Raw genomic sequence first — 144,179 nt, forward strand, 5'->3', positions numbered from 1 at the left:
TCGGCCATCTCCCTGTGGGAGGCTTTTAAGGTAGTTCTCAGAGGGGAGGCCCTCTCCTTTATTTCCCATGCCCGGAGGCGCGAGCGGGAGGAAGTGACCCGGGTGGAGGCCGAGATTGCGGAACTGGAGGGTGACCTGGGGAGCGGGGTAACGGATGCCAAGCTGCATGTTCTACACCTCAAGCAGGCGGCCTATAGGGCCCTCGTCACGGAGGCGGCCAGGGGCCTCAGTAGAGAGCAGCAGGGGCGATTGTATGATGTGGGTGATAAGGCTGGCAAATTGATTGCGTGGTTGGATAAGAGGGAGAGAGCGAGTCGTGTGGTTCCTTTGATTGAGAGGATGGATGGTGCGTGTGTCACCGAGCCGGAAGCCATTGTCTCCTGCTTCACGGATTACTTCCGCGAGGTGTACTCCCCGGTTTCCCCCTGCTCGGAGGAATATTCCCATGCCCTGCTTCGGGACATCGCGCTGCCCTCCCTTACGGTGGAGGACAGGGATTTGCTGGACGCTCCTCCCACCTCGGACGAAATAGCCCTGGCTATTCGCTCGGTTGCATCCGGCAAGGCCATGGGCCCCAATGGTATCCCCATCGAGCTTTACAAGCTGCGCCCGGATGTACTAGCGCCCCACCTGCGCGCGATGTTCCTGGCGGCCCACTCGCAGGGTTCCCTCCCGCCGGACCAGCGTCTGGCTACAATCGTGGTGATCCACAAGGAGGGGAGACCCCGTGAGCGGGTCACATCCTATAGGCCGATCTCGCTCTTGAACGCGGAGCCCAAAATCCTTGCCAAGGTGTTGGCCAACCGGTTGGTCGGCGTGGTGGGCGATCTGGTCCACCAAGACCAATCTGGCTTTATACCCCACCGCAACACGGCTCTTAATCTGCGACGCTTGCACGGGGTGCTTGCGCGTGTCCCGTTTGTGCGGGAGCCGGCCATCTTGGCGTCCTTAGACGCCACCATGGCGTTTGACACGCTGGAGTGGCCATACATCTGGGCGATGCTGGCGAAATTCGGATTTGGACCGGGATTCATTAGCTGGGTCAAATTGTTGTATTCGGGCCCATTGGCGCAGGTGGTGGTGAATGGGCGAGTCTCGGCCCCGTTCGCGCTGGGGCGGGGCACGCGTCAGGGTTGCCCCTTGTCGCCGCTCCTGTTTGCACTGGCCTTGGAGCCCTTGGCGGAGTGGCTACGGTGGCACCCTTCTATCCGTGGTCTCCGCTGGACCCCCGAGCATGAGGACCGCGTGTCCCTCTACGCCGATGATATCCTTTTGTATCTCGCCTCCCCGCGTAAATCGCTGATTGTCCTGGTTGATGTTTTGCGCTCCTTCGGTCGTAACTCAGGCCTCGTCATCAACTGGGCGAAATCCTGCGTATATGTGCTTTCCGGGGAGGCTCCGGCCCTACCACGGGACTGCCCGATCCAGATTGCCTCCCAGGGGTTCCGGTACCTGGGTATATATATTACTCTAGACCCGGAGGCCCGCTATGAGCGGAACTTGCTACCCCCCCTCCAGCGCTTGAAGGAGGACGTTGCGCGTTGGCGGCGTCTTCCGCTTTCGCCGCTTGGCCGAGCGGCCTTGTTTAAGATGATGTCCTTGCCGCGCTTTCTGTACGCCCTCCAGAACACTATGGACTTGGTTCCGGCGCGCTACTTCCGTGAGGTGGAGAGCCTCCAGCGGCGCCTGTTCTGGGACGGGAGGCCGCGCATTGCTCTGGCTAAATTGACGCTCCCGTGGTACGATGGGGGGGTCGCCCTCCCGGACGTTAAACGGTATTACTGGGCCTCCCAACTAGCTGCACTTAATCATGGCCTTTACGGGCCCGCCTTGAACCCGGCATTTGAAATGGACAGGATGCTCCTGCCCGGTGGCGATTACAATCGAGCGCTCTACTCTGGCGCGCCCGACTCCCGTCTGACGGGACCGACGCGTGTCATGGTGCGTGTCTGGCACGCGGCTAATGCAGCTATGGGGTGGAAGGACCGTTTGACCCGGGCGTCACCGCTATATGCGTCTGAGAGGTTGGGCTCCCTGTGGACATCGAAGGGCTTCGAGAAGTGGGACACGATCGGAATCAGCACGGTGGGAGATCTCTGGACGAGGGGGGGATTCAAAACTTTTGAGACGCTGCAGACGGAGTTTCAGCTGCAAGGCAGTGAGTACTTTCGGTACCTACAAGTCCGCCACGCGCTGGGCTCCGTCTTTCCGGATGTCGCGTCCATTCCGGAGTCTTCCCCCCTGGAGGACAGAGTGCTGGATGGCCATGTCCCAGACAGCACAATCTCCCTGATATATAAAAAACTGATCAACGACAGATCGTGCCTGCTGACTAGCCTCCGCGAGGCCTGGGTGGCCGACGGGCTGGAACTGGACGACGAGGATTGGATTTCCGCGGTGGCCTCTCCGAAGGAGGTGGCCATCCCGGCTCGCCTTCGCTTCGTCCAGCTTAAGATCCTTCACCGGGTTTACGTGACGGGGCCAAGGCTTCTACGTATGGGCTTTGCTGGTGACGGATTGTGTAAGCGTGGCTGTGGTGCTTTGGCAACCTTCATGCACATACTGTGGGAGTGCCCAAAGGTGGAGCGATTCTGGCGTGGTGTGCATGAGGTTCTGCGTGTGGTTACGCGTGTCGCGCTGTTGCCTGAAGCGAGGAGATGCTTGCTGAATGTGTGGGAACCAAATGATTATTCGGTCCCGCAGACGCGGTGGGTGACTCTGGGATACATGATAGCTAAGCGGGATATTGCTCAATTGTGGGGATCCCAGAGGCCCCCGGCGGTGTTGGCCTGGAAAGAACATATGGATTGGTGCATGTTTCGTGAAAAGGTGGTGTATGTGGCGAGGGGTAAGCCTGGGGCGTGGGTGAAAATCTGGGGCCCCTGGAACGCCTACCGTGGGGATATTTGTGAGCCGCCACTGCTACCGGCTGCCTCGCCAGCTCCGTCCCCCTAGCCGCCCCCCTCTCTCAGCCGTGGGCACGTGGTTCCCCAGTCCCTGATCTACTCCCATTCCCCTCTTCAGAGTTTTGCTGCTGGTTGGGATCCCCCACTTACGGAGCACGTGCCGTCACTTTGGATTGCGGGTTGCCTTGCGGGTGTGGTTTTTTGTGTTGTTCTGTTTTGATAAAAGGAAACCGTATTGTGGGCTTGGGGTTATGCGGCCTGCGCTATTGATGTCTCCTGCTTTACCAATCTGCACCGCCAAGAGACTCTTACTGTATGTATGTCATATGCTTTTGTCACTCTAGCGGCCGGCCGGGTGGTTGTAGGCCCATAACTGTAACCTTTTCAAAATGCAATAAACGGTTTCAAAAAAAAAAAAAAAAAAAAATGTCCAACTAACTATAACGTCCCTGAAACCTATGGTTTTTTCAGTGAATTTGTAAGGTTTTTTAAATACTAATTCCTAACTATAACGTCTGTAAAATCTGTGTTTTTTCCAGTGAATTTCGAAGGTTTTTTAAATGTTAATTTCATATTTTAATATTTTTAAAACATATATTAGTTGGCTTCCCACTCCCTGTATGCCATAAACACCTACTAACGCTACTTCCACAGGTATGCTCAAAGACCAGAGCACATCACTTTACAGCAATGAGCTCACGGTTTAGGCACTCGGTTTCATACCCGAGTGTAGCAGCATCTCATCTCAGCACCAAGGCCCTCTTAACAACACCGCACTTTCAGACCGGTAGGAGTAACTACTTCGCTTCGCACTCACCCACAGAGGTTACAGTGCTCCTATCCTCCTGTTTCCTACTCTTTTTGCCCTTTTTTCCCCTTACTCATTTCAACGGAATCACAAAATCGCTGCCAACACTTCCTAGTTGCAACAGCTCGCAGCCAATAAGCAGCAAGCTCGTGCTCGTAACGCCTCAGCCAAGCAGATGGCAGAATTCCCAAATATCGATATTTACAGATTTCTATATTTCTCCACAACTACTGAATGGATTTACACCAAATAAACAAAAGCGTGCTTTCTAGACCAAGACCCTTCTCCCAGCCAAATTTGGGGTAATACCGTTCACCCGTTCGACCTGTAGCCTTGTCTAAAGATTCCTATGGAAATTGCATGGAGAAAACACGTTTTGGGACCCCCCTTTTTTCTCGGCCCCCCCTTGACGAATCACCCTCAACATAGGAGCTGATATGAACAAAGAATTAGTTTGGAAAATTACATGAACATTCATCAAACGACGCCAAAGTAATAAGCAAAACAAAAAATTCTCTTCCTATGGAAACTTGATCCTAACTATAACTACCTACTGCCGACTGCCAGTAGGTAATATATATATATATATCTATATATATGTATGTATGTATGATAGGTAGATTAGTATTGTTTGATCCTGATGTCCTGATGCACCTAACCATATGCACGTAATTCCTTTTTCTGATTCACAACTTTTCTTTCAGTATTGAACAACAGAATAAATATGAACAGCATAAATAATTTGCTACATATACAGCGTATGCCACATTTGATTAAAAAACTATATTTAATGTATTAAGAATGATACATTATTAAGGGAGTTTTGACTCTTCATATCACTCAATGGTATTAAGTGCATTTGACGTGTGAAGTATAAGTGTCCTTTGGAAATATTCTGCTCTACTACAACTTAGAGAGACATAGAGGTCTCTGAGGGTTACCACAAGCCTAATCAAACTTTGGGTGTCGTTGGTATATAAAATGCCAAAGAATTGAATGATATGGCGAGAGGATCCACATAAATGGTAAACTTGTGTGGAACTCAGAAAGGAGCAGTTAATGCCTGGCCCCTGATGCCACAGTCAGAGAGTTGTAATGATAGAATCAAGTGGGACACAGCATCAAAGGCTACAGCAGTAAGAGTCAATTTGCTGCTGTTTAGATGATGAAGGCTGAATGTGGGGGGGCAATAAGAGAGTTAGCTTTATGAAATTTGGAAAGCTGAGAGTTAATGTGCTTTTACAGAATTTTAGAATGGAATGTTGGGCGTTACTGGGTACAGTATGATCTGCAGAAGGTTTTCAGTAACCAAAGTGATTTTCGAAGAGAAGTGGACTGAGACAGATCTTATGACTGAGTCGCAAAGCTCCGCAAGATTGGAAGGTAGGGACTGAGCTGGAGAATGGATGATGGAGAGGAGGACAAGGTCTAAGGGAGTTTCAGATTTGATGTTAGGTTGTAGGCTGCCAATGGAGTCCAGTGTAAAGAGTGAATAGGAGATAATATGGAGGAGTTGGGAAGGGATGGGGACAGAGTGTGCTGTGAATGAAAGAATGAATGACCAGCTTAATAAAGCACTAAGCTACTTAGTGAGTGTCCCGGCTCTAGGAAACTGGAGGAACTGCTACAAAGGAATTTAAGTGAGGTGAACAGAAAGGTTTTCAGGGCTTTCCGGAAACATTTGTCATTTTGAGTATCCCAAATCCTTAAAGAAATGCTGTTCAAAGCCTGAGCTGTTAAAACAGAAAAAGATGGGCCACCTCTCTTGGTGTGGCTAAATTACAGCCAGGAGAGCATCAGAGGTATAAATGGCTCTCTGTGGTCGATAAGGCCTAATTGTCTCAGAGAGATTCTTCGGGCTGGATCCATAAAAAACATGATGCACTAACACCAGGTATTAGAACAGGATTCTCTTCCTGAGTGTGATTGGGAGACAATGAAGCTCAGCCAGGAGATTAGACATACAAGAGGTAAGTTTCAGTAGGAGCCATGCTGCTGTATTTTGGACCACTTGCAAACTCTTAATAAGAAACTCTGGGAGCCCTGGATAGAGAGCGTTAGCATAACCCAGCCTAGATGTAATTACAGCATGGATCACTGTTCGGTGGGCCTCAAATGGCAACAAATAAAGGAATTGTAATGAAATTCAGAATGGAAAAACATGACCCTACCACCGCCGAAATTTAAGGCTGAAAACAGAGTTGGTGAACACATTTTATTCTCAGGTTTCGAGCCACCAAAATGGAGGTGGTGAGAGTGGAGGTAGCGCAGATGGCCAGCAGTTGTTCCACCAATCCTTAGAGTCCAGAACAATAGATTTATTTTCAGTTTTCTCCAAGTTGTTCTGTAAGTTGTGGGCCCACATCCAAATTAATGCTGCTTCCACACAAGCCTTGAGAGACTCTTGAGTCATACTACTGAGATGTTCACACTTCTAAGGAAATTTGAGGATGTGACGAGGAGCTGCCTGCGGAGTCCTCCTCCGCTGCATTGACTGATCAATTACCCCCTTACTTGTCACCTTTTCCTCTTCTTTATTTCCAGCCTTCCACCCGGACGAGCGGGATGCCCTGGCCCTTTAATTTTTCTTCGTCCTCGGTTTCTGGAGAAGATCACGTGACCCCATGAGCTGATTTCCTCCCCTTCAAGGAGCAGGATATGGACGGCTTGGTGTGTTGGCCGCGGACCTATTCTCCCGGAATATCGGCGTTGCGGAAGGCCGAGAGAGGAGTGGAAACCTTCTTTATTCCTCCGGGACTCGGAGAACCCAGAGTCTTTGCCGCGACCAAGCCGGGAGCCCAGCGGATCGAAGAGGTGCCAACCCCAACGGAGGAAAAGAGGGAGCCGGACCCAAACGCAAGAGCCAACCATGGCCCAGGAGGGTTTTGGCTTACAAAGGTACGGGGCCACTTGGGGGCCGTGTGGGATAAGGGGAAGGCGGGAGAGAAGGGTGGACAGACTAACTGAATACAAACCCAGTCGCGCGTAAAACACTGCAGAGAAGCAGCGCGTCTCACGGTGACGGTCGGGTGCCCAGTCCCTCACTCCCTTTTCCCTTGTGTGTCATCATTGTGAAAACGTCCCCATCCCTTACCAGGCCTTTTCTTTTTTTTGTTTCCTTACATTATCAATGTGGAGCGGGGGACCACGGTTAGCTGTGCCCAGAATGTGGAATCTCGGCGGCTGGCTCCCTACTCTCAGAAGAAAGAGAGTGAAGAGCTCCCTAATGGACGTTTTTGATTGTTATTCCTTTGAAACCATTTAGCTAATAAATCCCTTTATTGAATAACAGTCCTACGGTCTCCCTGTCTCCTTCTCCACCGTGTTACAGAGTATCATCAGCCGAAGAGATTATTTTAATGCCATAAGAATCAATTTAGACCACTAATGCGGACTTATAGATGTTAAATAATGTTGTACTCAGGGATGAAACCTGTGGCCCTACTAGGCTTAAACTTTTAGTGGTAGAAGAGTAAGTGACCATCCAGAGAGCATGTCCTCTATTGTAGAGAAAAGAGTAAATCCAGCTCCATATTTTGCCGCTCACGCCAATATCATTAAGATGTTTTAAGAGAATGGCATGCAAGAGCTATCAAACGCTACTGAAAGGTCTAATAAAATCAACACAGCAATATGACCTTTGTCCAATGCCAGGTTTATAGAGTAGGCAATATCTAGGAGTGCTATTTCCATACTAGGCCGAGGATGAAAGCCTGACTGAGAGGGATGCAGAAGCCCATATTTCTCTAAATATGCAGAGAGTTTTCATCATTTTAGACACACGAGGCAGAAGAGAGATTGGTCTAAAATTGGACAGCTGAGATCTATCCGCCAAAGGTTTCCTTTAAGTGTGGGATCCCTTTCACATGCTGTCACACACAGGGAACTTGTGCTATATGTATAGAAATTTTAAAAAGCTGGTTGCAGACAGGATTGATAATCCCTGATGCCAGAATAGTAGGAGGGCAAGGGCCTAGTGGAGAGCCCAACGTGCAGCTCAAAATTTAATTATTAGACTCCTCCAAAGTAACTGGCCTGAACTGACCCATAGAGCTGCATGGGAGCAAAGGTCAGCCTTCAAACGCTACCTCAGTAGTAGTCAAACGTGTAACTGCCTGTAAATTATGATAAATTATATTTGTTTTTAGAAAATCTGATAATTTAGTGCACAGATCCGGACATGTCTTAATGGCAGATTGACTGCTCATGCTTGTACAAAAATATTTACAATTTTCTAAATCTCTCGAGGCTTGTCAGAAGCCTCAAAGATTTCATCCCTTGGGAAAGTGCTTTGACCTGTCTTAATTGCTGCATGATATTTCTATAAAGTCTCCTTGTAGTTGGCCATATCAGCGGTAAGGTACTGTTTCCGCCAAATCCATTCTTACATTGTTTTATCTCAACAGCAAATTGAGCTGTGAACCACAGAGCAGAAGGAGCCCACTTCTCATGATAGACTACTTTCAATGAGGCAAACTTATCTACAGTTGACTGCATGCATCAGTACTCACATACCCTACTAAACTAGGTGTGGGCATAGAAAGAAGGTTAGTTTGCTCAAGATCGTTAATTGTATACCAAGCCTGCAAAAGAAACACCGCCTCACAGTTCTCTAGCCTGGATTCAAACTTAGTAGACCAAGAAAGGGAAAAGAATTGAAATGGTAGCCAATTTTTGGGTGAAAGACTTTGAAAAGTAACTCATAGACCTACCTCAGATGAGGGGGTCATCATCAGGTTCTTATAAGAAGGAAGGAGTTCAGAGAGGACTTTGAAGACTATGTGAGGTGCTTTTCTGGCTCCTTTGTTTTTGGCACACTAGAAGAAGAAATTTGTAGCATTATATTCTTGTATTATTTAAGAGACTCTTTCTAGTGTTGTTTGGCCTTAACGTAGTACCTGCAGCACTAGGACCTCTCAAAGCTTTGTATTGATGTTTGACAAATCTAAGGTTGGGGTAAACTAGAGTGCAGATGCTTAATTGTTATTCACATGGAATAATATTGCTTAATTTTGCAAAGAACAATGTCTACTAATACATTTTATATGTCTGGCCATTGGTTATATCCTGAAATACTTTAAATTATATTATGTCTTTCATCCCTCTATTATGTCATGGAGGTTTCAAGCTTTGACAATAAATCAAGTATGCCTGAGATATACTTTCTTGCTATATTTTTAGTAATAAGCTTTATACAAGTGAGAATATCTCTCCCCATGATGTGTAAAAAGGACAATTATTTTTGTTAAAAATAAACATGCAATTGAAAAACAGCATTAACAGGGAGTTCTAAAGAGTTGTACATTAAATATTCCAATACTTTAGGATCTGACACCGTAGTCAGTAGCAATATTTGTCCGGAGCAACAAAGCTTGTATGTGCCTATATAAAAACTATGTGATGCTGCTTTGGGCCTATCATTGAATTGGGCTGGGGGGCCATGAGCATACCTATCTTCAAAAACAGCTAACTTCACCCAGTCCATCTAGGACTTTTGCTGTGTCCCAAATGTGTCAGCTACTTAGCAAACATATTCATATGCTGGGCAGTAGACATCCGTAAGAAAACAGAAGCAGTTTGCTACGGCATTCCTGTCTTATCCACCATTTTACATTTAGCTTCACAACATAGAATGTAAAAAATCATGTGTTCTGGCAGTGTCTTGAAAAAAGCCATTTTGAAGGTTGCAATGGGTAGACTTCACCATGCTATGCTGTGAGACTACATAAAATGAAAAATCACTAAACTACTTAAATACCGAAATGCGTGCCTTGTTTCCTAAAAAAATGCATATATATATATCTATATATCTAAATAAACACCAGAGCAGCAGCGCAAGTAAAGTGCCGAACTCCAGACCACAGTTGAATGTGAGATTTATTCAGCTAACGTGTTTCGACCTAGTCGTTCTTTCTCGAAGCCATGCAGATATATATATATATATCTTAACACACTCCAATGCGGACTGCTGGTCTGCTAACGAGCACAGGTTGCACAAGGTAGGACGCCACTGCTCTGCGCCTTTCTATCACCACTTCTCCTTCAAATACAAAAGAGTCCTTGCACTCTAATGAGAGTGAGCCACTTTACTTTTATTTACAGCTGCTTCCTACTCACAGAAACGCATTTCGTCACTTCGCTGCCTTTATTAATCTGTGCTCTTGTGTCGATTGCTTTATTAGTGCAAATTAACTTTCCATAGTCATGAAAGAAATACTTCTGTTGGACTCTTTTGTATTTGAAGGAGAAGTGGTGATAAAAAGGCGCAGAGCTGTGGCATCCTACCTTGCAGCAGCTGTGCTCAGGTGCAGTCTGCCTTGGAGTGTGCAAAGATATATGGTCGGCCAGCCCCTGAACCTGGAATTGACCTGCGCTGGAGGGGGGCTAGGCAGGAGCTGCCAGACGTCGCTGCAAGAAAACTGTACTTGCAGCTGAGAGGAAAGTGTTCCTGAAAGAGGCCCTCTCCTGCTAAGCAAAATGAAAGGAATTTGGAGCAGGGAACTGCGAGAGGATAAGTGCAACAGTGGAGCGAAAGGAGAGCCTCATATTTTCTATGGAGTTCCATCTGGAAGTGAACTGAGAAACTGACATGCCACATTTGGAAAGAACACAACCGTTTTGATTGTTGTGTTTGAACATTACTAATATTTTAATACTCACTGCGCAAACTGGAACATTTTGTATATATTACCTTTATCACGATGGGCCAGTATGCTGAAAAACCAACGAAAAGTATTTCTTTCCATGACTATGGAAAGTTAATTTGCACTAATGAAGCAATCGACACGAGAGCTGGGTGGGCAAATCCAGCATATTTTTGTTTTTTAAACGATCCGCGTTCTCCTGCGCTTAGTTTCTTTTAAGCCCCTGGGTGGCCAGGTCCCAGGAGCAATGCCAGATTATGATGCGGGGGATCGCCACCTCCCTGGGGCTATGTTAATGAAATATGGGGTGGCACCACCACCACCTCCCGGGGCATTATGTTTTAAAAAATGCATTGGGGGCTCCTGTCCCCCAAGCTGCGCCGGGGACTGCCACCTCCCCGGGGCTATGCTCTTTATATGTGGGGGGCCACGTAGGCCCCCAGCAGTCCTGGGGACCGCTACCTCCCTGGAGCTATATGCATTAAATGCAGGGGGCCTCGCAGCCACCCCACACAGCCCAGGGGTCCTCCACCTCCCTGGGACACAAATTAATCAAATATGGGGGTCCATTGCGAACCCCGGATCCGGGGACCACCTTCACGGGACTATACAGAAGATGGAAGGCGGGCCATGTGGCTCCCCTCCAGGAGCCCTCCATGGCCCTGGGGACCGCCACCCCGCAGGGCCGCTCCAGCAAAGTCCTGGGGTGCCCACCCCTAGGACATTGCAGTTTGCAATGGCATGGCAGTAGTACTGATCCCGCCATGTCTCAGCAAACACTGAATTGAAAAATGCTCTTGCTTCCTTGAAGCAAAGCAGAATTGCTTTTGGGCAGGACCAAAAATAGCCTGGGAAGGGAGGCGGGGTCAAGTGGCCTCCCTCCCTTTTTTAATTTTATTTTAAAAAATGGCCTGGCCCCAGGGGATGGGGTCCCTGGGGCTGAAATCGGTCTGGGTAGTGGGGCCGCCCTACTTTAAAATATAAGAAAAGAAATAGCTAAGCCCCGGTGGATGGGGTTCCTGGGGCTGAAATCGGCCGGGGCCCCCCTCTCCTTTAAAAAAAACTAAAACAACAAAGGCCAGCCCCAGGGGATGGGGTCTTCAGGCATATATTGGCCTCGGGAGGGGCCTCCTTCCTTTCTAATTAATTAAAAATTAAAAAATATGTCAGACCCCCGTGGATGGGGTCCCCGGAGCCCAAAAGCGCCAAGGGAAGGGAGCTACACAGCCCCCTTTCCTAACTTAAAAAAAAATAGACAAACCAGTAACTTGCCGGAAGCCCCTCCCCCTTTTACCACAACTCTGCAAATGCGCCTCCTGGTGCGCTCCTGCTTGGGGGATGAAGTTGCTACCGAGGGTCCTTAGGGGACAACTAGCCCACCAGGTACCTCCAGTAAGCCCAGGAAGGTGGTCCAAGGCCACACCCCTTTTTACAACACTCTGCAAACGTGCCTCTTGGGACACTGCTGGTGGGGCGATGAGGTCCCTTTGTGTCCTGAGGACTTCAGGACTAAAGTGGACTTCATCCCCCAAGCAGCAGTGTGCCAGGCGGCGTGCTTGCAGAATGGTGTAAAAAGGGGCCGTAGCCTTTGACCACCTCTCAGCAATCCAGCTGTGTGGGGCTTACTGGAGGTAACCGGATGGCTAGTTGGCTCCCAGGGAGCCTCAAGAGGCAATGGGACTTGATCCCCAACCAAAAGTGCGCCAGGAGGTGCGTTTGTAGAGTGGGAGAGAAAGGGGGCCTTGAATGCGACCACCTCTCAGCAATCCCACTGTGTGGCGCTTACTGATGGTAACAGGTTGGCTAGTTGGCCCCTAAGGACCCCCAGGAGCAAAGGGGACTTTATCCCCCAACCGAGAGCGCGCAAGAGGCGCATTCGCAGAGTGGTGGACAAAGGGGTTGTGGCCTGGCACCAGAACTCAGCAATCCTGCTGTGTGGGACTTACTGGAGGCAATAGGAGGGGTAGTTGGCCCCAAGGACGTCCTTGGGTGCCAACTACCCCTCCTGTTACCTCCACTAAGTCTCACACAGTGGAATTGCTAAGAGGTTTTTGGAGGCCCGCCCCTTTCTCCACCACTCTGCAAACGCGTCTCCTGGGGCACTACTGGTTGGAGGATGACGTTCACTGTGTACTCCTGAGGGCCCTTGTGGCCAAGAAGCTCTCCCGGTACCTCCTGTAAGTCCTAATCAGCGGAATTCCTGAGCGATGGTTTGAGGCCTGGCCCCTTCTCTCCACCACTCTGCAAACATGACTGCTAGTTAAAAAACCCTTGAAATTCACTGAAAAAAACATAGGTTTAAGGGACGTTATAGCTAGAATTTAGCATTAAAAAAACCTTGGAAATTAACTGAAACAAAGGTTACAGGGACATTATAGTTAGGCTGACATTTCACTGGTACAAAACCAGAGAAATTCAGCCGTTATAGTTAGCTGAGCTAACTATAACTCGTGCCCTGCTTAGGACCTCGGATATTACGTCACTCATGACATTGTCAGTGACATCACTGATGACATTTCCAATGACATCACTGATTACATCAATGATGACATCAACAGCATCTCTGTTTTTTTGGAAGTTTTAGATTGCACGAACTTGACCCAAAGGTATCAGAATGCTTTATATGAACACCAGTTGCGTACAGACGGACACATTCATTTTGTGAGCCACGAGAAGATCAAGTGATTTGCCAAGAATTACAGGATATTGAGCATCCCTAACAAGACTTGAATCCGGTTTCCCAGCTTCGAGGTCAACTGCTCTAGCTGTTAGGCCACATTACCCCCTCTGTACACTGTCTTTTCATGTCACTAGCCACACTAGATTTGTGGGTATGTGAATAGCTGTAAAGGTCTGTGAGTGGCTCTATGAGTGAGTGAGTGTTTGTGTCAATAGTTGTATGGGTTTTTAAATGGGTTTGTGAGTGGGTGTGTGAGTGGTTGTTTGAGAGATTTTATGGGGGTGTGAATGGGTGTGTGAGTGGGTGGGTGGATGATGTCTTCAGTGATGTCAATAGAGATGTCATCAATTATGTCATCAGTGATGTCACTGACCATGTCATGAGTGTTGTAATCTGTGAGGTCATAAGCAGTACATTGCAAGGACGTAAGTTATAATTAGATCAGGCAACTGTAACTGCTGAATTTTAATGGTTCCATTTAACCTTAGAATTTTTTGGTTTATTTCTAAGGTTTTTTAAATTCTATTTCCTAACTATAATGCCCCTGTAACCTTTATTTTTTTCAGTGAATTTCTAAGTTTTTTCAATGTTAATTTCCTAACTGTAACATTCCTGTAACCTTTGAGTTTTTTCAGTGGATTTCAGCGTTTTTAAAATTTTATTTCCTAACTGTAACCTTTAAAAATGGGTGTGTGTGTGGGTGGCTGTATTGTATAGGTAGGTGAGTGAGTTAGTGAGTGAGTGTGTGAGTGTCTGAGTGGGTCTTTGAGTGGTTGTGTGAGTATCAGATTGGGTCTGTGAGTGGGTTCTTAAGTGTCTGAGTGGGTCTGTGACTTGTGTGAGTCTCTGAGTGGATCTGTGAGTTGGTGCATGAGTCTCTGAGTGGGTCTGTGAATGAGAACATGGCTGTCTTGATTTTCAAGAGTCTGCCCCGGGGAGGTGGTGGTCCTCTGGGGCTGAGAACAGCCCGAGAGGAGGGTTGCGCAGCCCTTCTTCTATTTTCTTTAAAGTGGAGGTGATGGTAGCCTGGGTCCGGGGCAGGGTCTGCGGGGCCTCCCTATTAGGTGTTTTTAACCCAGGGGAGATGGTGGCACCCGGGTTTGTGGGGGTCCACCCGGCCCCCAATTAATGTTTCAATAACCCCAGGAGGTTGTGGTCCCCGGGGCTCCATGAGCCTCAGGAGGGAGGCCCATGCACTCCCTCCTTATTTTGAACAATGCCCCTTGGACCTGGCCCATCCAGGGGCTCTCTAATTTCAGAAATTTGTAGCAAAAGAATATACTTTTTGTCCAGCCGGGGTCCCTCTGGGACCACAAGACCAAGGCTTTGGGGTCAGTGTGTAGAAGCCATCTTTCTTGTATGATACCAAATGCTGTAAGCTTTGAGGCCCTGCTAAGTTGACATAAAAAGCAGTGCACAAAATGCTTTAACTTTTCCATTTGCTTCAGAAACACAACTTTTGTAAAAGATGCACTACCACTAGCCCTGCTGGCAATGAGAAGCACACCAGATAGGGTAACAAAGCTCAGCCCCCACAAAATAGTATTTGGCCGCCCCATGAACACTGCAGGCCATATGTCCACAGCTCCACTATCATAACAGACAACCTGCTTTTATGTTATTGCAAGAAATTAACAGAGACCTTACGTTATCTTCACTGCCAGGTTCTGCAGGCTCTTCCAGAAGCAGCAACTCCACCGCCACATGACCTGCAGCCTGGTGATTGGATCTGGGTAAAGGCCCATACCCGACGGCACTGCGTCCAGCCAAGGTGGAAGGGACCACATCAGATCATCCTAACTACAGCAACAGCAGTGAAGTGCCAAGGGCTGACATCCTGGATTCACCACTCCCACACCAAGAAAGCAGAAGGGCCAGACAGCAGAGAATAAGCTCCACCAGCACCACCAGTGGCATATGAGGCACCTCTCAGGTACTACCTTTGATCCACCACACAAGACAAGACCAACGGGAAATAAGAGGCAGATACCTGTTCGGGGCAGGCTAGGCCTCCAACAGAAGACAGAAGACACTGGAGGCAGTCACCTACTGCGCACGATAAGTCCAGGCCTCTAAGTATCACTCCTCCTCCAAAGACGTGTGTCTGCCTTCCAAGGGAGTGCCAACTGTCATGTGCTAGTAACCTCTGACAGTACACCATCAAGGCACCAACGTTTTCTTCTAAATGGTTGACTGGCGTCTGCACCAATAGACCCCTAGGAGGTGCAGAGAACGCTAGTTAGAGTTGCTGGTGAGGCTCCAATTAGGCACATAGCGGTGCATCACCCGCTAGTTAGATATCAAGGACAAGGCTTTGGAACATCAAAGAACTGAATTGAACACTTGGTTAAGGGTATGCAACCACCTAAGTAGACCACAATTACGACAAATGCCAGCAACAAGATCTGGAAGGCTTAGATCTATACAAGTGAATGTAGAAGAGTCACAATTAATAATTCATATAAGGTTGTTGTGTCCTGGAATAAAATAAAATAGTGTGCTGGAACTAAATGTGCCAATTCCTCCGCTATTGAGTGGGTTAAGAGACCTGATCTTGCAAGACATCTCGTTCCCTACTTTTGGACATCAAACAACAGCACAAGATATCGCAGACATGTAACTTAACATTTTGTATTGCATGATTTATGCAATAGAAGAGATCGGATCTGGTCTTATCAGAGACATTAACTGAACATGTGAAAGAAAGGAACAATGCCAAGTACGAGAAGAACGGACTGAAAATAGCCATTAGTGTTAGGAGCAATATTGACGCCAGTCCCAGGGATAATAGTGACTGTGCTGATAATAATATTTGCAAAAGACATTAAAATACCATTCATCAATGGCCGGCCGGGAGGTGAGGGGTTAGAAGATAGTGATTTAGTATCAGATGGGGCAATGTAGAAGCCATCATTCTTGTATGATACCAAATGCTGTAAGCTTTTAGGCCCTGCTAAGTTGACACAAAAAGCAGTGCACAAAATTCTTGTACTTTTCCATTTGCTTAAGAGACACAGCTTTTGTAACACAAGGTTTGCTCAAGAATAATACGTGACAGGAAAGATGCCTCCGTAGACACAGACATTTCAGCATAGCACATTTTGCAAAATGTCTGGTCCTTTCTATTATGTTGCAATAATGAACTGGGAAGGTAACAACGTTGATAGATTACATTACAGTGGGAAGTCCCCATAGCTGCCCACTTGGGGCACGTGGCAGCAACAGTATATTTCGGACCTTAAAAGATATAGCACAATCTAGGCCTTTGCTAATTGGTCAAATGGATAGGGCTTAATTTTTGCTACGTATGTGATGATGCCGCATCCTTTGTGGTTTTGGCCTATAAAAGCTGTCACCAACGTCACATCTTTGGGCATTTAGTATCTATATTGTCTGCCTCCGTGCTGCACGTACTTTTGCATTATTTGTTGTTCCCCAATAAATCTTGCTAACAGTTGTGCTGACAGAGACTTGTGTTATTTGTATTATTCCTCATTATTTCTATTTCAGCTTCTACAAGTGTATTCCTACCCTCCCCTCTTTTATTTTTTTTCACGTTTTCTTGTGGGATGCAGCCGAAGCCAAGTACCAAGGTGGCTGCCAACACTTCCTGGTTGAAGTGTTGGCAGCCAATCAGAGCTCTCCATTTCCCTGCACTAGCTTGTTATTATTTGTGAATTAGCCGCAAGCGCAAATAAACAAATTTGGATTTTCTTAAATTTCTCAACAACTACTGAATGGATTTGTAATTCTGTCCAGTGGTTCAGGCTGCAGTCGTGCCTAGAGCTCTGATGGAAATTAACATGGGAAACACATTTTTTGACCCTCCTCTTTTTACTCAGGCCCCACTTGACAGATCACCCCAAAACCTTCCATGCACAACAAGAGTCACTAGCACACTTCTTTGGGAAACGTTTGTGAAGATTCGTCAAACGGTGCTAAAAAATATGGGTATGTCAAAAACAAAACCCAATGGAAACATGGTCCTAACTATAACTACCTACTGCCGACCGCCAGTAGGTAACAATGCAAATGAGTCTTCCTGGCATGATTGCCTGTCTGAATATGTGATATCTTTGGCCATCACATATTTAATTGGCAACAAACAGCCAAAGATAATAATAATAACACTGGGAGAAACTTAATACCAATGCAGAGAAACACGATTTGAAGAACGGAAAACAGTTAAGACTTAATAAGCAAGATATTTGCATGAAATTGCACATAAAGTTCTTGTGCATCAAGCAATCACACTGTTAAATTGTTTCTGGTGTCTCCGCTAACCTTCTGTTAGCAGCAGAGAAAAGCAAAAAGTGTCCCATGAGATCAAAAAATAACGTGAATGCTACATTTAAGGTTTCCTTTTATGTAATGATGAAGTGATATATAATGTGTTTGAAGAAAATCACACAGAAAGAATTGCCTCAATAAACGTGCACTTAAAGTCATGTCCTTCTCACTATAATATGCAGGAAATTATATTCTGCAGATAGAAATCTGCAACACATTTACATATTATTCTAAGTTTTAATATGTATCATATTGATGGACATTAATACGCTTTGGGCGGTTAAACTGTGTACCCAGTTATTAAATATGAATTCTGGGATTGCATCCAGGTTAAATCAAAGCCGTCTTTCATATGTCATGCTATACCATTTTGTTAAGTAACTGAGCCAAACACTACAGTGATATACACAATTTGGATTAACTACCTCTGTTTTATTTACTAATGATGGGTTATAGGATTGAATCCATTTTAAATATGTTCTATATAATTAAGGACACATTAATTGAACTCAGTCCTGGTTACAATTTTATATACATCTCAATAGTTTTTCCTATTACCAGATACAATTTTCATTTCTGGTATCATATTCAGAATACATTTGGAAAAAATGTAAAAGCTTTTGTTTAAAACAAGTACTGAACCAATTACTTATTGGTAATCTTCATTGCCATTAGGATAGTCCTCTTTGTTACAGTGCTAACATCTGAGGCCACCTGCCTTTGACAGGGATCACCACACAAGCTTATTTCCCACCATTTCCACTTCCTGTTAATGATTGTAATTGTAATTGTGAAGCAGGAACTGAGAGGGAGGGTGGGAACTTACTATGACAAGGAGGTCTATCCTAAGGGTGATGATGGTTTCTTGGCTAAAGGAACAACAATGGACAAATCTCCTGTTCGAGCTCTCCGGTATCTAATTTGAGCCCACTGGGATGTTATAGTTGGCGGGGGGGGGGGGGACTAAACCTTTAGCAAACCCTTGTTGCATAAATTCCAGGATTTTAAAAAGAATCTCTGATATCAGATTATAGCCAATTTTTTACACCAGGTCAAAAGCTCTCCACATGCTTTGCATGCGGCTTGAGAGTAGAATCCTATTTAGATGCTTGAATGTCACAGGTCACCTGCCTTGAGCAATGTAGCTATTGCAACCCAATCTTTTCAACATCCAGGCCATAGATCTCAGCTGACAAATTTTTTGGGATGTTAGAACTAGAAACTGAAGGGGTTTGAGAAGGAAGAGATGAGAAAGATGAGGACAGAGACAAGAAAGGGAACCATGGTCTCCTTGGCCACTAAGGACTACCAACGCTCTTTCTATCGCAACCCTCTGAAGCACCCTCTGCAGAAGGGGAATAAGAGGGAAGACCAAGAAACTGACATGGCATCTCTCCCCAAGCTTTCTTGCTAACCAACTGTGAGCTGAAGCAAAGAAGAAGAGCATTTGTTGGGGATGCAAAGAGATTTATGGATGGCTAACCCAATTACCCATTAAATATATATAAAAGCCTATTCGCTGAGATGGAAGTCTAGTGAGGAGGGCAAACGTTAGCTGAGGCTGTCTGTTTGCTTACATTTTTGAGGTTTTTATATAAAAATGGAGTTTGGGGAACAAAATCGAATCTAGTATTCCTAGTTCCAAAGCACATGTTGCAGAAGTTAGACAACACTAGCTTCTTTGTTTGCAATGTTATGTAAAGACTAGTTAAAAAAATTAGACATGCATATTTGGATGATATAAATATTTGGTAAAAATAGCTCACAATATTTAACTTTTGCTAAACTTTCAGGAAGTAATCACCATTTTTATTTCAAATTGTCTAAACCCATTATTCTAATAACATTGAGTAACTCAATTCTAGCCTATGAGTGGTGTCCTGTGGGATCTTCCTCTCCATCTTCATGACAATGATGCTCTGTGGTTACAGAACTGGTGGACAAAGTTAATGTCAGTTAGAGTGGGGCAGAAATACAGCTAACTTTACTCACCCATTTCCTTGTGCCTATTGCAGATGAGCTTGGTGAAATGGTGAAGAGGAGAGCACTTCAACACAATGCAAGGTTGATGGAGACAGATTTTCGAAGAAGGAACTTCAACTTATTCCAAACTGTTGAGATGATGGAGTGTGATATCTCAGGGAAGCCAGGGGGGGGTTTTGTGGGGAAGCAACCTCGTGGTGAGCGATGAGTTTAGACAATGAAAGGTTGAAACAGAGGGGGACTTGTTTTGAAAGAAGTCACTGCTTCCTTTATTATCGCATCGCCCTCTCCCCCTTGATTCAGAAGAGACAATACACAAAGGTGTATGAGTAAACGCAAGGGATCTTTCAGTCTGTTTTGCGCAGGTTGTCGTCTATCCTTGAGGGAGCCGGAAAATCATCTGGGAGCCCCAGTAGCGGTGTTTCCTCTTCCGGCTGTTCGTAGCAGGACTCCGGCCCCGGAAAGATAAACAGACAACAGAGAAGCCAGGATTAATTGCCTTGCCCTTGCGTTTTTATGTAGTGCTACCGCCACCAGGTGTATACGTCAATCGTTGTTTGAAAAAAGGAAATTAAAAAAAGAAATCTAACTTAACAGCGGACTGGACAACAAGGGGGGGGGGGTCACGTGTGGGGCAGCAGCTAATAGAGGTGATACGGAGAAAGAGAAAAAAAAAACCACAAGCGTCCTGGTTATAGCCCCATGCAACCCCGCCCAGCCCACCACCCAAACGATCCCCTTTGAGTAACTTGCCTTGGGCCACGACCCAGGGGCTGGGCCGCGGCGTTCGGACCCGGGGCGTACTCTGCTGTTGTTGTGCCTCCGGGCTTTCCCGCTTTCCACTCTGCAGTACTCCTCTGGTCCTCGGTACAGCTGGGCTCTGCAGCGATACTTCGGTCCTCAGTACAGCTGGGCTCCTCTCGGTTCTCCTCCCGTTCTGCTGGCACTCTGCTCCACCTCGATTCTCCTTCCGCTCTGCTCCCGTCGTTCACCTCGTCCTCTCCAGCTGCTTCCTGTCGGGCGCGCCTCTCCGCTCCCATCTCCGCCTCTTTACCCTCTGGGACAGCCCCTGACTCCGCCTCCTTTCCTTCGTTCCACCAGTCCCGCATCGGAGTCTCGTAGGACGTTGGCTGCTTCATGAGGTGGGTCCACGCCACTAGACCGCTCCGTCCTTCCTCCGTAGAGTCGCGGTCCGCCTCGGCAGAGTTCCGGTCCTCCGGCTTCTCGGGTATCTCACACATCCCCTCCCTTAGGAATGGACGTAGGGGCCATTTCAAGGACGGGTGGCGGGAGAGCTAGTCCGGACCGACTTGTTTGACCCCTGGGACATGTATCGTCTGGAAAGAAAAAGGTTGCAATGCATGAAACCAACGAAGGATACGTGGATTAGTGTCCTTGTTGTGAGACAACCAGGTGAGAGGGGCATGCTCTGTCAGGATGGTGAATTGTCGCCCCAAGAGGTAATACTGTAACGCTTCTACAGCCCATTTTATTGCGAGACATTCTTTTTCGATTGTCGAATACCGGGTTTCCCGGGGAAATAGCTTACGGCTTATATATAGCACAGGTCTTAGGTCATCATTGGTGTCTGGTTGGCTCAAAACGGCCCCTAAGCCGAGTCCCGAGGCGTCCGTTTGTAGGACAAAGGGTTGGCTGAAATCGGGACAGCTGAGGACTGGGGCCGTACAGATGGCATGTTTCAGAGCGCGAAAGCTGTTTTCCTGCTCTTGATTCCACTCTTGTATACGTGCTGCATGTGTTTTGGTTAACAGCGTGATAAGGGGACTTGCCAGGGAGGAAAATAAGGGTATGAACCTCCGATAGTACCCTATAAAGCCTAAGAAGGAACGGATGTCTTTTTTTGTGGTTGGTCTCGGGATGCTTTTAACTGCCTCTATTTTGTTTATTTGGGGTTTTATATGTCCTTCCGTGATGGTATAGCCCAAATACTGAATTTCGTTTGTGCCCAGCAGGGATTTTTTTGGATTAATCGTGAGACCGGCTGTCTGTATAGCATAAAATACTTTCTCTAAATGATGTATGTGGTCCCCCCAGGTTTGACTGTAAATGACGATGTCATCCAAGTAGGCCGCGGCATAGGCCCCGTGAGTTAATATGGTGTCTATCAGTCTTTGGAATGTGGCTGGTGCCCCATGCAAACCAAAAGGAAGGACCTTAAACTGATAGAGACCGGAAGGGGTGGCGAAGGCAGTTTTTTCTTTAGACTGAGGGGACAAGGGTATTTGCCAGTACCCTTTCGTAAGGTCTAGGGTGGACATAAACCTGGCTTTCCCTAAGCGCTCGATTAGCTCGTCGATTCTGGGCATAGGGTAGGTATCGAACTTGGTTATGGCGTTCACCTGTCGGAAGTCTATACAAAAACAGAGACTACCGTCAGGTTTTGGTACGATGACAATCGGGGAACACCAATTGCCCTGAGATGGCTCGATTATGTCGGCCTTCAGCATGTCTGATACCTCCTTCTCCACGGCTTCCCTACGGCCTGCTGGAATGCGATAAGGTTTTTGCTTCACCACTGTCTTGTCTACAGATACTATATCGTGGTGGACTATAGAGGTTAGGCTGGGTGTAGTTGAAAAAAGGCCAGGAAATCCGGTCACTAGTGCGTCGACCTGGGCTTTTTGCGGGGGTGATAATATGTCCTCTTTGGGTACCGGATCGGGGACTGTAACCTGATTGGCTGGGAGCGATATGTCCATTTGTCTGTCTGAACAGACGAGATAGGCAGGGTTGGTTGGTTGAGTCTCTACCCATTCTGTCAATAAATGTACATGATATATCTGTTTGCCACTAGCGCGATGTGGGAGTTTAACGCTATAGGTGACTGGACTTATTTGTTTCTCGATTTCATAAGGGCCCTGCCACTTCATCAAGAGTTTATCCTTGGTAGAGGGAAGTAATAGGAGTACCTTGTCCCCTGGTTTAAATCCCCTCAGTATGCTTCTTTGGTCATAGTGTTTCTTTTGTGCTTCCTGGGCCTGTTTCATGTGGTCATGTACTAATCCCCATATGTGAAACAAGGAGGTTTTTAGGTCAGTGGCGTATGGGGCTTTCCTTCCTCATCCTCCTCCTCCCATTGTTCGGCTGCCATATCAAGGAGAGTTCTGGGTTTCTCCCAAATAACACTTCAAAGGGGGAATACCCGGTGGATTTTTGTTCGTGTGTGCGTAGGGCGAAGAGAACGAGAGGCAGCTGGTGATCCCAATCACTTCCAGTATCAGAGATGGCCTTGCGGAGGAGGTGTTTAATCGTTTTGTTATAGCGCTCCACAAGGCCATCCGTTTGCGGGTGATACACGGATGTTCGTAATTTATGGATCCCCAGTATGTTACAGACCTGTGACATCAAACGGGACATAAACAGGGTCCCCTGATCGGTGAGGATTTCGGAGGGGAATCCCACTCGAGAAAACAGTGTGATCATGGCTTGGGCTACCGCAGGGGTGGTCATGGAGGATAGGGGAAAGGCTTCAGGGTAACGGCTTGCATAGTCAACAATGACTAGGATATAGCGATGTCCTCGAGCGGAGGGAACCAGAGGTCCCACCAGGTCCATGCCCACTCGTTTAAAAGGGACATCAATAATGGGTAGGGGTTGTAACGGGGCCTTCGCTGGAGTCTCGGGCAGGTATATTGGCATCGGATACAGGCAGCACAGTAACTTGCCACATCCCTGTACACACCGGGCCAAAAGAATCGCTCCAAGAGATATTTTAACGTTTTCTCTTTGCCACAGTGACCTCCCCCCACCTTGTTATGGGCTAGTAGTAACACGTGTTCTCGGAACATCGTTGGCACAAGTAATTGTGTTTTTAGCAGGGAACCCTCCTTCAGTACCCAATACAATAGTCCCCGTTTTATAGAGAAATGAGGTCCTACCTGCCCGGGGTTGGATTCCTGGGCCTGTTCCCAAGCGTGCTTGAGTGCGTTATCCTCTTGTTGGGCTGTCCTGAAACTGCACGGCTTTGAGGTGTTGGAGTCTGTGAGAGAGAGAGGAAAGGCATAGCGTGACAGAGAAGTTTGTGTATGCTTTCTTTTTTCTGCTCTTTTTTCTCGTTTACTTTTCTTTTCCCTGACTTGTGGTGCCTCTAATTCTATGTCTCTGTAAGGGGCGTCCTGTAACCAGGTCTGGGCTTGAGTTCTCAACCCCTCCATATATTTTTGGAACTTTGGGTGATCCGTCCCTATGATAACTGCTTCTGGCAGGGAGGGTATGATACCTACATTCCGCAAGTGTGGATCGTTGTCTACCTCCAAAAGGACTTTCGCCACTGGATACGTTTTAGTGTCCCCATGGACACATGTCACTCTTACTTGTTCTGTCTCTTGTATCTGGGGATTATATATCAATGAACTATCCACCACTGTAACGTGGCACCCTGTGTCCAGTAATGCTTGTTTCTTTTTCCCATTAACCAACACCTCCTTTTTATATAGGTGTGGGCCTGGATTTGCTAGAAAAACCCTCCCGCGACTATAGCCTACCTCCATTGGTTCGGGTGTAGGGGTACGGTGGGGACACTGCCTAGCAATATGGCCCCACTCTGCACAATTATAACACTGTGGGCCTTGTCCGCTGGGCCCGGCTGTTGTGAGGGGTTGCCTAGGGACAGAGGGGGGGAAAGAAGATTTGTTTTCCGAGCGACCTGTAGTCCTCGGGATGGTGTGTGTCTGAGGACGAGCTGAGATGGGATTTCCCTGGTAACGCACTATTCCTGTCTTAAAATCTGGGGCCCTATGGAAGGCACACGCGAGATCGACAGCTGAAGTGGGCGTAAGTTTTGGGTGTTGTTTGATTCAGGACCGGGTACTAGGTGGTAGTGCATCTAGGAACTGTTCGAGGTAGATTTTTTCCACCCCTTCCTCCATGGTAGACACATGAGGGGCTAACCATCGATGTCCCATGTCCCGTATCCGGTAGTACAAGGCTCGGGGGTTTTCTCCTGCAGACCACTTCTCTTTCCGGAATTTAGTTCTATAATGTTCCTGGTCACAACCCATCCATTCGAGTATAGCTTTTTTAACGTCCTCGTATGGGTTGGTACCGGTGGGATTGGCGGATTGATAAGCGGCCTGTAATTCGCCTGATAGAAGGGGAGCTATGTACTGGCCCCACCTTTCTTGGGGCCAGGCCGCTGTGGTGGCTACTCTCTCAAAGTTTTAAAAGAAGTAATCGGGGTCTTCCCCTTCTTGATATTTCTGGAGCACCGTCCCAGGGACGTTAGGACGGACCTGCGTATTCACTATGGCATCGGTGAGTCGGAGGATGGTCGTATCTTGTACCTGTTGATTAGTTGCGATCAGGGTGGCCTGCTCTTTGACAGCTCCCTGTAGACTGTCCCGCTCTACCTGTGCGGTTTGTATTTGTTGTTCCATCACCAGCTGCAGGTGTCGCTGGCCTTCGGCCAACTGAGAGATTACGTACTCCATGGGTACGGGTTGTGTCATGAGGCGACACGACTAGGGAATTGTATCCCACTTCTGACACCACTTGTGATATCTCAGGGAAGCCAGGGGGGGGGTTTTGTGGGGAAGCAACCTCGTGGTGAGCGATGAGTTTAGACAATGAAAGGTCGAAACAGAGGGGGACTTGATTTGAAAGAAGTCACTGCTTCCTTTATTATCGCACGCCCTCTCCCCCTTGATTCAGAAGAGACAATACACAAAGGTGTATGAGTAAACGCAAGGGATCTTTCAGTCTGTTTTGCGCAGGTTGTCGTCTATATTTGAGGGAGCCGGAAAATCATCTGGGAGCCCCAGTAGCGGTGTTTCCTCTTCCGGCTGTTCGTAGCAGGACTCCGGATTAATTCCCTTGCCCTTGTGTTTTTATGTAGTGCTACCGCCACCAGGTGTATACATCAATCGTGGTTTGAAAAAAAGGAAATAAAAAAAAGAAATCTAACTTAACAGCGGACTGGACAACAAGGGGGGGGTCACGTGTGGGGCAGCGGCTAATAGAGGTGATACGGAGAAAGAGAAAAAAAAAACACATATCACATACCGCCAAACATCCTGGTTATAGCCCCATGCAACCCCGCCCAGCCCACCACCAAAACGATCCCCTTTGAGTAACTTGCCTTGGGCCACGACCCAGGGGCTGGGCCGCGGCGTTCGGACCCGGGGCGTCCTCTGCTGTTGTTGTGCCTCCGGGCTTTCCCGCTTTCCACTCTGCAGTACTCCTCTGGTCCTCGGTACAGCTGGGCTCTGCATCGATACTCCGGTCCTCAGTACAGCTGGGCTCCTCTCGGTTCTCCTCCCATTCTGCTTGCACTCCGCTCCACCTCGATTCTCCTTCCGCTCTGCTCCCGTTGTTCACCTCGTCCTCTCCAGCTGCTTCCTGTCAGGCGCGCCTCTCCGCTCCCAACTCCGCCTCTTTACCCTCTGGAACAGCCCCTGACTCCGCCTCCTTTCCTTCGTTCCACCAGTCCCGCATCGGAGTCTCGTAGGACGTTGGCTGCTTTATGAGGTGGGTCCACGCCACTAGACCGCTCCGTCCTTCCTCCGTAGAGTCGCGGTCCGCCTCGGCAGAGTTCCGGTCCTCCGGCTTCTCGGGTATCTCACATGGAGGTATAGAGGATTGACTGCTGACAGATGGTGGGTCTACTCCACGCTTCTTGTGCATAAATTTTTTTTATGCTGTTTGCAATGTCTATGCTCCTCTGAAGTTGAATATATATACATTGAAGACTAGAGGTAGGGGGAGAGTTGGCTATAATGGCAACAAGGTCTAACTCGTAGCAAGACTCACTGAAAAACAGGCCTTAAGCTTCGCACCTGTGTGTGAGGTGGCTGCAGATAAAAATTTCATTGGAACATAGGCATTGTGCATGTGAGGTGATCGTCAAAAGGCAAAGCTTACTGAAAAACAGTTGTTGTATGCACCTGTATGTGTGGTAGTCTTATAAAACAATTAAGGAACAGTTTCATTAACTGTGGCCTCCTTTCTATGGGCAGTTCTGTTCAAAGGAAAATTAGAGTGGTGTTCATGTAACCTCAAGACTCTGTTGCAAGTAAAGTAAACTCTGGGATTTGAATTTGAAACACTTGCGAACATCGCTTTATTTTCTGAGCTTTTGGTGTTTGGAGCTATGAACATTGCACAGGCTGACACGATGACAAGCACACCTAAAGAAGATAACTTAGGGCTTCCTCTCCTTGTCATCAATTATCACACCTCATGTGACAATCAAACATGTTTCTGGAAGCTATGCCAAGTTTTGAGATGTTATTTTGGCTATGGCCCAACTTCTAGTAACATCATTGTAAGGGGCCTGCCAAAGAAGTTTTTACCGCAGGCACTGTCTGTTTTGTGGACCTATGTACTATTACAACTGGGTGTTTTGTGTCCACTGTTTCTTTGAAGGGCTATATAAGAAACTGGTTTATTGGTTGAGAGGATGGAAGCCCCAGTAAAGCAATAAACACAATCCTTGTCAGGTTGAACCACAAAAGTCTCTAAATTAACCTGTGCCTAACCTTCTTGAAGCTTGGCACAAAGTTAGTCAGGTTTAACCTAGAGGTGATGTGTAAGTATTTATACAGAACCCAAACAGTAATAAAGTAAAAACATGACCCAACAAAAATCCCAAACCTACTTAGAAAAATAGAGTGAATTTTAATAAATAAAATTATACCAGAATGACAAAAATCCAATCCGAAATATTGAATTTGAAAGCTTTAAGTGAAAATAGTGCCATGAAGCAGAAGTACTACTCATGGTTATCTGGTAATGCTATACTGGGGAGAGCCACAAGTTCAGGTTAACTGTGATGGAGGCCGGGTCGGGTAAAGAGGTCAGGTTAGTACAGTTGAAGAGTTACCTCCTCAACTCCGGATAAGAAGAGTTCGGATCGTAATGGAGGTAGCCACAAGGAGGATTTTAGCGCAAAGAGCAGGTTAAGTAGAGCAGATGGTTGTAGATGTAGCATGAAGATCCAAAGGCCACTGGAGCCTTGGGTTGGCGGTTGTTGTGGGCTGTTGTTGCGGAAGTGCAAAGTGCAGGTCTCGCGTTGCCAGTCATCGTGGATGGTCGTTGTTGGCTCAAAGAGCAAGTATAACCAGAGCTTACGTTGGCGGTCATCACAGGCAGCAGAGTTTTGGAGCGAATGGGCCCGTTTGCAGTCACTAGGAGCCCAAACTTCAGGATTTATTGCCTTTTCTTTTCTCACTGATGCCATCCAAGGGTCCTGGATCTGAGGGGCACTGTTGGGGATCAGGACTCGCTCCAAAAACCAACAACAGTACTCAACCAGTTCCAGTCAGGTACAGACGCACTAAACAGTGCAGGGGTGCCTCTAGGAGCTAGATGTGTATCTGTAGCTAACACAGCAGGTAAGCCAACTGACCCTTGGAGTCACTTTAGGTAGCCTAGGAATAAGGCAAGGAGGTCCAAACTTCATTCTCAAGACAGCAATGTCCTACGTTTATCTGCCAGCCTTTGTTTGGTGTAATTACCTGACCTACCCCCCACACCTGGTTCTGGTTAGTTCTTCCCCTTCCCCTGGTACAGTCTCTAAACTGTCTAAGGTAACAAAAGGCATGGCATGACTCCTATGTTTGTGCTATAGGAATAGGCTTTGAGGTGTACGTAAGGCTGGGTACAGCCCCACCCCAGCCATCCTACCAGGATGGCCCATCCGGTCCACAGCTAAGGTCTTTGTCTCCCTGCCTGGAAGCGATACACAAACCCCAACAGCAGAGCCATTCAAAGTCATGTGACCCTGGGCCCTGGCAAAAAGGCACAGTTAGTTGGGACAAGGAGATGTAAGCTTTCGAAAAGTGCAATTTTCAGAATTATAACTTAAAATCCGACTTCACCATTAAAGAGGATTTTAAATTACAATTCATTTAAGTGCTAATAGCATACTTCCATTTGCCCCCAATCTTATTAAATGTAATAAGGTACTCCAATGTTAGTCGATGGGAGAGATAGGCCTCACAACAGTGAAAAACAATGGAGTTTTTCACTGCTAGGACATATACAACTTACGTACACATGTCCTACGTATTTAATACAATGCATCCTGGCCTATTATATGTTAGGGCTTACCTTAGGGGTGACTCGTAAGTATTAGAAATGAAGATTTAAGTCTGGCAAAAGGATTATTTTTCCAGGTCAAAATAGTAGTATACAACTGCACACAGACTGCAGTGGCAGGCTGGAGATATGTTTTCCAGTGCTACTTTAGTTGGTGGCACAATGAGTGCTGCTGCCTACTAGTAACATTTAATTTGCAGGTCCTGGGTACAGGTAGTGCCATTTACTAGGGACTTGCAAGTAATTAAAATGTATCAATTTTACCATGTTTAAGGAGAGAACACAAGCACTTTAGCACTGGTTAGCAGGTGTAAAGTACAGAGTCCTACTGCCAACAAAAACGAGTTTAGCAAAGATCAGGGAGAGAAGGCAAAATATTTGGGCAATACCACACCAAAGATGTCAGGTCTAAAAGGCTACAGGTGTGGTCTATAAAATGTAGTAAATGTAGAAAGTCACCCATCTGTGTCTTTCTTACCTCATCCAGGAACACAACTTTTACAATGAGGATAATGGACAATTTCCAGTACTTTCCACAGGTATGAGGTACAAATCTAGGCGTGGAGAAGAAACTTTCCCTACTCTAATGTTGTTTGAGGGTGGAGGAACAGGACATTTTTGGAATATGTGCCCAACCTAGGACAGGAAGAAGGGCAAGGTTTTAAAAAAAGATGATGTTGTGACTATAAAACTATATTTGCACTCGTGCATAAGTACTAAAAACTAAAGAGATACCAATTTAGATGCAGGGTTACTTGCAATTTCAGAGCCCTTACAAATTAGCACATTAGGGATCAGTTTTTGTTGGTTTGCTAGAGAGACAAAATAAGAGAACAGTTATGGTCAAAGGATAAGCCTTCTTGGCCTAACATAATTTCTTTAGCATCTGGCATCTGTATCTGGCATCTGGATGGTGGTAATGCCATACTCCAAGGTCTCCCAAGCTCCTCTCTGGTACCCATTAGGGACATCTTGCATGATGCAGCATGATTCATCCAGGTCCTGAAGAAATGTTATCACTTCACTCCTATCCTGATGGAATTGAATTGGTTTCCCTTGCTGCCCTGCATCCTTTACAATGCTATCATGGCTAGCAGCCCCACTCATCTTGCAGACAGTCTCACCATTTCCTGTGGTAGAAACCAAAATGGTGAAGAAAGATGTGATGATTATCAAGAGTCAATGCTTCCTATGTGATCTCATCAGCCAAGTGGCCAATCATAAAGATTTCCCTGCTCTCAAAGCTGTATGTAATAGATGTGGGCAAATAGGACATTTGAATTTGAATTATATTTATAAGACGCAGCCAATACCCGCCATTGGGTGTCCTATTGAAACCTAAAGAAAAGCTTGAATATAGATTTAATTACACAGCCATGTTTAATTTTCTTCCCAAAAGGCAAATAGATAGATTCAGCTCTTATGTGAAGGGGGAGTTTGTTCCAGAGTTTTGGAAAACCTTTATATAATCTGGGCGTTCTTAATTCTGGAAATAGTAAGTAGCAAACCTGAAAAAGAAGGAAGAGTCCATGAATTATGGCAAGGTGAGATGTGAGCTCTTATAGCCTTTGCGCCCTTACCAGAATGGGACTTGTGTCAACTACATAGTCTTTTGAAGATAACTCTTCTGTGCACTGGAAACCGATGTAAACTCGTAAATGTGATTAGATGGAGCTATGTAATAAAATATAGGAACACAGGGAAAGGAGGAAGGACAGGAGAGCACAAGGAAATGTGTGATGTTTATTACTTCAAATGGGTGGAAAAACTGAGGGAATGTAGTAAATGGTATTATTGGAGACTACTTCAGTGGAGCTGATGTTTGACTTTTGTTCATGGGTGAGCACATTTGCAATGGAGGTGTTTAACCAGCATTTTGAGCACCTGGTTAATTTTCATATAATGGACATCAGACCTGGGGGTTGATGTTGAAAGCGCACAATGCAATGTTCTTTGTTGGTACCCCCCCACCATAGCTGCCATGTTTCTCAGGGCCAAGCTTGATGTGCTACTACAGACCAGATTTTTCTCTCAATTCTGGGACTTGTATTCCTGTTTTATAATGGTACAAGCAAGGCTATAGGTCCCATAATTCATACAAAACACTGGAATGGAGCAGCATATCATGGATGGACCTGGTAAACTTGGCAGGGCTACTCCATTAACTTCCATCTATATGGATTCTCTCACTTCCACCCTCCAATTGTGACCTCGATCTTTCCATTGCCCTCCTTTATTTAGTTTCATTCATATCGCTACTCATGCCAATGTAGGATGTCAGAGTACTTTATACCACACACATTATACAGAGATAATGAATCATGCAATTGTGTAAATAAATGTATAGGAAATATCACACAAGTCAATAAGTTTTACAAGATGTAACATGGTATCCATACTGGTAGGTATAGTGCTTGGTCTAGAGAAACGCAACGTGGAGTTGCCCTTACTAATAAGACATTATTACTATCCAAGGAACTCTTTTAGCAAGCTTAGAATAGAAAAAGATTGAGAAAAAACACTAAGTGGCTGATTTATAATTGAGTTGCAATGCCCTTGCGCCACGAAAGGGAAGTAATGTTAATGCAACTACTAAATCAGATTTATCAAAAACGCAAGGCCACCTTGCGTGGTCCTGCATGACTTGATTAATCTAGAGTAACGCAACTTAGTGCAAATAGCTCCTTTATGTTAGTCTGCCCCAGGGAGACGTTCCATGGGTGGAATGTTGGTATTCCCACGCATGGATATTGGTGCATCCCATATATATCATTACTGGTAGCCCTGGGAATGCATCAACATTCTATGCCTCCGCAAGTGAGGTGTAACAAGGGGAAATATCCCTATTTCACCTTGTTTTTTTCCTCTTTCTATGTGTGGTGTATTCTGCAGCACACATGGAAAGAGAAAAATGCCTCAGAGGATTGTATTTTGCAGGAAGGTGGACAATGCACTCCTTGATAGTGAAAATGTAATTGTGTCCACCAGAGTATCGCCTTCTGATCCTAGGCATATTTGTAACGTGCACTCAGTAGCGCCCTCCCTGGCTAGGAGAAGCGCCCTCTTCGTGCACAATGATAGACCCTGATCTGGGACAATTATTCCATTTGTTTCTTCAAAAATGTTATGTTCTTTAATGCAGATGCTGTTGTATCAAATATAATTCATTTGAAAACATTAAACATTCCAAACTTTATTCGCAGATATATGATGATCAAACATTGCATATAGTCACAGTATTATGTGCAAATGAATTAATTCTTTCAGTGGTTCAATTATCCCAATGCATTTCGGGCTGTGCCCTTCAAGAGGGATCTTTTGTCCTAAACGTAAACAGAAATGTAGTACGTAAACCTAAGACAAATCGGTATATGGATATATGCTTAAAGTACATAAACATCCTGATTCCTCGGTCCAAGATCCATGCAGGTGAGTGATGCCGCAGTCCGTGAATGAGTTATTTCATGTGTTGTACAGTCAAGTTGAAGTCTCGATGTGAACCCGTCTGTGTACACGTTACTGTGTGGCTGTAAAAATTTTTAAAAACGTCAGTACGTCTGCTTGGTTGATCAAAGAAGGCAAACAAATAACCCCATTGACCATGCCGACTTGTGTGATCAACTCAGAACCTTAATCAACATAAAGCGTCCCGTATAAGTTACAAGGTGTGCGCCTGTTCTTACGCATGCAATAAACGAGTATGGCTAAAACCACACCTTGATACTCATAAAGCTCATAGTGATGTTACAAATGCAGAATACCCCTTCATGTATTTACCATGATATAAGTTTATGTCTGCCGGGATACATCCTCGGCGGCGTCTAGAATGGCCGCCATCTTGGTAGTCATTAAGTATATGTGTTTGTGAGGTAAACATGGTAGAAGGACTGTAATCCGATTAGACTACAATACATGAAATGGTCGACATCATTATTAAAAGGCACATGCTATAAAGAGAGTTCATCATATGTATGAAGGTAGTCAAGCTTGTGTATCTTCCGAGTTGGTAAAACAAAAGGTTGTGCCAAAATGCTATAAAACTATAGTCAGAAAAAAATATTCTTTGGGTGGATAAATATGGTCATGTGCAACTGTGTGGTGAGTGGGGTCATTCCCTATATTGAAAAACTCAAAACTTACATGTGTATGTCTGACCTTAAGACAAACTTGTCAGGCGACCCACTGTCTGCGATCGATAATTGAATCTCCTGAAATTATGTGAGCATCCCGGGCAGGGTTTGGCATTGTGTGAAAGTATTCTAATCTCTGAGTTATGAAACCTTGTGGTGTAAAAGAGTGACCTGTGTGTATATCCCATCAAGTGATATGTACACCTCCAATCACGTAGAAAAAAAAGGAAACCATTAAGTGTGTTGCATCGATTACGTATAATTCAAAGTATGAAAGGAAAAATAGCAATTAAAAAAGATCAATAAAATGACATGAAATGAAGATGAAACATCTCTGAGTGATTCATTATCCACATAAGGTGGAAAGAATATGTGTGCTTGTGTGTCTGGAATCGTGAATCTGGTGGACCTTGAGTACATGACAGTTTGCATGTAAATAACAACTAAACTCCATTCTGACATTGAGTCCCTAAGGGATTAAGGTATCAAGTCTATTAATCCAGTACATCTCCCTTTGAAGCAAGTTTTTCTTGTGTTAACACCCTCCTTAATTTGAACGGACTCCAAGGCGGTAAACCTCTAATGGCTGCTATTATGTTCATGTGTGTGAAAATGTACATTCCACTGTAGACTTCTTGTTTTTAGAGCGAATATTACTGTTATGCTCAATCAGTCGAGTTTTGATTTATCATTTGGTTTTGTCTATGTAGGGCAAGCCCAGGGACACTTGTGTAGGTAGATGACATTAATTAAATCACAGGTAGCCGTGGTCTGTAACTTAATTCTGGTTCCTTTTGATGGGTGTGTGATGGTGGCGCCTCTTATAATGGTGTTGCAGTTACCACAGTTCAGAGCTATATGGGGACATGCTGCACGGTAGAGGTCATGCAGGGGAAGTATGGAGGCATGCAGGGCATTATGGGTGACTTCGGAAGCAGGAGGACACCATTTTCATTTGACTCTTGTGGTGCTGTAGGTAATAAACTGTGCTGCATGTTCGGAGAGCAATATGTATAAATTGTGGAAAAGTGATCAATGCTTTTCTATGCCTTTGCTCTGGCAAATGTGGTACGTGTGGAGCAGATTAGGCATAAAGAAGCACTGATGACTTTCTGTTCATATAACTCAGTTTATTACCTGATTCTGCAATGCCCATGCGGAATGCGTGTATAGAGGGCAATGCCACAGCCTGCACGATTTTCCAACTCACTGTAGTGGCAGCACAGGAGTGTGCTTGTTTTTCTCACTTTAACATCTGTGCATAGTCTCTGATATAAGACCCTCTTCCTCCATCATCAACCATGCCCATGATCTCATTCATACCTCACCCCAGACAGTTCTTACCTCTTGTGTGTTGTGGTCAGTGTTGTGCTATACTGATCTCTCCCCTCCCCCTTCCACCTCCTATGATGCTGAATCCTTGATCCTTAACAGACGTGCCAGGACCCTAAATTGCCATATCACATGCCGCTGGTTCCGAACTATTAAAGAAGCTAAGTGCGAGTTAACAGGGTGTGGTGGCCAGGTCCTGGACAAGCAGGTCACCACAGACACATGGTTCACACTAAGCCTCGCAGCATACCTTACTGATACAGCTGAGCTGGTGTCCTGCGCTCACCACATGTATGTGTGCGTGTACATATATATATATATATTCACTTAAAAAACCATAGGTTTCACACATGTTATAGTTAGCTGGACATTTCACTCGTGAAAAACCATTGAAATTCCCCCGTTATAGTTAGTGCAGGCAACTATAACTCAATCGACCGCAATCCTCTGCTGATGATGTCAGATATTACATCACTGTATTTAGACACTTATTTACCCATGTCTTCTTCCATTAATTTTTAGCTATACATATATTACAAATATTTTTTTTTCAGAAAGACACATATGTCATCAGTGATGTAATATCTGACATCATCAGCAGAGGATTGCGGTCGCGTGAGTTATAGTTGCCTGCACTAACTATAACGGGGGAATTTCAATGGTTTTTCACGAGTGAAATGTCCAGCTAACTATAACATGTGTGAAACCTATGGTTTTTTAAGTGAATATATTATATATATATATAATATATATATATATATATATACATACACACACATGTGTGTGTGTATGCAGACGTGTTTGCTTAAAATGATTAAATCTGGCTTTGTGTGTATGCATATATCTTTATCTGTATATAGACATATATATACAGATACATAGAACGTCACATTAAAATATTTTAAGCAAATAATGCTTAGCAATAAATGGTAATTTTTACAAAATTATCTGTGTGGCAGATTGCAGAGTCTGTTCCTTTGTGCAGTCTCTTGGCACATTCACCTGCTGTAGTGATGCGGTGGAAGAGGTGAGTCAGCGCAGGACAATTAGAGTCGATGCACAAGTCCCATCTGGACCACTCTAGAGACCTCAGTGGCTGCAAGACTCAGCGACTACTCTCTGTTCATGCTGCCACAGATTAGAGCATGCTATCATTTGCCTTAGACTCCAAGTTCCATAAAACTTTGCATCTTCTGTGCAAAGTAACAGAGACTTTCTTTCTATCATGTTTTTTATTACTGTTGTTTCTAGTGCACTACACCCTTCAAGGTAACAGTCACAAATAAATAACATAACATGTTGTATAAATCTCTATTAAATCAGAGCTCTAGTATTATTTACAGTGTCTGCAACATTCAGAAATATCTTTGGAATGTTTCATGGTAAGCAGCCATCCTCAGCGTTGAATATTCTTTCGGGGCAGGCGAGGGTGTTTCTAAACATAATGTCTGGTCCATGGGTAGCTGCAAAGTCAGAAATGTTCTTTCATGATGTTTCCTAGTCAATAATGTGTCCCCGTTTTTCATAGTTCCAGTAATAGTTTAATTTTCAGCCATTGCTGTACTGATGTGAAGTGGCCAGATGTGTTTTGACCGTGATAGTCACTTACCATAGTATGCACAAAATAACTTCTGTTTACAGGCACCCCTCTCCCTTCCCCTTCATTAATCGGAAGCATCTATTGTTGCACTGTTATCCTGATCCTGCCTACTAAGAGGAACAGGGTAAAGAGGGCAATCGGACCTTATCATGCACCCCTAGAACATCCCTCTCATGCCATCAGAACCTGAGTCCAAAAGGGTCTGGAAGCAGAAATGATTCACCTGTTTTGGTACTGGAGCTGAGCCTCTACTCCATGATAGTCTACTGGCTGGGGTAAAATGTGTCTTCTCTAGATCCCAATGGAGCTCAGAGAGTATCTACTGGCCACCATCATCTAAAGATGCAAGCCTTTGCAACTGCAAAGAGCTTAGCTGCTTAATTATATGGAGGTTTAGTATGTCTGTTGCTGGCTGTGGCACCCACAGGGGGCCACTAGAGAGGCCAGCACTCTAGTTTCGCCTGGGCACCCCACACCCCCACCCCCACCCCCTTCAGGGGCAGGGACTCTGGGTGGAGTCTCCCCCTCTCTAGCCCGGTTGCGGCGCACGAGGGGTGTCACTTCATGGGTGCACAGGACTTGGGGGAGGGTATATATCCCTCCCCCACCATTTTGGCGACCTCTTTTTCGCCGCACACGCCATCTTGGGACGTGTGCCTCCTGGACTCCGGCCGAGCCTTTGTGCAGGGTGAATCAACCCCCAACCCCACTATTGGGCAGTCCCCCAGGCCGGGTTGTTTAGCCTGGCCATTGTTGAAGCTCTCGCGCGCCTGAGGGCGGGATGGGGGTTGTGGCTGCTCCCGGCATGCCCAGGCCAACATCTATGGCACAGGCCACTCGAACGGGTCATGTGCCCCCCGGAGGCATGGGGCGAGTCAAGGCTAGAGGTCGGGCCAGGCTCCTGGGTCACCGGGGGCTCAAGAGCAGCGCAGGAGGCAAGAGCGGCATAGGAGGCAGAAACGCTTAGGGGGTTTGGAGTGCTGTGGGCGTCATTCAACCCTCCCTTCTCCGGCAGCTTCGCGTGGTTCTGTGGATTGCTTCCACGGGGCCCCCCAGGAGCTGTCGACGGGTGCGGGAGTGTTGACCCAACCCCTCCCTACCCCTGCGGTGCATCACCTACCTGTGGACCGCGTCCTGCCCGCATGGGCCTCCCTGTCTCGGTGGGCCCATACAAGTGCACGTCCTGCGGGCGGCCCCACACAGTTTTCAGCCAGTAAAGTGGCTCAACATGCTCCCCCCCACACTGCTGGGAAGGAGCGCCCACTGGCTGCGGAGTGGGGGGTGAGCAGCAGTACAACCGACGGGCTCCGTCCTCCGTTGCAAACCGTAGGGGGAGGTTAGTGGGGCAGCGCAGTGGTGCTACGTCGCGGCCGCGGGTCTGACTCCCGGACCGGCCATTTTTAGGTCTCGCCTGAGACAGTGCTTTAGCGCTGCTCTCGCGAGAGCTTTTGTAAAAGGGGGATGTGGAAGTGCAAACAGTGCTTTTCAGGCCTCCAAATACAGTGCATGTGCGCCGGGCGCGCGCACCATTTGGCAGCCTGAAAAGCACTGCCTGATCACTTCGCGGCCCCTTTGATGTCCTCAGTGAGCCGCGCGGCCACTGAGGACATCAAAGTGCACACCATTTGCCACCCCCCTCCCACTCACTCCTCGTCAACTTCAGTGCGCGCTACTTCAGTGCGCGCTTGTCTTCATAACTACCGCAATGGGCGTCTCGGTCTTCTGTTTTGAAAGTCTGGGGTCTGAGCTTAGGAACAGCTGATGTAGAAGCTGGAGAGCGTACAGAAAACTTGTGTTCATTTCCTCAGCGTCCCGTGCCAGGGTCGGAACAGGCATTTATTTAAGCGCCAATATGCAGGCATGTGAACCCGATTGTTCCTGTAATGTGTGCATGATTGATTCACTGTTTGGAACCACAGGCTGTGGTTAAGATTACATCAATCAGGAAGCAGAGACCTCTCGGGGGACCTCCTTTAAATGATGCACGTTTTATTGGCGAGAGCGAATGCGTTTCTTGGTGACTGCCCCCTTTGGATGTGTCGTTTTGAACGTGCAGTCAGTCGTTCCAGAAAAAAATGTGTCATTTAAGGGGAAATATTTTAATGTGTTTAATTAATCATATAACCTTCCTCAAGCACGCATTTATTTCCGTTCTGCAGGTGGTGGCAGCGCTATCTTCGAGAATTGAGTGTAGAACAGGAAAGGTATAGACATTAGTTACAAGTGTTGAGGTTGCAAGAAATGAATGTTTGGTGTAACTAATGGGCTTACGAGTGTCTCAATCTCTCCCGTTATGTTCACTCTCTTAGACATGTATGCCCTTTTCGGTCCACATCTCGTCCATCTGCATATCTTCCGCCTCATCATTTCTCTACAGCACCCTCTTTTAACTCCTTCCTGAATGCAGTTACTCACGTCTCCTTCCCCTCACCATTCTTCTATTTCTCATTTTATGCATCCTATGTAAGCTAGGTTATGCTAGTTCTCATTTTATGCATCCTATGTAAAGCTACGTTATAATATTTTTCATTTTATGTAAAGCGCTCTGATACCTTCGGGTCTAGCTAGCACTATATAAAACGTTTAAATAAACACAATGCACCCCATTCACCTGTAAACACTGTTTTTTCTTTTTACTTTCCCCTTGACATCTATTTACCTCCTTCGCACATATTTACACAGAATCACAATTTGAACTGGAATATGTGACCATTGCTCTGTCTGCAGAGAGGCCAAGGATTGGATGATCATGTATTCTGAACACCTTTCTGACCCACTGACAGGCATAGTTAGAAACTCAACACTGCCTTCAGCCTCCACTCCTGGGCTATAAATCGTGGCCCGTTATGGATACCTGAAGGCTGAAAGTATGCCCTACACAAGAGTAATATGTTACACGGAAAAAAATACAGAAACACAACACCATGGACACAGATATTAGACTGTTAGGGAATGCAAGATTAACTAAATCATCTGAAATATAACAGTGTTTTTATCATTACAGCTAACTACGTGAAAATGGGGGGGGGGGGGGAGGGGGGCGTATCAATGTCGATTTTTAATTGCTGCTGGGTCTAAGACCCAGGTGAACCTAGCCCGCTTTAAGCCCTGCCCCTAGCTGCCACGTGAATGTATGCCACGTGTGATACATTCAGTCAGTTCTGTTTATTTAGTCATCAGTACTGTGAATGCTGGTATTTGTAGTTTTCTTTTTACCATTATAAGAATGAGTTTACATCACCTTATACCAATGTCTCTGAACACTCGAAGTGTAAAGAAAATATGCGTCTTTCTCCGAAGAAGCAGCTTCAAATGGAACCTCGCTTTAAGTCAGCCCATGGGCTTTCATGGGGTACATTAATATGTTTAATAAATGCAGTGTATTTTTTCTCTATGGAAACCAGCAACGATAGAGATTTAGTATGGCAGCCAGCCATTGGGTTAGAGGCAGAAGCTAGAAAATCGGAAAAGATATTGTCAGCTGTAGATTGTTCTGTATTACATTGAGTGTTCTGTCCTTATATATAAATGCACGTTGTTTTATTCAAAAGCTTAGATGTATTTTTAAATGTACTTTCTACAGTGCATTTCAGGGTAATTGAGAAGTTTCACTTTCGTATATTCTGTAAAACCTTTCGAATCGGATACAGTGAACTTGAAGGAGCAGTATATATATATATATATATATATATATATATATATATTCACTGAAAAAACCATAGGTTTCAGGGGTGTTATAGTTAGCTGGACTTTTCACTTGTACAAAACCATTGAAATTCCCCCGTTATAGTTAGTTCAGCTAACTATAACTCGCGCGCCCGCAATGCACTGCTGATGACGTCACATATTACATCACTCATGACATGGTCAGTGACATCACTCATGACATCACTGATGACATCTCAAATGACATCACTGATGACATCACTGATGACATCATCCAGTGAATGTGTGTTATTCTGAAAATTAAATATGTTTTATATATGTATATCTCAAGGTCGATGGAAGAATAAATGGGTATATAAGTGTCTAAATGGATGATTTGTTTTTGAAAAATTGATTGTGTAACTGACTGATTAAGTGTATCATAGTGAATACATGGCTTAGTGAGTAATGTTTAAATATGTAAATATCTGTATCAGTCTCTCACTTTGTGTATAAGTGGCTGCATGGGTTGGTGAGTAGCTACATGGGTGTCTATATAGGTTATTAGTTGGTTTTTTGAGTATCAGTCTGAGTGTCTGCATGGTTCGGTGGGGGTATTACGTAGTGCATAGGTGCATGAATGAGTGACTCACTGTTTGTATGTGTTGAACACAGTATGTGTGCAGGACTGTATGGGTGGATGAGTGTGTGTATGGGTGTGTTAGTGAGTGAATGACTGTCTCAATAGTGTCTTTATGAGTAACTACATATGTTTTAAACTAGTATATGTGACTATTGGTGTATATATGTGAGTATATGTGAGAGTGAGAGATTGAAAGAGTTCCTGTATGAATAAGTATGTGTTTCTATAAGTGATTGTTTAAAAGACTAAGTATGTGTAAGTTTCCGTAGAAGTAAGTGTGGTGGTGTGTGTATAACTGTATATGCAAGTAAATGTATGTTTGATTCTTTATTAGCATGAGTGACTATGTGTGTGAGTAACTATGGATGAGTGGCATTGTGTAACAGGATGTATAGGTGTATGAGTACATATGATGAGTGAGTACATGTATGAGTGACTGTATTGGACTGTTGGTGAATGAGTGGATGTGTATGTGGATCTTAGAATTACTGAAGAGGTTGTTGTAACTGGTATTGGTATGTCCATTGTTTTGAAAATTTTAGTCTCTATTTTTGAATGTGTGTATCAAAGGTTATATTAGGGTGAGAGGAGGTCTGCCACTCTATCACAAGGATGATGTCATCAGTGATGTCATCAGTGATGTCATTTGAGATGTCATCAGTGATGTCATGAGTGATGTCACTGACCATGTCATGAGTGATGTAATATGTGACGTCATCAGCAGTGCATTGCGGGCGCGCGAGTTATAGTTAGCTGAACTAACTATAACGGGGGAATTTCAATGGTTTTGTACAAGTGAAAAGTCCAGCTAACTATAACACCCCTGAAACCTATGGTTTTTTCAGTGAATTTCTGAGGTTTTTTAAATGCTAAGTCCTAACTATAACGTGCCTGAAACCTATGGTTTTTTCTGTTAATTTCAAAGGTTTTTTAAATGCTAATTTCTAACTATGCCTACAGAGATAGGACATGTGAAGAAAGAAGAAAAAATGCACAGAAAGAAACAAAAGAAGTGCAGAAAGAAGCAACAGAAGTCCTCAAATACGAAGATAAGTGCAGGAAGAAGGATAACGTGCAGAAAGAACAAAAAGAAGAGCAGAAAGAAGCCTTGTTGCAAAATCATCCTGTACCCTCAACTTTTTTAGACGGATACTGGTGGTAACTGAGTCTGACTAACCAGTCCTAGAGCCAGTGCTATGTTAAAAGACACTTAGAATACAGTGAAAACACCTACATACACTAGGGAACATTATGCGTTGGGGTCCCCCTGTGATTAGCCTTACCTCCTCTATAAGCCCCTAGTATATAATAGGGCATGGGGATTAAAACTACCTCTTAAAACAGGCCACAGGGCGTTTTTGCACACGTTAACTCAGGCCCCGTCCCCTCCTTTCACCATTGTGTAAACACGCCCTGTGTCCGTTTTTAGTTGGGAGATTAAGTTCATTTGAGTCCTGAGGGTCCCTAGGGTCCAACTAGCCCACTAGGTACCTCCAGTAAGTGCCACAGAGCTGCGTTGCAGAGAGGTGTAAAAAGTGGCACGGCCTGGACCACCTCTCTGCAATGCAGCTCAGTGGCGCTTACTGGAAGCACTTGGTGGGCTAGTTAGCCCCCAGGGGCCCTCAGTATTGAAGGGAAATTATATCCCCAATTTAAAACGTGCCATGGTGCGTGTTTGCACACGTCACCTCAGGCCCCGTCCCCTCCCTTCACCACTGTGTAAACGCGCCCTGTGGCTGTTCTAAGTTGAGAGATTAAGTCCCCTTGAATCCTAAGGGTCCCTAGGGTCACACTAGACCACTAGGTACCTCCAGTAAGCGCCACAGAGCTGCGTTGCAGAGAGGTGTAAAAAGGGGCTTGGCCTCAGAACACCTGTCTGCAGCGCAGCTCCCTGGCGCATACTGGAGATGCCTGTTGGGGGCGCGTTTGCAGAGTGCTGCATGGAGGGGGCATGGCCTCCGGCACGATGCCAGTCTTTTATTTATTTTATTTTTTTAAGAAGGGGGGCTGTGTGGTTCCCCTTCTTATTCTAATTTATTGGCCCTGATGACCCCATCCCCCAGGGCCTGTCTCCTAATTATATTTTTTTGACCCCAATCCCCAGGGCCGGCCACTGTTTTTTATTATTTTTAAAAAATATATATTTATAGACACACCTAGGACATGCTGGACAAACCATACGTACCTATCACCATGACGATTTGCGTGATATTCATTAAAAGGCGACTATGCATGCAATTAATCCACGTGGAATGTATTTACACCACTAGTGAAGCTCTGACATGTCTGATGCTCTACCGTGCCTAATCCCGGTAGACACCCTTGTCGTTTATTTATACAAACATGGGTAGCTATTGACGGGCACATTTAATACACATGCACACCAAGCCATTCAAAGGGGATTCGACAAAAATTCGACCAAAACTATGCAAGAAACCCCCCTCACAGTTAATAAAACACACATCCACTGCCGGATGTGTAATACTTTTTATTTTACTCTCTGGAAAGGGGACGAACATCACTTGCGAGTCACAGCGCGCTCCTGACAGAGCCCAATGCTGTGTTACACCCACCATTGCCTGCCGAGTGCCACACACCTCTGTATTGTATTCCACTAGCTAGTGCATATGCTATGACACTCTCTAGCCCATGTGCACTGTAACACCACCCCGTGAAAATGTCATGCCACACTTGTCTTCGCACGGGTTATATTGCCCCATCTAACGTGCCTTCCTCGATGCCTATGTTATAACGCACAGTGCTATGCCATACATATTACAATTTGGGATCCATATCTTTGTCACAGTGCATATGCAACGTTACACTCCCCAGCACATATTTTATATTACAACTTTAGAGACTAGTTAGGTTACACAACACTGCCCTGTGCATATTACACTCCAAGGCGCATATCGCATAGCACACGCTAGTGCCTGTGCTATCTCGCGCTCTCCAATGAATCTGTCATTGCGCACAATGTATTGCATATTATATTTCACGCCTGGTTCATCTTATATCACACTTTTTGGTGCATAGTTTATACCATACACTATATCTAGTTTTCATTTTCAATCTTGCTCTCAGGACTATGTTCTATATAACACTGTGTTCACCTACCCTTTTCACGGGCATTACATTTTGCGATAGGGGGTGGAGGGTCAGGGGGTGTTTTTGCCAAGTGAGCCCGGAGTCACAGTCACTAACGTCTTCTTCTTCCTGAATAAAAGTGAGATTATGCTGCATACTTGTTCATATTTTAAGTAGTTTGCACAGACAAAATGTTTTAAAAACAATAAAGTTTCTAATACCCGCCTTCTGTGAACAGTTAGCTTGCTGCCCCATCCCCCTCCTCCCTATCCTCTGTTGTGTGAATCCATGGACTAGCCTCCTCCCTCCTGCCATGCATGGTCTGATGTGCTGCCACTGCCCTCAATTTAGTATGATGTACCAGTCCACTCCTCCTGCCCTCCATTGCCCAATTCTATGCCCCATCATTGACCTCCTGCTTAAACTCTGTGCTTAGCTTGCTGCCCCTATTCTCCTTCCCCCTGCCCTCCGATGTCTTTGTGCATGCCCCTGCTCCATCCTTTTGCCCACCATGTCCCATGGACCTGCCACTCCTATCTACTCTGAGTGTTCTGTTGAGCTGCCACTCCCCTCCCACCTGCCTAGCATTGTCAGATGACTGTAACCTGTCCCTGCCACCTCCACCCTGCCTGTCCACATGCCATGCCTCTATCCTCTTCCTCCTGTCCTACATGGTCCATTGTACTGCCACACTCTTCTGCCCTCCCTGGTCTGTTGTGCTGCAACTGCTCCTCCTGCCTGCCCCGTGTGGTCTGTTGTGAGGCCCCTTCCCCTGAACTTTCTTGTCTGTGCACAGGTCCTGACCCTCCCTTCTATCCTCCATCGTCCTTTGTGCATGCCCCTGCACCCTCCTTCTTGCCCATCATAGCCATTGTGCTGCCACTAACCCTCCCACTTGCCATGCATGGTCTTCTGTGCTGCCATGGCCCCTCCCACCTGCCCTGTGTGGTCAGTTAGCTGCCCCTGACCCCCTCCCACCTTCCCTCCATGGTCTGTGTGTATGCCATCACAGTCTCACTGTTGCTCTTCATGTTGTGTCTTGCTTCTAGTGCCCATCCTGCCTGACCTCCATGGCCATCTTGCTGCTCCTGCCCTGCCCCCTTGCCCCCAGCCCTCTGTTTACATGTGCAGACCCCTACTCCCTCCCTCCTGGCTTGTCTGTTCCATTGTAATGCCCCTGATCCGTCCCTCCTGCCCTTTATGGTCTGTTATGCTGCAGCCTTCTCTCCTGTCTGTCCATTATGGTCAGCTAGCTACCATTGCCTCTTGCCCCTCTGTTCTCTGTTGTCCATGTGCATGGTCCTGTCCCCTCCCTCTTGCTTTCTATGGATTGTTGTGCTGCACTCCCGTCCTGCATGCCCTGTGTGGTGTATTGTGCTGCTGCAAACCCTGATGCCTGCCCTGCAGGGTCAGTTTGGTGCACCTCTCCATGTCTCTCCTGTCCTCTGTTATCCAAGTCCATGTCCCTATCCCATTTCCTTCCATGATCCAATGTACCATACTTGCGAACATTTTGAACTTGGTAAGAGGGAGATTTTGAAAAAAAACTGGGGTATTGATTTTCCCCTTTGAGTTACATTGAAAAAGAGGATATTGTAGACAGGAGACAGATCAAATAAAGCCCATTTGAGCTTAAAAACATTGGACGTTTCCTGGCTGAATCGGGTCTGTTGGCATGTATGGTTGTACTACCATTGCCTCTTCCTTCTGCCCACAATGGTCTATTACATTGCCACAGCCTTGAAGGAGGGTAGATTTTGTATCACAGGGGGCCCCTGGCCCGTTCTGTCCACACCTGAAGTATGAGACCCTTGTCCTTGCCCTGCCAGCCGCATTTGTAGGCCGTATTAAATTGACCAGCGGGTCCTGTGTTGCTATATAATTATCCTGAGACATCCTTACCACTCAGCCAGCATAAAACCCCTGTGTAGGCCCTTCTGTTCAATATGTAGGCCTCTTTGTTAAATTGACCATAGCTCTGCAATTTTAGTGTATAGCAGTCTGAAGGCAGGTCTGCGAGGCCTTCTGCTCCAAACTAGTAGCCCCCACCCTACCCGAGTGCTCCGTGCTCGGTATCAAAGTTCAACATCCCCCTGAAGCTGTCGACATACAGTAGGCTGCATCCTGGACTGGTACTTGCTTCCTGGGCAGGTTTCCCGCTTTTAAGGAAGTGGCAACCGCAGAGCGTCAAGTTAGGAGAACTGAGGAGATTTTATACATGAATATATTGAATTCCTGTACAATACCCATTATTTTCTGCTTGCTCTATGGAACTTACGATAAGCGATTGGCCTGAGAGACTGACCTTTTCACCCAGTCCATTGTCAGCATTAAAAGGGTAAATGACGAAATGTCTGGTAAAATCTGCAGACGGAGCTTTTGGGTAGCATACGTAGGTAGATGTAGCGTGCAAAGGAGCCCACAAAATGATATAAAAAGGGAGCACCCACAGATATCGACGGACAACCTCGCCGTCTGTATGTAGGTTAACAGGCTGTGCAGGTTTTCCCCAAGAACTGGGAGCTCTTGTCTTCCTTTGCTTAAAATGTCTTGCTCGGCTTTGCTTGAAGTATCTTATTCTATTTTACCTATATGAAATGTCATGTTATGTTTAACCATTGTTCTCTTTACTTTTGCATTTAAAAGATGTTGTATTGTAATTGCAGGAATGCTTGCTCTAAGAGTAAATGTGAGTGTCCCTAGGTAACATTTTCCTTGGTGTAACTTGTTTCTCATGATGCATTTATAGATGTGTTTTCTCTCTCTCTCTGTCAGTCCATTAATTGAGATACAGAGAATATCATGACAGCTGTATGATTATCTGGATTCTGTATTTTGTACTTTAGGTCTCTATTCTGCGGTTTCTTTGAAGTTGCATCTTCTCATTAAACTGCCATTGTATTCTGCCTCCAATTCCATGTCTCATATGTCTGTTTTCTTCATTTTTGGAGCAAGCGTTCCTAGGCACCCCGGCTCAAATTAAGGTGCCCCTTTTGTCCCTGACTCACTCTCCTGCTCAGTTCTGTGGTGGCTCCCGGGGCTCTGGGGACCGCCCCTAGCTTCCTTGACCCGTAATAGATCTTCCCTCCAACAGCCTCTCTTGCAAGTCCTGTATTGTTGGTTTGTTGCCCCTGCCCCCCTTTCCACTGCCCTCCATAGTCTGTTGTGCTTCCACGGCCCTTCCTGCCTGCTCAGTGTGGTTAAATTGTTGCCTTTGCACCCTCCTACCTGCCTTCAATTTTCAGAGTCCGTGCCCCTGGCCTCTGCCTCTCAACAGTATCCTAATGAACAACTAGATTGCTAACATTCTATATTTATTACAAAAGTGTGGAGCGCCTGACATCATCTTGATGTAATCAAAACTGTAACACCTAGAGCATTCCTTTAGAAATTACATATATGAGAGGGTCTTATTGGCATCAAAATTATGGTTAGTGCTCTAAAAGACTAAAATAAGGACATATTTTCTGAGTTTTCAAATAGCGACAAAGCACTTTTAAATTATTTGTTATCTTTATGTTTTTTTATCTAGTTGACAACTTGATTAAATGTTGCACTTAGGGGAGAGGATGTGGTGTTACTTCCAGAACTGCAGACTTTGCAACTGGGGAACCAGGTTGAAGTTTCTGCTTCAGCTCGACATTCTGTGATTCTGGTCAAATCACTTAGTCTCCCCATGTCTACAACCAAAATGAATTTGTTCTTGTGTGATGTAACCAATGCTCATGTAAAGCACTCCAATACCTGACAAGTCTGCACTATATAACACTGCAAAAACACAAAATAATAAGTGTTTTGCACACTTCTGTCATTGGGCTATATTTGGGCTATATCTGGGTGATTTTGGGCTACATTTGGGCTCTTTTGTCTCCGGTGGCCATCTTGGGAGATTTATTTGTTATGAAGTTTCCTAATTTCCTCATGTACTGCAGTCTCCTCAGTCGGAAATGCTTTCAGTTTTTTACTTTGATTCCATCATGAAGGTATTCAGATATGTCACACATTTGCCATGAATTCTGAATGTTAGCACTCTAGTTGCTCATTAGATCACTGTAGTAAAACTACTGCTCACCATGGAAGTCTGCTCCTGGTATTAAAAGTGCATGTTTCAGTCTGCATGTCAGAATTTTTTAATGAAATAGAAGAGGATTTGAGAAGGTACTCAAAATGTGCCCTCATTTTCTTTCTTCAGCATTAATCATAATTTCTATGGCAAAATGAACCCCCTCATTGTGTTCCTTTTTAAATTAAATGTTTTAAGTGTTACCAGTTTATTCCAATCAAGATGGCTTCAGGTGTGCCATACTTTTGTCATAATGAAGACAGTAAGTGCTCTAGTTGTTTTTAAGAACATTCTTGGACATTCTGTCATTGGGCTATACTTGGGCTACATCTGGGTGATATTTGGGCTACATTTGGGCTCTTTTGTCTCTGGTGGCCATCTTGGGAGACTTATTTGTTATGAAGTTTCCTAATTTCCTCATTTACTGCAGTCTCCTCAGTAGGAAATACTTTCAGTTTTTTACTTTGATTCCATCAAGAAGGCATTCAAATGTGTCACACATTTGCCATAAAATCAGAATGTTAGCACTCTTTTTGCTCATTAGATCACTGTAGTAAAGCTACTGCTCACCAGGGAAAACTGCTGCTGGTATTGAAAGTGCATGTTTCAGTCTGCATGCCAGGATTTGAGAAGTCACTCAAAATGTGCCCTAATTTTTCTTTATGCAGCACTAATCATACTTTTTATGGAAAAATGAACCACCTCATTTTGTTCCTTTTTAAATTAAATGTTTTAAGAGTTACCACTTTAATCCAAGCAAGATGGCTTCAGGTGTGCCATACATTTATCATAAGTAGGACGGTTAGCGCTCTAGTAGTTCTTTGGAACACTCTGGAAAGCTGCTGTAGAACACAAAGGAATCAACTGACAGTCTCTGCCCTTGTTGGATGTACATGTTTTACTGAGAATGTCAGACTTCATTCTCACATGACTGAGAAAGATAATGTGAATTTACAGAAAATAAGCTCTCAGTTTAGCTTATAGATCACCTTCCAAACCTCTGTGGTAAAAGCATGAGAAAATATTTTTCTCTCAATCATGATATCCCAGCAGAAGGCTTTTTCACATGGTGAAATCACCTTAGAACATACCACAATTCCTAAAATGAGTATGGTACCATCAACAAATGATTAATAATGTAACTAAAGTCTTAAAATCTTCTATTAACTGCAATGCTTTTTAATGAGGTGCTATCATGTATATTGGTCCCAAGATGGCTGCCAACACTTCTTGGATGAAGTGCTGACAGCCAATCAGATCTCAGGATGAGATGTGTGGTTAGGCTCCGCCCACATATATATATTGATTTAAATGCTATTTTCTCAGGAACTACTGAACAGATTTACACCAGACCTACAAAAGGCACTTCCTTGACCTGAGGACTACCTCTCTGCCAAATTTCAAGTAACTCTGTTCAGCCGTTCGGGCTGTAGCTGTGTCTAAAGGTCCTATGGAAAAATGCATGGGAAAAACGCGTTTTGGGACCCCCCTTTTTTCTCAGCCCCCGCTTGACGAATCCCCCCGAGACTTTCAGGGTAGGAGCGGAGCGTAGCGCCCCACCTATTTTGAAAATTTCGCGAGGATTCATCGACCGGCGCCAAAGTTATTCCAAATAGAATGTTGCGGATTTCCTATGGAAACAGGGTCCTAACTATAACTATCTACTGGCGACCGCCAGTAGATAATATATATATATATATATATATATATATATATATATATATATATCAAAGCTCCAAGGTTCCCACCTGTGGAGACACACTCTGACATCCACTGCAGCAACGCCTGATGCGTTTCGTGCTCATTGCACTCTTCAGAGGCGCGACAGTCATTTTGGCATAGAGGCCACACCTCCCACTTAAAAATATGAGCCCTCCAATGGGCGACTCGAATGAGTCCGCGTTGGTTTGTGGGTCTTGTAGTGTGTGCCTCAGTTGTGGGCCGCTTTCTTTGATGTTTCAAGCCCACCAATGGGCCTCCACTCGCACATCTGGCTTGTCAATCCTCCATGGATGCCTCCACATTGAGACTCCTGGATTCGGAGCTCCGTGGCCCCAAATGTCCGGGTGGTGCATCTCCCGCGGCTGGGAGGCCGCATAAAAATCAAAGCTTCAAGGTTCCCACCTGTGGAGATGCACTCTGACATCCACTGAAGCAACCTTCAAGAGGTAAAAGCCGGATCGGCTGGCAGCTCCAGTTTACAGCATGCCTGTCGATTCACGCCTGATGCGTTTCATGCTCATTGCACTCTTCAGAGGCGCGACAGTCATTTTGGCATAGAGGCCACACCTCCCACTTAAAAATATGAGCCCTCCAATGGGCTACTCGAATGAGTCCTCGTTGGTTTGTGGGTCTTGTAGTGTGTGCCTCAGATGTGTGCCGCTGTCTGAGATGTTTCAAGCCCACCAATGGGCCTCCACACACTCATCCGGCTTGTCAATCCTCCATGGAGGCCTCCACATTGAGACTCCGTGATTCGGAGCTCCATGGCCCCAAATTTCCAGGTGGTGCATCTCTCGCGGCTGGGAGGCCGCGTAAAAATCAAAGCTCCAAGGTTCCCAGCATGCCTGTCGGTGCAACAGTCATTTTGGCATAGAGGACACACCTCCCACTTAAAAATATGAGCCCTCCAATGGGCGACTCGAATGAGTCCGCATTGGTTTGTGGGTCTTGTAGTGTGTGCCTCAGTTGTGTGCCCATGTCTGAGACATTTCAAGCCCACCACTCCACTCGCACATCCGGCTTGTCAATCCTCCATGGATCACGGAGTCTCAATGTGGAGGCATCCATGGAGGATTGACAAGCCGGATGTGCGAGTGAAGGCCCATTGGTGGGCTTGAAATGTCTCAGACAGCAGCACACAACTGAGGCACACACACTACGAGACCCACAAACCAATGCGGACTCATTCGAGTCGCCCATTGAAGGGCTCATATTTTTAAGTAGGAGGTGTGGCCTATATGCCAAAATGACTGTTGCGCCTCTGAAGAGTGCAATGAGCACGAAACGTGTCAGGTGTGAATCGACAGGCATGCTGTGAACTGGATCCGCCCGTGATCTGGCTTTTACCTCATGAAGGTTGCTGCAGTGGATGTCAGAGTGCGTCTCCACAAGTGGGAATCTTGGAGCTTTGATTGATATATATACACACCAGTAGGTAGTTATAGTTAGGACCATGTTTCCATGAGAAAAGATTTCTTGACTTGGCTATATCTTTTGTGCCGCTTGACGATTCATCAGGATTTTGTTTTTTAAGTGTCATAGTAAGTCCTGTTTTGCATTGAACGTTTCGGGGTGATCGATCAAGCAGGGGGCCAAGAAAAAGAGGGGGGTAAATAAAAAGTGTTTTTCTAATGTTAATTTCCATAGGAAATCACACGACTACAGTCAGAACTGCTGGACGGACTTACACCAAACTTGGCAGAAATTTAGCTCTTGGTCTAGAAAGAGTGCTTTTTGTTATTAGGTGTAAATCTGTTCAGCAGTTTTGGAGAAATAAAAAAATATATATATGTTTATCTAGGGATGCGGATCCTCCAAGGATCCAACAGTCCCCTGCTCAAATATGACAGGCTGCCAACTCTTCAACCAGGAGTCCCCCCCCAAAAAAACATTAAAAAAAAATGGGGCAGGGTAGGAATACTCTGACCCCCTAAACCTCCCTCCAAAAAATGAAGAAAAAAAAACTAAGAGTGAGCTCCTGTGCATCTTTACTAATAGGCCACTGAGTGGGCCACGTCCCAGCGGCATGCAGGAATTACAGGAGAGGGTTCACATGGGCCCCTTGCCTGGGGCTTATAAAGCTCCAGGGACCACCACCTCTCCAGGGCTAATGTGTTATTAAAGGGGGCCACTCAGACTCCACCTGGCCCTGGGGACCGCCACCTTTCCGGGGCTTATTGAAAAGAAGTTGGGGGCCTCGTGGTCCTCTATGCCCCGGGGACCACCACCTCCCTGGGGTTATTGTATGTGTAATGGGTGTGTCACGGAACACGAGCCCTGGAGGGCACCACCTCACTGGGGCCAATATAGTATTCTTAAAATGGAAGGGGCGAATGTGGCTCCCCTCCCAGGCCGTTCTCGGCCCCAGGGACTGCTACCTCCCATAGATGGCCCTGGGGACTGCCAACCCCCAGGGCCAGTTCTGCTATGTACCGGGGTGCCCAACCCTGAGACATAGCTGCTTGCTGTGGCTTGATGGGAGCTTTAACCGCTCCGGCCAAGCCACAGCAAACATTCGCTTTCAGCAAGCAAGAGCAGTGAAAATGCTCTCGCTTGCTGGAAGTGGAGCATTCGTCTGTTTCCCTGCCTGCTATCAAGCGACCAGGAAAACAGATTAATTGCTTTCACATACAGGGGGCTGCATGTTTAGCAGCTCCCTGTGTGTGGAAGCAATGCTCGCTGCATCAGGAGGCGGGGAGCTGACAGGGACAGCAGGGGCCTTGATGTTCCCCCTGTGGTCCCATAGCACACTGGGTGCCCTGAGGTTTCAGGGACGTTACAGTTAGAAATTACCATTTAAAAAGCCTTTGAAATTCACTGAAAAACCATAGGTTTCAGGGACGTTATAGTTAGAAATTAGCATTTAAAAAACCTTTGAAATTCACTGAAAAAACCATAGGTTTGAGGGATGTTATAGTAAGAAATTAGCATTTAAAAAAACATAGAAATTCACTGAAAAAACATAGGTTTCAGGGACGTTATAGTTAGTTGAACATTTCACTCATACAAAACCAGAGAAATGTGGCCGTTTTAGTTAGTTGTGGTAACTATAACTCACGCCCCCGCAATGCACTGCTGATGACATCACATATTACATCACTCATGACATGGTCAGTGACATCACTGATGACATCTCGAATGACAGCACTGATGACATCATCCACATGATAATCTGATGCACCTCCTCACACCCTAATATAAGCTTTGATACACTCACTGTAAAATGCAGACTACCATTTTTTCGAAACCAAAGACACACCAATACCAGTTACTACATACCCACTCACTGATTCCTAGGTCTATACACACATGTACTCATTTACCCATACAGTCACTCATCAATACAGAACTATCATATGCACTCATACACCAATACAGACACTCACACACCGCCACTCATCCATAGAATTACTCACACACATAGTCAGTAATGCAAAGAATCAATCGCACTCACATTTACTCACCTACACAATTATACACACACTGCCTCACTTATTCATCCAGATGCTAACACATACTTACTCTGTTATACAATCACTGACACAAGCACACACTCATCCATACAGTGAGTCTCACAATCATTCACTCTCACATGTAGTCATTTATATAGTGCAACACTCACAAATATTGCCTTTCACGTATGTCGTTACTCACACATGTACCACTGCGACATCTAAACACTCACCAACACACCCATGCACATACTCAACCACCCATACAGCCCTTCACAGATGTACTCTTGAACCCATACACCTAGTGAATCACCCACTCACACATCTATGCACAAAGTCACATATCCCCCACCCACCCACACAGACACTCAGGCACTCATACAGATACTCAGACAACCAATCAATAACTCATATAGACACTCATATAGCTACTCAACAACCCAGGCAGCCACTCACACACCAACTGACAGACTGATACAGACATTCACACAGTTTAGTCACTAACTCGGGCACTCAGTAAGACACGTTTAATCACTCACTTATACAGTCAGTCACACACCTACTAAATCATCTATACAGACACTCATACACCCACTCATTCTTCAATACACCTTCGCATATATATATATATATATATATATATATATATATATATATATATATATATATACAAGATTCGTCTCCAACTTCCACGTCTCCTCGGAAAGACGAACACAGACCCAAAATCAGTGCAGAAGTTTTTATTTCGTATCACCCAGCACTGCCGCCATTACGCGTTTCGGCCTGCAAAGAGGCCTTGATCACATGACATGCGAGGACGACATTCACAGTTTTAAAGTGCTAGTGTATAGTCACGTGGTACACAGTGATTGAGTCATCATAGACATAGAAACAATGAAAGAAACGGTAATGAATCGTTATTCACTTATGACATAATGCCAAAATTTAAGACCAAGCATTGAATCAAATCAAGTATTATTAGTCATCATAATAATTGGTGACGTGAAATACTCATTATGGCTTTGTGTGTAGATATGGGGGGTGAATAAAATTCACCTACGTTGAGAATGACCATAGTTCAATTTACACATATCACATGTACAATATTTATAAATAAATAAATAAATATGGATCAATAAATACAAGTATAAATACGCATATTTACACATCTAATCATTTAAATAAGTACATAAATATATATATAAATAACATAGAAACATGTGCAATCCTATTTGTATATTAAATAAGATAAAAGAATAAAACCCTGATGGGTAGATTCTAAAACATTAGTCATCTCTGTTTATACTTTGGTTAAAATCCAGGTATAATAGTCGTTCAATAATATACACAAATCCTTCACAAAATTTTCACGAATGATATAAAGTGCTAGTGCTTTGGCCTAAACAGGTGTAAACATAGTTGAATCAAACTGTTTCAATAAAACTAAACTAAAGTGCATATGTTGCATAAAAGAGTGCTACCCAGTGTCTAAAATGTACGTAAAACTAAATATGTTGCTGTGATTGTTAAAAGAAAGGAGGAAGAGATTTTTGTTAAAAGATATGCTTATTGCAATATCTCATTTGTCATTTTGTCATAGGAAATTTATAGCAGGCTAAGTTACAATAACATTGCCTGATAAGGGTATCATAGGCACGTATATAAATCCTCATTAGCATTTAACCCGTTAGGTGACTTGGTATCTATTTCTAGAATGAATCGGGTTTCAAGTTTGCGTAGTAGTGCTTCACGGTTGCCTCCTCGTCTGAGTGGCAATACATGATCTATTGCGAAATACTTCAAAAGCTCAATGTTATTGTTGTGGCATTCTTTGAAGTGTCGTGCAACTGGATAAGTGGGGTCACTGTTGGTGATAGCTCTAATGTGCTGGAGTATCCTCTTGTGGACCTGCAACTTGGTACTACCAACATATTGCAGGCCACAGGGACACCCCAGCACATAGACAGCGAACTCTGTTTTGCATGTTAAGAATTTACTTATCCTTCTTTCTTCCATGTGAAAAGGGGATTTGTATGTGGTTGTGCTGACACCGTGTTTGCACGCTTTGCAATTTGTACAGCGAAAGAATCCCTTTCTAGAATTGAGCCAATTTCTGTTAGAGATAATTTCAGGGCTACTTTTAACCAAGTCACTTGACATAGAACGGGCTTTTCTGAAAGTGATGTTAGGAGTGGGTGCTGTCTGTTTCCCTATCACTGGGTCATTACAAATGAGATTCCAATTTTTGCGGATTATCTTACGGATGGTACAATGTTGTCTATTGTAAGTCAATATCAGCCTAGTTGGTTCTGTAGATACATTGTCGATAGGAATGGGGGTAGTTTGTTTGTTTTTCAAGGCGTCAGTTCTAGACATAAGGTTGGCTCTCCTGATGGCCTGATCAATTACCTTTGCACAATAGCCCCTGGCTAGAAATCTCTGTCTGCTTTCTTGCTGCGCCTTGAGACATTCCTCATGCTTGCTACAAATTCGTCTGATGCGCAGCATTTCCCCATAGGGAATGCTGCGTATCAGGTGACCCGGGTGGTGGCTGGAGGCGTGGAGTACAGAGTTGCCTGCTGTGGGTTTTCTATACAGTTTGGTTTGGATCTGATTTTCCCAAATATATATCTCCACATCTAGAAAAGTGATAGTTTCCTTACTGATATTGACTGTGAAATTAAGATTTAAAGAATTGACATTTATCTGATCTGTAAAGTTCCTGGCCTGTATTTCAGAGCCCCTCCAAATTATGAATAAGTCATCGATAAATCGATACCAACAGACTACATGCGTGTTCAATAGTTCAGAGTATGTTGCTCTGAGGACTTGCTCCTCCCACAGTCCCATATGTAAACAGGCGTAGCTGGGAGAGAAGCAAGCCCCCATTGCAACACCCCTGACCTGTTGATATACCTGATTTTGGAACATAAAGAAGACACAAGCACACACTCATCCATACTGTGAGTCTCACAATCATTCACTCTCACATGTAGTCATTTATATAGTGCAACACTCACAAATATTGCCTTTCACGTATGTCGTTACTCACACATGTACCACTGCGACATCTAAACGCTCACCAACACACCCATGCACATACTCAACCACCCATACAGCCCTTCACAGATGTACTCTTGAACCCATACACCTAGTGAATCACCCACTCACACATCTATGCACAAAGTCACATATCCCCCACCCACCCACACAGACACTCAGGCACTCATACAGATACTCAGACAACCAATCAATAACTCATATAGACACTCATATAGCTACTCAACAACCCAGGCAGCCACTCACACACCAACTGACAGACTGATACAGGCATTCACACAGTTTAGTCACTAACTCAGGCACTCAGTAAGACACGTTTAATCACTCACTTATACAGTCAGTCACACACCTACTAAATCATCTATACAGACACTCATACACCCACTCATTCTTCAATACACCTTCGCATATATATATATATATATATATATATATATATATATATATATATATATATATATATATATATATATATATATATATATATATATATATATACCTTTCCACTACCTCAGAACAAGCCGGGACACTTCATGCGTCGGTGCAAATATGGGTCCGAGGTAGCCCAATCAATTCATTACGATTCACCAAGTACTAAAAGTACAGCTGCACTCTTCTCAGGAACAAATAACCGCTTCAGAGTCCATCCATTATTGGTAATCCATATTTATTTTGTAAGGCTAGAGCCAGAAAAATTACCCATTTTTCTGGCTGTAGCTTTACAAAATAAATATGGATTACCAATAATGGATGGACTCTGAAGCAGTTATTTGTTCCTGAGAAGAGTGCAGCTGTACTTTTAGTACTTGGTGAATCGTAATATATATATATATATATATATATATATATATATATATATATATATATAAAAAACATATTTAAACTTTACAGAAACACACAGTCACTGGATGGTGTCATCAGTGAAATCATCCGTGATGTCATTTGAGATGTCATCAGTGATGTCATCAGTGATGTCACTGACCATGTCATAAGTGATGTAATATGTGACGCCATCAGCAGTGCATTGCGGGGGCGCGAGTTATAGTTACCTCAACTAACTATAAATCCCAAATTTCTTTGGTTTTGTACAAGTGAAGAATCCAACTAATTATAAGGTCCCTGAAACCTATGGTTTTTTCAGTGAATTTCTATGGTTTTTGAAATGCTAATTTCGAAATATAACTCCATGAAACCTATGGTTTTTTAGTGAATTTCAAAGGTTTTTAAAATGCTAATTTCTAACTATAACGTCCCTGAAACCTATGGTTTTTCAGTGAATTTCAAAGGTTTTTAAATGCTAATTTCAAACTGTAACTTCCCTAAAACCTATGGATTTTTCAGTGAATTTCAAAGGTTTTTTAAATGCTAATTTCTAACTATAATGTCCCAAAAATACTTTTTCTTAGATTTTTAATTGTTATAAAAATAATGTAATAATTTCTTTTTTCTAAAATATAAATCTACATTTTTGTTTATTTTAAAAAAGTTGGTTCGCGTACCGATCGTGTACCTGTCTCGGTGGGTGCGCGAATCCAATCCGCCACATTGGTTAAGTCGTGTAGGATGCGTGTTTGGTATGCGACGGGTGGACGAAACACGGCCCCACGTAACGTCACGTACATAGTTCTGGGGTCGCGCCGGGTGCCCAAATCCATCGCAAATCTTTACGTTTTCAAAATATATGTATATTATAGCAAGAGATTATTTAATCTAATTATAAAAATCATATATTTGTAACTCGAATAAAGATAAACATTGTTAAATATATTTTTCGGGAATCGCACCGGGTGCGCGCTAGTTGGGTGCCAGATGCGTGAATCCCATGTGACTTTCAAAGAAACAATTTCATTGGTTAAGAACCTTTTGATTGTCGAACTTGAAGGACCCCGTCCATTTTTTTCATTCCTTCAAGAGCATCTCAGAAGACACACCTATTGTTTTCTGATCCTCTTCTTTGCCTTTTTTTGGTGTTTGTTTCATTAATTTAAAAATGGCAGCTGGAAATGACCCTCAGCAGATTCCACCTGAAGAGGAAGAAGACATGGAGGAACCTTTGAAGAAAAGATTTGAAAGTATCGTGTGGGCTTTTTTCTCGATACCACCAGGAGAAAAGAAAGTCAATGCCCCAAGAGTTAGCTGCACTATTTGTGGGAATGTTCTCTCATGAGGTTCAGAGAAAAAGTATTGCTGCGGGACATCATCAATGTTAAAACATTTACAGACTATCCATCCTCGGTGTCTCGCAAGAGAACAGCATCGATGGGAAGAAGATAAGCTGAGAACTGAAGACAACACTGCTGGACCAAGCACATCATCTGGTTCTACCATGACTAGCACTCCAAACATCATCCCTGATTTTGCTAGAGTGGAGCAGCGTTGTGTGAAATGTCGCAAAAGTCTATGTTTTGGTGGGCAATCCGTGGATGCCATCCTGGTTGCTATAAGGAACCACTCTTGTCATTTATATTTTCTTTTTTCTAATGCAATGGCTTCCTTATTGCATAATTGTTTGATAATTTTCGCTGTTGGTTCTGTTTAGTTTTTCATTCTTTTTAAACACCAAAAAATTTGAAAAAGAGTTAAATAAACTAAAAATATATATAAAAAAAGAAAAAAATTGTTCTTTTACGAACCGCCTATTTGGGTTTAAAAAAGAAAAAATTACAAGTGTTGAATGAATTGCGGCAATTGGAATATATGGAAAAGTGTAGAGGCAGTGTATACATGATTGAAGGAGTGCATGGGTAATGCCTGGGTGATTGCAAGAGTGCAGGACTAATGTCTGTGTGATTGCAGGTGCCTGAGTGATTGCATGAGCATGGAGGTAATGTGTGGGTGATTGGAGGAGTGCATGAGTAATGTCTCAGTGATTGCATGAGTGCAATGATTGGAGGAGTGCAAGGGTAGTGCGTGGTGATTTTGTAAATGCATGTGTTATGCCTGGGTGATTGCATGACTACAGATGTAATGTGTGGGTGATTGGAGGAGCACATGAATAATGACTGAGTGATTACATGAGTGCAATGTTAGTGCCTGGGTGATTGGAGGAGTGCAAGGGTAGGGCGTGGTGATTTTTTAAATGCATGGGTTATGCCTGTGTGATTGCATGACTACAGCCATAATGTGTGGGTGATTGGAGGAGTGCATGAGTAATGCCTGAGTGATTACATGAGTGCAATGTTAGTGCCTGGGTGATTGGAGTCGTGCAAGGGTAGTGCATGCTGATTTTGTAAGTGCATGGGTTACACCTGGGTAATTGCATGAGTACAGAGGTAATGTGTGGACGATTGGAGGAGTGCATGGGTAATGCCTAAGTGATTGCATGAGTACAAGGGTAGTGCCTGGGTGATTGGAGTAGTGCAAGGGTAGTGAGTGGTGATTTGGTAAGTGCATGGGTAATGCCAGGGAGACTGTATGAGTGCAGAGGTAATGTGTGGGTGATTGGAGGAGTGTGTGGGTAATGCAGGAGTGATTGCATGAGTGAATGGGTAATGCCTTGGTGATTGCATGAATGCATGGGTAGTGCCTGGGTGATTGGAAGAGTGCACGGGTACTGCCTGAGTGATTGAATAAACACATGGGTTATGCCTCAGTGATTGCATGAGTGCATGGGTAGTGCCTGAGTGATTGCATGAGGGCAAGGGTAATGTCTGAAAGACTGGAGGAGTGCATGGGTACTACCTAAAAGTGCACAAGTAATGTCTGGGAGATTGCATGAGTGCATAGGTAGTGCCTGGGTGATTGGAGAACTGTATGGGTAATACCTGGGTGATTCCATAGGTGTAGGAGTAAGGTCTAGATGATTGAAGGAGTGCATGAGTAAAACCTGCATGATTGCAAGAATGTAGGAGTAACGGCAGGGTGTTTTCAGGTGTGCACGGGTACTGCCCGAGTGATTAAAGGTGTGCATTGGTAATGCCTGCGTGATTTAATAACAGCATGAGCAATGCCTGGGTGATTTTGTAAGTGCATGGGTAATGCCTGGGTAATTGCATGAGTGTAGATGTAATGTCTGGGTGATTGAAGGAGTGCATGGGCAATACCCGACGATTGAAGAAATCCATGGGTAATGCTTGAGTGATTGAAGGAGTGCATGGGTAATGCCTGGAGGATTGGAGCAGTGCATGGGCAGTGCCTGAATGATTGGAAGAGTGTGTGGGTACTGCCTGAGTGATTGAAGTAGTGCATGCCTAATACCTTGGTGATTCCATAAGTATAGGAGGAATATCTGGATGATTAAAGGACTGCAAGTGTAGAGCCTGGGTTATTGTATGAGTGTATGGGTAGTGCCTGGGTGATTGGAGGAGTGTATGGGTAGTGCCTGGGTGATTGGAGAAGTGCATTGCTAATGCCTGGGTGATCCCATAAGTGCAGGAGTAATGTCTGGATGAATAAAGCAGTGCATGGGTAATACCTGGGTGATTGCAAGAGTGCAGGACTAAGATCTGGGTGATTGCAGGTGTACATGGCTAATGCCTGAGTGATTGCATGAGTGGAGAGGTAATGTGTGGGTGATTAGAGGAGTGCATGAGTAATGTCTCAGTGATTGCATGAGTGCACGGGTAGTGCCATGGTGATTGGAGGAGTGAAAGGGTAGTGTGTGGTGATTCTGAAAATGCATGGGTTATGTCTGGGTGATTGCATGACTGCAGACGTAATGTGTGGGTGATTGGAGGAATGCATGAGTAATGCCCGAGTGATTACATGAGTGCAACGTTAGTGCCTTGGTGATTGGAGTAGTGCAAGGGTAGTGCATGGTGATTTTGTAAGTGCATTGGTTATGCCTGGGTGATTGCATGAGTGCCAAGGTAATGTGTGGGTGATTGGAGGAGTGCATGGGTAATGCCTGAGTGAGATTCTATAAGTACAAGGGTACTGCCTGGGTGCTTGGAGTAGTGCAAGGGTAGTGCGCGGTGATTTGGTAAGTGCATGGGTTAGATCAGGCTGACTGTATGAGTGCAGAGGTATTGTGTGGGTGATTGGAGGCGTGTATGGGTAATGCATGAGCAATTGCATGAGTGTTTGGGTAATGCCTGGGTGATTGCATGAATGCATGGGTAGTGCCTGGGTGATTGGAAGAGTGCACGGGTACTGCCTGAGTGATTGAATAAACACATGGGTTATGCCTCAGTGATTGCATGAGTGCATGGGTAGTGCCTGAGTGATTGCATGAGGGCAAGGGTAATGTCTGAAAGACTGGAAGAGTGCATGGGTACTACCTAAAAGTGCACAAGTAATGTCTGGGAGATTGCATGAGTGCATAGGCAGTGCCTGGGTGATTGGAGAACTGTATGGGTAATACCTGGGTGATTCCATAGGTGTAGGAGTAATGTCTAGATGATTGAAGGAGTGCATGAGTAAAACCTGCATGATTGCAAGAATGTAGGAGTAATGGCAGGGTGTTTTCAGGTGTGCACGGGTACTGCCCGAGTGATTAAAGGTGTGCATTGGTAATGCCTGGGTGATTTGGTAACAGCATGAGCAATGCCTGGGTGATTTTGTAAGTGCATGGGTAATGCCTGGGTGATTGCATGAGTGTAGATGTAATGTCTGGGTGATTGAAGGAGTGCATGGGCAATACCTGACGATTGAAGAAATCCATGGGTAATGCTTGAGTGATTGAAGGAGTGCATGGGTAATGCCTGGATGATTGGAGTAGTGCATGGGCAGTGCCTGAATGATTGGAAGAGTGTGTGGGTACTGCCAGAGTGATTGAAGTAGTGCATGCCTAATACCTGGGTGATTCCATAAGTATAGGAGGAATATCTGGATGATTAAAGGACTGCAAGTGTAGAGCCTGGGTTATTGTATGAGTGTATGGGTAGTGCCTGGGTGATTGGAGGAGTGTATGGGTAGTGCCTGGGTGATTGGAGAAGTGCATTGCTAATGCCTGGGTGATCCCATAAGTGTAGGAGTAATGTCTGGATGAATAAAGCAGTGCATGGGTAATACCTGGGTGATTGCAAGAGTGCAGGACTAAGATCTGGGTGATTGCAGGTGTACATGGCTAATGCCTGAGTGATTGCATGAGTGGAGAAGTAATGTGTGGGTGATTAGAGGAGTGCATGAGTAATGTCTCAGTGATTGCATGAGTGCACGGGTAGTGCCATGGTGATTGGAGGAGTGCAAGGGTAGTGTGTGGTGATTCTGAAAATGCATGGGTTATGTCTGGGTGATTGCATGACTGCAGACGTAATGTGTGGGTGATTGGAGGAATGCATGAGTAATGCCCGAGTGATTACATGAGTGCAACGTTAGTGCATTGGTGATTGGAGTAGTGCAAGGGTAGTGCATGGTGATTTTGTAAGTGCATGGGTTATGCCTGGGTGATTGCATGAGTGCCAAGGTAATGTGTGGGTGATTGGAGGAGTGCATGGGTAATGCCTGAGTGAGATTCTATAAGTACAAGGGTACTGCCTGGGTGATTGGAGTAGTGCAAGGGTAGTGCGTGGTGATTTGGTAAGTGCATGGGTTAGATCAGGCTGACTGTATGAGTGCAGAGGTATTGTGTGGGTGATTGGAGGCGTGTATGGGCAATGCATGAGCAATTGCATGAGTGTTTGGGTAATGCCTGGGTGATTGCATGAATGCATGGGTAGTGCCTGGGTAATTGGAAGAATGCATGGGTACTGCCTGAGTGATTGAAGAAACACATGAGTTATGCCTGAGTGATTGCATGAGTGCATGGGTTGTGTCTGGGTGATTGCATGAGGGCAATGGTAATATCTGGGTGACTGGAGGAGTGCATGGGTACTGCCTAAGTGATTGAAGGAGCGCATAAGTAATGTCTGGGTAATTGCATGACTGCATAGGTAGTGCCTGGGTGATTGGATAACTGTATGGGTAATACCTGGGTGATTCCATAAGTGAAGGAGTAATGTCTGGATGATTGAAGGAGTGCATGGGTAATACCTGGGTGATCGCAAGAATGTAGGAGTAATGTCTGGGTGTTTGCAGGAGTGCATGGTTACTGTCAGAGTGATTAAAGGTGTGCATTGGTAATGCCTGGGTTATTTTGTAACGGCATGAGTAATGCAGGAGTGCATGGATAGTACCTGGGTGATTGCATGAGGGCAAGGGTAATGTCTGGGTGACTGGAGGAGTGCATGGGTACTGCCTAAGTGATTGAAGGAGTGCATAAGTAATGTCTGGGTGATTGCATGAGTGCATAGGTAGTGCCTGGGTGATTGGAGAACTGTATGGGTAATACCTGGGTAATTCCATAAGTGTAGGAGTAATGTCTGGATGATTGAAGGAGTGCATGGGTAATTCCTGGGTGATTGCAAGAATGTAGGAGCAATGTCTGGGTGTTTGCAGGAGTGCATGGGTACTGCCCGAGTGATTAAAGGTGTGCATTGGTAATGCCTGGGTGATTTTGTAAGTGCATGGGTAATGCCTGGGTGATTGCATGAGTGTAGAGGTAATTTCTGGGTGATTGGAGGAGTGCATGGGTAATGCCTGTGTGATTGGAGCAGTGCATGGGTAGTGCCTGGATGGTTGGAGAAGTGCATTGGTACTGCCTGAGTGATTGAAGTAGTGCATGCCTAATGCCTGGGTGATTCCATAAGTGTACCAGTAATATCTGGATCATTAAAGGACTGCAAGGGTAGAGTCTGGGTTATTGTTTGAGTGTATGGGTAGTGCCTGGGTGATTGAAGAAACGCATGGATAATTCTTGAGTGATTGCATGAGTGAATGGGTAGTGCCAGGATGATCAGAGAGGTGCATTGCTAATGCCTGGATGATTCCATAAGTGTAGCAGTAATGTCTGGATGATTGTAGTGCCTGAGTGATTGTATGAGTGGAGAGGTAATGTGTGGGTGATTGGAGGAGTGCATGAATGATGTCTCAGTGATTGCATGAGTGCAAGGGTAGTGCTTAGGTGATAGGAGGAGTGCAAGGGTAGTGCATGGTGATTTTGTAAATGCATTGCTTATGCCTGGGTGATTGCATGACTGCAGATGTAATGTGTGGGTGATTGGAGGAGTGCTTGTGTAATGCCTTAGTGATTACATGAGTGCAACGGTAGTACCTGGGTGATTGGAGTAGCGCTAGGGTAATGTATGGTGATTTTGTAAGTGCATGGGTTACGCCTGGGTGATTGCATGAGTGCAGAGGTAATGTGTGGGTGATTGGAGGAGTGCATGGGTAATGCCTGAGTGAATGCATGAGTACAAGGGTAGTGCCTGGGTTGATTGGAGTAGTGCAAGGGTAGTGCGTGGTGATTTGGTAAGTGCATGGGTAACACCAGGCTGACTGTATGAAGGCAGAGGTAATGTTTGGGTGATTGGAGGAGTGTATGGGTAATGCATGAGTAATTGCATGAGTGTATGGGTAATGCCTGGGTGGTTGCATGAAAGCATGGGTAGTGCCTAGGTGATTGGAAGAATGCATGTGTACTGCCTGAGTGATTGAAGAAACGCATGAGTTATGCCTGAGTGATTGCATGAGTGCATGGGTAGTGTCTGGGTGATTGCATGAGGGCAAGGGTAATATCTGGGTGACTGGAGGAGTGCATGGGTACTGCCTAAGTGATTGAAGGAGTGCATAAGTAATGTCTGGGTGATTGCATGACTGCATAGGTAGTGCCTGGGTGATTGGATAACTGTATGGGTATTACCTGGGTGATTCCATAAGTGAAGGAGTAATGTCTGGATGATTGAAGGAGTGCATAGGTAATACCTGGGTGATCGCAAGAATGTAGGAGTAATGTCTGGGTGTTTGCAGGAGTTCATGGTTACTGTCAGAGTGATTAAAGGTGTGCATTGGTAATGCCTGGGTTATTTTGTAACGGCATGAGTAATGCCTGGGTGATTGCATGAGTGTAGAGATAATGTATTGTTGATTGGAGGAGTGCATGGGTAATGCCTGAGTGATTGAAGAAATGTTTGGGTAATGCTTGAGTGATTGCATGAGTGTATGAGTAGTGCCTGGGTGATTGGAGAAGTGCATAGGTAATGCCTGGGTGATTCCATAAGTGTAGGAGTAATGTCTGGATGATAGAAGGAGTGCATGGGTAATACTTGGGTGATTGCACGAGTATAGGAGCAATGTCTGGATGATTAAAGGAGTGCATGTGCAATGCCTGGGTGATTGGAGCAGTGAATGGGTAGTGCCTGGATGATTGGAAGCGTGCATGGGTACTCCCTGAGTGATTGAAGTAGTGCATGGCTGATGCATGGGTGATTCCATTAGTGTAGGAGTAATATCTGGATGATTGAAGGACTGCAAGGGTAGAGCCTGGTTTATTGCATGAGTGTATGGGTAGTGCCCGGGTGAATGGAGGAGTGCATGGGTACTGCCTGAGTGATTGAAGAAATACATGGGTAATGCTTGAGTGATTGCATGAGTGCATGGGTAGTGCTTGGGTGATTGTATAAGTGCATTGCTAATGCCTGGGAGATCCCATAAGTGTAGGAGTAATGTCTTAATGGTTAAAGGAGTACATGGGTAATACCTGGGTGATTGCAAGAGTGTAGGAGTAATGTCTGGGTGTTTGCAGGAGTGCATGGGTACTGCCTTACTGATTAAAGGTGTGCATTGGTAATGCCTGGGTGAATTTGTAAGAGCATGGGTCATGCATAGGTGATTGCATAAGTGCAGAGGTGATGTCTCGGTGATTGGAGGAGTGCATTAGTAATGCCTGAGTTATTGCATGAGTGCAGGAGTAATGTCTGGGTGATTGGAGGAGTGTATAGGTACTGCCTAAGTGATTGGAGGAGTGCATGAGAAGTGGCTGGGTTATTTCAAGAGTGCATGGTTAGTACCTGGGTTAGTGCCAGGGGGATTGAAGGTGGACATTGGTAATGCCTGGGTGATTGTATGAGTGCAGAGGTAATGTCTGTATGATTGGAGGAGTACATGGCTAATGTCTGGGTAATTGGACGAGTGCATGGGTACTGCCTGAGTGATTGAAGGAGTGCATGGGTAATGCTTGAGTGATTGCATGAGTGCAAGGGAAATGTTTAGGTGATTCGAGGAGTGTATGGGTAATGCTTGGGCGCATGAAAGACTGCATGGGTAGTGCCTAGGTACATAGAGGACTGCATGGGTAGTTTCTGGGTGATTGGAGCAGTGCATAAGAAGTACCTCCATGATTGCATGAGTGTACGGGTAGTGTCTGGATGATTGGAAGACTGTATGGGTAGTGCTTAAGTGATTGCATAAGTACAGCAGAAGTGCATGAGGTGAGTGCATGTATGAGTGCATGGCTAGTTCCTGAGTGATTGCATGAGTACATGGGTAGTGCCTGTGTGATAAGAGGAGTGCATGGGTAGTGCTTAAAAAAAATGGATGACTGCAATAAAAGTGACTGTAAACATTACTTCATATTATTATGCTTATTACAATATTTCATCTTACCTTCTTTATTGAAGTAGATTCCAAACTCAGTAAAACTATTTTTTTTACAGTTGTTTTATTGTAAACTGAATTTAAAATCTTTTCAAGCTTTAGTATTACTGTGAAAAAAGAAGAAACACTGTTATGGCTTATAATGTTGTAGTTTTAAGAACACAACATAATTTTAGAATTACATAACATATTCAGTTTCCCTTTTTTGCAGTTCTCAGATTCTATTGAATTTCACCATTCACAGTGATTTCAATGTAGATCATCATATAACAGCGGGGGAAAAAATACAATCAATGAGATTGTAAAAAAAAATTAAAATCTGCATTGGAAATATTTACAACAAGTTCAACTATCTGTTCACCTATCTACAGTTTCTAAATTATATTTTTCCACTACAATAAATCATTTATTTCTCTGAAATACATTTCTGAAATATACATTCTCATTTACATCACATATAATATAAAGATCAAATATATAAACTATTTCTTTCAAACACAATTTTGCAAATGTAATAACAATTAGCTCAAACAATAATTCAGACAGTAATTTTTCACATCTTCCCAATAGGCTGAATAATGTTTCCAAATCAATTTCCATTGTAAATATTCAAAATAAACTCACTTATTTGTGTTTACATCTTCCCAATAGGCCGAATGATGTTTTCAAATCTTTGGCATCAAAAATATCAGATATGAATCTGGTAATTAGAAAGGCAACCTACATTTAAATTGCAAATTGGCATCATTGCAATGTGCCCATCCTGTATTGCACTTTAAACACACAGTATAGTGTCCAGATGTTGTAGTAGGTCCACCATGGAAAATAATAGCCACAGCCTTAAAAGTTCTTTCTGAAATTGATAGTTGACTTGCCACAAGATTTTTAATTTTTCTTTCCAATTTACTTCCATTTGCTCTACAACGTTGTAGCATTAAAATCACATATTTTCTAAATCTTTCTATGTATAACGTTGACAACATTTCTGATTTACAATGAGAGCATTTCATATTTTGATTAGCTGTTTTTACTAATTTGTTAAAAGATACTGATTTGCATTCTGGGATCATCAAGTATATGAATCGTTCAGTGTCTATTCCAGTGGTGGAGGAAAATGAACACTCTTCACATTTATGATCCCATCTGTAACTTAGTCCAAATACATTTTCAATTTCTATTCCTTCATCTTCCAATACACCAAGCATAAACATAAGAAATTCTTGTGCATCTTGTTGGTAGGTCGCTCCCCCACCACACAGCGCCGCCTGAGTGTCTGCCGCTGCTGCTGCTGAGTTAGGTTGGCTCACGGTATTGCCTGTACTGCTTGTTCTTGTTGTGCCTGTAACTGCTCTTTCTCTGCCCTCCCCCGTCGCCTGTACTTGCTCTGTGCCTGCTTATTGCCTCTGTTCCCCTCGCTGCCCCGCGTCTCTGTGCCCGTTTATTGCCTCTGTTCCCCTCGCTGCCCGGCGTCTCTGTGCCCGGTTTTGCCTCTGTTCCCCTCACTGCCCCGTATTTCCTTAACTTCCTTGCCTTCTGTATCTTTCATTGCCCCCTTACTTGTGCCTTTTTGCCTTCTGTACCCTTCGTCGTCGCTCCGCTCCCGCCGCTGCCTTCCTTCGGCCCCGCCCCCTTGACTGCCCATTCGCTGCCCCCACCTCCCAGCTGCTCCTCCCTACCACCTCCCCATATATGCCGGCCGCTGCGCGGTGAGGAGAGCGATCCTTGGCCCTACCTGGTAGGTCGCTCCCCGCTGCACAACGCCGCCTGTGTGTCTGCCGCTGCTGCTGCTGAGTTAGGTTGGTTCACGGTATTGCCTGTACTGCTTGTTCTTGTTGTGCCCGTAACTGCTCTTTCTCTGCCCTCCCCGCCACCTGTACTTGCTCTGTGCCCGCTTATTGCCTCTGTTCCCCTCACTGCCCCGCGTCTCTGTGCGCGTTTTTGCCTCTGTACCCCTCACTGCCCCACGTCTCTGTGCCCGGTTTTGCCTCTGTTCCCCTCGCTGCCCCGTATTTCCTTCACTTCCTTGCCTTTTGTATCTTTCGTTGCCCCCTTACGTGTGCCTTTTTGCCTTCTGTACCCTTTGTCGTCGCTCTGCTCCCGCTGCTTCCTCCCCTGCGGGCCCTGCCCCCCTGACTGCCCATTTGCTGCCCCCACCTCCCAGCTGCTCCTCCCTCCCACCTCCCCATATATGCAAGCCCGGCTGCACCCGTCCGTGCCTAGACCGTGCCCAGTGCCAGAACCCCTGGTCGCTGCACCCGCCACAAGGAACGCTGCCACTACGATGCCAGCACCCTGCACGCTCTCAACTCCGGACGGACGCACACCTACTTCAAGGCCGCCCCGAAACGCACACACGGCCCCTTCACCTGCCGGATCTGCAGCTACACCAGCCTCAGAACCAACGAACCACCGGCCAAACAAGACCCCAACCACCTCCAATGCATACTTCTGAAAACCCGCTCCGCACGCAAATACGCCGTCGAACTGTGGGACCTGCTCGACACAACATCCCCGGACGTCGCCTTCCTAACAGAGACCTGGATGAAGGACTCCTCTGCACCCGACATCGCCATAGCCATCCCAGACAGCTACAAGATCACCCGCAGAGACCGCACCAACGGAGTTGGAGGAGGAATCGCCATCGTCCACAAGAACAGCATCAGGGTCTCGACTAGCACCGACGACACTCTCAGCACCGCCGAACACATGCATTTCCAGATCCACACAGACCCCAACTCCATGCTCAGAGGAACCCTTGTCTACCGACCCCCCGGACCCCGCCCCCAGTTCAGCGACTCCATCGCCGACTTCATCAGCACGCACGCCCTGACCTCCACCGACTACATCCTCCTCGGAGACCTGAACTTTCACCTTGAGAACAACAACGACAGCAACACCACAACCTTGATCGATAACCTGGCAAACCTCGGACTGAGGCAACTCGTCACCACGGCCACCCACTCTGCCGGCCACACGCTCGACCCCATCTTCTCCTCAAGCCCGCACGTCTCCTTCAACCACACCACCGAACTCCCCTAGACCGACCGCCGCTGCATCCACTTCACCTTCCAGAAACCCACCACACACCACTGCACCCAACAGATTCCCCGCCGCTGCTGGAGCAAAATCACCGAAGATCAACTTCACACAAACCTCGCTCTCAGCCCACCCACCAAACCCTTCAACGCCGACGATGCTGCCCTCAGCCTCAGCTGGATCGAGGACTGCGCCAACACCCTCGCCCGCTGAAGAAACCCCCCCACAGAGACACCAGCAAGAGGGCCAGCTGGTTCACCCCAGAACTCCTAGCCTCCAAGCAAGCCTGCCGGAAGCTAGAGAAGAAACAGCACAGCGAGCAGACCCCAGACAGCCTCGCAGCACACAAGGACGCCATCCGCAACCACCACCGCCTCATCAAGGCTGCCAAGAGGACCTCCTTCAAAGACCGCCTCGACAACAACGCACACGACAGTAAGGAGCTCTTCAACATCGTGAAGGAACTCTCCAACCCCAGCTCCAACACCAACGACATCCCGCCGTCGCAGCCCTGTGCGACTTCCTCGCCTCTTTCTTCCACCGCAAGATAGCAGACATCTACGACAGCTTCAACACCCAGACAGCCCCAACATACAGCAACACAACAGACTCTCCTCACATCATCGACTACGACCCTCTGCTTGCCTGGGCCAGCGTGAGCATCGATGACACCATCAAGACCATGAGCACAATCCACTCTGGCTCTCCGTCAGACCCATTCCCGCACCACGTCTTCAACAAAGCAAGCAGCTCGATCGAAACCCCATCTGCGCAATGTCATCAACCTCTCCCTCGAGACCGCGACCTTCCCAGAGAGCTGGAAACATGCTGAGATCAACGCTCTTCTCAAAAAACCCAAAGGCGGACCCAGGAGACCTCAAGAACTTCAGGCCCATCTCTCTGCTCCCGTTCCCAGCCAAGGTCATCAAGAAGATCATCAACAGACAGCTAACCCAATACCTTGAAGAAAACAGAATCCTGGACCCTTCTCAGTCAGGGTTCCGCAGCAACCACAGCACCGAGACCGCCCACATCGCCGCCACCGACGACATCAGGACCCTACTGGACAACGGTGAGACCGCAGCTCTCATCCTCCTAGACCTCTCTGCCCCCTCCGACACCGTCTGCCACCGCACACTACGCGCACGACTCCACGCCGCAGGGATCTGAGACAAGGCACTGGAATGGACCACATCCTTCCTCTCAGGCAGAACCCAGAGCGTCCGCCTTCCCCCATTCCGATCCAAAGCCTCCGAGATCATCTGCGGCGGTCCCCAGGGCTCCTCCCTCAGCCCGACATTGTTCAACATCTACATGACCCTGCTTGCACACGTCGCCCGACAGCAAAACCTCAACATAATCTCCTACGCCGACGACACTCAGCTGATCCTCTCCCTCACCAAGGACCCCATTACCGCCAAAACTAACCTCCACGAAGGAATGAAGGCCGTCGCCGACTGGAAGAGGGCCAGCCGCCTGAAGCTGAACTCAGACAAGATGGAGGTCCTCATCCTTGGCTCCAACCCCTCGTCAGTAGCAGACTCGACTACGGAAACGCCCTATACGCGGGAGCCCCGACCAAGCTCATCAAACGACTACAACGCATCGAAAACGCCTCGGCACGACTGATCCTCAACATACCACGCCACAGCCACAGCCACATCACCCCCCACCTGAGAAACCTGCAATGGCTCCCCGTCAACAAGAGGATATCCTTCAAGCTCCTCATCCACTCACACAAGGCACTCCATAAGACTGGCCCTGCCTACCTCAACAGTCGACTCTCCTTCTACATCCCCAACCTTGCACTTGCCACCGTTCTGCGCATCCGAAGAACTACCACCGACGGGAGATCCTTCTCCCACCTCGCCGCCAAAACATGGAACACCCTAACACTGAGCCTACGACAGACCCAAGACCTGCTGACCTTCATGAGAACACTCAAGACCTGGCTTCTCGATCAGTAGCAGCCCCCCCCCCAGTGCCTTGAGACCCTCGCGGGTATGTAGTGCGCTTTACAAATGTTTTTATTGATTGATTGATTGATTGAAGAACCAGTACATATATACAAAAGATGCCGAATGCCAGAAGCAGCATGGATTTTACTTCTATCAGTTACCAATTTTTGAAAAACACTATATAGTAAAGAGCATAATCTTTTTTCTCGATTTTCCATAATTTCAAGATGAAAATCTTTCAGATAAACCACAACATTCACAATTACATTAGCATAGCAGTTGATCCCTGAACTATTTTCTAACTGGTATCCTACAATATCATCAACAGTGTCCATTTTCATTTTCTTTGTAGCTTCTTCATTCGCTTGAATTTTTTTCTTTTTTTAAACCTCACTAGAATGTTTGTCATATTTTCATTTTGGACACACTACACCCTTTTCATATACGGGATATTCTTCTAAGTTAGGAGCATACAGTCTTCTTAACCGATTATACTCTCTTACACAATTTCCATCAGCACTAACCTTTTTCTCATCAAAATTAATCAAATACAAACCACATAATGTTCTTTCTCAAGACAATGCAACATATGCCATACCCTCTTTAGACACTGTGCTTCCAATATTTACCAAAGCACTGTCTACACTTAAACCTTGAGATTTATGAATGGTTACTGCATATGGTAAAGAAAGAGGAAACTGTTTTCTATGAACATACAAGTCTTTTAAAAGCAAATAACGAACAGCACAACGTCCAATCTGTTTTACCTCTTCAATCTGATCAAATTTAATCTTCAAAAATTCAACTCCATCTCTGTTCTGATAATTAACAAAATCAACAACTTTTCCCATTGCTCCATTTACTAAACCTTTTTCTACATCCAAATTACATCGTAAAATTACCCGACAGTTTTTATATACATATAAAATCCTTTCTAAACCAGCAGTCTTAGACACTGACTTTTTCAAAGAATCCAATTTTGTATTTAATTTCTCCGAGAGAAGAATAGAAACTCCTTTGTGTTCCATTTTATTAATGGCTTCCATTTTCACTATTGTTTTTATTTCTAGTTTCAAAAGTTCATGATTGAATGTAGAAAACTCTTGCAGTGTTGGCATTAGGCAAACTATAGACTTTTTTTCTCCAATTTTTTTGTACATTATTTCAGGTGCAATGTTTTCATTTGGAAACAAATTCGTTAGTAGCTGACTTTGTAAAATGTCTTTACCATGTTGTGTCAAAACTCCAATTCTTATATCTTGAAGAATGTTTCCATAGTGATCATCACTTGCTTGTCACATATTCTTAATAAGTTCTTTATATATATTCAAAATGAGACCAAATGTTTACAATTTCCAATACTTCCCAAAGATTCCCTAGTATCTTCATGGACAAGAGTTTTAAAAACTGGTTGTCTTTTCACACAAGAGTCAGTTGTAGTAGGGGATATGGTCAATTTGCAGTCGAGGCAAGATGGCGGTCGCTTGAAACCGTAGGTGCACACCGAGTGCTAAGAGCTAAGGTCATCATGAAACACGGTCTCCGCTAGATCGGGAAAATGAATGCTGCACTGGCCAGGCAAGACCCACATAGTCCTCCCAAAGTGGGCAGTGAGTATTTGCGGATTCTGGGAACTATCATTGGACTCTCCGTTATACGACATCTTTTAAAGCTTACCACACGTAGTATTAAAGAAAGCTCATACCAGATGGAGTCCGTGGGCGATTCCGGATTCATAGAGAGGATTGAGAAGGCCGAGACTGCAGTGATGGGTCCCAAGGCAGCGGCGGGTGCTGCCAAAGTGAAGGCCACCGGATTGCTAGGAGCTTCAGTGGCACCGGGAAGCGCTGCTGCGGAGCCACCGACGCTACCGATGGAGACTCCGGCTCAAACTCAACGCCGAGGCCGTCGAGGGATTGCCGACCCGGATCCGGAAAAGAAGGGAAGAGGCGGAGCGATTCTGCGAGGACGCCCGGCCGGCCCCACAGTCGTAGACCAGCTGAGAGGCCCGGCTGCTGGATTAGTTCCGGGTCGTGATGGGAAGTGCAAGACCAAACTTCGCCTGGACACCGCAGTAAGCGCTGCTGGAAGCACTCGTCAGGATGGAGAGCAGCCCCCCTCGCAGGTGTCTACAGCTGCAATCGAGCTGGGGCAGCAGGACTGTAGCGGGGGCTCAGAGGTGGAGACTGGGCATAGTAATGGAGGTAGGACCCCTTTACTACAAAGTTTGATAGAGGGTCCGCAAGACTCACTGTCTATTACTGTAGCAGGGCCAGTGGTTGAGGGGTCCCCGCTGTCCTTGAAAAATATTTTAATGATATCAAAGGACAGAGGGGGGGCCGACAATCAAGCAGTTTAACAGCATACTTTGGCCCCGCAATTACTAAAGGGCGATTTCAACCCTGTCTGCGCGACTCACCTACAAGATAATCATTCCAGCAGGGCTCTGGATAGTGGCGGCCAAATTGAGCCAGAGAAGGAGCCCAGTGACTTTTTTTTTGCAGTATCAGACGGGGATGACGGAGATTGGTCAGAGGGGTCATCAACAGACAGCACTGACCTGAGCTATAGTGGCTGTGAGGAGACAGGGGGTGCTAAGAGTAAAACGGTACAGAGAAAGAAGAAGAAGAAGCAGGGGGGAAAGGACCTGGCCTGGGATTATACCCCGATAAACCAATTTACTAACTCTTTGTCCATGTCTCAATCAGGCACTGACCCCCCAGAACCCGCTGCATCATCTTCCCCAACCCTGGGGGCTATCTTCCAAGCTATTTCGATGCACGGTGAGGAAACTCGGCAGGATAGTCGCAAGGCGCAGCTCGCCATGCGTAAGATGCAGGGGGTAGTGCGGAAGCTAACTAAAACATGTAGCTCATTTGGGGAGCGCTTAACTGAACTTGAATCCAGAACAGTCACTACAGAGTCTGATCTTGCAGCAAATCAAGTAGTGGTCGAGTCACATGAGGCACAACTGGTTGATGTAAGATGGAAGCTGGAGGAGTTTGAGAACCGCCAACTGAGGAATAACCTGCGAGTTCTTGGGGTCCCAGAGGGGGCCGAGAAGGCCGATACACGTTCATTTATTGTCGAACTTTTGCAAGATTCACTGCCTGAAATTGTTGGATGGAACTGGTCACTGGAGATTCAGCGGGCTCATCGGGTCCCATTTGTTCAAAAGCAACCAGCAAAAGTGTGGGCTTTGCCCAGAGCTATTTTGGTATATTTTGGTAATTTTTTGTTACGTCAGGCAGTTTTTGAAAAAGCAAGGCCTGACGCAAAAAGGTCTATTAATGGGATATGCTATTTTGTTCGCCCTGACTTTTGCCATTCCACTGTTGAAAGGCGGTGGCGGTTGCGGCAACTCATTAAATCATTTCAGGATAAAAAGGCGCAAGCCTTTCTTAATAATCCTGCAACACTAAAAGTGATTTTTGAGGGGCAAACAAAGTTCTTTACCTCAGAAATAAAAGCCAAAGAATACCTGGATGGGCTACCCCGTTAGGAGTAGGCCCGATTCTAACATTCCCTAGCAGTATCTAGCTTGGGTCCATGTGGAGGCCACTAAGGGGAAACTACTGTTTTTTTTCTTTTATTGTACTTCCTCCTTCTTTTCTTTATAGAGCAAATAGTAATAGAGGTGTCAATTTAGGTGGGGAGCACGGCTGTAGGATGCAGCAGGGTTTGGTATACAGTAGCTCTCAGCCTCGTCACGTGATGCACGTCCATTGTGATCAGACTCATGATTAAGTCTGCAAGCCTCATGTGGGGAGGTGGGGGTTTTTGAGGGGTGGGTGGGCAGTTCAGTGGGTGGGATGGGAGCGGGAGGGGGTGGGGAAGGGGGTTGATGAATTGCTGGGGGAAAAACAACATATCTAGAAACGTTAAGAAAGTATTGGAACTGCTAAGGAGGGTAAATAGAGAGCAGCAAGAGAAACAAGAATTCAATGTGGGAAAGAGTCCGAATAGGTTTCAGGGAGGAATTTGGGAATATGAGTTCAAGCTAAGATGAGGAGGCTAACTATATGTTCATGGAATATTGCTGGGTTGAACGATAGGGTAATGAGAGCTAGATATGCTGAATTGGTAAGGCTTAGCCGTGCTGATGTAATATGCTTACAGGAGACACATATCCTCTGGGGCAGGAGAGATTTATTACGAATAGCAGGCTATAGCCTACTCGCCTGTACAACCCAGACATCTAATATTCGGGGTGTGGCCATTCTAGCAAAGACCTCTTTGGGTGTCACTAAGCGTAAGTTAGTGGATGCCCTGGGTAGATGGGTGATTGTAGAACTTCCTATGGGTGGTACTGTCTGCGCAATTTATGAATCTAATCAAGATGATCCCCAGATAATAGAGGCTCTGGAGGTTGAGCTGGCCTCTTGGCCAACCCCTTTGATTCTTTGTGGAGATCTCAACATTTCCCTGGATCGTGTTATTGGTAACTGGGGTCCAGGAGGGTATGTTGGTAGAAAGCCACGAGTCTATAGGGCATTTAACTCTTTAAAAGCTAGCCATGGTCTGGTGGATATCTGGGCCACGAAGAACCCGGCTAATCCTGGCTTCACATTCTTTTCCTGTCCCCATAAAAAATATGTCAGGATCGACTACTTTTTTTGTGCAAGGGATTTAGTAGGGCTTGCTCGGATTAAGAAACTCCCTAAAATAATTTCTGATCACAACCCCCTGATTTTAGAACTGGACCTTGCTAATTTTGAAAGAATACGAAGCAAATGGACATTCGATAGGAAACTTCTCGTCAACCTTGAATACATCGAATATATGAAAAATTGGGCACAGGTTTAGTGCCAGCAGGGGGGTGGTTTGGGACTCTTTTAAAGCCGCTCTTCGAGGGGAGACTATCTCGTTCGTTAACAGAGCCCGGAAGCTTCAGGAACAGGAGAATCACCAATTAATGGAGGATTTGGCCAGGGCAGAAGAGCAGCATATTTTACAGATAGCACAGGGGCAGGTGGGAGATCAAACACAGTTGCGAATAATTGCACTCCGGGCGGAGCTAACAAACTGGCTAACAAAGAAATCTGCTGAGGAGTATCAATCTCACCGGAATAGCGTCTATGAAACTGGAGAACAAGTTGGTAGAAGGCTAGTCCTCCGTACTAGGCAGAAGATCTCGCTTAATGCTATATCTACGATTAAAATAAACGGGCATGTCTATACTGTTCCACAGGAGATAACTAGGGGGTTTCAAAACTACTACCAGGAGCTGTATCGTGATGATATTCATAAAAGCCGGGAAGAGGTTTCTCAGGGCCTGGCAGGGCTGGTCACCGATATCAATGTTGGGGAAGGGTTGGATGGGCCAACTAGACAGGAGTTAGAGGCAGAAATCTAGCTCGAGGAGGTAGAGCTTGCATTGTCAGGAATGGCTTTAGGGAAAGCAGCTGGTCCTGACCGGATCCCCCTTGAATTATATAAAATCTTAGGCATAGCTACCACACCTCTGCTCCTAGACTTATTTAAGGGTGTACAATATAATGGAATCCCTCCCTAAGATCTTGGCCAATCGGCTGGGGAGGGTCATAGAACGTCTGGTTTTCCCCGTGGCAACATGGGATTATCCCTGGCAAAGGAACAACGGATCATATCCGAAGAGTTGTTTCTCTTTTTGATAGAGTGGCCAGGGAGGGGGACCGGATGGCTATGATCCTCCTCGATGCCGAAAAAGCCTTTGACCGGATGTCCTGGGAGTACCTGTGGCAGATACTGGAATTTTATGGCTTTGGCCCTAAGCTTATAAAGGCTATGAAGGAAATGTACTGCCAGCCATATGCAAGACTGCAATTAATGGGGGGAGAGTCTGAAAATATTAGTATTTCAAGGGGGACTAGGCAGGGTTGTCCCTGCTCCCCTATTTTATTTGCATTGTATATTAACCCCCTTGTGGCTATGCTGCTGCAGAGCTCGAAAATTGAACCGATAATTACTAGTGGGTTTGAGACTAAAGTATTGGCCTATGCGGACGATATTGCGGTCTTAACAGTGAACCCTGCCGAGGTGATTGAAGAAATTAATCAGATTGCAGCAGGATTTGGTCTCTTCTCCGGCTATGCATTGAATGCGGGGAAAACCATAGTTTTATGCACTGATAATATTGTCTTTAATGATTCTAAACGAGCAACCTCAGCAGTCTACTTGGGGGTTCGAATTAGCGCAGAAGTGGAACAAATTACCAGAATCAATTTTGAACCTTTGATTAATAATATAGGAAAGGAATTAAGGAGGGTCAATGGGATACATCTATCTATTATTGGGCGAGGGAATTATCTAAAAATGACTATCCTACCAAAAATATTATACTTGTTTCGGGCAATTCCCTTGCTCGTAGAGGATAATCTATTAAGGGCACTGGAATCTACTTGTTCCAGTTTCTTATGGCAATACGGGAAGATCAGAAGAGCTTTGAAATATGTAGCACTACCTCACGACAGGGGTGGACTTGCAGTTCCCAATATTACTTTATAATTTTGGGCAGCCTTTCTACAGCAAATGACCCCCCTATTATCTGAAAACAACATCCGGGAGCTACCCCAGGGACTGAGAATACCGACAATTTATGAGCTTTCTATGGGGAAGGATGCGCGTGGGCTTTTATTACGGCAATTGGAACTCAGCTACTATAAAAAGATCCGGTTTAAAGTTATTTTTAGCTCATGGAAAGTTTGGAAGCAGGTTGCTAAATTCATGGCGATTCCGAGATTCTCTAGATACACTCCCCTCTGGCGCTCGCAATTATTGCCCCGTTTGGTTAATGATGATATGGGGAAAAAATGGGAAAATCATGGGGTAAGAACAATAGGTGATTTTTGTGGGGGAGGACAAGATTTCCAATTCCCTAGTCTACAACTGATGTTTGAAATCTTAGACAATCAATACTTCAAATTTATACAGATTAAGAACATCCTTACTTTATGGCGCCCCAAAATTAGTCTAGTTAAGTTACCACTTTTGGAAATAGCAGCAAGGGACACCTGTAGAATTAGAGATTTTTATACATTACTTCTTGACAAAAGCCCCGACGATTTGGAAAAGACAGAGGCATCTTGGGCAAATAAGCTGGGAAATCCAGATGTGGATATTTATATGTGCCTTTCCTTATCCTCAAATATGTTGGTATCCTCGAGCTTAAAAGCACAATTGTATAAAACACTATTTAATCTTTACTTTACCCCTGCTAAATTGTTTCTATGAGGAAAAAGGGCTGATGATAAGTGTCCAAGATGTGGTCTAGGACATGCTACCCTGCTTCATATGTTTTTCGAATGTGAGAAGCTGGCCCCTTTGAAAGAAGGGTTGCTGCGCTTTTGGGAAGCTCGGTTTGGTTGTAGGCTGGAAATAACACCAACTCTGCTGGTTCTCGGCTATGATAGCTCATTGGCTCTTAGTACCGAACAAGAATACGGTCTGTAAGGGGGAGGAGCCAAGATGGCGACCGGAGCAGACGCTTGAGCGCCCGGCTCCGTCGGTCCGTGGCCTCGGACTACTATCCTGATGCCCATCCTCGCCGATTCTCGAGGTGCACCGTGTGCGAAGACGCGCTGACCGCGCTGCTGCTTTCCCGGAGTCTTAACCCGCCCGGATGCCCGAGTTCTGGGTGCTTTTGTCCTCGGCACTGAAACCCTGCGCCCTTACGGCCTTTGCCTGCCTCCTGGAAGCTCCGCAGTTACCGGACCAGCTAGCGCTAACCTGAGCCCCGCGGTCCCGATCTCGCCTCGCACCATGGATCGTTGCCTGATGAGCCCGGGGAGAGACGGCCGGACACCTTCTGCACCCTGTGCCTGACGGGCTGGAGCTGTGGGGTGGGCCCCGGTGCGGTGAGTCTCCTGCCCCGCTCTGAGGACCGAGCTGTGGGGGGCTGCTGCCCCCTTTGCCTATTGCCTAGCCAGCGGCGAGGGGGACTGGCGAGAGGATAAGCGACTGTCGGCCTTTCCTGTTGCGGCGTAGACCTGAGGGGAATTGACCCCTTGCCACGACCCCCCCCCTGGCCATTGCACCGTATAGCGGCAAAACATGGCGTTGAGTGCCTGCTCGCGGCTGGGGGGTGACACTCCGGTCTCGCCCGCTGCTCACTTCGCCCTCCCTCTTCCGGACACCAGCTCCACAGTGCCGTCCCGGATTGCTGCCGATGTTGGGGCCCGGCTTCCGCTGACATGCGGCTCCGTTCTGGCTGTCCTGCGGGACTTTCAACTACAGATGTGCGCTGGCCTGCAGGCGCTGAGTGAGAGGTTTGACCCCATACTGTCGGCTGCGGGCCGTGGGCGCACTGTTTGTCATCCACAGGGCGTGGGTCCTCCGGTGCTCTTGTCCTCTTGCGGGGAAGCAGCGGCGGTGTATGACTGTGCTACACTGGTGCCTTCATCTAGCGCTCCCGGCGCCCAGGGTCCACCGCTCTCCACCTCAACCGCGGATATTTTGTCCCCCTGGTCATGGCTGCCTGCTTTATTGTTCCCTGCCTCACCGCGTCCGCGAGGCTATCCTGCTGAGCGATACCTAACGGCTTCGAGGGACCGTCCGCGGTGGCCCACTGCTGCCTTTTTGTGGAACTCCTGTACCTTACTTGCCAGGTTTGGATTTTATGTGGTGCAACGAGGGACCTCAATCGATGGTCGGCGGCCATTTCGTGATCCTACTTCACCATCCTCTCACAAGCGGCCATCTTGTCTTTGTCTGCTCGGGACACGGGGCCTTCACGCAGGAGCTGGTTTAATCCCAAGCCCGCGATCGGGCCAGGGCTAGACTGACTTCTATCGCTATGGTTTATGGACGGGCTGGCCTGGGACTGGGACTGTATGTATGTTTTGCGCGCACTCGTAGCGACTTGTATCCCTTGCTTAAACTGTGGTGCCATGGTATCTTTGCATGCCGTTTTTTGGCGTAGAGGGCTCTCAGTGTGTGGGGGCCATAACTGGCTGATGGTTCGGGGCGCTCTGGTGTCCAGTGGGCTCCTCCCCACCTTCTTTTTTGTTTTCTTCCCTTCTTTACTCTGTTCCTACTTTCTCTCTTCTCTATATTTCGGGTTCCTTGGGCGACAGGCACTATGCTGGGGGGGGGGTAGGCCGTAGCCTCCGCATTGGTGTAGGGTGGGGGGGTAATACTCTGTTCTCAATTAGTTCTATGGGCCTTTTTTCTTTTATGTCTCTGTGCTCTACTTTCTTCGATTCGGGGTCCGGGTGTGGGGTGGATCGAGTGGGGGCGGCTCTGGAGGGGTGCGTACTTGCTCATGTGACTATCCTGATATATCTCTGCACCGCCTCACTGATTGAGATTTTACTCCCATTGTTGTTCTTACTGATGTTGCTGCTCGCCCGTGTGGTGAAGCTATCTTGCGGACTCGAATCTACTTTGCTCTTATCCTTCATTGACTTTTTTTTTCTCTGATAAAATTATCAAAAAACTTAAAATTAACCTTCACCTCTCCTTCCCCGGGTTTCAAAGATATCTCCAGTATGTGACTCATAACCGGTTGTTAATCCTGACCGTTGATGCACGGGGGCTGTAATGTGGGTATCAGTGCTTTACTGTATCGTGGCCGGCCTGACGGTTGTAGGCCCGTATTTGTTCTTTTAAGATGCACGAATAAAGGTTTTTTTAAAAAAAAAAAAAAAAAAAAAAGAATACGGTCTGTTTCTCGAGGCTGCGGTATTTAGGATACTACTAGCTGCAAGATGGAAAGATGCCGAGCCACCAAGCTTCCATATATGGCTTGCCAGAATTCTAGGAATATATAAACAAGAGCTATCTCTATATGCATGCCGAGGCAGACAGGCCAGAGCCCGGGGGAGGAAGATCTGGGCGTACATGGCAGAATGGAGTAGAGAAGTAAGGATGGAGTAGAGGAGGGGATAGGGGCAGGGAACAAAGTTAGGGAAAATTACTTTGAAGCTGTTGCAATGAAATCTTCGCTGCTCCTGGATCCTCCTAATTTAATTTGAAGAGGGGAGGGGAGGGAGGGAGAGGGGGGAGGGAAGAAAGGAAGAAAAGAAGGGAATGAGAATGGCCTTTTTTTTTTTTTTTTCTTTTTCCCTCTCTCTTTTCTCTTTTTTCTCTTTCTTTAATTTCTAAGTTGGTTGTTTTGCTGCTCTGTGTTTCTTTTGTTATTTTTTCTGAAATTGTACGAATTTGTTATTGTATATTTCTAGATATGTTTCAATAAAAATAATATATAAAAAAAAAGAGTCAGTTGTAGTATATCGCCAAATACAATTACATGTTTTCCTCCAAATATAACATCATAATCTGTTTTTAAAATCTCTTGCATTCTTAAATGTACAAAGGCAAGCATTAAGTTTGAGACCACGCTCACCTCATCAATGATTAGAAGTTTCATTTTCTTTACTACTCTTGAGACTTCATAACAAGCTTCTCCAGATAGTTTATGATATTTCAAGTTATCTTCATGTTCTACTGGTAGCATAAGTAAACAATATAATGTAATCCCTTTAATGTGTGTGCTGCTAACCCAGTTGGAGCTGTTACAACACAAGATAAGTGTGATTCAGTGGTTTTCTGTAGATAACTGGTCAAAACTTTAAATAAGAAACTTTTCCCTGTTCCAGCTTGACCAATGATATACATTTGAATAGGTTTAAATGATGTGCAGTTGCACTCTTTTTTCATGAAGTAAACCATGCTGTATCTGTTGTGTCACTTGTTGATATAATTCCTTTTGTTCAAATTTATGTTGGTCTTCCAAGTTTCCCGACTCAATGATATCCTGTTGTACTTGTTGCATTGCCGTTTCTACGTCATTCGTGGATATTGCTACTTCATTTTCAAGAATTGGTTGTCCTAATAGATCTTGACTTAGAGGAGCAGAACTCTGACTATCTTGAGAACTGTCTCTAGCTATTTCAGCTACAATAGTAGTTTCTTGTTCAATCTCTTCATTTAACATTTGTAGATAATTTGAAAAAATTGTCCATCTTTACATGCATTAAAAGAATCTTCATAGCAGTCAAAATCTTCAAGTAATTCCATTTCAGTACGCCAAGGCTTGAAGAGTTGCAGAAGTGCTAAATAGAAAAATGTCATTTTATCTGGAGTTTCGCAACTGAGTTTTCTGTGATTAATAAGATTTCCTTTGGCATGTTTTACCAAACATCCATCACATCCAATTGCTGCATATTTTTCTTCATTTATATTTTCTGTAACATTTCTCTTAAAACTATAATGTTGTAGTACTTCATAGAGACATGTTTTCCAGATGTACACTTCTTTTGGGAAAGTACATATCCAACATATTTGTTTTAACAATATCTGTACTTTCTGGTTCATTCAATGCTAAGTATTCAATTTCTTGTACAGATTTCAAAACTTGATTTCGTGTTGCAGCAAGACCTAGACTTACCCAGATAATTCCTCTTGACTTTGAATATAAACTTGCATAGGTCAACCGATCCGAACATTCGTAGGATTCAATCTCTCGATGGGAAAGCATCTTCAAACTAAAGCTGTACAATTTGTTACTAAGAGTCTTCTCTTGTGAAATTTCTTCCCAAATTTCTTTCAACTCCATCTTTTCAGATTTGGTTATATATGATGTAACGTAATGAGCAACAGCAATCGAATTATCTGCAACATATTGGATATCCATGTTTGCATTTCACATTGACAAAATCACTGGATTGTAGTCATTAATATACTTTGAAACTTCACTTCTTTTTATGAAAATGATGGAGGGAGCACCAAAAATGAAGTAGGACTTTGTTAAGTAAAGTCTTTTCAATATCGTTTATTCTTCTTTGGTAAGACAGATGACAGAACAACAGCCAACGTGCTTACGCCAGTAGACTGCCTGGCACATTTGCCCACCGCTACGAGGAAGACCTTCCAGATTACTTGGACTGGAGTCTACTATTACGTCACCCTATTGTGGGACTTTCTATTGTACATGTATATGGACCTGATGAAGTTTCTTTGAAAGGAACGAAACTCATTGGCTGTTGTCCTGTCATCTGTCTTACCAAAGAAGAATAAAAGATATTGAAAAGACTTTACTTAACAGAATACGACTTCATTTCTGGTGCTCCCTAATTTTCAATCTATTTGCCTGGCATTCCAGTGAGACCTAATTGCGGTGGGTCTCGGAGGTGGATTGCACAGGACTCTCACTTACTGTAATTTTTGGGATTGAGGTGCTGAACCCTTGGTCAGCCGCAGTTGCGAGAACGTTTTTTTTCACTTCTTTTTATGTTGTAAGTATTCTTTGAGATTTTTGCGTTATAGTATGTCTTACTGCTGACATGAAACTGTTGACTCTTCCTTTTGAAATTACTGGACCTGGGAATCCAAAACAACATTTTGTATACAAATTTCCCTTTGACGTGTATTTTCGTCTACACTATTTTCCACATCGATGACTTTGAAAATGTGAAAATTGTTGTCTTAAGCTATTTTCTCCTCCTTTTTTTGCAATGGCACAGGTAACATAGTCTTCAATAAAAGACAAAACAGTTTCATCAGAATTGGTTCCAAATTTAGGTGCATTATTGATCCATAATAGCATGTGTATATGAGGAGCACCTCTGACTTGGTACTCCATTCTCCAAAAGAAATCAATAACTTCTCCAAGTGGTGGATTATTTTTATTGCAGATAAAAGACATCATTGCTTGAAACCTATGATTAAAATATCTGCACATATTTACAGGATCCAAAGAACGGAGATCTCCAGCTGTCTTCAATGTTTATGTTTGAATTTGCTTCTTGTAGCAAATTCTTGTAGAAATTCTTGCAGAAATTCAAGGAAATTGTCCCATGCGTATTCAGCACAGCTAAGCGTAAAAAACCACGTAGGGGTTCCTAAGTTACTTAACATACATTTAAGTTCTCCAGGATGACGATACCAATACTCATTAGTACCACATTGACACGCCATCAAATTAATTAACTGAGATTCTAAATGATCGTCTCTTTATTGAACTTTGTCCAAAAATGTCTTTGTAGAAAGATGTGTAAGGTTAACTCCTGTTTTTATAATGTGGTTCACTGCATATGAAAGTCCGGACAAGTCACATTCAAACAGAAGATGAAATAAATATGGAATACACTGTCAAAATCTTGGATCTTCTGAGTACAATCTTGTTGTATGATATTCTGAAGCTGGAATCTGTACTGATCGTTAATCATATCGTCCACCTTTTCCAGTGTGGAAGAGCTGTGGAAAACAACGAGCTTCTAAACTTTTTTCCCATACATTCATGGGAGTTTCCTTCGCATTCTTCATTTGGAATAATTCAATAGGGTTTCCTATCACTTCTTTTGAATGTGGAGGATGTATACTATAATGTTAATAAATTTCTTCTCTCCTCGAGTTGTCCACTTTTTCTATTTGGCCCGTTGCAATTTCTCTTTCATCTTCTATAGATAATTCTTGTTCTTCCACATATACATTTTTATAATAAATATTATTTTGTACAAGATCTAAAGTAGCCTTTTGAAGTTTGGTGACATCTACTAACTCTTGCGATATTTTCAGACTCTTTGTTGGTACACCATTAAATAGAATAACTATAGGTTCAGTTTTCTCTCTCTCTATACAAATAGTTTCAATATTTTTCTTAAAATATAAAGGTAAATACACAACTCTCCATTTAAACCTCTTTGTAAATCTGTTGGAGGCAGCTTACCTGTTTTCGGCTTCATACGAACTATAGCCTGAAACGGATGCACAGACTGAACAAGAATGGACTCATAAGTATTTAAGTCTACCAGTTCTGGAGGAATTGCTACCAACTCTAGGTTGTTATGTACAGCTCTTCTAATTTGTTGTAACAATATTTACACAAATATGTTGATCACTACCCAACTCAAAATGACCTTCTACCAAAAAATAAGCACAAAATTGCTCCCACTTATCATTGTTTTCCTTTTCACTTAGTAAAAACACAGCAACATTCCTAGTATGACTTCTATAGTGAGTACGTCGACAACAAATAAAAACAAATTTTGTTTTTTCACAATAAACTACCTTAAACTTTGTGATTTCTTCTGCAAACTTCTCAGTAGTACTATCTTCCTATTCTTTTTCAACACCTACACTTATCAAACTCTCACTTTCTCTACACTCCTCTTGAGGAGCAAAGTAACAAAACTCTATATCATCAGAAACTTTTTTTTACATCCAATACTGAACCATGCAAAAAAGCTGTGTTTATTACTTAAAGATAATGGAAGACTTTTTACATACTACAATCTTCTCACTAACTTCTGCATTTCTGAGTGATGTACTGCTAACATTCTTAAATGATGAAAAGTACTTCTAATCACTTTTCTAGAAAGACATACCAGAGAATGACTCTGCAAGTTACTATATTTTCTCACTTTACAAGGATCTAGTCCTTGCAACATCTTAATCTTTTGTTTAACACTTTTTTTTACAATAATCTCATAAGAAATGTGATAATATATCAATAGAGTCCTGTCATATACTACAAATACTACTACAATCCCACTTATACACTGGAGCTTGTGTACATCTCCCTTGAACTTCTTCAGCTATTTCTTGTTCCACATTTCTAGGAACCATCTTTTCTTTTTCAATTGGACAACCGTTTTTAACCTCATAACAACGACCCCTGGTATCAACTGCATGAACTAATGTAATATGTTGAAAATAGCTTTCTTCGTTAAAAAAAGGTTCAGTACTAGAAGTGTACTTCCATTCACCCGAAACAAAAGTGCAAAAGTTAGTTCTATTAACCAGTCTTTTTCTTTTACTTTGCTCCTTCATAAACTGCATTGTTTTATTCAATGTCTTCATTCTCTTCAATACTAATATAAACAATCTTCTTTTCAATTCAAAAGCCTTTTCGACTACACTGTCAATCTGTTATTTTATCTTGTAAAATGCTGATCTTCTTTTATATTTTTTGCAATCTTTCAATACATTTTGTAGTACTCTACTTTTATACATTCTCTTCCTAATGTCTTTATATTCTTTCATCCTTCTTTCAATATAGATTGTTTTCCCATAACCTGATTTTCCATTAATTTGTCCTTTTTACATTTCCTTTGCTTTCGTTTCCATTGGTTGTACAACTTTTCTTTCTCATTTCCCCATATTGAAAATTCATTACATTCTTAAAAGCTCTTTTAACAAATTCTTTAGCTCTCTTACCAGAACTTTTTTTTTCAATGTCACATGTTGTACTTCATCTAATTTCTGTTTTTCTCTCTCCTTTAAATAGTACTTTTTTGTTGTCTTTTCTTTTGCACTTTTCTTGTCATACTGATTTTTTTCTAATAATCATGGAGAATATCTGAAAAAAAGAAAAGTTTAAATAGTTATGTTAAATAATTCACTATTATTAAAATAATTATATACAAATATTCTTATGTATAAATAAAGAAATATTTTTAATTGTACTCCAAACCTATATCAGGCACCGCATAATTCCTACAATTAGAACAAATCACAAGCTATACAACAGGATCACAGAGCACAACTAAAGGATTACTCTACTGCTACTCAGTGCAGTCTGTCAACTTTTAAGGCCTGCATAATGTTGTGGTTTGGGTATGTCTCTACTAGCACATGTATTCTCATATGTGTTATACATTTGAAGATGCTTTACATATAAAACAGAAGTATACATATATTTGTATGCTTTTTATATATAGTACACTAGCAAAAAGTGCAGACTCATACATGCATGGTTTCAAAAAGATAAGGAAATTTACAGCACAAACATGTAAAGGGTTGCTGCTTTGTTTTGACCTACACTCAATACCAAACTATTACTCCTTTCTATATCCTTCTTCTTTCTTTCTACACCTCTCTTCTTTCTTTCTTCACCTCTGTTCTCTCTTTCTGCACTTTTCTTCACTGTTTCGACACCCCTCTTGAATGTTTCTGCACTACTTAAATCTGTTTCTATAACTCTCTTCCTCTGTGCACCTCTTGTGCCTCTTCGTGCACCTCTATTGCTTCTTTCTGCACCTCTCTTGCCTCTTCCTGCATCCCTGTTGCCTCTTTCTGTACTCCTGTTACCTCTTTCTGCACCCTTCTTCCATCTTTCTGCATCTCTGTTGCCTCTTTCTGCACCAGTGTTTCCTCTTTGTCTATCTCTGTTACTTCCTTCTCAAATTTTCTTGCGTCTTTCTGCAACTCTGTTGCTTTTTTCTGTAGCCCTGTTACCTCTTTCTGCACCCTTCTTCCCTCTTTGAGCACCTCTGCTGCTTCTTGCTGCACCTCTCTCCCCTCTTTCTGTACCTCTCTTATCTCTTTCCACACCTATCTTGCTTCTTTTTGCACTTCTCTTGCTCTTTCTCTATCCCACTTTCCTTTTTCTATACCTCTCTTACTTTTTTCTCCACTTCTCTTGCTTCTTTCTGCACTTCTATTACCCTTTCTGCACCCCTCTTACCTCTTCCTACATCCTTCTTCCCTCTTTCTGCACTTATCTTTCCTGTTTCTGCACCCATGTTCCCTTTTTCTGCACCTCTCTTGCCTATTTCTGCAACTGTCTTGCCTCTTTCTGCAGTTGTCTTGTCTTCTTCTGCACCTCTGTTGCTTCTTTCTACACCTCTCTTGCAAATTTTTATACCTCTCTTGGTTCCTTCTGCACTGCTCTTCGATCTTTCTCCATTTCTTTTGCATGTTTGTGCACTTCTCTTGCCCCCTTCTGCACATCTGTTGCTTCTGTCTGCACGTCTCTTGCTTCTTACTTATTTATTTTGACTATGTTCAATACTGAACTACTAGTAAAATGGTAAAGCAGCAGCAGCAAAGTAATGTTTAACATATGTTAGGTGGCAAATTAATGATTATAATACTTTGTAAGACTCTCCAGAAAACTTCACTTGAAGTGCACTAAATAAATCTAAGTGTCTCTTTGAAATATGAAGTGCACTCTCTACTTTTAACATCTTCATGGTCTTCTGTTTAAGATATGTCTGATCTTGTACATATATTATGATATGTCTTATACATCTGAACATAGTACACATATAAAACACAACTACACATCTATTTGAATGTTTCTTTGATATATGACACTACTAACAGAAAGTACAGACATATGCATGCATGTTTTTAAGAACATTGTGAGACTTACACCAGAGACATGTGAAAGGTTGCTGCTATTTCTTTTACCAGGCCCAACACCCTATGTAGTCATAGTGCCTGAGTGATTACATGACTGTAGGTGTAGTGTCTATGAAATTAGAGGACTACATAAGTACTACCTGAGTGATTAAAGAACTGCATAGGTAATGCCTACGTGATTCCATAACTGCATGGGTAGTGCGTGGGTGATTGGAGGAGTGCATGGGCACTGTCTGAGTGATTGAAGAACTGCATAGGTAATACCAGGGTGGTTATTTGAGTGCAAAGACAATGCCAGCATGATTAGACTAATACACAGATGCTGCCTTGGTACATCGAAGAATACATGAACAGTGCCTGACTGATTGGAACAATGCATAGATAGTACCTCAGTGATTGCATAGTGAAAGAGTTCTGCCTGGGTCATTACATAAGTGCATGTGTAGTGCCTGGGTGATTGCATAAGTGCATAGGTAGTGCCTGAGTAATTTTATAAGTATATGGGTACTGGCTGAGTGATTGAAGGACTGCATAGATACTGACAAGGTGATTGGAGGAGTGCAAGGGTAGTTAGTGCCTGAGTGATAGAACCAGTGTATAGCTAATACATTGGTGTTTGCATGAGTTCAGGGGTAATATCTGAGTACATAGAAAGTGCCTAGGTAATTTCATGTCTAGGTAATTAGGGTACTATTGTGGTACTACCTCAGCGATTGGAGGACTGTAAAGGTACTGCCTGGGTGATTTTATGAATGCATGGGCACTAGTTAAATGTTTGGACGAGTGCATAGTTCCTGAGAGGCTGATTGGAGGAGTGTAAGGATAGTGCCTGGGTGATTGAACCACTGTATAACTAATGCACTGGTGATTCCATGAGTTCAGAGGTGATGTCTAAAGGATTGCATGAATACATAGGTAATCTCTGGGTGATTCATGAGTTAAGGGATAATATCTGGGACATTATAAGAGTAGATAGGAAGTACCTGGGTGATTATATAAGTCCATCGATACTTCCTAGGTGATTAGAGTACTATTGTGGTAGTGCCTCAGTGATTGGAGGACTGTGAAAATAGTGCTCGGGTGATTTTATAAGTGCATGGGCATTGGCTAAGTGATAGGCAGAGTGCATTGGTGATTGCATGAGTTCAGAGGTAATATCTGGGTACTACAGGAGTACATGGAAAGTGCCTGGGTGATTTTATAAGTGCATTGGTACTGCCTGGGTGATAGGAGTAATACATTGGTAGTGCCTCAGGGATTGGAAGAGTGTAGCGGTAGTGCCTGGGTGATTTTATAAGTGCATTGGCACTGGCTAAGTGCATAGATCGTGAAAAGGTAATTGGAGGACTGCAAGGGTATTGCCTGGGTGATTAAACCAGTGTATAGCTAATGCATTGGTGATTGCATGATTGCAGAAGTTATGTCTGGGGGATTAAAGGAGTACATAGGAAATACCTGGTGATTCCGTGATTGCAGGTGTAATATCTGGGAGATTACAGGAGTACATGGGAAATGCCTAGGTAATTTTATAAGTGTATGTGTAGTGCCTGGATCATTGAAGTAGTACTGCAGTAGTGCCTGAGTGATTGGAGGAGTGCAAGGGTAGTGCCTGGGTGATTGCTTCATTGTATAGCTAATGCATTGATGATTACATGAGTGGAAAGATAATGTCTTCGGGATTAAGCAGTTCATACATAATGCCTGGGTGTTTGCATAAATTGAGAGATACTATCTGGGGTATTACAAGAGTACACAAAAACTGCCTGGGTGATTTTATAAGTGCATGGGTACTGCCTGAGACATTGAAGTAGTACTGTGGTAGTGCCTGAATGAGTAAAAAAGTGCAACATCCTGAAAGAATACATGCATATGTCTCTATCACAACACTATGCACACCTCACAAATTCATGGAACAAACTTCAAATTTAAAGCAAACACCACAAATGATGTGGCATATTTCAACTGTACCTCATAGTCACTAATACATGATCTCAACATCTTTTAAACCACACTATTATGCTGCCTCTTCACCATTCTACTGCTACTCACAGTGTTGAGCCTACCACATAAAAAGCAACAACACCTCTTTGTTGTACATCATGCACCTTGAAATGTATAAGATATATGAAAATACATATGCAAGTAGAAACATACTTGTGACAGAAGTCCTCGTACACCTTTAAACTTAACAGAATCCACTTCAAATTTTAAACAAACACCTAAAATGATGCGGTATACTACAAATGTACATATCAACACACTAAAACAAACTACCATAATCACTAATCCCTCTTCCAATATACACTTATTACTATACAAAATCTATTTCTTACAACGTTTAACTACAATATAACAAACTACAATACTCATCTCTATATTTAATATATTTCAAACATCACAGTTCTTGAATCATTTTTAAAGTTTAAAAATAAAGCTAATACATAATACACCTTCGAAATATATAAATCACCTTCCAAATTGATTTGTAGAATACGAAATATCAGAAAGTCATAAAAGATTTTCTTATGCACACAATCAATGTAATGCACCTCTCTCAATGAGGTAAAAACAGTAATGGCTTCCTATATAATTTCAAATTGAAAAACCCATTTCTATTGGTTAGACATATTAACCCTTACCAATTGACTTCTAAAAGTGCCCAAACTGATTCCACAGTGCACCAAAGCGATGGAGCCACGAATCCATACGGGAATTCAAAAATATATTACAAATAAAAATACCACTACTTTTTAATAACTCACCACTTCTAAAGATAGTACTGACTTCAGAAATCTTACTTTAATAACATTAAACCTATATATAAATTACATTTATCCACATTTTAAAACCTCAGATAACATTCAACCCTTCCCCCTTCTGCCTAATGCCAGTTTCCATAGCAACAGTTCATGGAACATTGAAGTGAACTGTCAGGTCACAAGTTCACCATATCTTCAAGTTCAGCACACAAGCTTGCAAATGCAAACAGCAGGTGTGGTTGACATTTGCAAAATATAACCATATCCTATCTACTGTACCTTTCCAATATGTATTACTAACCAATACTTGCACCCTATTATTCAGTGTACAATCTTCTTAAACAGCCAATCAATTCTCTACTTTTTTTAAAACAGCATGTTCTCCACCATTTTAGATGCCTCTCATTCTACCAACTGACTACCTCAGCTACAGACATCTTTTCATTCCTTTCAGACTTCCCTTCAAGATGCTTACAGTGTGGATTGTTGGACACAGCTATGTTTTCTGGTGCAAAAGGTATGCTGAATGCAGAGGTATTGACAAAGACCTAGCTTTGCAAAATGTGGATATTAAATGGATTGTACAGAGAGGATTAAAGTGGCACCAATTGATGCCTTCAGTTAAAACATTTTTGCATGTCCAACCCCCTGACCTCATGATTGTGCACTGTGGTGGCAATGACCTAGGAACATTGACTGTGGTGGTCTGCAAATGCTCATGAAGGACACCTTTGCACAATTGATGTTGCTTTTACCTTAAACTGTCTTTGTTTACCTCATATATGCCAAAGACAGAAATAGAAGTGGTCAAATCAATTCTGTCCACAGATTGAAAAAGCTAGTAAAAATGGCAATAAAGCTGTTTCTGTATGCCTAAGAGATCATAGAATGGGGTCCATCTACAATAACAATCTACGTTTTGAGATGGATGACATCTACAGGATTGAGTACACTTCACAGATCAAGGAAACAGAGTCTTTCTCAACAACCTAAAGCTCTGCATCCACACTTACATGTAGCTACAACAAACACATAATGAACACATGGGCTCTTTTTAGAGCCACCCTATAACATAGTAGTGTATATAAAAAAAAAAATTCACATACATTTTAAAAAAAAGAAATTGTGGATTTGATTTGCGCACCCAACGCGAATCTGCAAAACATGAATTCAATTTAATGTACTACAACACAACACACTTTTCAAGTTTAACTATTATTTTTTAATTTTATATATTTTTATCAAATCTATCAGTTGTAATCTTGTTAATAACTTCAATCACAGTACCTCTCTAAAACAACTTCACAAATACAACATTACCTTCTAAATTATATACTACTAAATTATTTATTTAAGGTGAATTAGCGGATCCAACGTGACATTTTACGGGGGGTCGTGCTGAGAGCCGCGTTGGGGTCCGGAATCCAAACTCGAAAGAAAAAAAAAACGCTGCACTACCATTATTCAGTATTCGCCCCAGGGGCCCCATCCCCCGGGACCTGCCAGCATTTATTTTTACTGCTTGGTCCCCCTCCTAAGGCCAATAATGACCCCGGGGACCCCATCCCCTGTGGCCCGGCCTTATTTATATATATTGTTTCCCAAAAAATTACAAAATTACAGAATTTGCGTATCTTTTCCTATTTCCCAATTGGAAGTTTGTACTTTTTCACATTGCAGCTGTTGGTACAGGCCTTGCAGCGTCTTACAATGTCTTAACTTGTATTTATGGGTTGTGATACATGGGAAGCACTATTTTCCCTGTAAATAAAGGATTTTGGAACATCTACGCGCGATCGGGGTGACTTTGACAAAGACCATTGGTGCGATGAATGGATGCCAGCAAGGAATGTGGATGTGCTCTTGCCCACACTGCACCAAATTTGGTATTTTCTTTTTCTACTCATGGTTGAGAAGTGGTTTGAAGTCCCTCACTCTTTATTATCTACACTAACCTCATTGCCAACAAACCCCACACGTGTTTTCATTATGCATGTTTTTCTTACATCTATTTTTCTATATTTCTTCTAAGCTTTTTCCAAATTCCATTAGGGACTTAATATCTCTTCAGGTGACCATAAAACAACCTCTACTCTGTATTGTTTTTTTGTCATTAGATAGGGTTATGCTTCACATTAATACATAGTTAGCCGTTGATAAAATATATATCTTCTGTTTTGTTCCTGAAAATCGAATTCTTGAAAGAGTGGCAGATCTCTTGAAAACCCAATGTGTTTGTTATACATTATGGTGTAATCTGGTTCCAGAGCTTCTTGCAATTACTTCTTCTCACATGTCCAGTAGGTGTCAGAATAATCTCATATGGTTATTCAAACTAGATATAAGCAATACACAAAGGGTAACCCCAATAATTGCCGGGGAAAAGGGTAATTAGAACAATATATCACAAAGTCTCCTTCTTAACCTGTATTCCTTCAATTCCAGAAGCAATCAAGCGGTAGTAAAGGAAATGAAAAGCTGAGTATTATCAAAAACATTGTGATTTCTTCATTTTCTTTTACAAATTTATAGTGCTTCTATTTGTTATGACAGTATCAAAATTATTTTTAAATGAATGATGGACAATAAATCATACAACACATGTTCTCATTATATAATTCATGAATATATTCCATTAATTACAAACCCCAAAGACATCTAAAAACCTCCCAACCATACCATTCAGACAGATTCATGCATAAGCATAGCACTCATTTCTATGTCCTGAACACTTCCTTAGAAACTTTAACAGTGAGGTTATCATCTATCTCTTCCACACGTTTTGGTTTGGGGGATGAAAAAAAGGTTGATGAACATTTTGGTGATAATATTATTTTCGTACCACCTTCTTCAGAACCCACAATGCTAAAAACATTTCTTCTTTCCTTTATGAGTGTGGAGTTTCCGCTGAATATAATATAAAATGCGTTAGTATTGAGGGTCATAACACAACAATTTACTATGATTAATTTATTTGTACCTTATACCTCCACATATATAGTGATTATGTCCATCCATTGCTTAAACCACAGAGTGCTCACAAAATTCTAGGGTGTTCACATGGATCATGCAGATTTAGTAAAATGTCTGCATGATTCTATCCTTCATGTCGATGGATAGTGATCATGTTCACCTTACAGTGACTCTAGTCAGGGTTTGTTGATTTATAAAGGAAATCTAGCCAGTCACTCATTCTCATATGCTGTTCATAGTTTTCCCTTGCTGGTCATGCAAGCCACGAAGCCCAGATCTCAGAAATCTCAGGGGTCGAAAGGCTATGGTTCATTGGAGCAAGCATCAAGAAAGGCAGGAAGTTGATTGTATAAGTAATTCCAGTTGCATAGTCGCAACACTCAATTCAGTGCTGAGCGAACAGTGCTTGCACAAGTACCATTCTTCTGAAGGATCATTTAACCTGCAGCCCAAAGAGAGGAGCGTGACCATGCAGGGGATACATCATCTGTCATCATCCTTCTGAGTTCTTTGGTATTGTGAAACTTTAAGAAGCTTCTCTGTTGGACCTGGCCCTCTCTGCAGAGTCACACCCACATGTTTTGCCTTCACCCCTCCTGTTTTCTGAATTTGTTTTTGTTGGCTTTAGGACTCTGTGCACTTTAACACTGCTAACTAGTGCTAGAGTGATTGTGATCTCTCTCTAAAACATGGTAAAATTGGCCTACTCCTAACTGGCACATTTAATTTACATGTAAATGCCTAGTAAATGGTACTACATACACCCAGGTCCTATAAATTAATTACTACTAGTTGGCCTGCATCACTCATTGTGTCACTCACTAAAGTAGCACTTCACAACATGTCTCAAGCCTGTCACTGCAGCATGTGGTGCAGTTATAACTGCCATTTTGACCTGGCAAAATAGACCGTTTGCCATACCTAAACCTTCCTTTTTGATACTTATATGTGACCCCTAAGGTAGGCCCTAAAGCCTCCTAGAGCAGGGTGCATGATATTTAAAAGTTAGGACATGTGGGTTTAAGTCTTGCTTGTCCTGGCAGTAAAAAACTCCTAAAGTTGTTTTTCACTATAGTAAGGCCTACCTTTCCCGTAGACTATCCCTAGGTTACCTAATTACATTTAAGAAAATGTAACTTTAGATTGAGAGCAGGTAGGAAAATACTTCTTGGACACTTTTGAACTGTAATTTAAAATCCTCTTTAATGGTAAAGTTAGATTTTAAGTCACATTTCTAGAAATGCCACTTTTTGAAAGTTGAAATTTCTGTGCCCAATTTACAGTGTCTTTTTGTCTGTTAACAGGATCGCATGACTATAGCTGTCTCCTCTGTGATGTGTTGTTGATTCCTCCGAGTCATGGGGACGAAAGGGGCACACACAAAGGAACCTCACACTAGCCTTTTGTGACCCCACACGTTTGGGTGCCAAACTCAGGATAGGCTGGGGAGTGGGCAAGGTTTTGCCCACAACACAAAGGCTGGAACTGGGTCCCCAAATCAGATCACTTCTGGGCCTCTGGAAGACTCAGGAGAAGTACTGCCTTGAAGCTTGCCCTAATGCCTGTGGGGGGAAGACTGGACCTGCCCCTTGTACCCAGCACCACCAGTGTCACTCCAAGAACTAGCTTCCAAGCCTCGTGTATGAGCTACAGGGACACAACAAGTTCCAGAGACCCTGCAACTTACCTGCCTGCTGCTGCTAGTACCTGCTGTAGTGGGGCAAATCCCCCAAGTGGTGCCCCCCAGGTCCTGGACCCTTGATGTGGCGCTAAAGTGACCTCCTCCTCCCAAAACCAAAATCCTAGGATTTAAAAAATGTTTCAGAAGAACTGCTCTGAGAAACAAAAGGAGACTGGGACCAATTAACTGAAGGTGCCTCGCCAGTGGTATTGCCTTTGCTGCAGCTCACGCTTCATACTTCTCCACTGCAACAAATATCTACCTTCTCCAGGAAATCTTCAGAATTTCTTCTACGTCCGAAGGTAACTCTTGATCAGTCGGCGTTAATTTGTGATTTTTTTCTCAGCCTCAAACAACCAGATACCTGCGGTTGGTGCTTTGGTATTTGTGGCGCTATCTTTAACAAAAAAAGTAACAATTCATAACTCTGGTTCTGCTGATTGGATTTAATTCATTTTGGTGTCATTTTATTTAATAAAATGTACTTCATTTTTCTAAATTGGCGTGGGATTTTTCTTGACTGTGTTTTCATTTTATTACTACTTGTGTGCTGCATAAATACTTTACACATTGCCTTTAAGTTAAGCGTGACTGGTTTTGTGCCAAGTTACCAGAAGGTTAAGCACAGGTTAGTTTAGTGACTTTTTGTGGCTCACCCTGACAAGGATTGTGGTTGTTGCTTGAGCAGGTCTTCCACCTCTCTCAACCAATAACCCAGCTTCCTACGATTGTATGTGATTTCATGAAAAAATTATTTCATATAATACCATTACTGAGAAACCGTTTCACCTAAACTGTTTAATGGAAATTTGCAGAATGAACGACTTTTTCCATTTCAAAGAAACCAATTCATACAAAACCTTTTTTTGAAAAAATTGGCATTTGCATGCTTATTTTTTAAGGTATAAATGTAATGGTTGTACTCAGAAACATTTTTGTCTGAGGTATTTATTTCAATTTATATATTCTACATTGTCAAACAATTACTTTTGATGCTTTTAATTTGTGGAGCCCAAGCCATGTCTAAACCCCTAAAACCACATCACCTGCCAAACAATATACATGCCAGATCCATAAAATCACCTCACACCCCTAAACACCATCTGTCCCAGATCCCTAAAACCCCTTCAACATCCCAAAAGTTCACCCATCCCTGATCCCTAAATGCACATTCGACCCCTAAGCCCCACCCACCCCTGAACCCTAAAAACACCTCACCATCCCTAAACTCCACCAATCCTTGAAACCTAAAAGCCCCTTACTACATCTAAACTTCACACAGTCCTAAACCCTAACCTACGCCCATTGCTGAACTCTAAAACCCTTTGCCCCTAAATCTACCCATCACTGAACCTTAAAAACTCCTCACATCCCCAAACTTCGCCCATCTGTGAACCCTAAAAAACCCTTTAAGACCGCTATACTCCACCCATCTCTGAACCATAAAAACGGCCTACCACCCCTAAACTCCACTCATCCGTGAACCCTAAAAACCCCTCAGCACCCATAAACTCCACCCATGCACTTAGCCCTCTACTTTTTAATGTGTATTTAGCTCCTCTTTTTTCCTTGATTGCCAACTGGGGTGTTAAAGCAATTTCTTACGCTGACGACACACAGTTGGTTTTCTGCTTCCGGGAGCAGACGGCAGAGACCTTTAAGAACTTTAAAGGGTGTCTGCGTGACATCGCCCTCTGGATGAACATAAATAAATTAAACTTAATGCAGGAACAACTGAGGTGATGTTTTTTGGAAAAGGCCCAGTGCCTGCGCCAGATTTGTGGTGGCCATCAGAAATGGGGCCTCCACCCTCCCTCAGTTCTATTATAAAACATCTAGGGGTGAGATGGGAAGCTGACCTCTCTTTTTTAGCCCAAATTCAACAGGTTTCCGCTGGTTGCTTTAGCAAACTAAAAAATCTGCGTAAGTTCTTACATTTGCTACCAAAGGATTGTCGAAAATCTGTAGTCCATGCCACTGTTACATCCAGGCTGGACTACGCTAATGGCCAATATTTTGGCCTGCCTAAATATGCGATTAGACGCCTGCATATGGTGCAGAATGCGGCTGCGAGGCTGATCAGACACATCCCCTTTAGGCATCATGTCTCTCCGCATCTGTGAGATCTGCATTGGCTCCCAGTATCAAAAACTGAAGGGAAAATGCCCCAGCTATCTTAAACTAAGTCTTTACTGCTATAAGCAGGCTCGGCTTTTGCGCTCAAACACTCAGAACTTGCTCTATGTACCCCGCTTTGCGAAAGCCCGGATGCGAGAAAGAGCATTCTCTGCCAGAACAGCAAATATGTGGAATGCCTTGCCGGTGCCCCTTCGTCATGCAAACACAGAGTCCTGCTTCACAAAAGCACTGAAGACTTGGCTTTTTAACAATAACTTGATCTGCCCACTGCTTGTTTGATGCCACCTTGCATGCGCTGCTTGCTGTTCGAGCACCGGGACACCTCTGTTGTTGAGGTAGCTGTTCGTGCTTTATAAACTTCAGTATTATTATTATAATTATTATTATTCTGAATAGCTAAAACACCCTCATCACCACTAAACTCTACTCATCCCTGAACTCTAAAAAACCCGTTCTACATCTGAATGCCATCCATCCCTAAAATTACCCTCATGACCCCTAAAAATTACTGTTAACCCAAGAAACCCTTTCCCCCTTGAAACTCCACCCAATTTACTATAATTTTGAAGTTTTCATTAAAAATGTCTTTCTTTTTAAATGTTTCAGTTAATATTCGATTCTTTTTTAATTTCCTTAAGCTTGTTTGTCCTTAAAATAGTTTTTTAATAAATTGGTTTCCTCCAAGTGGTTTCTCAGGTTTCGTTTTTTGATTAATTCACATGTATCAGTTTCTTACATTCTCCATTCCAGATGCGGAAATCTTAGGATTTCCTCACATAGTCTACTTGGAGTACCACATTTTAAAATACCCGCTTGGTCTATTTTCTTAAGAAAAAGGACTGACAGCCTAACAGCCTGGCTCCAGCAAAAATGACCATATGTGCACAAACCCAGCGGCAAGCAACGGAGCACTGAATAGAAATTGTCAATTGGATTTTTGAGGCAGTGAGACTGAAATAGGTGTATTTGGCAACTAACCGTAATATTATGGGTAAAACATAAGCAAAATACTAGTGGCAATTCTAACAGTGCATATTCTCTATGGTATTGTTGTGTATACGGAAACAATGAGACACAGCTGGGGTGGTCCTAATAAGTATGTAGTCTGATTCAAGCACTCTTTTCACTAGAATACCAACATTTACTATTCATTTTCCCGAGGAAATGCAATGTAGGCGGTATCGTAAATGCCGGTTTCTAGCACGTTTCTCCTTCTTTACTTTATTGTTGCATGTTTTTAAATAAAACTGTTTGCAGTGTCCTGCCAGCTGTGTATGAAACCTCTGAGGCAGGAAATCAAGGGGCCTGTCACTAACACGTCTAAGAACTGATATTACAAATGTCAGCCAGAAAATCCGGCCCTTCAAATATTAAACACTACTATTAGAGAGGGAAACCATGCAATGCTGCATTCTGGGAGACGGCCAGTTCATTTGTTTGAGAAATGGAATGGAGGTAGAGGGGACAACCAATCTTTTTAACATCGTTTCCTGTGAATATAAATGAAAATCACTCCACTGAAAACAAAAAAGAAGCATGTGGTTCCTTGAGGATTTAATGTATAGGAAATGATTGCATATAAGACAACTATCTATAAATCATTTTAATGTGCCTGTAAGAAAAATTATCCATTGCTTTACCTGGTGCCAATTTCTTATCATAAATCAAGGCAAAGAAAGAAAACGGTCATAGTTGAAGAAGATGCAGGAAAACAAGAAAAGAGTGCCTTTGAAATAATGGTAGAATCGGAAACATTTTAAGTGAACGGGAAGAAACGTGAAGGGGGAAACAAAACAGAAATCTGGAGAGGGCAGGAGAAATGAAAGGAAGGATGAAGAAAGGGAATAATGGACCCGATCACAGTGAATACAATGCAGCCAGTACCTCCTGGTTCCTGCTAGTGTTTCCCCATTGCCTTCCTTGCGTCTGCTGGGAATGGTGCTCGTCACCTAAGCTATTGTTTCCCAGTCACATGGTTAATCTGAATGGAGCACACACCACCTCCACCGGTGTTACTGCAATCCTCTGTATGATCGTGGAACCAGCAGGGGTTGCTGATAGCGCTGGCAATATTGAGGCCTTCTGGAAGAGGCAGTTCCCGAACTGTCCACTGTAGGATGAAACAAGCCCTGTCTGGGCTGGAAAGGCTTATGTCCATCCTTACAGTTCGAGTCCATAGCCATCCCCAATGTGCAATCGCTGAACCGTAAAACAGGAAGGAAATATGCCACATGGGTCAGTTTACCTCTTGCCCGGTGTAGGGGTGTTGAAATCACCACGTCCCGAGTCACAGATTCTGGACCCAGTAGTTAAACCCCTGCACTGTTAGGAGTTTTCATAAATTGAATGGGAAATCAACAGGCAGATCCAGAATTACAGGGTGCAAATCTACAGGGTTATCCCCCATTCCAGGGACAATTACGCTCCCATTTACTACCTCTTCTGAGCAGGTGTTAAATGGTAGCAGTAGGGCAGGTGCAATGGCTGGGGGCAGATTCCTGGGGTGGGGAGGGTGAATGAATTCACTTTCGGTATTAGGAAGATCCTGGCCCTTTTTGGCAGTGTGGCCACCATATTTATTGCCTTTACTCCTATTTTCTGGATTGTTATTGTTGGCCGTAGGACTCTGAGTAGCTTAACCCTGCTAACCAGTGCTAAAATGTCTGTGTTCTTTCCATCCAACATGGTATAATTAGCTCATACCTAATTGGCACATTTTATTTACTTCCTATCCAGCTTGCCCTCAGTCCGCTACCCTTTGCTGCCTGTCTACCTGCTACCCTCTCTCTGTGCCTCCTCTGCTCATTTCTCTACTCTCTGTTTTGCCTTTGCTGCTCATTTTTCTGCCCTCCGTTTTGCTTCTTTCTGCGTGTTTTTTCCCCTCTATTTTGCCCTCGTCTGCTCCGTTTTGCACTTTCTGCTTGTTTTTCTGCACTCTGTTTTGCCCTCTTCTACTCTGTTTTGCTTTTTCTGCTAGTTTTTCTACCCTCTTCTTTGCCTTTTCCTCTCATTTTTCTGCCCTTTGTTTTGTCTTTTCTGGTCACTCTTTTTTCTGCCCTCTGTTTTGCCTTTTCTGCTAGTTTCTTCCCTCTTCCGGCCATTTCCTCGCGACCTGGCTTTTCAACTGAGACCGCGCAACCCAGTGCCCAGATACCCCCAGGGGTGACAGTGCCACGCTTTAAAATGCTGATTGATAGGAGTCTATATTAAATGGTATTAGATGTATCCAGGCCTGCAAAATAAATGCTTCTAGTGGGCCTGCAGCACTCATTGGGCCACTGCGCAGTAGCGGCTGGCATGACTCGTATCACGCGGGGGGGTCACGCGGGTTCGCGGGTCGACCGGGTCCTGTGGCGCCTCAGCTCCTGGCCGGGTCCCGCGTTATCCCAACAGGTAGCAGCCACAGACTGCCTCCCTTGCCTAAGCCAATCACAATGCTGCAATGGCAGCGTTGTGATTGGTGGGGATGGCGCTCCACGGGCGCCTATGGGGAGGCCATTTTCTCTATGTAGGCTGCATGCACCATACATAGAGAATAGGCAGAGTGCGAATTGACTGGTTTGGCTGGCCCCAGAGGGCCGACCAAATAGTCAGGGCCCACAGCATTGGGCTGGTGGTTGGTGGTGGAGCTGTACCCAGAACCACTTACATATCACAGGGTTTTGCCTCCTTGAAACACAAAGGAACCTGACACTAGTCTTTTTTCACCTCATACTTCCCGGAGCCTTGGCGGAGTGTGGGGGAAACCATCCAAAATCCCCACACTTCAAAGGCTGGTACCAGGTACAAATATTGGACCTCCAGAACCACTCTTAAGTACCCTCCTGGACTTGTGGACGTTACAGAAGGACTGCCTTGTTCCCTAGAGGACTGCCCTCCTGCTACCAGAGGTCTATCCTGCTGCTGAAGAACCGTCTTGACCCACAGAGAGCTTCCCTGCTGCTTGAGGACTACACTGCTGCTTGAGGACTCCCGTGTTCTCTGAGAAGGAAGACTGGACCAGTTCCTTTCCTCCCATGCAACCTTAGTGTTAGAAATGGGGGTCTCTAGTTGGCAGAGGTAGGAACCTTTGACCAAATAGGGTCCCTTGCTTCTAGTCAGGGTAAGGGGGATACACACTTTAGATAACCCCTGCTCACCCCCTTGGTAGCTTGGCATGAGCAGACAGGCTTATCCCAAAGCCAATGTGTAAAGTATTTGTACCAACACTCACAGTAACACAGTGAAAACACCACAAATGGACACCACACCAGTTTAGAAAAATAAAATATCTTTATCTAAACTAAACAAGACCAAAACGACAAAAATCCAACATACAGATACTCAGTAAAATGTCTTAAAAAGGATGTTGCAAAAATAAGCTTGTAGAAATCAAATAGCACCAACTGGGGCTATCACCACGTCAGGACAGCACAAAATCCAAAGTATGGCGCCGCCCGCGAGGATTGCAGCGTCGGGCGCAGAGTCACACAGACCACCAAACAACAGTACCTTGGAAAAATGAAGTCGGTGACGATGCACGGCGTCGAAGATGGCCGATGTCGGCTCCGCTGATGATGCGACATCAGCGAGTTTCTTGAGTCGCCCTCGGCGGTTATCGGCGCCACGATAACAAGATGCAGGCGCTGTCGAAGACGGAGTCGATGCGAGCACTGGCGTCAGTCACGGCCGATCACTGCCGGCATCGGTGGGCATCGTAGGGCATCAGAGCTGCGGAACAGGCCTGACGCTGCGTCGTTCACTTCACAAGCAGCTCCTCGGGCCTCGGTGCAGGTCACATCATCACAGCAGCGGCGTGGACAGCGTCGGAAACAGGATTTCTTCCTTCTCTTTAGTTTCTTCCAGCTTCCAACAGCAAGGGCCTCACACACAGTTACAGGTACCTCCTGGTAGGACAGAACTCCCAGCAAGGAGGTTCAGGGGAGCTGGGGGTGAAGTACTTTTGTTTCTGGGTCTTCAAAAACAGGAGGCCAGCTCTTTTCAGACCCTTGGAGACTTTTCTTCAGATGGACACAGCTTACAGCAAAGTCATTCTTCAAGCAGGGGACACAGCACACAGCAAAGTTCCTTTGTCCTCTCCTCAGTAGAAACAGCAAACTGAAGGCCAACCCCAGAAACACAGCAAGGGCAGGACTTCTCCTCAGTCTCTTCAGCTGTCCTCTTTAACAACAGGTTCCTCTTGATCACAAAGTAGTCTGACTCACAGGGGTTTCAGCTCTCATATTTATACCCCAAAAGTCTTTGTTCTCCATGTGTGAGGGGTCCTGGACCCAGTCCAAACAAGTTCTGGGTGCACTGTGCCAGTGTACAACGTCTTCGTTTGTCAGTGTGGGCCAGGGTCTTCAACACACCGCAGGAGGTAGAGCCAGTATTGTGGAAGGCAGGCACAGCCCTATTCAGGCCCAGGTGCTACTCCTCCCACCACTCCAAATGCAGATCGGCCTATCCAGCCTAGTGCTGACTCACCCAGACTCCTGAAGCCACCCCAGCCCCTGTCACTCTCAAACCAGACAGTCAATCCACAAACAGGCAGAGGCACACAGAAAGGTTGGACAAGACAATAGCCACTTTCTAAAAATGCTATTTTCAAACACAGAATTTAAAAACCATCCTCCCTAAAAGATGTGTAATAAAATTCTGAGTTCAGGGATACCAGATTCCAAATTTCCATCTCACTCCTATGGGAAGATATGCAGGTAAACATGTTACACAGCATTCCCCATTCTGTCCTATGGGCAAGATAGCCTTTCAATAGTGAAAAATGAAATTGGCAGTATTTTACTATCAGGACATGTTACACACACTAGTGTCCTACCTTTCACATACACTGCACCCTGCCCAGGAGGGTACCTTGGGCCTACTATAGGGGTGTCCTATGTGTAAGAAAAGGGAAGGGTAAGGGCTGGCAAGTGGGTACACTGACCAGGTCCACATGGCAGTTAACAAACTGCTCACAGGCACTGCAGTGGCAAGCTTGAGAGCTATTTTCAGAGCTACACATGTATGCAAGCCCACTAGTAGCATTTCAATTACCAGCCCTGGCACACTCAGTGCACTTTACTAGGGACCTACTGGTAAAACAAATATGCCAATCATGGATAACCAATCACAATAACAATTTATACAAGGAGCCCTTGCACTTTGCCACTGATCAGCAGTGGCAAAGTGCCCAAAGCATCTAAACCAGCAAAAACGAAATCCAGCACAGTGTCAAAAATACAGGAGGTAGAGGCAAAAAAGTCAGGGGAAACCACGCCAAGGATGCCAGGTCTCACACTTAGTGACTCCAAAAGTCAGTTGGCTGACCTCTTGTCAGAGCTACAGGATGTCAGCCAACAGAGGCCTTCCTGCAACTAGCCAGCTAACCTGCTGCACTGGACTGGCAACTGAACCGGCCTGAGCCCTGCTGGCCTCTGCTTGAGTCCCTGCTCTCCAAGAGGTGCTTCCCCAGGTTCTGGATCCTTGGCTAGCATCTGAGAGTACTCCTCCTTGCCTAACTACAAGTACCATAAATTCTGGTGTGATACGACGGAAAGCCCTGCAAAGCCTCGCCGCACAGCTAAGAGCTTCATCGACCTGACGCCAAGTAACACAAAGAACCTCGCTGTAGAGTTCAAAGCTTCATTGGAACCGACACTGAGTGATGCAAGGCCCCACAAAGCTTCACTCCACAGCTGAAAGCTTCATTGGAACCGATACAGAGTGATACAAAGCCTCTCAAAGGAACGCTGCACAGACCTGGCACCAAGGACATAAGATAAAACTCCTAGCAGGCCAAACATGGTCCTGTGCCTGGCCTTTGCTGCCTTTCAGTCGGCCTGAACTTGTGAGTTTATCCTGTTCCTGGTTGACTAGATATCCTGAGATGGCGCTTTACGTTTCTCGGCGCTATTCTTATTTAAAACTTTGAAATTGCATATTTCTGATTCTACTAATTCGTTTTTGTCGTTCTAATATAATTTTAATTATTAAAATGTACCCTATTTTTCTGAATTGGTTTGGGATTTTTCTTTTGTTGTATTTTCACATTATTACTGTTTGTGTGCTGCATAAATACTTTGCACTTTTCCTCTAAGTTAAACCTGACTATTTTATGCCAAGACACCAGAGGTTTAAGCACACTTTAATGCAGTGACTTTTATGGTTCACCATGACAAGGATTGTAGTTGTTGCCTAAGTGGGGCTTCCACCCCCCTCAACCAATATCCCAATGTATTACAGTTTGTATTCTTGTTTTGCGACCATAAGAGTGGTGGTAATGCATTTGCAAATCCTTGTGGACACCATCCCCTTTGAAGATGTAAAACAAAATAATGAGAGTAGGCAGTGGTTCCATGTACCACTGCCTACTCTTAAAAGCATGAGTTAAATGTTTCATTTTGTTTTTTAAATGCATCCCGTTTTACTTTAAGGAAAACGAGTTGTGTTTAAAAACAAAATTTGCTATATTTGAAAGCAGTTGCAGACATTGTGGACTGCTGTCCCCAGCAGGCCACCGTCCGTGTGATGGCTGTGATTCCTAGTGGGTCCCAAATTGTAACCTACCTCATTAAAATTCATGGAGTAGGTCGTTTAGCACTCTGGTCGCAAAAATACTGACTGCAAACTGCAACCAGTATTTTGCGACCAGAGTTTAGTACATTTGGGCCAATGTGTTAGGAATTTACAAAGCTTTGGGAAAGAATGAAAATAAGAGAGGGACATTAAGGAAGATGTTTCACTAAGCAGTATGTCTTCTGATGGGGAAAATGTTTAAGGGTGACAAATAAAGTATGATTTCATGGCATCACTGGTCAGGGAAATTTTGATGTGTTTGTTAATGTGTCAACTATTAACAAATACACTTATGGGTTTGTACCCCACAATTAGCTAGACATGGAAATTCATAGTTGAACATTTCAACCACTTGCTTAAACCTGGTAGCACTTTTTTTAATAGCTGCTGAAATGTCTAGATTGTAAGAAGACGAGTCAAAAAAGAGGTGAGTTTTGAGAAACCATGCACAAACCTGAACAATTGGAGGGAAGATGGCTGGGAAAAAGGTCTTTGGCATGCAAAAAGGGAATGCGATTGCTTCTAGAGAAATAGAGAAGGTCGGAAAAACAGAATTGTGGGAGGGCACACGTTAGTGCGATAGGCCTGTATTTTGGAGACGCCATGTTATGTACATCTAATGACTTATTGTATCTTCATTTATAGGGAGTGTATGACATTTGTAAAGAGCACACCTACATGTTGGTTGCACACTCATGTAATACCTTCTGTAAAACTGGATAATGCTATACCTCCATTGTCAGTTGATCAAAGGAATGGGGAATAGGTTTTGCCTGATTTCCTGATACAGAAACGAGTAGACACACTGTCCGTATAAACTAAGACTTTCGTTCTAAACCCAAGTATAACTACTTTAGGCTACCAATGATGATGTCTGTCCTAGGATGTTTATATGAAGATTGCAGTCTGTTTCCTGCCACATGGATGAGTATATTGATCAAAATGTCACGCATGGGAACACCTTGTGGCAGAGTAATGCAAGGTAGCGACGTGTGCCGCCTTGCAGTGCTCTAGATTTATCAAGCAAAGCAAGGCCACGCAGGGAGGCCTTGCCTGGCTTGGTAAATCTCATCTAGGTTTTGCGTCACTCTTGCCTACCTTGCATGGGTCAAGAGCAACATAAAACATTGATAAACATGGCCCAGAATTTATAGTGGGTACTATGCAGTGTGCCCCCAGTTGTAACCAGAATACCCATTAGTGTTGAATACATGGGGCTGCAGTTCACAGAAAAGGCAGCCTTGTTTCACATTTTGAAGTCGAGTAGCCCCTGCAGATTTAGAAAGAAAATCTGATGGACTTGATACAGTTCAAAGTCTGGCATTTCATTAAGTAGAAAGAATGTACTTTATTTTGAGGTTGGTATACAGTCCAGATCCTAGGACTTCTACACCAGCAATCTCTAAAACCACCACAATGGTATTAATGGTGATTAATAGGTACTTAGAGAAATGTATAAAGAACCTGTCTTGGGTGGAGCATGGACAACACTTTTAGGTCAAAAGCTTTCTAGAGAGCAAAATACTCACCTAGCATGTGTCTGTTAATAAGGAACTAACACAACCTGGCAGCAACATTTGGAACTTCAAAGACCATTCACCATGCTCTTGAGATAGATGTGAAATCCAGTAGGTCCCAAATCAAGGAATTCCAACTAAATTTTTAGGTTTTAGCATGCATTTACTATAATGTAACCCAATAACAGAGATAAGCAGATAGAAAAATATATGGGTTACATGGTGAATTGGAAACATTTATGCTAAAATATAACCCATAAACTTCCTGTATAATATGGTGTTGCAGTGTCTTGCTTCATGTGCAGAGACCCACTTAGAGGTAAGTCCACCTTTACCCTGATACGCACCACAAGAAAAGCAGACGTGTGACACAGTCTTATGGCCCAACTACATGTAAGTGATGCAGTCTTATGGCATAACACTAGCAATTGTGCATTTGAGAACTTGCTCTATCGAGTACCTTCCAAGCCCTTCACTGCACTTTTCCTCACACCGTCTGTCCAGGCATCTACTTTTCTATGTTGTACACTGTCTGCCTTCTCCCTTCTTCTGGAAACCTGCATGCTCTGATTCCCAAGACTGTCTCTAGTCAAAATTGTACGTGAACATGCATCTGCTCCCCTATGCTCTGTAAAGCTTCACTGTTGAATACACAAATGCTTTGTTTATGACTAGTTCCCAGCTGTTGCTGCTTACTTGATACATATTATATAAAGAATGTGAGACCATTGTACCAATTCGTTCCAGAATCTTTTGAGCCTGCAAAATCATGCCATGAACTTTTAATAGTACAATTAACTCTTCAGTACCTTGCTCGCTCTGAGTTACACCACTCATGTTGCGGGAAACTAACTAACCCTGCACTACTCCTGGATATCTCTACAACTACTGTATGCTAATCACTACTTTAGGTATACCAATTCACAAGTCCATAAGAGTGTGTGTGCAGCAGAAGGACATGGGTTCAGGCTTAGCATGGTTTGCAACCACATGACATCTAATCATGCAAGTAGTTGCCGTCTGCAACTTCCGGCAAACCTCTTAACACTCCCAGCATTCTTTATACAGATGTAGGAGTATGACATCCTGCTGACATTGCAAGTCTGTCAGAATGTCATTGAAAGAAATAACAAATTTGCAAAGGAGCATGGACAGAAGAAGCATCTTCCCAAGCATGTCTACTAGGAGAATACCCTTTCCACCAGATCAGAAGTTGAAAGCAATCTCAGAACTTTCAAGAATCACAAATGTGTTGAACCTCGTAATTTGGGTGTCCTTACCCCAAACTGGTTGAGGTTCAGATGGAAGGTGATAGTAAGGTTCAGAAATATAAGGCTTCAGTTGAGATGAATGATGGATAGGATCATTCTTCTCAGTATAAGGTAATTTTAGTTAAAAGGCCAATTGAGAGTTTCACAAGAGGCCCAAAAATCTTGGCTGAACCAGAACTTGCAGTGAATTAACTGAAACTATTGATATAAGAGGGATCAAATCCAAACGTTCCTTCCAAGAGCCAAATATAATGGTATGATCTTGATTTATCATAATATTCCTTTCTTTTTCCATTTTGGTATAGAGTATCACAAACAAATTATCTCTGTTTCTGCTCTTTATCGAAATACCCAGTGGCAAATAGAACCAAAGGGTGAGGAGAAAAAGGAAAAACATGAGGATCAAAACCTTGCATACAAAAGAAAGATGAAACTTTGGTGGCAACATGAGTTGTTTTAGTATAAGAAAATTATGCCATTCATGATAAGAATTATCTTGAGTTGCACAATGGTAACATCACATATATTGCACTAAGCTTTGAATAAATTGTTCTCTCTGTCCATTAGACTGATGATTAAAACCATAAGAAAACCCATGTTTACCCCTAATGCCTCACAAAATGCAAATACTGCATACTTCTCCCAGATATGACAGTACGAGGCTGTCCATAAAATCAAACAATATCTGTCAGAAGAAGTTTTTACATTAACCCCTATTATGTGATGTCCTTGAGTGGATGCAAGATTAATTATAAAATCAGTAGAAATAGTGTGCCAGGCTTCTGAAGCCACAGCTAAAGGCTGTACATATCAATAAAGCTTTGAGTGAATAATTTTGCTAAGAACAGACTAGGTAAACAAGACCATATTATCCAGAATTGAGGTATCTTTCATAGATTCACATGCCTGAATCATTCCCCGTCGTCAAGATGGGAGTCCCACGGAAAAATACAAAAGCAGTGCCATAAATGATAAATAGGCTAAAAAAGGGCCCAATGCCATCTATTAGTAGCCTACACATGTCCTTTTTTCAAAAGGACCAAAAGTTGGCTCCAGGCAATCAGCACCCTCTAGAACACTTCCAGCAGAGGCAAGTTCTCTTCAGATTTTCACCGCACGTCATGTGGAAGGGAGTCTCCCTGAATGCTACTCAGTTTTATCCTTCTATTCAGCTATCTTGAACATTATATCAGACAAAAAAGGCCTCTTCCACCCCTACAAGACCTGTGGGAAGAAGAGAGTCCATGTGGATGACCTACATAAAGAAAGTATTTTTTGCCTTTATCCCAGGCATGAGGTGAAGGACTGTAAGATCTGTCGCACCTTTTCTAACAAGACCCTCAAGGACAGAGAGGGAAGATTACTTTTGTGGCTTCAATGCACAAAACAACAGTCTCACTCTTCAGATGAAGAAGAAGAATTGGCTTTAACATCTCACAAGAGGGCTAGATCACAGGAAAGATCTTCCGGCGAGGGAAGAAAACATTTTAAATCTTCCCAAAAAAATCCTGTAAGTAAAGAAAGGATTTCAAATATTCCTCTGAGCCAACGTTGTCTGTTCCCTCTATGCCTGTAAAGAAAGAAAAAGAGCGTCCAAGATCTTCTTCTACTGATTCTGTGAGTAGAAAGCAGATAAAAAAGCCAGTGTCAATGATGATTTCTTTCTCGTCGTCGACGATATGTGTAACATCATCGACACCATCGTCGACGGCAAGCGTCACAACGGCGGCTATACAGTCCACTATTTCATCTACAAAGATTTCTATAATGACGAGACCTTCGTCGTTGAAATACGTCGTCGACTCATCGTCGACGTCGGAGACACCGTAGATGAAGAAACTGTCAACAAAGACACCGTCGACGAAGACACCGTCAAGGACAACATCGCCGTTGATGAAGACACCGTCGATGACGGCACCATTGACGAAGACCCCGTCGACAACAACATCTCCATCGACGAGGGTAACATCGTCGATGACAGCACCCTCTATGGCATTACAGACAACAACACTGTTGACGACGACACCGTCGACGAAGGAAATTTCTTCAATAATAATTTCTGCACCGTCGACGCCCCCGTTGACGAGGATAACTCAATTCATGACTGTTACAAAGACATTTCTACACCCGACTTTGCAAGACTATAGTAAAGTATCACCTTTACTTCCTTCGCACCTTTTGGAAGGTTGTATTGAGGAAGAGAAAGATGATGAGGATGAGGATGATGGCGGCCTATATGGGGTAGCTCACAGTCCATCTGAGCTCCATGTGAAATGCCAGGATGACAATGATGAGGAGGAGGATTATTACCATGAGGCAAATTATTATCAGGAACAATTATATAGCTCCAAGTCATAGTTATCTATTTAATCTCCGACAGGAACCGCGCCACAGAGAAATGTCTCATTTACCGCCGTCATTGATACAGGATCTGCAAGCCATGTTAGCAGATTAGAGACAAATATTCCATCCTCAACAGAGTCCGCCAGAAAACCAGGTTCCTCATGTGGAAGTGCCAACGGCAGTACCAGATCCTCAAGTGCCTAGTACACCGACAAATGCAACGGGTCCAGTTCCAGCTGACCCCAGAGATCAGAACACTTCCTCTTCGGGGGATGAGGTGGAAGAAGGTGAATTACCTGATCCGACATCCATTCCTGATCCTTGGGATGAATATGTGATCTCGACACCAACCCCTCTTCCACACTTACCTTCAGATTCTCCTCCAGAAGACATCGGGGGTTTCACAATTTGATGCAGAGGGCAGCCAATAGGTTCCACTTACCCATCACTGTAAAAGAAGCAGAATGTTTTCTGTATGATTTTGAGGAGGACACAAGGACGGTGGTGCGTTTGATTCCTATTATCGACCATATATGGCAGGAGGGTGTAAAAATTATGAAGACGCCGGCATCCATACCAGCGGTACTGCCTCGTGTAGAGAAGAAATATAGAGCTCCTGAGGACTCTCCATCTTGCCTTATTGGACACCCAAAGCCAGATTCTGTCATCCCCCAGGCTGCACAGAGACGTTTGAAGAATCCGGCCACGTGATTACTGCTACCCCAGACAGAGAGGGCGTCGGATGGACCATCTGGGGAAGAAATTTTCATCGATGGCAGCTGCAACTATACGAGCAGTGAGTGCTTTAGCCATTATCGGCCGCTATGACCGTCAATTGTGGTCCGATATGGCAGGGCTGATAGACCTCATCCCGGAGGAAAGCAGACAGGACGCCTGAAAGATCCTATTGGAGGGTGAGCATGCTGCCTCTGCAATGATTGATTGTGCCCTAGACATAGCAAACACACGTTTTAGACAATTGGCTGGAGCGGCAGTACTTCGACGCCAGGGGTGGCTGAAAGCTACTACCTTCAGACCTGAGGTTCAGGCTAAGGTTCTTGACATGGCGTATGATGGAGAGTTGCTTTTTGGAAAGCATATCGACGAGGCTCTTTTGACGATAAAGAATGATACAGATACTGCAAAGTCTTTGGGAGCTCTGCAATATAGAAGAGTACCTTTTAGAGGTGTCAGAGGGCGAGGATTCACCACCTACCAAAGGACTCAGCAATACCAACAATACCAACCTCAATATCGCCAATCTTACAACCCGCCATCATATCGCCAACCATTGACATCGGGTTTCTCTCGCCAGGGAGGCCGAGAGCAAACACTGCAACAGGGCTGTGACACTGGCAGAAAACAATGAGTACGTCAAGGTACTAGCCCAATTCCCCCCCTGCCCGTGGGTGCGAGAATGGTCTGCTTATGCTCAGCGGTGGCATGAGTTAACATCAGACCGCTAGGTGCTGGACCTAGTCACCAAGGGCCACACTCTAGAATTCATTCAAAAACCACCTATTACTCCGCCCAGGGGTCCCCCTCGTCTTCACTTATTACGAAAATAAGTCTTGATCATGCTCCTCAAGGAAGCTATAGAGGAAGTACCATTCACTCAGAGAGGAAGAGGTCTTTATTCTTGTTTCTTCCTAATAAGAAAGCAGTCAGGAGAATGGCGACCGATTCTGAACCTAAGGAAACTCAACAACTTTCTCAAAAAACAGACATTCAGGATGGTAACACTCTCCGATATTCTGGGATGCTTAAACAAAGGAGATTTCATTACTTCACTCGACATGGAAGACGCATATTTTCATATCCCAATCCACCCAAAGCACCGGAAATATCTACGGTTCACAGTTCTAAAATTAGCACCACGGATTTTCACCAAGTCCCTTCCACCAGTAGCAGTGGCCTTGCAATCTCAAGGGTTTCAAGTCTTTCCATACCTCGACTATTGGCTGCTTAAAGCTGCAACAGCGCAGGAAGCCGATCAGACAAATGCAGCTTGTCTCCATCTATTCAATGCATTGGGACTCACTCTAAACAGGGAAAAATAAAATTTATGTCCAACTCAGATATTATTATTTTTGGGAGCATCCATGGACACCGTCCAATGCAAAGCATTCTTGTCTCAAGAGAGACAGATGCGACTCCAAAGGTTGGCAAGGACCATTTCAAGAAGAAAGTCAGTTTCTGTACGAATGTTCATATCGCTTCTAGGGATGTGCTTGTCAGCAATAAACTTAATACCTTTAGCAAGACTAAAGATGAGACCTCTTCAGGAGGAACTACAGAAACAGTGGCAACAAGCTTTGGGATCTTTCAAAGATGCAATTCGAATCACAACAAGGATGGTGGACAAGGATGGTGGAAACACTTCAATGGTGGTCTCAAATGACAAATCTTGTTCAAGGTCTTATCTTTCTGCAAAGTACCCCAGATTTCATTCTGACAACAGACGCCTCCATGGAGGGATAGGGAGGTCATCTGCAGGATTTGAAAATCCAGGGCAAATGGTCTTCGACACAGAAAAAACAGCACATCAACAGATTGGAACTCAAATCCATATTCCTATCTCTTCAGGCTTTCCTGCCAAGAATAACAGGTTCCTCAGTGCTGGTCCGTACGGACAATACGACCAGCATGTACTATATAAACAAACAAGGAGGAACGAAATCCATGACGCTATCTCAATAAGCGCAGGAATTATGGGAATGGACAATGCTCCATGGAATCTCATTGAGGGGCGAGCATGTCAGGGGTGTACACAATACCCTAGCAGATACACTAAGCAGGTCTGAGTCCAGCTGCCATGAGTGGGAGCTAGAGCAATCACAGGTGGACAGGATCTTTCGAAGATGAGGGAAACCAGCTCTGGATCTGTTTGCAATGAAGAACGCAAAATGCCAGTATTATGCCAGCAGGTTACCACCTAATGCACATTTAATGCGATGGTCAGGGATATATGCCTACGCTATCCCCCCATCCCATTGATCTCTAGGATACTAATTAAAATGAAGTCGGAAGGCTGTCACCTAATTTTGATAGCACCACTTTGGCCCAGGCAGTATTGGTTCCCGGAGCTGCTCCTATTGTCACAAGACAGACCTATTCGTCTTCATCCGTCAGCAACGATGTTATCGAGGAACAAGGGCCAAGTGATTCATCCGGATCCACGTTCTCTTCACTTCCACGCATGGATCATAAATTCCGGGAGTTTAAGGATCTCAATATTTCACAGGACTGTAGAGAAATACTTGCTAAATCCTGTGCTGAAAGCACTACCAAGACATATTGTCTAAAATGGAAAAGGTTATGTTGCTGGTGTGGACAGAACAAAGTTAATCCACTGCAAGCCCCTGTTGAGCAGATTTTACCTTACCTCCTCTCACTAGCTAAGTCAGGTCTCACCTTTTCATCAGTAAAAGTTCACCTGGCTGCAATTTCCCAGTACAGGAAATCTCCTTAGATTCCTTCTCTCTGTTCATCACCTCTCATAGAGGCCTTTTCTGCGCTTTTCCTCCAGTGTGCGCGCCTCCTCCAGAGTGGAAACTCGACGTGGTCCTAGCACAATTGATGAGATGACCATTTGAACCAATTCATAAAGCAGAACTTAAATTTCTCACATGGAAGGAATCCCTCTTGCTAGCTCTTACTTCTGCAAGAAGAGTGAGTGAAATACAGGCTTTTACAATCAAAGAACCTTTTCTACGCTTTACAGAGAATTATTTAGCACTTCGGACAAATCCTAATTTCATTCCGAAAGTACCAACGTAATTTCACCTAAATGAGCCAGGGATATTACACGCTTTTTCCCAAATCCATCTAGCCCAGCTGAACGGGCTTTGCATACATTGGATGTCAAATGATGTTTGAAATTTTATCTTCACAAAACAAAGGAAATAAGGAAAACAGATCAGCTTCTGGTGGCCTATGGTCAAGGAAAACACGGAACTGCAGGAATAAAAGCCACGATCGCCTGATGGGTCGCATCTGCGATACAGTTCTGCCACGAAAAAGCAAACAAACCTCTGACAGTGAGGGCTAAGGCACACTCCACGAGAACAGTTGCTGCATCTACAGCCTTGTTTGCTGGAGTGGCATTAGACAAAATATGCCGTGCTGCGACATGGAAGAATGTCCACACGTTTACAAGACACTACTGCCTCCAATCTGCACAACGGGAGGATGCAGTGGTTGGACAAGCTGTGCTACGTCATCTTTTAACTAAGGTCAGATTCGTGTTTTTTTTACAATAAAGGAATGCTTTTCTTCTTTTTCTCTAATCTTAATTGGGAAAAGTGATCAAGTAACTGTATTTGGCAATTTGTACCTAAATATGATTTGTGATGTATATTTGGATGGTTATGTCAACAATCGTTGTTTTACTATTTCAATATATTGTAATGCTTAGCACATGCATGGTGTAAAGGATAGTGAATATCTATTGGAAGTTTAAATGCACATGTCTCCCACCTTCTGCTAACGACAGTACAATTGGGGTACTGCTTGCTATTCTGATTCAGGCATGTGAATCTATGAAAGATACCCCAATACTGGATAAGAAAACAAGTTACTTACCTGTAACTACAGTTATCCAGTATTGGTATCTTTCATAGATTCACATGCAATCCTCCCTCCTTCCTGTGGAGTCGGTTCTCATTGATTTTGGGGATACTTACTTCCCACTTGTGTTTGGAAAATCTGAAGAGAACTTGCCTCTGCTGGGAGTGTTCTAGAGGGTGCTAGCAGCTGATTGGCTGAAGCCAACTTTTGGTTCTTTTGAAAAAAGGACATGGATAGGCTACTAATAGATGGCACTGGGCCCTTTTTTAGCCTAGTTATTATTTATGGCTTTTTGCTTAACTAACTGCCCTTTGGAAATGTCATGGACTATAGTTTCGGTAGTGGGAGAATTATTTTCTCCAGGCAGAGGACTTGCTAATGGTAATGGTGCTATCTGTTGTGAATCTTGGACCAACTCCGGAGAGCTAAGCACTACCTGTGCTGTTAACTGTGCCCCCTTCAGTCCAAACAAAGGGTATGAGGGTTTTGTATGATCACAGGTGCTGAGGTAGAATTCTCCACAATTTCAGGGAGCAATGTGTTGCCTTGAGCTGCTGCCACCTCCAACAAGGGTCCTTTCTGGTGCTTTAGGAGCTTAATATATTGGCTCAGCGAACCGCTTGTTTCTCCTAATTTGGGTGAAACCAATGATTCGTTCCTTGAACCGCTCAAGTTGAGACTTCCATTACTCTCCCCATATCACGAAGATAGATTTTCGAAAGGAATGTTTATGTATTTTTAAGGAGACATAATGCAGGTGACGTACTACAACCACACAACATAAACACAACAACACAGCATCAAATTACAATAGCAGAACATCACAATAACACTACAGCAATGCAACAACAAAATAACAAAAGACAACACAACAGCATAATATTGCATGCCACCAATATAAAACATGAGAACACAAAAACACAGAATTACCACTTGGACACAATATTCACACACAACACTGCAACAAAAAACACAACCATAATATATCAATGGAATACAATATAAAACAGATGCAAAACAACAACACAAAACAACATCACAATAATGCTGCTGAGTTGCATTTTGAGTTGTACCAGTAGGTTGTATTTTGTATGCCGTTTTTGTGTTGTAATTTTGATATAATATTGATGTGTTTTCCTTTTTTGGTGTGCTGTTAAAATGTTGTATTACGTTGCTGTGTTGTTTTTCTCCTGTATTGTGGTGCATTGTGTTTTTATTCAACTGCTGGTGTGCAGTTGTTGAAGCATTGTGGTTTGTTTTCTTATTGTGTTATATTATATTAGCTGAGTTTTTTTCTGTTCTGACTGCTTTGCTGTGTTCCATTGTGTTATGTTGTGTTTTGGTTGTCGTTTATGCTCTGCTCTATTGTTGTTTTGTAATGAATTGTTGTGGTGTATTGCTATTGCATTGTACTTTACGATATTTTAATTTTATTTTGTGTTGTTGTGTAGAGTTCTATTGTGGTTATTTTGCTGGTAGCTTGTATCCTACTATGTTTTGTTGTGCTGTTCGATTTTGTTTTGTTATTGTGACTTGTTGTGTTATTTAATTCCTTTACAGATATATACATATTGTGTCTCATTTCCAGCCAAACGCAGCATATTTCCATTCAGGTTCCTCTGAAAAAGAACCTCCTTTCACTGACAAAGGTGATAACAACCATGATTCCAGCTCTTCTACCTTTTAAGACGTCACTGAGACATAGACCATGTATTTAATTATTACATTTCACGAACACTATGTGATCCCCACCCTTTCATAGATTCGGCCATATGTGGTAAAGTGCGAATTTAATAGGCATACATTTTTTTAATTATACTCATCGTGGTTCTCCAACTAATGCTGTGAAAAATAGAATCTGGAAAGTCCTGCTTGCATTTCTTCCCTTCGGAGATGTGTGTTTCAGAACGCTCACAGCTGAAGCAGCCAGTCAGCTATTTTGAACTAGGACTATTTTGGGTACCATGAGTGAGCAGGCAATCACTGCTCTGCTTCAGTCACCAAAAGTCTGAAAATATCGGCACATTCAGGAAAATGTGTTGAAGGACCAGCAGCTTTTCGAAGCAGCAAATTTGCATTATTCTTACGCAAGCACACGCATGCTTGAATATTTTTGGTATCACAAGTATGGGGAGCAGAAAACAGTTCTATAAACATTAAGACTGCTGAACCAAGCCATACTGTTTGTAGCAGAGACACAGTAGGCTTGGTGGGCATTTTGATGTTTGAAAATTTCAATACTTGTGTGCTGTGTTGCATATAATTCAAAACTACAGGCTTGGAGAAAACGGAAGTACATCGCTTTGTTTCTTGGTTGAAAGTTGTAATATAAATACATATATATATATTCACTGAAAAAACCATAGGTTTCAGGGGCGTTATAGTTAGCTGGACTTTTCACTCGTACAAAACTATAGAAATTCCCTTGTTATAGTTAGTTCAGCTAACTATAACTCGTACGTCCACAATGCACTGCTGATGACGTCACATATTACATCACTCTTGACATGGTCAGTGACATCACTCATGACATCACTGATGACATCTCAAATGACATCACTGATGACATCACTCATGACATCATCCTGTGAATGTGTGTTTTTCTGAAAATGACTTAAGTTTTATATATGTATTATATATGTATATCTCAAGGTCGATGGAAGAATAAATGGGTATATAAGTGTCTAAATGGATGATTTGTTTTTTGAAAAATTGATTGTATAACTGACCGATTAAGTGTATCTTAGTGAATACATGGCTTAGTGAGTAATGTTTAAATATGTAAATATCTGTATCAGTCTCTCACTTTGTGTATAAGTGGCTGCATGGGTTGGTGAGTAGGTACATGAGTGTCTATATAGGTTATTAGTTGGTTTTTTGAGTATCAGTATGAGTGTCTGTATGGTTCGGTGGGGGTATTACGTAGTGCATAGGTGCATGAATGAGTGACTCACTGTTTGTATGTGTTGAAGACAGCATGTGTGCAGGACTGTATGGGTGGATGAGTGTGTGCATGGGTGTGTTAGTGAGTGAATGACTGTCTTAATAGTGTCTTTATGAGTAACTACATATGTTTTAAACTAGTATATGTGAATATTGGTGTATATAAATGAGTGTATGTGAGAGTGAGAGATTGGAAGAGTTCCTGTATGAATAAGTATGTGTTTCTATAAGTGATTGTTTAAAAGACTAAGTATGTGTAAGTTTCTGTAGAAGTAAGTGTGGTGGTGTGTGTATAAATGTATATGCAAGTAAATGGATATTTAATCCTTTATTAGCATGAGTGACTATGTGTGTGAGTAACTCTATGTATGAGTGGTGTTGTGTAACAGGATGTATAGGTGTATGAGTACATATGACGAGTGAGTACATGTATGAGTGACTGTATAGGACTGTTGGTGAATGAGTGGATGTGTATGTGGATCTTAGAATTCCTGAATAGGTTGTTGTAACTGGTATCGGTATGTCCATTGTTTTGAAAATTTTAGTTTCTATTTTTGAATGTGTGTATCAAAGGTTATATTAGGGGGACAGGAGGTCTGCCACTCTATCACAAGGATGATGTCATCAGTGATCTCATCAGTGATGTCATTTGAGATGTCATCAGTGATGTCATGAGTGATGTCACTGTCCATGTCATGAGTGATGTAATATGTGACGTCATCAGCAGTGCATTGTGGGCGCACGAGTTATAGTTAGCTGAACTAAATATAACGGGGGAATTTCTATGGTTTTGTATGAGTGAAAAGTTGAGCTAACTAACGCCCCTGTAACCTATGTTTTTTTCCGCGAATTTCAAAGGTTTTTTAAATGCTAATTTCTAACTATGCCTACAGAGATAGGACATGTGAAGAAAGAAGAAAAAACGCACAGAAAGAAAAAAAAGAAATGCAGAAAGAAGCAACAGAAGTCCTCAAAGACGAAGAAAAGTGCAGGAAGAAGGATAACGTGCAGAAAGAACAAACAGAAGAGCAGAAAGAAGCCTTGTTGCAAAATCATCCTGTACTCTTAACTTTTTCAGACAGATACTGGTGGTAACTGATTCTGACTAACCAGTCCTAGAGCCAGTGCTATGGTAAAAGACACTCAGAATACAGTGAAAACACCTAAATACACTAGGGAACACTATGCGTTGGGTCCCCCTGTGATTAGCATGACCTCCTCTGTAAGCCCCTAGTATATAATAGGACAGGGGATTAAAACTACCTCTTAAAACACGCCACAGGGCGTGTTTGCACACGTCACTTCAGCCCCGTCCCCGCCCTTCCCCACTGTGTAAACACGCCCTGTGGCCGTTTTAAGTTGGGAGATTAAGTCCCCTTGAATCCTGAGGGTCCCTAGGGTCCAACTAGACCACTAGGTACCTCCAGTAAGCGCCACAGAGCTACGTTGCTGTAAAAAGTGGCACGGCCTGGACCACCTCTCTGCAACGCAGCTCAGTGGCGCTTACTGGAAGCACCTGGTGGCCTAGTTAGCCCCCAGGGGCCCTCAGGATTGAAGGGGAATTATTTCCCCAACTTAAAACGCGCCAGAGGGCGTGTTTGCAACTGTCACCTCAGGCCCCGACCCCTCCCTTCCCCACTGTGTAAACACGCCCTGTGGCCGTTTTAAGTTTTGAGATTAAGTCCCCTTGAATCCTGAGGATCCCTAGGGGCAAAATAGCCCACTAGGTACGTCCAGTAAGCGCCATTACAGAGAGGTGTAAAAAGGGGCATGGCCTGCACCACCTCTCTGCAACGCAGAGCAGTGGCGCTTACTGGAAGCACCTGGTGGGCTAGTTGGCCCCCAGGGTCCCTCAGGATTGAAAGGGAATTATTTCCCCAACTTAAAACGTGCCACAAGGCGTGTTTGCACACGTCACCTCAGGCCCCGTCCCCTCCCTTCACCACTGTGTAAACGCGCCCTGTGGCCGTTCTAAGTTGAGAGATCAAGTCCCCTTGAATCCTAAGGGTCCCTAGGGTCAAACTAGCCCACTATGTACCTCCAGTAAGCGCCACAGAGCTGCGTTGCATAGAGGTGTAAAAAGGTGCGTGGCCTCAGAACACCTGTCTGCAAGGCAGCTCCCTGGCGCATACTGGAGATACCTGTTGGGCTAGTTGGCCCTCAGGGACCCTCAGTATTGAACGAGAATTAATTCCCCAACTTACAACTGGCCAGGGGGCGCGTTTGCAGAGTGCTGCAAGGAGGGGGCGCGGCCTCCGGCGCGATGCCGGCCTTTTATTTATTTTATTTTTGTAAGAAGGAAGGCTGTGTGTCCCCCCTTCTTTTTCTAATTTATTGGCCCTGGGGACCCCATCCCCCAGGGCCTGCACCCTAATTGTTTTTGTTGAAAAAAATACATTTGGAAGGGGGCCGCGTGGCCCCCCTCCCAAGGCCTTAATCGGCCCCCGGGGACCCCAACCACCGGGTCATGGTCTTTTTAAAAAAAAAATCTTTAGGAGGGGGGCTGCGTTGCCCCCCTCCTCAGGCCACTTATGGCCCCGGGGACCCCATCCCCCGGGGCCGGCCTTTGTTTTTTATTATTTAAAAAAAAATATATTTATAGAAACACCTAGGACATGCTGGACAAACCGTATGTACCTATCACCATGACGATTTGCGTGATATTCATTAAAAGGCGACTATGCATACAATGAATCCACGTGGAATGTATTTACACCGCTAGTGAAGCTCTGACGTGTCTGACGCCCTACCGTGTCTTATCCCGGCACCCCCGCCGGTGGGTACTCTTCAAGTAGACACCCTTGTCGTTTATTTATAGAAACATGGGTAGCTATTGACGGGCACATTTAATACACACGCACACCAAGCCATTCAAAGTGGATTCGACAAAAATTCAACCAAACTATGCAAGAAACCCCCCTCACGGTTAAAAAAACACACATCCACCGCCAGATGTGTAATACTTTTTATTTTACTCTCTGGAAAGGAGACAAACCTCACTTGAGAGTCACAGCGTGCTCCTGGCTGAGCCCAATGCTGTGTTACACTCACCAGTGCCCGCCAAGTGCCACACACCTCTGTGTTGTATTCCACCAGCTAGTGCGTATGCTATGACACTCTCTAGCCCATGTGCACTGTAACACCACCCCGTGAATATGTCATGCCACACTTGCCTTCGCACAGGTTATATTGCCCCATCTAACGTGCCTTCCTTGATGCCTATGTTATAACGCACAGCACTATGCCATACATGTTACAATCTGGGATCCATATCTTTGTCACAGTGCATATGCAACGTTACACTCCCCAGCACATATGTTATATTACAACTTTAGAGACTAGTTAGGTTACACAACACTGCCCTGTGCATATTACACTCCAAAGCGCATAGCCCATAGTACGCGCTAGTGCCTGTGCTATCTCGCGCTCTCCAATGAATCTGTCATTGCGCACAATGTATTGCATATTATATTTCACGCCCCGGTTCATCTTATACCACACTTTTTGGTGCATAGTTTATACCATATACTATATCTAGTTTTCATTTTCAATCGTGCTCTCAGGACTATGTTCTATATAACACTGCGTCCACCTACCTTTTTCACGGGCATTACATTTTGCGATGGGGGGTGGAGGGTCAGGGGGTGTTTCTGCCAAGTGAGCCCGGAGTCACAGTCACAAACGTCCTCTTCTTCCTGAATAAAAGTGAGATTATGCTGCATACTTGTTCATATTTTAAGTAGTTCGCACCGACACACATTTTAAAAACAATAAAGTTCCCAATACCCACCTTCTCTGAACAGTTAGCTTGCTGCCTCATCCACCTCCTCCCTATCCTCTGTTGTCTGAATCCATGGACTAGACTCCTCCCTCCTGCCATGCATGGTCTGATGTGCTGCCACTGCCCTCCATTTAGCATGATGTACCAGTCCACTCCTCCTGGCCTCCATTGCCCAATTCTATGGCCCATCATTGACCTCCTGCTTAGCCTCTGTGCTTAGCTTGCTGCCCCTATTCTCCTTCCCCATGCCCTCCGATGTCTTTGTGCATGCCCCTGCTCCATCCTTTTTGCCCACCATGTTCCATGGACCTGCCACTCCTATCTACTCCGAGTGTTCTGTTGAGCTGCCACTCCCCTCCCACCTGCCTAGCATTGTCAGATGACTGTAACCTGTCCCTGCCACCTCCACCCTCCCTGTCCACATGCCATGCCCCTATCCCCTTCCTCCTGTCCTCCATGCTCCATTTTACTGCCACACCCTTTTGCCCTCCCTGGTCTGTTGTGCTGCAACTGCTCCTCCTGCCTGCCCCACGCGGTCTGTTGTGAGGCCCCTTCCCCTGAACTCTCTTGTCTGTGCCCAGGTCCTGACCCTCCCTTCTATCCTCCATGGTCCTTTGTGCATGCCCCTGCACCCTCCTTCTTGCCCATCATAGCCATTGTGCTGCCACTAACCCTCCTGCTGGCCATGCATGGTCTTCTGTGATGCCATGGCCCCTCCCACCTTCCCTGTGTGGTCAGCTAGCTGCCCCTAACCCCCTTCCACCTTCTCTCCATGGTCTGTGTGTATGCCATCATAGTCTCATTGTTGCTCTCCATGGTGTGTCTTGTTTCTAGGGCCCATCCTGCCTGACCTCCATGGTCATCTTGCTGCTCCTGCCCTGCCCCCTTGCCCCCATCCCTCTGTTTCCATTTGCAGACCCCTATTCCCTCCCTCCTGGCTTGTCTGTTCCATTGTAATGCCCCTGAGCCGTCCCTCCTGCCCTTTATGGTCTGTTATGCTGCAGCTTTCTCTCCTGTCTGTCCATTATGGTCAGCTAGCTACCATTACCTCTTTCCCCTCTGTTCTCTGTTGTCCATGTGCATGGTCCTGTCCCCTCCCTATTGCTTTCTATGGATTGTTGTGCTGCACTGCCGTCCCGCATGCCCTGTGTGGTGTATTGTGCTGCTGCAAACCCTGATGCCTGCCCTGTAGGGTCAGTTTGGTGCACCGCTCCATGTCCCTCCTGTCCTCTGTTATCCGAGTCAATGCCCCTACCCCAATTCCTCCTGCCTACCATGATCCAATGTACCATAGTTGCGAACATTTTGAACTTGGTAAGAGGGAGATTTTGAAAAAAAACTGGGGTATTAATTTTCCCCTTTGAGTTACATTGAAAAAGAGGAGATTGTAGACAGGAGACAGATCAAATAAAGCCCATTTGAGCTTAAAAACATTGGACGTTTCCTGGCTGAAACGGGTCTGTTGGCATGTATGTTTGTACTACCAGTGCCTCTTCCTTCTGCCCACAATGGTCTATTATATTACCACAGCCTCTCTTGCCAGTGCTGTATTGTTGGTTTGTTGCCCCTTCCCCCATTTCCACTGCCCTCCATAGTCTGTTGAGCTGCCACTGCCCTTCCTGCCTGCCAAGTGTGGTCAAATTGTTGCCTCTGCACTCTCCTACCTGCCTTCAATTTTCAGAGTCCGTGCCCCTGGCCTCTGCCTCTCAACAGTATCCCAATGAACAACTAGATTGCTAACATTCTATATTTATTACAAAAGTGTGGAACGCCTGACGTCATCTTGATGTAATCAAAACTGTAATACCCAGAGCCTTTCCTTTAGAAATTACATATATGAGAGGGTCTTATTTGCATCAAAATTATGGTTAGTGCCCTAAAAAACTAAAATGAGGACATATTTTCTGAGTTTTCAAATAGCGACAAAGAACTTTTAAATTATTTGTAATCTTTATGTTTTTTTATCCAGTTGACCACTTGATTAAATGTTGCTCCTAGGGGAGAGGATGTGGTGTTACTTCCAGGGCTGCAGACTTTGCAACTGGGGAACCAGGTTGGAGTTTCTGCTTCAGCTCAACATTCTGCGATTCTGATCAAATCACTTAATCTCCCCGTGTCTACAACCAAAATGAATTTGATCTTGTGTGATGTAACCAATGCTCATGTAAAGCACTCCAATACCTGACAAGTCTGCACTATATAAAACTGCAAATACACAAAAAATAAGTGTTTTGCACACTGTCATTGGGCTACATGTGGGCTACATCTGGGTGATATTTGTGCTGCATTTGGGCTCTTTTGTCTCTGGTGGCCATTAAGGGAGATTTATTTGTTATGAAGTTTCCCAATTTCCTCATTTACTGCAGTCTCCTCAGTAGGAAATGCTTTCAGTTTTTTACTTTGATTCCATCAAGAAGGTACTCAGATATGTCACACATTTTCCTTAAATTCTGAATGTTAGCACTCTAGTCGCTCATTAGATCACTGTAGTAAAGCTACTGCTCACCACGGAAGTCTGCTGCTGGTATTAAAAGTGCATGTTTCCGTCTGCATATCAGAATTTTTTAATGAAATAGAAGAGGATTTGAGAAGTCACTCAAAATGTGCCCTAATTTTTCTTTCTTCAGCACTAATCATAATTTCTATGACAAAATAACCCCCTCATTGTGTTCCTTTTTAAATTAAATGTTTTAAGTGTTACCAGTTTATTCCAATCAAGATGGCTTCAGGTGTGCCATACTTTTGTCATAAGTAAGACAGTAAGCGCTCTAGTTGTTCTTAAGAACACTCTGGGACATTCTGTCATTGGGCTATACTTGGGCTACATCTGGGTGATATTTGGGCTACATTTCGGCTCTTTTGTCTCTGGTGGCCATCTTGGGAGATTTATTTGTTATGAAGTTTCCTAATTTCCTCATTGACTGCAGTCTCCTCAGTAGGAAATACTTTCAGTTTTTTATTTTGGTTCCATCAAGAAGGCATTCAGATGTGTCACACATTTGCCATACATTCTGAATGTTAGCACTCTAGTTGCTGATTAGATCACTGTAGTAAAGCTACTGCTCACCAGGGAAGTCTGCTGCTGGTATTCAAAGTGCATGTTTCAGTCTGCATGTCAGAATTGTGTTATGAAATAGAAGAGGATTTGAGAAGTCAAAATGTGCCCTAATTTTTATTTTTGCAGCACTAATCATAATTTCTATGGCAAAATGAACCCCCTTATTTTGTTCCTTTGTAAATTAAATGTTTTAAGTGTTACCACTTTATCCCAATCAAAATGGCTTCAGGTGTGCCATACTTTTGTCATAAGGAAGACTGTTAGCGCTCTAGTTGTTCGTTAGAACACTCTGGGACATTCTGTCATTGGGCTATATGTGGGCTACATCTGGGTGATATTTGGGCTACATTTGGGCTCTTTTGTCTCTGGTGGCCATTTTGGGAGACTTATTTGTTATGAAGTTTCCTAATTTCCTCATTCACTACAGTCTCCTCAGTAGGAAATACTTTCAGTTTTTTAATTTGATTCCATCAAGAAGGCATTCAGATGTGTCACGCATTTGCCATAAATTCTGAATGTTAGTACTCTAGTTGCTCATTAGATCACTGTAGTAAAGCTACTGCTCACCAGGGAAGTCTGCTGCTGGTATTGAAAGTGCATGTTTCAGTCTGCATATCAGAATTTTTTAATGAAATAGAAGAGGATTTGAGAAGTCTCTCAAAATGTGCCCTAATTTTTCTTTCTGCAGCACTAATCATACTTTCTATGGCAAAATTAACCCCCTCATTTTGTTGATTTTTAAATTAAATGTTTTATGAGTTACCACTTTATTCAAATCAAGATGGCTTCAGGTGTGCAATATGTTTGTCATAAGTAGGACTGTTAGCGCCCTAGTTGTTCTTTAGAACACTCTGGGAAGCTGCAGTAGAAGACAAAGGAATCAACTGACCTTCTCTACCCTTGTTGGATGTACATGTTTTACTGAGAATGTCAGACCTCATTCTCACATGACTGAGAAAGATAATGTGGATTTACAGGAAAAATGCTCTCAGTTTAGCTTATAGATCACCTTCCAAACCTCTGTGGGAAAAGCATGAGAAAATAGTTTTCTCTCAAACATGGCTCATGATATAACAGCAGAAGGCTTTTTAACATGGTAAAATCACCTTAGAACACACCACAATTCCTAAAATGAGTATGGTACCATCAACAAATGATTTATAATGTAAATAAAGTCTTGAAATCTTCTATTAACTGCAATGCTTTTTAATCAGGTGCTATCATGTATATTGGTCCCAAGATGGCTGCCAACACTTCTTGGATGAAGTACTGACAGCCAATCAGATCTCACGTTGAGATGTGTGGTTAGGTTGCGCCCAGATATCTCTATCTTTTTAACTCAAATTTTCTCAGGAACTACTGAACGGATTTACACCATTTAAGCAAAAGGCACAAGTCTAAACTGAGGACTACCTCTTTGCCAAATTTGGTGTAATTCCGTTCAGCAGTTCTGGCTGTAGCTGCGTCAACAGGTCCTATGGGAAAATGCATGGGAAAAACATGTTTTGGGACCCCCCTTTTTCTCGGCCCCCGCTTGACGAATCACCGTGAAATTTTCAGGATAGGAGCGGACCGGAGCTGGCCAAAAGTTTGGAAACTTTTGCGAAGATTCATCAATCGGCGCCAACGTTATTCCAAATAGAATGTTGCGGATTTCCTATGGAAAATAGGTCCTAACTATAACTACCTACTGGCAGTCGCCAGTAGGTAATGTACACGAAAAAAACCACAGGTTTCATTGACATTTCACTCGCACAAAACCTGACAAATGCAGCCGTTATATTTAGCTGAGCTAACTATAACTCGCGCCCCCGCAATGTACTGCTGATGCCGCCACATGTTACTTCACTCATGACATGGTCAGTGATATCACTGATGACATCTCAAATGACATCATCCAGTGAGTGTGAGTGTTTCTAAAAAGTTCAAGAATTATATATATGCTCCAAGGTGTATTGAAGAATGAATGGGTGTATGAGTGTCTGTATAATATCTATTTTTCTTTTTTTTTTAATGTAATTGAGTCGGGTACCGGACGCGAATCCCTGTACATTACCAGGCCTTACCTCCGGATCCACGTACGAAACGCGGCTCCAGCATGATTTTAACATATATATTTTTCCTATATATATATAGACACATATACTAATCTTAAGTTCAAGGTTAGAGTTTTGTTAACATAGTTGCTCAACTTGTATATTACTAAATTAAAGTTACTAAAACGTTTTTTTAATAGTAATTTCAGGTGCGTCCGCGTAAATCACAACTTCCGGATTGTCATGATCCGGGGGCCGACGGCGCAGCTCCGAGGATGAGGACTCCAAATCCCAGCGGCCCCCGCGGCCACCCGTCGGAAGAGACGTCACAGCACCCCGGTCGAGTATAAGAGGCGCGGCAACCAGGTAGGCGGGGCCAATGATTCCCGTTCTAACTAGCGGATCCTAACGGCTTCGACCTAATTCCCGCATCGTCCCGCAAACCCTGACCTGAATCCAGCCGGCGAACCGACGTGGATATCTCAGCAACGGACATCTCGACGACCCAGAGGAGGTAAGCAGGCTGCGGTTCTCCCAGCGCGCCTCTGCATTCTCCTTCGGCGCCACCTGCTCCTCAAGACTTCCCGGCGCTCCTCCGCCCCCTGGAGTTCCCGGGTGTGAGTGGCAGCGCCACCTACATCTGCGGACCTCCCGGTGCTCCTCCGCCCCAGGATTTCCAGGCGTGAGTGGCAGCGCCACCCGCATTCACAGACCTCCTGGCGCTCCTCCGCCTCCCGGATTCCCAGGCGTGAGTGGCAGCGCCACCAGCACTTTCGACGCCGACCACAAGCAGCGGCGGCTCCTGCGCTCCTCCACCCCCGGAGTTCCTGGGCGTGAGTAGCAGCGCCTGAGTCCGCAGGCCGCCTCGAGCCTTTCCCTTCGCCTCCCCGTGAAAGGACGATGAGCGCGAGTGAGGAGAGCGCCCAGAACGCCTCCCACGTCTGCAAACATTCCGAGCAGACTTCAACGGGGAAGTAGACCCTCTCACTCTTCGTCCCATCCGTGAAGTAACGGATAGGGACTCGCAGAGAGCTGCCATAGGGGACACAGCAACACCCGAGACCCCTCCAGCGTCCCCGAGGGGACCCTAGCTCATCTTCCGCTGTGGGAAGAAAGGAACCCCAGGTAGGGGGAAGAACTAGTTGGGGGTGTGGGGGAGGTAGAGAGGAGCCTGTGGCTTAACCCGTCTTCTTGTTTCTTCCAGGTCTCTCTCCCAGCTGTTCCTTCCCGACCTTCCCTCGCCCACCTCTCTCCTCGTCCGAGGGTATTACACGTGCACCGGACAGGGGACGGATGGGCCGGGGGACCACACATAGCATCAACGTTATCCTGAGGAGAGGAATTACTGGGACCACGACACGGATGCACGTACGGGACGCAAATCCAAAGTTTTTTTTAACAATAAAATTACACATAAATATAGATTCATTTACTTTTATTTAAATGACGAAGTACAGTTATTTGTAAATGAAATATTCTAAGATACAAACAAATATTGTTGAAATTTAAAATGAAAAAAAAAGGGACGGAATCACGTCAGTGACACAAAAAAAAGAGATTTGATTAGTCAAACATCCTGTCATCATTAAACTTGCTAGATCCTGACGCTGCGCAGAAACCCTGGTAACGGGGAAAACAAACCTGTACCGATATCCTCCCTTCGGCAGACCAGTCGTCACACTAACTCATTCACACACGCATTCATTGGTGGGGCCCATTACACCAACACTCACACAATAACCATTCACCGGTCTGCACACAGTTGGAAGGATGAGCGGTTCAAGCGCTCGACATGTGGGGGAACACCTTATAACCTATAGGGAAAGAAAAGTTAATTTACAAAATATACATCATTACCCTTCTGCCTACAGATCCTCAATCCTGAACATCAAGGCACTCCTTCCACGTGGTCAATGGACCAAATAGTTGGATTGGTTGATGGTGATTTAGAACCAGCTAAAACACATTCAAGATTTTAGATCTTACCTTCCTCAATAAACCCAAAACTCATTTCGTGTTAATCAATATCTGTTTATCTAAAATTCTGGAAGAGTCATTTATATCAAATTTCAAATATAGCGCAGAACATCATATTTACCTAATCTGGCTATTCGGAGTCCTTTAAGTCATTGATTCATATCGTAGTTAGTTGTCAAAGTTTAGAGTTCTTCGCTCAACACGCTACAGTCTCAATAGATCGGCATAGACCAGAGACGTGCGAGCATCTGTCAGTGCCCATAGAATTAGGAAAGTTTGCAGTCATCAGTAATTGGGCATCATCGAGATCGTCTAGGATTCAGGAAAACGCAGCAGTCAGCCTAAGTAGTAGAGTTCGCGTAGCGTCACCGTCGTCGTTGTCATCGGCAGCATTTAGAATCAGCATAAGCGTCATCAAGCAGCAGCATTAACCTCTCTATTCTACCGCGTATTTGTATAGTAAAATCGAAGCAAGAAGATACATTTTATTATTTTAAAACGGTCGTGATTGGTCGGTTGAGATCGTTCAGTGCTGAAGTTTGCAATATTTGATACAGTTCAAGGGGTGATGTAATGGCTTCCTCTAAAGTCAGTCTGTTCTGGTTTGGTGTGATAGTCTATTGTCTTTCGTCTTGGCAGTCGTCCCACAGTGTCCTTGTTTGGGTTCATTAGGTACAGAGTTCATGACGAGGTCTAGAAGTCTTTGTCGCATCGGTGCACTTCGCTCCATGCCTCGTGGGACAGTGACCACTTCGTCGTGTCGCGATGGTGGCCATTTTGGGATTTAGGCCCAAACGCAAACTTAAGCGAAACAAACACAAAAGAGTAATTAATGCATAGAAATAATAAATCTAATGTTAACCCCTTACTAATCCCTTTATGTGCTTGTATTTATCTAGCGTATAGCAACATTTAAAGCATTTATATTCACACTTTTGGTCCTCCTCTCGAGCAACCTTACAAAGACATTACAAAAGCAACATATATCATGCAATATTCTATTCAATATATATACTACTGCTAGTATGCGTACGGATTTTAGTCATAAGGGTATTTAGCCATGCAATATGCAATCCCACGTGTAATTTTGGATATTTAGTAATGTTGGTTTAATATTCATGCAAAACTCATTTAATAATATTATTTTTAATAGATTATTCAATTAGTATTTTCATGCTAAATGCGGGAGGTATACAAAATTTTGTGCTATCCGCTCCATCAATCCCACCATTTTTTCTTCTACTTTAGGATGTGGTTGCCAACAGTCAGTCTCATTCTAGGAGAAGCTGTTTTGCAGGTGGTTTGGTGTTTCTTACATTTTCATTTTGAAAATTTAAAATGACTGCATCAAGAGACCTGCAAGAGGAGGAGGACCAGACCATCTTCGAGGAGGAGGATGAGCCCCGCGTAAGAAGAAGGAGAGTGTGGTGTGGGAGTTTTTTCACGATTTCTGAAGAGCAGAAGAAAGTAAATGCGCAGGTCACCTGCAAGGTGTGTAAGAAGGTGCTGTCTTGGGGGTGCGACAAAAAGTATCCCTGCGGCACATCTTCAATGTATAAACATCTGAAGACAATGCATGAGAACTGTCTTACGAGAGCAGAATTGGCAAGACTGAACACATCTGAAGGTGGCCAAGATGCGCAGCCATCTACTTCAAGACTTGTTGATAGGCTCTAGAGCATTTCCCCAACTTTGCCTGATTTTGCCAAAGCTGGACTCTTCTGCCCGAAATGCATAACTGTTTTGAGTGTGGGGGAGCAGGTTGTACAAACAATGCTAGACACTTTAACCAACCACTATGGTTAATTTATTTTTTGGTACGGCAATTAGGCACAGTGTTTTGTGCTAGTTTTGTTTGTTTAACTTTTCACTTTAAAAAATGTAAAAAACACCCAAAAAACTACAAAATAGTTAAAAGAAAACACAAAACAATGTATAAAATAGTCAGAAACTAAACAGTTTTTATGGAACCACCTATTCTGGTTTAAAAAAGAAAAGGTATATGTTGTGTGTATAGATGAGTCAATGCATAATGTCTATATGATTGAATGAGTGCGGATGTAGAGTCTGAGTGATTGGATGAGTGCATGGGTAGTGGCTGGATGAATGGGTGAGTGCAAGATCAGTGTCTGGGTGTTTCAATGAATGCATGGATAGTGCCTGGGTGAATAAATAAGTGTATGGGTGGTGCCTGGGTGATTGCATGAGTGCATGGGTAGTGCCTGTGTGATTGCATAAGTGCATGGGTGGAGCCTGAGTAATTTGATTAGTGTAAGGGTGGTGCCTGGCTCATTTGGTTAGTGCACGGGTAGTGTCTGTGTGATTGCATTAATGCATGGGGACTGCCTCAATCACTGTATGACTGCATGGGCAGTGTCTGGGTGAATCAATGAGTGCATGGGTAGTGGATGGATGAACTGGTGAGTGTAAGAGCAGTGTCTGGGTGATTCTATGAATGCATCAATAGTACCTGGGTGAATGCATGAGTGTATGGGTAGTGCCTGGGTGATTGGATGAGGTGCATGGGTAGTGCCTGGGAGATTGGATGAGTGCATGGGTAGGCATAAGTTCATGGGTAGTGCCTTAGTAAATGGATTAGTGCAAGGGTCATGCCTGGCTCATTGAGTGAGTGCATGAGTAGTGTCTGTGTGATTGGATAAATTGCATGGGAACTGCCTCGATCACTGCATGACTGTATAGGCAGTGCCTGAGTGGAAAGATGAGTGCATGGGTAGTGGCTAGATGAATGGGTGAGTGCAAGAGCAGTGTCTGGGTGATTCTATGAGTGCATAGATAGTACCTGGGTCAAATTAATGAGTGGATGCGTGTAGTGCCTTGGTGTTTGGGTAAGGGCATGGGTAGTGCTGGGAGATTGGATGAGTGCATGGTTAGTGCCTGGGTGATTGCATAAGTGCATGTGTAGTGCCTGCATAAATGAATTAGTGTAAGGGTAGTGCCTGGCTCATTGGGTGAGTGCATGGGTAGTGTCTGTGTGATTGGATGAATTCATGGGGACTGCCTCGATCACTGCATGACTGCATAGGCAGTGCCTGAGTAGAAAGATGAGTGCCTGGGTAGTGGCTACATGAATGGGTGAGTGTAAGGTGCAGTGCCTCGGTGATTCCATGAATGCATGGATAGTACCTGAGTGAATGAATGAGTATATAGGTAGTGCCTGGGTGATTGGATAACTGCATGGGTAGAGCTTGACTGAATAGTTGAGTGCAAGGATAGTACCTGAGTGAATAGAGGAGTGTATGGGTAGTGCCTGAGTGAATGATGAATGCAAGGATAGTGCCAGAGTGTTGGATGAGTGCATGGGTGCTGCCTGAGTGAATGGATTAGTGCAAGGGTTGTGCCTAGCTCATTGGGTGAGTGCATGGGACCTGTCTGAGTGATTGAATGAGTGTATGGGTAGTGCCTCGATGACTGCATGACTGCATGGGAAGTGCCTGAGTGAATCGATGAGTGCATGGGTAGTGGCTGGATGAATGGGTGAGTGCAAGAGCATTGTCTGGGTGATTCTATGAGTGCATGGATTGTACCTTAGCGAATGAATGAGTGCAAGGGTTGTGCTGGCTCATTGGGTGAGTGCATGGGTACTATCTGAGTGACTGAATGAGTGTATGGGTAGTGCCTCGATGACTGCATGACTGTATGGGCAGTGTGCCTGAGTAAATTGAGTGCATAGTTAGTGGCTGGATGAATGGGTGAGTGCAAGAGCTTTGTCTGGGTGATTCTATGAGTGCATGGATTGTACCTGGGTGAATGAATTAGTGAATGGGTAGTGCCTGGGTAATTGGATGAGTGCATGGGTAGTGCCTAGGAGATTGGATGAGGGCCTGGGTAGTGCCTGGGTGATTGCATAAGGGTATGGGTAGTGCCTGAGTAAACGGATTAGTGTAAGGGTAGTGCCTGGCTCATTGAGTGAGTGCATGGGTAGTATCTTTGTGATTGGATGAATGCATGGGTACTGCCTCGATCATTGCATGACTCCATGGACAGTGCCTGAGTGGAACGATGAGTGCATGGGTAGTGGCTAGATGAATGGGTGAGTGCAAGAGCAGTGTCTGGGTGAATCTATGAGTGCATTGATAGTATCTGGGTCAATTAATGAGTGTATGGGTAGTGCCTGGGTGTTTGGATACGTGCATGGGTAGTGCCTGGGACATTGAATGAGTGCATGGGTAGTGCCTGGTTGATTGCATAAGTGCATGCATAGTGCCTGAGTAAATGAATTAGTGTAAGGGTAGTGCCTGGCTCATTGGGTGAGTGCATGGATAGTGTCTGTGTGATTGGATGAATGCATGAGGACTGCCTCAATGATTGCATGACTGCATGGACACTGCCTGAGTGAAGGAATGAGTGCATGAGTAGTGGCTACATGAGTGGGTGAGTGCAAGAGAGGTGCCTCAGTGATTCCATAAGTACATGGATAGTAGCTGGGTGAATAAATGAGTGTATAGGTAGTGCCTGGGTGATTGGATGAGGATATGCACAGTGGCTATTTGGTTGTATAAGTGCATGCGTTGTCCCTGGGTAATTCCATGAGTGCATAGGTAGTGCATGGGTGAATAGAGGAGTGCATTTGTAATGTCTGGGTGATTGGATGGGTGTATGCATGGTGCTTGAGTGAATGAATGAGTGCAAGGATAATGTTTGAATGATTGGATGAGTGCATGGGTTGTGCCGTATACAGTAGATTCTATCCTTTAAATTTTAGACCTATTAGCTCTATAATATATCTTAAAATACTTCTTTAAATGAGAAGATATGTCATACTTCAAACCGGTCAAATTTTCAAGTATAATAAAAAACACTCTCAATACTCACTCGTTGTTAGACCTGGCATCATTGGTGTGGGTTTCCCCTCTATTTTGCCTTTATCTCCTGTGTTTTTGTTGTGTGTTGGACTCCATTTTGCTGGTCTAGATGCTTTGGGCACTTTGTCACTGCTGTTCAGTGCCAAAGTGCAAGTGCTCCCTTTGTAAAATGTTGCTATGGATTGGTGATTCCATGATTGGCATATTTGATTTACTAGTCAGTCCCTTGTACAGTGCACTGTGTGTGCCCTGGGCCTGTAAATCAAATGCTGCTAGCGGGCCAGCAGTACTGATTGTGCCACCCACATGAGCAACCTGTAAATATAACTCCTGCCTGTCATGGCAGAGCCTGTGTGCAGTCTGGTACTGCCATGTCGACTTGGCAAATGCACCCATTTGCTAGGCACTTACCTTTCCTTTTCTTACATGTTAGTCACCCCTAAAGTAGGACCAAGGTACCCCTGAGGGCAAGGTTTTTCACTATTGTAAAGCCATCTGTCCCCATAGGATAGAATGGGGCGTTTGCTTATAACGTTTAATAAGCATTACTGCCCATGGGAACAAGATGGGAAGTTAAAGTTTTATATGCCTGAACTCAGAATGTTAAGATACATCTTTTAGTGAAGGTTGTTTTTACATTCTAGGTTTGAAAATACCACTTTTAGAAAGTAGGCATTTTCTTGCCTAACCAGTGTGCCTCTGCTAGGTTGTGTATTGACTGTCTGGCTTTGAAGTGAAAGGGGCTGGGGATGTACATTCTGTTCAGAGAGCCACTTGAGAGGTAGAGGCATGTCCTACCTTTCCAGGGTGAGTCAGAGCTGGACTGAAGAGGACTGGGCTGCATTCAGAGTAGGAGGAGGAGATTTATTTCACACCTGCATGAGCCTGGTCTGCCAAGGACAATGCTGTCTCCACATCCTGCCAGGAAGCTGCACTAGTGATGACAGGACTGGTTTTGGCTGGGTTAAGAGCTTCTCTCTACTAGAGAACAAAGAGATTTACTGTATAAAAAGAGGGGCCAAGACCCCAGACTTTTAGATCACTTCTGGGAATCAAGAGGAACCTTTGCTAAGGAGAAGAGCTGGAGAAACTGAGGAGGAATACTACCCCTGTGCTTTTTGCTATCTGGGGTTGGACGACAGTGGCTACTTTCTGCCAAAGGAAAGGGAAAAGGACTTTGCTGTTTGCTGTGTCCCCTGCTTGAGGAAGATGTCCAAGGGCTTGAGACTAAGTTTACCTCCTGTTCTGAAGTCGCAAGGACACAAAGACTTTAACACCGCTCCCCTGAACTTCTTTGCTGGAAGTTCTAACCTTCTAAGAGGTGTCTGCTGTTGTTTTGTACCTCTCGAAGCTGTTTGCCACTGAGAGCTGGCAGAGTAATGCAACTTCGATAAGCACGGAGCCTCCGTACTGGTTTCCGACGCATCGCCAAAGTAATTGTCGCAGCGCCGGTCCGAAGCTCGAGAAATCACCGCATGCCGCACCGAGTACACCGATCTCCGAAGCATTGACATGAAGATGGTCAAGCACAGGCATGACCATCTTTAACCCCTTCGATGCGCATGATGGAGCGGTTCCATCATGCGCATCGGTTGCGCTGTGCGTATGACAGAACCACTCCGTCATTGCCCCGCCCGCGCAATAGAACCTTCATCACAGCGCGGTAATCTGCGCCGAGCTGGAGGGGTTAAAGAGGCCGTGGGGGAGCCTGAAGTCTCTCACTGTCCTGGCCTTGATTTTACCAAACATGCAGCTCTCTGGAGGTAAAAAGTAAAGTGCTCCACTGTGAACAAAATGCTCTCACTTGTTCACGGTGAAACACTAGTTTGCTATGGTATGACGGGAGCCTTTCTCCTGCCATCCCATAGCAAACTGTAATGTCCAGAGCGTGGGAACCCTGGGACATTGCTGGAGCCGGTCCTAGGGGGGTGGCAGTCCCCAGGGCCATGCAGGGTTCCACAAGGGGGGGCGCATGGCCTCCACCATGGCGGTCGCATCCAGCAATTTAACATTGCGGCGGGTGCTGCTAGCTGCAGCACGGGCCACAATGCTAAAAATGTATGTTGTTTATTTCACTGCACTACGTGGCTGGCACCAACCCAACTCAAGGGGAGCCCGCAACAGGCCCCCAAATGCATTCTCTGCCAGCCTTTTTAATGGCGGTTTACCCACCACGGAAAGGATAGCTACGGCCAGCATCGTAATCTGGCAGACGGTGTCTGCTAGGCACCGCCACCTTTTATTCTATTTGGACGGTCCGACAGGCATTCACAACGATTGCCTGTGGCGGATCCGTGGCCGGTGGTCTTTGCGCCCACCATGGTCACAGACCGATTTCCCCTGCCATCGTAATGTGGCAGAGGGAAAATTGCTGTCCGATGGTGGCCAGTAGGTACTATATATATATATATATATATATATATATATATATATATATATATATATATATATATATATATATATATATATATATATTCACTTAAAAAACCATAGGTTTCACACACGTTATAGTTAGGAATTAGCATTTTAAAAACCTTGCAAATTCACTGAAAAAACCATAGGTTTCACACATGTTATAGTTAGCTGGACATTTCACTCGTAAAAAACCATTGAAATTCCCCCGTTATAGTTAGTTCAGATAACTATAACTTGCGCGCCCGCAATCCACTGCTGATGACGTCACATATTACATCACTCATGACATGGTCAGTGGCATCACTCATGACATCACTGATGACATCATCCTTGTGATAGAGTGGCGGTCGCACGAGTTATAGTTATCTGAACTAACTATAACGGGGGAATTTCATTGGTTTTTTACGAGTGAAATGTCCAGCTAACTATAACATGTGTGAAACCTATGGTTTGTTCAGTGAATTGGCAAGGTTTTTTAAATGCTAATTCCTAACTATAACGTGTGTGAAACCTATGGTTTTTTAAGTGAATTTGTAAGGCTTTTTAAATGCTAAGTTATGTATGTTTTATTATATTTTTTATATATTTATTTTACAATAAGCTACCTATGTATATAGTTATAGATTGACTGTATCCTGTAATATGGAATGGCTCGTTTAAAATGTTTTTTTAGTTTTTTTAAGGTTTTTCACCGTGCGCGCACCCCGCGATTTTTTGAAAAACAAATAAAATGTTTTTTTCACCCTTCGGGGTCCTTCGGGGAGCCCCTGGCAAAGGCTAGGGGGTCAGGAACTCTCTACCCTGCCCCCTTTTCACGTTCTCCACCTTTCTTTTTCACTGTCACACACAAAACACACAAAATGGCGGCCGACACTTCCTGATTTCGAGCGATTAGAATATTGACTGATATGTAACCACCAATCAGAATTACGCTCGCGCACGTTATGGTGCGCGCACCGTGCGCGCAGGGTGCGCGCACGGTGCGCGCTTATAGATATTTATGTGCTTTTAAATGCAATTTTCTCAGGAACTACTGAACAGATTGACACCATATATGCAAAAGGCACATGCCTGACCTGAGGACTACCTCTTTGCCAAATTTCAAGTAATTCTGTTCAGCCGTTCGGGCTGTACCTTCGACTAAAGGTCCTATGGGAAAATGCATGGGGAAAACGCGTTTTGGGACCCCCCTTTTTTCTCAGCCCCCGCTTGACGAATCACCCCGAGACTTCCAGGGTAGGAGCTGAGCGGAGCGCCCCATTAGTTTTGTAAATTTCGCAAGGATCTGTCAACCGGCGCCAAAGTTATTCAAAATAGAATTTTCAGATTTCCTATGGAAACACGGTCCTAACTATAACTATCTACTGGCGACCGCCAGTAGATAATATATATATATATTCCCAAAACAGCCGCTCCGGATCAATAACGGGCTCCGACACTGCTGAAGTTCACAACACATGACTTTATTGTCACCACACATTTCCCTTCTGTGCAGTTCATGAGTCGCCACACAGACATGTTTCAGCTATATATGGATTGTGGTCCTAACCATAACTTGCGAATTTCAGTGTTTTTTCAGTTCCTTATCTCTTTGTTTTTTTGCAAGGTTTTCTTGCCCCCAGTCAGGGGTTTGCCTCATTTGATTCTTTACATTGGTCAGTCTTCCTTCAACTGAGTTTTTTTCTGAGTGCATAAGCAGCAATGTTTGACCTTATCGATTTTATTGTTGGCCTTTTTTGCTATTCTAGATGTCTTAACAAAGGTAAATTCTTTCAACAATGAAGCCAGTGTAAGTACAAAAATGTTGTCGTCAGATGTAGCCACTGCCTTTGGTTTTTCTTAGCTTCTGACTGTTTCCATGAATAAAATGTGTCTAAGGACCCTTTCCACATTGGGGCTGCAGTGCATGGCGGTGGACAGTTTGACTGTATGATGTACAATTTGAAGTTCTACCCTTGCTCAACAGGTCAATGCACTTTTATTTTACATGTACCATCAGGACCCTGTACATGGATGTGGGATTAGTTGAGCTATGGAGACTTCTGTGCCTTTGTGGGCAGGAAGTGTAAATCTAAATGAGAACAGCCAAGTGATAGTTGTGGAATTATCCCGTAAGAAGAGATGGTTGCTGCCTTTGCTGTCTCAGAGGTTGACCTATCCCTGGTGAGGCCAAAGTGTTTGCCCTAGTGATAACAGTCAGTTTATCGTCTTCTCAGTTTTGAGCTTCAGGCAGTTCTTTCTCATCCAGTTCGCTCCGCTGATGATACAGTTTGTGAAATTGCTCCTTGTGGTGGTAGTGTCATCTGTCAGGGATTGGAAGAGCTGCGTGTCGTCGATAGAGTAGACAATGTTGATTCCGTGTGACTTGATCACTTTGGCGGGCTGTGTCATGTAAATGTTGAAGAGTGTTGGGCTGAGTGCGGATCCTTGCTGGACTCTGCAGATCATTTTCTTAGGTTCTGACGTGTAGGGTGGGAGTCGTACTCATTGGGTTCTTCCTGTGAGAAATGAGGTTATCCACTTGAGTGCTGGTCCTTGTAAACCTGTGCAATTAAGGCTGTGTCTTCATTGGTGAGTGGGCTCTAGACTACCAGGTGTTCATCCTCAGTGATGGTGGTCAGTTGGTCAGGGAGGTCTGCTGAGTTGGGCTGGGGATCGAAGTTTCTGTATAACTTTATTATCTTCCTTTGGAAGAAATAGTAGAGTTCATTGCAGAGTTCTTGTGATAGGGCGATGGTGTTGGTTGTGAAGAAGGTTGTAATCTTTGACGATGGAGAATAGTTCTTTGCAGATGCTGGAGCTGGTTTCTATTCACAGCACCAAGGCTATTTTTTGTATTCCCTCAGTTGGTGGTGGTTAAATCTGAGTGCACTGTAGGTGGTTCTGGTGGTGGTTTACCGATGGGTTCTCTATTTTCTTTCCAGTTTCTTGCAGTGATGTTTGTATTCCTTGAGGTTATTGGTGTACCATGTGGCTTACTTGTTGATTCTCTTTTGTTTGAGGTTTTTGATGGGTGCAAAGGTTTTGGCGCAATCTGGGATCCAGATGCAGAATTTTCTTATGTCGCTGTTTGGTTGTTGGTACTGTCTGGTTTGTAGATACTGAGGGTACTGAGCCTTTCCGATTCTGTCACTTTGTTCCAGCTGCGTCCTGGTTCTCTGGGTCTTTCTAGTGGGGTGGTCTGCAGTGAGGTGATGTGGAAGTGAATGATTAAGTATTCTGCCATATGAGGGCGTGACATGGCTGAATTTGATCTTGTCGCTGGAGATGAAGATGGGATCCAGTATGTGTCAAGGGTTGTGCTTAAGGCCCTGGATGGGATGAGTGAGTCCAATGGTCTCCAGGATTTCTAGTAGGTTGGTTGAGTTGGTGCCTGTGGTGTCATCCAGGTGGAAGTTGAGGTCTCATAGAAGTATGATGTCCTTGGAGCTGATGGAGAGGGATGCAATGAGATCGGTGATGAGTTTGCTGTAGTTGGTCTGTGATTCAGAATTTGAGTATGCAAGGGTGCCTTTGATTGTGGTTCTTTCATCTGCTTGCAATCTGAAGTGCATGTGTTCCATGAAGGGGGTGTTGGAGTCCGTTAATGTGGTGCACCTGATGGTATCCTTGAGGATGATCGCGAGTCCTCCACCTGCAAAACATGCACATGAATATATTTCTTATTTGTTTTAGAAAATTACAGCACAGATGATTCCCCCAAACCATTGCTTTACATGTGTTGTAAAGTGTTTCTTGCCTGTGAAAACTGTATAGTCCATGACATTGTCACTGTATTTTAAAATAGTACCCTCATTGGTTTGTCTTTTTTACAATGTTAGTTATTTTAAGAAGTATAGTTCAATTATCTTTTAATATATACTTATATATATTTTAAATATGTTTTATCATTTCCTTTATTCTATTTAACTCAGATTGTTTTTATTTTGAAGCCAAGGTACATTCCTACAAGGGAGATTGTTTTGTCATGAAATTTATATGTTGAATGCTAGGGTTGGTTTGGGCAGTTGGTGGGCGGCTAATGATGTGATCATTGAGGGAGAAGCATTCTCGCAGCTGTTTGAGCAATCAATGCAGTTTGTCTTGAACTGTGCTGTTGGAGGGAGCCATCATTAAAGAGATGCAACTACTGACTAGGCTAGGCTTTCTCTTGTAACTCTCCGAGGTTGTGAAATGTTAACCCAGTCAAAATCTACCAAACACCATCCCTCCTCCACTTGAGCAATGCGCTTATCTCCATTCTTCAGGTAACACCATCCCAGGTCCACTTTCCCTTTCTCTACCTTACTTGTATTAAACTCCCCCCTGCTGTACTGCTGCATCCGATACCAACCACAACACTCCTTGCTCGCATCCCTTGACAGCCTGACAAACTCTACCCCTCTGTACCCTGTCAACATGCTCTCATTTGTTATCCCTTCTGGCTCTGTACCTTTTTTTTGTTCACCCCCTCTTTTTTCCTCTGTTTACCCCATCACTATGCATCTTCTAGTAGCCTCCTCGCTGCAAACCTATTCTGCATTTTATACCAGCTGCTGTTCAGCTCTTTGTTGCTTTGCAGCCAGGTTTGTGCTATAGAAAGCCCCAGTTATCTCCCTATCGATCTGCATGCTACCCCCACCCACCTCCAGTTTTGCAAACAGCTCAAACTTGTGTCTTCCACCTCAGAGGTGCAAACTCAATACCGTGCTCAGTATAGTTACAACAACAAGTAAAGAATGGGTCCGTAAATAATATACAAAACATAACTTTGACATCAGAACAATTTTTTGCAAAAGGTCAATGTCTTAGTGAAACATATTGGAAAACATATGGAACCTGCAATGACGCATGTCATTTCTGAAGCTATCTCTGCACGGTCAGGAGAGAAGGAAAGACATTCGGAAAAACTAGAGTATGTGTGTGCCATGGGAAGAGTTGAAACACGCAGGCACTCAGATAGAGTTACCGGAAATGCCCAATGTACAGCATCATTTACATCCACACCACAAGGCTTAATTCTCTCTGAGCTGCGTGCGTTGATTAGGAACATTTTTATAAAGTGAATGCATACGTTGTAACAGGTGTAGAGTGGAAGGCAAAAAAGATAAACAATTCTTTCTTTTAAAGATTGGTTTTAGCTCTGTAGGCTGAAAACTCAATCAGACACACAGGTTATTTTAAGAAAAATTGTAAGATAAGGTATAAGAATTGTTTTTAGTTTTCATTTTTTTGTATCATTGAGAAATAATATTGACTATTGTAGAGTGAAATACGTTTGAACAGTAGTAATGATAGGACATGCTCAAACATGGATGCGGGATGCACACCCGGTAGATAGCAAACTAGGGCGATTTGGTATTCATTGGCTGTGTAATTTGGAAATGATTCTGTGTTTCGGATCTCGGAATTGGGGATTGGGCGCAATTTGCTCAAGGTTCCTCTCCCAAGCTTCCAAAATGTCAAGTTACGTTGTTTGCCTGAACCGATGTCCACCAGGTGTATCCTGGCAAAAATCCACCAGGAACACGTCTCTAAAGAGAGCAGCTTGCTCACTTGCTGATAACTGGATTTCAGAGGCAAACTTTAATATGTGCCTCAAACAGGATGAGAGCTCTACTCATAATCATGGCCTTAAAATGAGTTAAAAAACATGAGAACATTAGTGGCAATCTGTTTGTTTAGAACCTTCTCCTATTCTACTTTGCCTGTGGGTATGTTACCCCACTGGTTGAACTTGGATTACCACTGTTTTTGTGGCACACACACAGGCGTCATTTTGTCACCAAAATCAGAGGAGCAGCAGATGCGACAGGACACATGTTGAACATATGATGACTTCGCAGGCAGCGCCATTAAATCCTTGACCTTTGATTATGAAGACATAAAAGGAAGTATTCAACGAATCCCATGATAAGTATAAAAGACACAAATACCTTTTAAATTTCATGAAAGCAGATATACAGCAGTTGTCAGGTATGGAAACAGCGCTGACACAAATGACAATACCAAAGAATACTTGACCATCAGTTCTTCCTCCAGGATGAGGGTTAAGGATAAAAAGAATACAAGGACCTTTTGTCTGTGCTCCTAATGGTTGTTACAGACTCAGAAGTCCTCTCCTTTGAAAGATGAGGCTCAGGGTTTGGTGGAGCCTAGGCGCTGTGATTGCTGCACCCTTGCAAATTGTGCAAGTTTCTGACTCCATGGCTTTTTCATGGTTCCTGAAAGTATGGCAGCTTTCAGAGTGGCACAACCTTTGCATTACCTCCTCATGCGTCCTTCTCGCCACAGTAGTTCACAAAATAAGTATTATCTCTCATGAACAGACCCCTCCAAACAAGTCCCCGATGGACATATTCCTCTTACTTCTACATAATATAAAGAGGAAGTTGGCCAACTCCTCCTGTTTTTAGGTTTTTGTGCTGAAAACATTCAAGCAGGTTTTCAGGTAAGTCCTGTGTTAGACCCAGCATCGAAGCCAGCCAGAATCCCCCGACCTAGATAGGATGAATACGATACACATGTCTGATAACCTGTGCTCACGCTTGCGGAGCTTGGAACAGAGTAGTCAGGCTTATCCTCCGGGTCAATGTGTAAAGTGTTGTCACAATACTGCCCTCACAACACACTGCGTACACTATAAAAAGACTCCACACTGTATGTATAAAACACTGGTCTTTGTATTACTCACACACACACATCGAAATCAACATGATATATACACTGAAATCCAATAGGTGGATGACCTTCGATATAAATGTGGACCTAGATCCAGGTGGCCTGTAAACTATAATGCCTTTGAAGGATTGATTGAGGCCAATTTTTAGAGAGATAAATAGTGCTTAACAGGGGGCTGAGTCATGAACCGAGTCAATAAGACAGGTGTACTTACTTTTATATATGACTGCTAGCCCACCCCCTAATCTACTGGCTCTATTGTGTCGCTTGATAGAGTAGCCTGGAGAAATAGCATCGACCAAGTTTGGGCCAGAACTGCACGTTGCCTCTCCTGGCACCCCGAAGCACCATGGGCTAATTTTTGCTTCTTTTCCCAAGGAAATCCTCATGTGTAAAAAGTATGCAAGACCCTTCAAGATCATGGACTCCTGTTCAATCACAAGAAGTAATGTCTAACTCCTACACAGTACTTCCACGTTATATGTGCACACTTCATGACAAATGTGGGTCAGGTGTTTTTACCCTTGGAAAGGGGATAAAAGTTGGGGGCAGAGATCGTGCACTTGCTCAAGCAAAAGGTAGCCTCCTGTGAAACAATGGCTGAGATTATAGTGGTTGGTGTCCTCGTTGATTATTGTTCTTCTCTGAGCAAGTCTCCATCTGTACCCAGTGATCAAACATATGTTAGCCCATTGGCCACCACATTCACAGGAGTATGAACAGAGGAGTCCAGGCACAGAGAAACTCCAAAGTCCCTTGGACTGGTGGTTGATGGGGAAAATCCTGTCCAAGATGCTTCCTTTCCGTGTAGTCCTCTCAAATAGGACCTCAGATGCCAACAAGCAGGGGTGGAGTGCCATTAGACTTTTGGCCAATTCAGGGGAAGTAGACCAGCCTTCAGGCCCCCTGCTCTTCAAATTTCATGGAACTCAAGGCAGTAAATATGGCTCTGATGTAATTTGCTCCTCACTTGCTAGTCCATCATGTTCAGACAAGAACAGACAAGAGAATGCAGCGTAAGGTTCCTTTTACCTATTGACACTGAATATTTTCTCCTGAACAGGACACAATCTGAATTATCTTAGAGAAATGTATCTGCAGAGGTCAGAGAATTGGGTGGCAGACAACCTAAGTAGGTTATCCCTCCTGTTGAAGTTGAGTTTTTGATCGAGGAAGGTGAAGGCCATTCTCAAGCAAAAACCACAAACCTTGCTAGGGTGAACCACAAGTGACTAAATAAACCTATGCTTAACCACCTGGTTGCTTGGCACGAATGCATTAAGGCTTAACTTAGAGGCAATGTGCAAAGTATTTATACAGAACTAAAACAGTAATAAAGTTAAGAAATGCAGTGAAATCCTAAATTAATTTAGAAAACTGGAGTACATTTTAATAAATAAAAAACACCAAAACAAATTAAATCCAATAAGTAGAACTGGAGCTCTGAATTTTTAAAGTTTTAAGTGTAAAACAGTGCCTAAAAAAATCAAAGCGACAAGCATGGGTATCTGGTCACACGAGACTGGAGCAATGTCAAAAGTTAAGATGGAGTGTGGTTCGGCTACACAAGGTGCATTGGGCACGGTCTCCTCTAACGTTAGGTCTTTAAAGACTTTTCAAAAAAAGTTGATGAAAAGGTAAATGTGAGAAATTAGGTTGTTGGTTGAGTGGTGTGTTAACCCTGCTCCTGAAACAGCCACTATCCCTGTCAAAGTGAGCCACAAAAGCCACTAAATTTAGCTTCGCACAAAATCAGTCAGGCTTAACTTAGAGGCACTGTTTAAAGTATTGATGGGGCACACAAATAGTAATAAAGTGAAAATACAACATATAAAAAATGTCACACCAATTTTGAAAAATATAGTAAATTGTAAATATTTATTTGACATAAAAATGACAAAAATCCAATTAGTAGAACCAGAGTTATGATTTTTTTTAGTTTAAGGTAAAAACTATAACCTAAAAGATCAAAGCGCTAACTACGGAAATCTAGTCGCGGGAGACCGAGTCAAAGTAAAAAACATATGGCTGACCATGATGGAGTGCGGGTCCAAAACAAAGTGTGGATTGGGTCCGGTCAGCACTTAATTCAATTTCAACAAAAATATCTGAGAAGGTAGCCGTTCAGCAGGGCAATGCTGCAGGCGGTGTTCGAGGAGGATGT

The sequence above is a fragment of the Triturus cristatus genome, chromosome 2_2, assembly GCF_964204655.1.
Source record: "Triturus cristatus chromosome 2_2, aTriCri1.1, whole genome shotgun sequence".
NCBI classification, from domain to species: Eukaryota; Metazoa; Chordata; class Amphibia; order Caudata; family Salamandridae; genus Triturus; species Triturus cristatus.